This window comes from Pithys albifrons, chromosome 27, assembly GCF_047495875.1.
Source record: "Pithys albifrons albifrons isolate INPA30051 chromosome 27, PitAlb_v1, whole genome shotgun sequence".
NCBI lineage: Eukaryota > Metazoa > Chordata > Aves > Passeriformes > Thamnophilidae > Pithys > Pithys albifrons.
In genome coordinates, this window is record NC_092484.1 from 5,520,382 (window position 1) to 5,660,362 (window position 139,981).

General features: G+C 48.1%; 5 protein-coding genes across 9 annotated transcripts in view; 3 read left to right on the plus strand and 2 right to left on the minus strand.

Annotated features, from left to right (window-relative positions):
* SIN3B (SIN3 transcription regulator family member B) overlaps positions 1–11,854 on the plus strand; it is a 16,363-nt gene extending 4,509 nt beyond the window's left edge. For 2 of the 3 annotated variants that reach the window (XM_071578084.1, XM_071578085.1), the window contains exons 5-19: positions 1–125; positions 328–450; positions 957–1,046; positions 1,468–1,586; positions 2,197–2,404; positions 3,044–3,160; positions 3,513–3,751; positions 4,264–4,447; positions 4,672–5,266; positions 5,764–5,933; positions 6,615–6,788; positions 7,056–7,148; positions 7,427–7,521; positions 7,975–8,179; positions 8,538–11,095. The exon at positions 1–125 is cut by the window's left edge and continues 19 nt beyond it. In XM_071578084.1, coding sequence (XP_071434185.1) covers positions 1–125; positions 328–450; positions 957–1,046; positions 1,468–1,586; positions 2,197–2,404; positions 3,044–3,160; positions 3,513–3,751; positions 4,264–4,447; positions 4,672–5,266; positions 5,764–5,933; positions 6,615–6,788; positions 7,056–7,148; positions 7,427–7,521; positions 7,975–8,179; positions 8,538–8,768 — 2,768 coding nt within the window. In that variant the 3' untranslated portion in view covers positions 8,769–11,095. Of the gene's footprint in view, positions 126–327; positions 451–956; positions 1,047–1,467; positions 1,587–2,196; positions 2,405–3,043; positions 3,161–3,512; positions 3,752–4,263; positions 4,448–4,671; positions 5,267–5,763; positions 5,934–6,614; positions 6,789–7,055; positions 7,149–7,426; positions 7,522–7,974; positions 8,180–8,537; positions 11,096–11,757 lie in introns of those variants that run through there. The other variant, XR_011699758.1, reaches the window with a different exon arrangement.
* Positions 11,855–15,587: 3,733 nt separating this feature from the next.
* Positions 15,588–18,159, plus strand: F2RL3 (F2R like thrombin or trypsin receptor 3). Its single transcript, XM_071578187.1, has 2 exons — positions 15,588–15,792; positions 16,743–18,159. Exons 1-2 carry the CDS (start codon positions 15,720–15,722, stop codon positions 17,810–17,812), a joined length of 1,143 nt encoding a protein of 380 aa, XP_071434288.1. The 5' UTR covers positions 15,588–15,719; the 3' UTR covers positions 17,813–18,159.
* A 728-nt stretch (positions 18,160–18,887) lies between these two features.
* On the minus strand, positions 18,888–81,823 carry CPAMD8 (C3 and PZP like alpha-2-macroglobulin domain containing 8). The gene is made up of 43 exons (XM_071578186.1): positions 81,675–81,823; positions 78,746–78,897; positions 77,554–77,576; positions 76,491–76,656; positions 75,565–75,617; positions 75,094–75,111; positions 73,628–73,682; positions 72,998–73,111; positions 72,655–72,739; positions 72,284–72,392; positions 71,180–71,407; positions 70,863–71,033; positions 70,352–70,480; positions 68,107–68,296; positions 66,683–66,855; positions 65,693–65,842; positions 65,401–65,562; positions 64,174–64,316; positions 63,233–63,295; positions 59,531–59,762; positions 58,412–58,565; positions 57,752–57,894; positions 57,250–57,301; positions 56,305–56,603; positions 55,680–55,905; positions 54,980–55,156; positions 51,785–51,866; positions 49,947–50,103; positions 49,454–49,528; positions 46,699–46,864; positions 45,883–45,969; positions 44,933–45,069; positions 44,272–44,427; positions 43,852–43,914; positions 41,725–41,963; positions 37,930–38,017; positions 33,150–33,224; positions 32,474–32,579; positions 32,033–32,143; positions 30,486–30,698; positions 29,392–29,466; positions 22,822–22,990; positions 18,888–22,567 (listed from the first exon to the last, which is right to left on the minus strand). Coding segments are annotated over exons 1-43 (5,541 nt in total). The 5' UTR covers positions 81,749–81,823; the 3' UTR covers positions 18,888–22,566.
* Positions 81,824–99,111: 17,288 nt separating this feature from the next.
* HAUS8 (HAUS augmin like complex subunit 8) lies at positions 99,112–106,491 on the minus strand. Of its 2 annotated transcripts, none has more exons than XM_071578054.1 (10): positions 106,394–106,491; positions 105,959–106,011; positions 105,610–105,706; positions 104,724–104,837; positions 104,143–104,216; positions 103,456–103,527; positions 102,798–102,887; positions 102,054–102,195; positions 100,613–100,754; positions 99,112–99,860 (listed from the first exon to the last, which is right to left on the minus strand). In XM_071578054.1, the coding sequence occupies exons 1-10, from the start codon at positions 106,431–106,433 to the stop codon at positions 99,740–99,742; spliced, it is 945 nt and encodes a 314-aa protein (XP_071434155.1). In that variant the 5' UTR covers positions 106,434–106,491; the 3' UTR covers positions 99,112–99,739. The 2 variants fall into 2 exon arrangements, with proteins under 2 accessions (XP_071434155.1, XP_071434154.1); XM_071578053.1 differs by having other exon boundaries at positions 102,798–102,956.
* Positions 106,492–107,629: 1,138 nt separating this feature from the next.
* The window catches only part of MYO9B (myosin IXB), a 53,015-nt gene continuing 20,663 nt past the window's right edge, over positions 107,630–139,981 (plus strand). For both annotated transcript variants that reach the window (XM_071577866.1, XM_071577867.1), the window contains exons 1-16: positions 107,630–107,707; positions 114,171–114,279; positions 116,848–117,741; positions 129,766–129,860; positions 130,953–131,015; positions 131,130–131,229; positions 131,375–131,475; positions 131,685–131,814; positions 132,254–132,343; positions 132,914–133,030; positions 133,314–133,448; positions 135,290–135,411; positions 135,983–136,124; positions 136,708–136,903; positions 139,287–139,362; positions 139,777–139,866. In XM_071577866.1, coding sequence (XP_071433967.1) covers positions 116,905–117,741; positions 129,766–129,860; positions 130,953–131,015; positions 131,130–131,229; positions 131,375–131,475; positions 131,685–131,814; positions 132,254–132,343; positions 132,914–133,030; positions 133,314–133,448; positions 135,290–135,411; positions 135,983–136,124; positions 136,708–136,903; positions 139,287–139,362; positions 139,777–139,866 — 2,294 coding nt within the window. In that variant the 5' untranslated portion in view covers positions 107,630–107,707; positions 114,171–114,279; positions 116,848–116,904. The remainder of the gene's footprint in view (positions 107,708–114,170; positions 114,280–116,847; positions 117,742–129,765; positions 129,861–130,952; positions 131,016–131,129; positions 131,230–131,374; positions 131,476–131,684; positions 131,815–132,253; positions 132,344–132,913; positions 133,031–133,313; positions 133,449–135,289; positions 135,412–135,982; positions 136,125–136,707; positions 136,904–139,286; positions 139,363–139,776; positions 139,867–139,981) is intronic.

A 139,981-nucleotide genomic window follows, 5' to 3' on the forward strand; every position in this document is an offset into this window, starting at 1 on the left:
AGGGCCGACCCTTTCGAGGCATGTCAGAGGAAGAGGTGTTCACTGAGGTGGCCAACCTGTTCCGGGGGCAGGAGGATCTGCTCTCTGAGTTTGGACAGTTCCTCCCAGAGGCAAAAAGGTCCTTGGTATGTGTGTGCTTAGAGCAAGGCAGAATATTGAATCCTTTCTGTATGTAGAATACACAAAACGTTATGGTAAAATCATACGTCCAGAAATGAACTGTGCAACTCTTCATTGTGACTGAACCACACGCTCTGTGTCCTGTCAGGATTCTCTGTGTGACTCAGTCGAGAGGAGAACCTTGAAATCATTATTTATTTACTATAGTTCACAGGAAATGGCCCATGTGAAGTGAACAGTGTCCAGAAAACTGAGCATGAGAAGAATCTGGAGCACAGCAAAAAGAGATCCAGACCATTGCTGTTGCGTCCTGTTTCTGGCCCAGCAAAGGTATCTTTTACCAAGTACAGACTTAGAATAATCTGATATTACTTACTGTGTTTAGATAATTGCTTAGATGAAGGTGTAATGAGTATTTCAGGTGGGTAGGTGTTAGATATAAGAAACAGAATTTCAAAGTTATTTTAAAAATAACAATTGCAGTAGAAAAAGGGAGTTTTTAAGGTATGCTGAAATGTTCATCACAGGATGTTGGATACTAAATAGCAAGATGTTCTGCCCTAAGTATTGTCCCTGGAAAGGAACAATTTGTTGCTTCTACAAAAAAAGTCTTCCTTTGGAATTCTCTCTCAAGTGATTCCTTTTTTTGGTTGTTTCTTATTCCCTGGGAGACATTTGACAGAGGTTTCTGTGAGGACTTGACACAGCAATTCCAGATCGGTGTTGGGGAAATCTGAGATCTCAGCCTTTGCAGGGAACTGTTCTGTGTCACCCAAATGGAATTTGGGGTATTTGTGTCACCACATGTTAAATATAACTGCTTTTTCTTCTAACAGAAGAAGATGAAGCTGCGAGGTACCAAAGACCTGTCAGTGGCAACAGTGGGAAAATATGGAACACTGCAGGAGTTCTCCTTCTTTGACAAGGTTAGGTTTTGTTCCCACATTCTGTGGTCTCATCTTCAGCCTTTTATGTGGTTGTTAATTGGATGGTTTTCCATACAATTCATGTGTCAGCTCTTATCAGTTTGCTGACTTTTCAAGGGGTAGGGAAAGACCAAGAAAAGTGAGAATGGGTATGTTTGGAAGATAAATAGGGTATGTTGATTAACATTTTCCTGCATGCTTGTCTCTTACAGATGTGATTTTCTCTATTTTTCAGTGACATTTCCTCATGGCACCAATCTGTAGCAATGAAATTGCTGTTTGAAACTGGACACTTTTGTGCATATTCTCTTGTCAGAGCAGACAAGTTCAGCACTGCACCCATAGTTCAGGCTACTTAGATAGGACTCAAATGCAAGTGGCATTCAGGTGGTGTGACTCTTTTGTCTCCAAACCATTGCAGGTTCGCAGAGTGCTCAAGAGTCAGGAGGTCTATGAGAACTTCCTCCGCTGCATCGCCCTCTTCAACCAGGAGTTGGTCTCTGGCTCTGAGTTGCTCCAGCTTGTCACACCATTTTTAGGGTGAGTTACCAACTGTCTGCTGTGTTGTGGTTTGTAGATCCTACTCTGTTACTTTTTGGAGACATTGTGAACTTTGTTAATCAAGTTTGGGTTTAACTTCAGAAGTATCTTCTCAGTATCTCAACAAGAAGTTGTAGACTCCCAAGAAGAGAGTAATAAAATTTGAAGCTTTAAACCCATCTACTCAGCTGTTAAAGGGTATTTTGAGGAAGATATTTTCCTCTGCCTGTTCACATTCCCTGTTTAATATCTCAAAATGTAATAAAGGTATAAACATGAAATCTGAGAGCAGAGCTGTGAAAAGGATAAATAGTTCTAGCTCTGCTGCGAGTCTCTCGAGCTGTTTGGCTTCCAGCAGAAGAGGGAGAGTCATGTGGCAAATACCAATTTCTCAGGCAGTTAAGGGGAGTATTCATGTAGTGAAGGGAAATGGTTTTCCTACCTCAGGTAATTCAGAGAGAACAATAACAGAGATAAAGTGCTGGTGAAAGATTGCTTACCTCAGTGCTGAGTTTGTTTAGATGTTTCTCCCTCTCTTTTATGACACACATTAACCACCCTAAAACTGTCAGAATGAAATAACAAAATACACTTTTTTGCATTTTTGAAGGAAATTCCCAGAGCTCTTTGCACAGTTCAAGTCCTTCCTTGGTGTGAAAGAGCTTTCCTTTGCCTCTCCACTGAGTGACCGATCCGGGGACGGGATGAGCCGGGAAATCGATTACGCCTCCTGCAAACGCATTGGCTCCAGTTACCGAGCGCTGCCCAAGACCTACCAGCAGCCAAAGTGCAGTGGGAGAACAGCCATCTGCAAGGAGGTACTTTGGGAGCAGCCTGGTCAGCCTCTGGACACACTGCACTCAGGAATTGAAGTGGGGTTATTAGTGCTACAGCTTCTGCGTGTGGATTTCCCTCTTCGGTGCTGACTCACCAGCTTTAGTCTCACAGCAGTTATTCAGCCAGTTTATTGAAATTATACCCACATTTTATCTAAGCCCATCTTAAATTGCATCTTTAATACCTTTTCAGTCTGTGTGCAGACACAAATTTATTCTTTTCTAGCAGAGGATCAGTATGGCCTTTAGAAATAGTCTTTCTCCTGGCAGAGCAGAGGCAGTGCCTGAGGCTCCATTCCCACTGAGAACACACAGCTGCAGTGTGGGGGCTCCCACTTCTCCCACTTTCTCCTTGACTTACAGTTGCTGGTGACTGCAGGTGATCTCTGTGTGTGAGGTGATAGTGAAGGTGCCTTCAAGCTTTCTGAGCAGGGCACAGTTCCAGAGAGACCTCTAATGTGGGTAGCAGTCATGCCACTGACTTGGGAATTAGGTCTGAAGTGCCCAACAGAAACTCAGGGAAGAAGTGTGCAAAAAGAAAAGAGGGAAGTGTCAGACCCCATGAGAACAGCTCTGGGCTCACAAGGCTCTGCTCCATGTCATGTCTTTGCACTTCTGCAGGTGTTAAACGATACCTGGGTTTCGTTTCCATCCTGGTCTGAAGACTCCACTTTTGTCAGCTCCAAGAAGACTCCATATGAGGAGCAGCTGCACCGCTGTGAGGATGAGAGGTTTGAGGTACCTGTGCTGCCGACTGCCCTTCTGCCTCCTCAGAGAGCAAAACTTCTGGCCATAAGCATTTCACTGAATTAACTGGTGTCCAGTTCCTCAAAGTTCTGTTGGTGTTCATTGGTTTGAGCTTAAGTTTGGTGTATTCCACTTGCCTGGAGTTCAATAGCCCTTCCTAGGCATGAGTCCAGTTCTAAATTACATGTTACCTTTGGGACAACTGGCAGAGGTCTGTTTTCCAGTAAAAACCTTCCTGATGCTTCCCAGCTGCACCCAGTGGGGCTGGAATGGAATGCCGGCCACAAACCCGGGCTGCTGCTCTGCCTGTTGTGACACTGTGTGTTCTGTGAACTCCCAACAGCTGGATGTTGTCCTGGAGACGAATTTAGCCACAATCCGGGTGCTGGAGAGCGTGCAGAAGAAGCTGTCGCGGCTGAGCCCGGAGGATCAGGAGAAGTTCCGCCTGGACGACTGCCTGGGAGGGACGTCGGAGGTGATCCAGCGCAGGGCCATCTACCGCATCTATGGGGACAAAGCCCCCGAGATCATTGAGAGTCTGAAGAAGAACCCAGTCACTGCAGTTCCTGTGGTTCTCAAGAGGTAATTCCCATTCTCCCGGATATCTTTCAGAAACTAATAAAGAGTTTTTAAAGCGCTTTTAAACAACTAGTGACAGGACAAGAGGACATAACCCCAAGCTGTGCCACTGAAAGTTGTGGCTGGACATTAGGAGGAATGTCTTCACAGAAAGGGTGGTCAGGCACTGGAAGGGGCTGCCCAGGGAGCTGGTGGAGTCCCCATCCCTGGAGGTGTCCAAGGAACGACTGGACATGGCACTCAGTGCCATGGTCCGATTGACAACATGGTGATCAGTCAGAGGTTGGACTCAATGATCTCAGAGGTCTTTCCCTACCTAAATGATCCTGTGAACTGTTTTCTGCAGGTGTTATTTCAAAGCATAACTCATCATCAGTGGTGGTGCTTTTTTGAATTGACTTATTGCTTGCAGTAATACTGAAAACCTTTTGGTGCATCAGAGTTGGCCACATTAAAATATTTTGGGTGTATTTCTGTGGTTTTCTTTGTGCACTGAACTGACTACATTTATGCAGATTGAAAGCAAAAGAGGAGGAGTGGAGGGAGGCCCAGCAGGGCTTCAACAAGATTTGGAGGGAGCAGTATGAGAAGGCCTATCTGAAATCCCTGGACCACCAGGCTGTCAACTTCAAACAGAATGACACCAAAGCCTTGCGCTCCAAGAGTCTGCTGAATGAAATTGAGAGTGTCTATGATGAGGTGTGTATGATCCTAAACAACCCACCCTCTGTGTCCTTCAGTTTAGAGTGTGGCCTAGACATGTAGGTAGCACTGGGGCCCTGTGCAAGGGGTTGTGCTCAGAGAGTTCTCGGTGAAAAACAACTGTCCCTAGCACAGTGTTAATAATGGCTTATTTCTTCTGGCAGGATTGGCTCTTGAGCATGGATTGGAAGGATCTTTATCTATTTGTCTCTTGATTACAGCATCAGGAGCAGCATTCAGAGGGGAGAAGTTCCTCCACAAACGAGCCTCACCTTATCTTTATCTATGAAGACAAGCAGATTCTGGAAGATGCAGCAGCTCTGATCAGCTATTATGTGAAGAGGCAGCCAACAATCCAAAAGGAGGACCAGGCAACCATCCGGCAGATTGTGCATCACTTTATCCCCGAGCTGTTCTTCTCCCAGCCCCCTGAGCACAACATTTCTGAGGAATCAACAGATGAGGACAGAGAAAACCACCAGGGGCAGAACCTGGATGCTCCTGAGCTACGGAAAAAACACGTGCCTGGGCCTCCGAGCAGTCCTTTGGAGACCAAAGCCACCTTCTGTGATGTTACAGCTGCTGAGCCCCACAACACTCTGGATGATGTTTACAGCCTCTTCTTCGTCAATAATAACTGGTATTTCTTCCTCCGCCTTCACCAGACTCTGTGCTCAAGGCTCCTGAAGATTTATCGTCAAGCTCAGAAGCAGCTTCTGGAATACAGGACTGAGAAAGAGAGAGAGAAACTCCTCTGTGAGGGAAGGAAAGAGAAAACCAATGACCCAGCCATGGAGCTAAGGCTGAAGCAACCAAGTAAGAATAATCCAAGACATGGTCCACTCTTAATGCTCTGGTTGCCAGTGCTCCAGTTCTGTATGTCTGAGTAGCTGGGACCAGCAGGCAGGTCTGTGAGGGGTGCAGAGGTGCAAACCTCTGCTGTATTTGTGATATGTGGACACAGCTCATTTAATAGGGCAGCCAGTGTGTCATTTATCTTCTGAGGGCTCTCATGTGGTTCACAGAGACTTCACACAAGCCCACTGTGCTCAGGTGTTCTCAAGTGTCTTGTTATTAATCTGTTATTTTGGTTTAAAATGTAAATGGCCTCACAAAAAAGTAGTGATTGCACAAGGCAGTCCTGGAAGTGCATGAGATAAACTATTCCAGCCTGTCAGGGCACAAAGAGCTGCCTGTCTGCGAGGACGTCCTCACATGGAATGTCATGGTTCTTGAGCAGTGCTGTCCCTTGGATCTCTTAACTGCACTGTGCCTCTTTCATGCATTAAATGACTGCACTTTGCCCTGCCCAGGTGAGGTGGAGCTGGAGGAGTACTACCCTGCCTTCCTGGATATGGTGAGGAGCCTGCTGGATGGCAACATCGACCCGACGCAGTACGAGGACACGCTGCGGGAGATGTTCACCATCCACGCCTACATCGGCTTCACCATGGACAAGCTGGTGCAGAACATCGTCCGCCAGGTGAGGGCCCCTGGGGGTGTGGGGCTGCACAGCCCCCTCACACAGCCAGGATTCTCACAGTGCCACTGAACCTGAGCAAATTCATTATTAAAGAGTTATATATGAGGAGGAAACGCCCCAGCGGAAGTTTAGTGAGAGGCTTCAGCTTCCATATAGGGGCCACCTCAGTGGATTTACTCTTCCTGGTCTTTTCCTGGAACAGGCTGCCCAGGTCAGTGGTCACAGCACCAAGCCTGACAGAGCTCAAGAAGAGTTTGGACAATGCTCTCAGGCACATGGTGTGACTCTTGGGGCTGGTCCTATGCAGGACCAGGAGTTGAACTCGATGATCCTTGTGGGTCCCTTCCTGGTCCATATTCTGATTCCAATATTTTTTGAGTTTTCAGTCTTTTCAAAATTCTGCTATTTCCAAAATACATCTAAGGCAAAACAAAAACGGTTCAGTCCTTAGTCAAATCTGTCTTCCAGTTCTAGTTGTTAAGGCACATCAGCCCCTCACTCTTCCCTGTTCCTTTGATGACAAAGTCATGAAAAAAAGGCACATGTGGGAAGTCTCTGGAGTTAAACTTGGCTGCTTCAGCTCTGAGGTGATGCTGTACTGAGTTGGGTGCTCTTCAGAACACACTAGAGTTTACTCTTGACCCAGGCTTGCTGACTGAAATCCCCCTTTTTTAATGGAAGCTTCACCATCTAGTGAGTGATGACATCTGCTTGAAGGTGGTTGAGCTGTACCTGAACGAGAGGAAGCGAGGAGCTGCTGGAGGTAACCTGTCCTCCAGGTGTGTGCGGGCAGCCAAGGAGACCAGCTATCAGTGGAAGGCTGAACGCTGTATGGCAGATGAGAACTGTTTCAAGGTAAGGACTTGCTGCCAGGGAACTTGGCTGTGGCACCTTACCTGGGAGAAATGGGTTTGGAAGTGCCAAGGTGAGATGGTGAGAGAGAGCAATGTGGAGAGGAGGTACCAAAACCAGAGCACAAACAGTGAGGGGACAGGCTGGCTCACTGAGAAGTCCCTCAGCTTCTCTCCTAGCTCATATTTGTTGTCCAAATGACTGGTGAATACACAGCACTTTACTGTGAACCCTCATGGCCAATATCTTCTGCCTGTAACTTTGTTACAGGTCATGTTTCTTCAGCGGAAGGGGCAGGTGATCATGACCATTGAGCTACTGGATACAGAAGAAACCCAGACAGAGGATCCTGTGGAGGTCCAGGTAATATCACAGTGATCATGGAGTCTGTATACCACAGGCAAAGCAGATGTCTCAGAATAGTTTCCTGCTTTCTTGTTCCAAAATGAGAGACTTTGCCAGGCGGACTGGTTTACCTGGGAGGTGAGGTGGGGCTGTGGTCACTGACAGAAATGCTGTTAGCAAGAGAGTTTCAACATCAATAAGCCTCAGAATAAACAGCTTGGAAATAAACAGGTTCTTTGCAGTGATACTTGCCCTGAAGAAGTGAAATCTGACTGGAATTGGTCTCCCTTGTGTAGCACTTGGCCAACTACATGGAGCAGTACGTTGGGGTGGAAGGAGCTCCCAACAACCAGAACGATGGCTTCCTCCTGAAACCAGTCTTTCTGCAAAGGTGAGTGCTCCCTCCCTGAGCCACACCTGCAGCAGCTGTGCTGCTTCCTCCCTTCTATGTGGCACTGGCTCTGGGGGATGTGCCACGGCAGCCTCGGGCAAAGGACCTCACCTTGGGGGTCCAGAGGGAGTGGTGCAGTCCAGTGCACTGCATAAGGATGCTGAAGAAGAAATTTATGACCTCTGCACTGAGGTTTGTTCATGGATGTTTGGAATGGAATGGACCTGCCTCAGCAGTCTCTTCTTGGAGTAACTGCAGGTCTGCTTTTTTCCCATTTCACTAAATATTTGTCAGAGCACACACAAATTGCACAGATTGGAGGAAGATCGTGGGGAGAGTTTGGAAAGCTAAATGTGGAAATACAAGCCTCATACTTGTGCTGTGAGCTCTGCCAGCTTAGGAGAAGGCACAGCCAGGTGTGACACATGCTTTGTCATCCGTGTTCTGTTCTAGAAACCTCAAGAAGTTTCGCAAGTGGCAGTGCAAGCAGGTGAGGGCCCTGCGCAGCGAGGTGAAGAGCTCCTGGAAGAGGCTCATCGGTGTGGAAAGCGCCTGCAATGTGGACTGTCGCTTCAAACTCAACACCCACAAGATGATGTTCATCATGAACTCCGAGGATTATATGTACAGGAGGGGAGCTCTCTGCAGAGCCAAGCAGGTGATCTCCTTTTGCTATCCCTGCAGCTTGGGCAGTAGCTGAGGTTGAACATGTGAGCCCAAAGACAGGTACTGATAAGGCTGAATCCCTGCAAACCACACCCAGAAGTTACTGCTCTGTGTTGGATGAAACACGGAGGAGAGCTGGTAAATGCTCTGTATTTTGGGTTAGTTTAGCGGCCTTTTCTTTACCATGCAAAGTTGGACGGGGAGTGGCAAACACTAAGAAACAGGGATCGTTGAATGCAGGTGTGCTGTCCCTGTGTGGTGCCCAAATCACTCACATCTCAGCTGTGCCTGTGAGAGCTTTGCCTTCTCCCCCAGAAACCCCTCAGTGACCTTCACTGTCCCACTTCCAGGTGCAGCCCATGGTGCTGCTGAAGCACCACCAGCAGTTTGAGGAGTGGCACAACCGGTGGCTGGAGGAGAACGTGTCCATGGAGGCAGTGGATATGGTCCAGGACTGGCTGATGGGGGACGAGGACGAGGAGATGGTGCCCTGCAAAACGACGTGTGAGACGGTGAATGTGCACGGGGTGCCCGTGAACAGGTACCGGGTGCAGTACAGCCGCCGTCCCGCCTCGCCCTGAGCCTGCCCCGCCCTGGGGCTGCTGGGCCAGCACAGGCACCCTGAGCATAGTGGTGGGAATGCAATGTATGTATCCATGGTATTTATCCAAACAGCATTTTACTTCGGATTATGATGTATTTTCCATATGGCATAGACTTGTCTCCTTGCAGTGTAACCCTCCAGCCATCACAAAGAGACTTGTAAAAGCTTTCTGGGAAAGGGGCTCTTGGCATTGCCACACTTCTTAGTAGTTTCCTGGCTTTAGGCCACTGCTGACCAGCCAGTCCTGGAAGGCTCAGTGAGGGGGTGAACTACCACTAGTGGCTTTGTTGGAGAGATGGAGCTGGGCTGGTGTCTGAGTAGATGCTGGCAGCTGCTTCTACTCTGAAGAGTTTAATATTCCCTATCTGCCTGAATTTATGCCGTCTTGGAGCCTGCAGAACTCTTCAATGTGACCTGAGAGTGCCAGAGGGGCTGGGAGCACCCAGCACAGCTCAGCAGCCCTGCTCTGCATTGGCTTTGTGGGGATGATTCTTGCTACTGGTGCTCTGGTGAGAAAAATGCCAAACTGAGACAAGGGTGATGAGCAAACTGAAGCTCTGGCTGCCCCTCACTCACCGAGGATTCTGGATGTGAACTGAGGGGAGGGAATTGAGCTGCAGTGCCAGGCCAGGGAGCCATTCACGGCATGAGGACCCAGCAGCCGGTGCTGCTCCGGGAGCTGAGGGGCTGCTGCAGACTCTGCCTTCTCCAGCAGGAGGGAGGAACATCCACTGCGAGATCTGGCCTGGTTTTTTGTTTGTTTTTTGCATGTTGATGGGCAGCTCCGGAGCGGTGCCGGCGCTCCCTCCCCCGGGCACGCCCGGGCTGCGCTGGGTTGTGTCGTGTCCGTCCGTCGGCAGGTGGAGCTCCCGCAGCGCGGCGAGTGCTGGAGCCGAGCTATGTCGCACGGACTCTCCTCTTCCTGCTGGCTCAGCACAGCCGCTGGATTTGCAGGGACACATGGAAATCTGTCCTGGGCAGTGTGAGATCCAGCCACGACCATCGCAGATGAGCTCTGCCACTGAAGCGTCTGCACTGCTCTCGAGGCTTTTCTGCCAAGGAACCTGACAAACCCTGCCCAGCTCTGTGCAGAACACATCACTCATCTGCCTTCATCTAGTGAGGAATCAAAGAAATGTAGTTGTGTCTGTCCTGCAGCCCCCTGGGACTTCACTCCTGTTCTGCAGGGGCCGAGGGCAAGCACAGTGTCCATGGAGTGTATGACAAACATAACGTCTTGAGGCATATCCAGCCTCCCTTCAGCTTTGCCTCCAACTTTTTCCTGGCTTTTAGGGCAATAAACCTCCCCACCCTGATCCTTTCTGTGGCTTTGATTTTTAGGTTATTATTTCTGCCAGACCTAAGGAGCAGCCTGTAGGATTTGTCCTGGGTTATTTCCACTCTACGACATTTGGTTTCGCAATTGTCCCACTTGACAGTAGAAAAATGGGCCTTTGGGGTACATCTAATAGAAAACTGTCCTGATTCTTTGTCTTTTTTGCAAAATAATCTGTAGGAGGGAAGCAGGGAGGCCAGTCTCTGGCATTTGTGGCCACTTGCACAACCACTGCCAGCAGAGACTTTTCATCAAGAACTCCTGTTCTCATCATCTGGGTCTCTGCTAAACTTTGGTTACTCAAGGAAGTGAAGGTTCTTCCCCTGCTCTTGCTGCTGGAAGTGATAAGAGACACCAAGGGCTGGGGGGAGCAGGGGGACAAGCCCAGTGCAAAGCACAGTGTCCCCCTTTGGCCTCCATTCAACTCACCAAAACACACCTCAGTCTTGCTCCCCTCTCTGCTGTGTCCCAGTGGAGATGACAACTGTGCCAAATTTTATGGTTTTATGATACAGAAAACTGTTTACTAGAAAATAGGTTGCAACTTGTGGCTTAAAATGCATTTGATTCCAGGTGTGCCAAGGTGGGAACCACCCCCTGTACCGTCCTGGTCCATCGCCCCATCTTAAGTGTACTTCAGGTATTTTGAAGCATCCTTATTTTGTAAACCTTAATTTATAATCTGACCAGATGAAGCAAGACTTTTGCCCTTTACAATGCTATTGTCTCAAAGCTGAGAGTAGCAAGTGGTGAGAAGAGAATAAAAGGCAGGTTTGAGGGGCTTGTTTGTGTCTGAGGGTTTCAGCTCGACCTCTGTTTATCTGCACGACCTTGAGAGTTTGTTCTTCCATTTGTTTGAAGGATCTTTGCTTTTGGGCTTGTAATTGCTTTGCCAGCTCCTTGAATGTAGGGTTTTTTTTATATTTATTTGCACATTCAAGTAAAATAAAATATTGATTTTAAAAGTCTGCAGCTCTTGCTGTTTTAAATTTCTTTTCTATTAATTTAAACTTTGTGACAATCCCCAGAATTGATTGTCTTGTACCTGAAACTGGATTTTAAATTATAGAAAAATGCAGTTGAGAAGTTGGATGAACTTCCCTTCCAGCAGTTCCTGGACAGGGTGTAGGATGTGCTGATTTATCTGTGTGTCAGCTCGTTTCCAGCAGGGCAGCAAGTGCTCAGGGAGGGTGTGAGCAGAGCACTCACCAAGGGAAAAGGGAAATATATTCCCTGCAAGGAGCCTCCAACAGAGATCACACACAGCATCCCATATCTGTGCTGCCAAAATCTCTTTTGGAGGGGAGTGGGGAGTCCATGGGGTGGCACAGCTGCTCCATGCAGGGAGAGGTTTCAAAAAGCAACACTGGAACAGCTGGAGCTGTGCCAGGGGGTTGGGATGAATCTCAGGGAAAGGTTCTTCCCCCAGAGGGTGGTGGGCACTGACCAGGCTCCCAAGGCTGCCAGAGCTCCAGGAGTGTTTGGACAATGCTCTGGGGGACAGGGTGGGATTGTTGGGGTGTCTGTGCAGGGCCAGGGGTTGGACTGGGTGGTCCTTGGGGGTCCCTTCCCACTCAGGGTATTTATGTCATGCCAGAAAGCCTGTTCTTGCAGTTTGGTTTCTTTGCAGGAGCACCTTTGCCACAGGGATGAGGCACAATCTGGCCCAGACCAACCCCAGGAACCACCCTCAGGAAAGTGCCTGACTCCAGCTCTGACATCCACCAGCACATCTGGTCCAGGTTAAGGCAACACGACTGCAGCCATGCAAACAACCCTCCACCCACCTTTCCCTCAACCTCCCCGAATTCCTGGGTAATAACATGTTGAGCTGTGCTCCCTGGGAGCCCTGCACAGCAAATGAAGCAGGGGGTTTGTGCAGATGAAGCTGCAGTGATGTGACCCAGAGCTGATAGGAGTTTCCTTGACATCATCCCCAACGCTTCCGTTGCCACAACAAAAGGCAGCTCAGCTCTCTGTGCAGCCCCTTCCCTGCCCTCAGGGAAACAAACTGTTGTTCTCCCAGTAACAACCCTCTGAGGCCTGAATTGCACGGAATAATTTGATTAAAAGGATGGTGGTGGGGTCTCGGAGGACACAGTCCACTTTACACGAATGTTCTCACAGAGGTCTTGGCCCTCCCACAAAGGGGACATTGCCTCTGCTCCAGGGGAGGGATGGCCAGAGGTGACATCACCCAAGAGCAGTTGGAGGTCTCAACAAGGACAGCTTTGGCCATGACAAACACCTTAAAAATACCTTCAGCTTCAGGTTTGCAGGATGGAATAAAAATAGGTGGTTTTCTCAATTGAATTCAGAATTGCTAAAGGGAGTACCTGAGTTCAATATTTAATATTTCAGGACTTTTTGAACCTTTCCATATCAGTGATGCACAAGAAAGTCAGGGCTGTGAACCAGCAAAAGAGTCTAAAACTGTGTGTGCAAACATGAGGTGAGTTTTATTTCATGCTTCAGTGATTCCTCTGGGTTAGAACTAAATAACAGCCTTGGTGAAACTAAAGGTGTGCTCTACCAGGGTAAAGACCAAATTAAAGTCTAGGAATTCCAAACCAGACCCATGCTAAAGAATGAATCCAAAGAGACTCCTCTGAGACCTGGTGCTGGCAAGGGGTGATGATGAGATGATGATGAAGATGATTGATGAAGATGATGATGACGAAGATGATGATGATGATGATGGCTGTGCCAGCTCCTGCCCCAGTGTCATTATCTTGCTGAGAAAGTACCAAAAGAAGCTATTCCAGAACATTCAGTGGGTTGCACTGATGTTAATAAGCTTCAAATATTCCTGGAAAACTGTCTTCCTGTGGATTTGGTGACTGTGAAGTAGAGACTGTGAGCAAGCAGAGGAATAGTTCTGAAAAAATCCTGTCTCCCCCAGAGTTCCTCCAGTGTAAGGCTGGCAGGTGGTGAGGAGAATGTATGGAATAGCCAAGGGAAGAGATTGAGTGGGATCCCAGTGGAGCAGGAGCGTTGGGACAAGCAGAGACAGGCAGGGAGATTCCCTGGAGCTGTGGAGTCTCGGGGTGATGGCAGAGTTGACATAGTGAGGAGGAGGAGTTGGGACAGTCAGGAGGAGTGTGCAGGGAGTGAAGGCATCTTGTACATGCAGAGACAACTCTGGTGTGGGGGAGCTGGACAAGGGACCATCACTCCACTGCAGCAGTCATGGGGTGTTTCTGTGGCTCTGAGGGCTCAGATGCTGCTCAGCCAGGGGCTGGGACAGGCAGAGCCAGCTCTGCATCCATGGAAAACGTAAGGGTGGGAATGCCTCGTGCTGCTGGTGCCAAGGCAGAGCTGCCGCCTCTCATGTCTCCTGCCTGGGGCAGGAATTGGCTGCCCTGACATTTCTGTCCTCTCACCTGCTGCCTTCAGCTCAGGAACCCTCTGGAGCTGCTGGAACTGAGCCCTCATCCTTTGCCTACCACAGTTTGCTCTTCCAAGCCCTACAGATAAAGGGGCCAGGCCAGGTGGTGTCCTCCCCCTTCCTCTGAGCTTTCAAATCCCAGCGCGTTTTCCAGCATTACATCTTCTGGGTTCAGAGCCATGGAATAAAAGAGGGCCAGCTCCCAGGAGATGATCTATCGCACAATGAATTACTTGAAAACCAAATTGTTACCCCACAGGGCAGGGATCACACGATTTAAAGAGATGTTAACAAGCCGTGACAAATCTCTGGCACTGGAAGTTTCAGGCAAGCTGTTCTGCATCTGAGGCAGTCACTAAAGATCACACAGCATCTGAAAAATGAAGGCTACAGCAATGAGTAACCTCTCTCTGCTCCACTCCAGAGACCTGCCCATAGGAAGCAGGGCTGTGATTTGCACACTATCTGAACCTGATTATGGCTAATTTTTTGCATACGAAGCTTGGAAAGGATCCTGGCTGAGGCATGGAAAATATGTGGCCTCATGAGTCATTCTGTAATGGTTCATAAATCCTGAGAGAATCACAAAAGCAAAACATCTAACATTGCATCTTCTCTCTCGCTGCCAGTGGAACTCCACCTCTCGACATGCTCGGCACAGGGATGTGGGAATATGGTGAAAGCAGAGGAAATAGGATCATTTTCTCCATGGAACAGAAGAATCTCATCAAACAGCAGCCAGGTTCAGATTTGCAACCTTCACAGAAGAGGCCATTCATAAGCTGAGGAGAAAGAAACGAGCTGCTCCTCAGGTTGCCAAACCAAATTTACAGTTCCTACTGCTGGGCTCCAGCTCCTGTCCTTCCTTCCTTGCAGAGCCAGGCAAGGACTGGAGAGCAGGAGCCTAAAAACCAGCACCTTCTCCAGCCATGGGATATTGTCCCACTGGCCCATCCACTTCTTGGTCACTGGGCCATACTGGGCTCCCACACAGGGGATGGGAGAGGATTTGGGAGCTTCCCAGGGCTGCTCTGCAGGGCAGAGGAGGGACTTACTCAAGGGTTACAGAAGGGGGGAACAGGCAGCAAAGGATCTTAAAGGCTCAGGTAACACCTGCCAGTGCCTCTCCCAGAGTTATCTGAGTTGTCCTCCAGGTACAACCAGCAGGTCTGAGCCCATGCTCTGAGCTCAGCCCTCCAGGGTGGGACTGCACAGCTCTGGGCAAACAGGCTCTTCTGGGGCAGGAGTGACTGGAATTCACCATTATCTGCCCCACTGCAGGGACTTCCTGTGCCCTTCTCAGGCCCCTTTCCTGCTGGATGGAGCTCTCTCCCTTTTCGTGTGGTTTATCAGCAGAAGCACAAGTGTCTCCCTTGTTCTGCCACCTACCCTGGGTATGTCACGGTGCTCCTGCTGGTTTCTTCCAATGCAACAGCTCCAACACAGAGAACTTTTAATCACCCTCTGCAGTGCAATCAGGGAGGTGCTGGAGCTTCATCCCCTGTTTGGCCAGGGAGCAGGAGCAGAGACAAAGGAGCAGATCTCTGAAGGGCCCAGCCTGGTCTGGAGGCTGCAAAGTTGTCACTGAAAACCTTCAATTGCCAGAACACAAAAAACCTTTAATTGCCAAAACACAAAAAACCTTCAATTGCCAGAACACGAGTTTACAAGAGCCTCCTGAAATCCCTGGGAGCTTGGGAGGTCTGTCTGATCCTCAGCTCTGATATCTGTGATACCTTCCTGTTTGTAAGACCAAACACTGGGAACCAACATGTGGGAAAAGACCTTGAGTGTCCCCCAGAGCCACGTGGGCCTCTGTGGCAGAAGGAGGCTTGACATTCCCATGGGCAGGGGTGAGTGGGTTCAGTTTACAAGCTGAAGTCTGACCACATTTTTTATTTCCAGGAATATCCCAGAGCAGGAAGGAGACCCAAGTGAGTCACTTGAGCCATGTCGGGCTCTGACGCTGAAGGACAGCCCTGGCACGTTCTGGATGTGGGTCCTGATGCCCCTCCCTGTCCCCCTCTGACGCTGGGCTGTGTCTGCTTGGGCAGCACAGGCTCTGACAGTCTCATCCTTCCTGGGATCAGCCCATTGCTCCGTGAGGGAAGAGCTGACAGAGGGAAACGCGCAGGAAGGGCCTCGGCGGCGGCTGCTCCTGCCCAACCTCGGCGCTGCCGTGGGGCACTGGATCCTGCACCAGGATGGGCACCCTTGGGAGGCTTCTGCTGTGCTCTGCCCTCTGGGCGCTCTGTGTGGCCTCTCAGGACTACGATGGTGAGTGTGAGCCTTTGGGTGAAGAGTTGCTGCTTCTTAAAGTACTGGGTATTTATACTTTAAAAGATCCCTGAGAATCCATTTTTCAGTGGGAGCACATGCTGAGTGATCTCTGAAGCAGGAGGTGACAAAGGTGACAGAGGTGATAGAGGTGATATGGCAGAGAAAGGAGCTGGGGTGGAAGAAAGGAGAAAGAAAAAATAGAGCAGTAAAACAGAGCACTTGAAAGCCAAATTTAAACTCCCTTAGCCATGACTCGACACTGGAACGGCTCCAGACTTTCAGATTCCTGTGAGAGCTGGGCAGAGGAACTGCTCTCTGGCCTGCCAGGCCTGCTGATGGCTGCACAGCAGCACAGTCACTCAGGAGCTGTGGGAAACCAGGAGGTGAAAGAACTGGGTCCATTCTCAGAGAGGTTGTTGGGGAGTGACTCCTGCACTCCTCAGTCTGTCACCAGTTTCCTGTGCCATCACACAGCAGCATTCCCAGAATACTCCCAGTTCCAGACACCGCAACACAGTTTTAGATTATAATATTTAACATTACATTATCTGTTACACTCACTTCCCAAAACTGTCCACCCCCCTGACCCTCACTCAGTCACACCTCCCAAAACTGAGTCAAGGGTCACAAAGACTCATCTTTGTCAGCATCTTCTGTCCTGCTTGAAATCATTTCCAGGTTTCTGGGCCTTCTGAATAACTTTGACCAGAGTTGTATCAAACAAAGTGCCTGGTGTGTTTTCCAGGTACGTTGATACAAACTCGATGTTCTTGCTAAAATTGAAATCCTTGAAGAACATTAAACAGTATTGTAAGAATCTGGCACAAAGGGTGATTAGTTACCACTATTATAAAGTGTTAAAAGCTATATTAAAAAATCTACATACCATGGATCTTAAGGATCTTAAGGCACCAGGTGAGTGAGTAACAGGCTGTCCTGCCCCACAGATTATTCTCAGAACAGCACCAGCGACCAGGACAGAACACCGCAGAGCACGCCGTGCCCCCGAGCCATCCCTGGGGAAAAGGCCACCGTCAACAACGTCACGTACCTGCTGGTCCCCGCGGCCACGCGTGCCCGGCTGGGCAGTGCCATCACCGTGTGCCTCATCCCCGCCCTCTACAGCCTCGTGTTCCTGGTGGGGCTGCCCTCCAACGCACTGGCGCTCTGGGTGCTGGCTACCCGGGCAGAGCGGCTCCCCTCCACCGTGTTCCTCCTCAACCTGGCCACGGCAGACCTGCTGCTCGTGCTGGTGCTGCCCTTCAAGATCTCCTATTATTTGCTGGGCAACAACTGGCCCTTCGGGGAGGGGCTGTGCCGGCTCACCACGGCGTTCTTCTACGGCAACATGTACTGCTCGGTGCTGCTGCTCACCTGCATCAGCGTGGACCGCTACCTGGCGGTGGCGCATCCCTTCCAGTCGCGCTCCTTCCGCACCGCCACTCTCGCCTCCCGCACCTGCGGAGGGGTCTGGCTGTGCTCGGCGGTGCTGGCGCTGCCGCTGGTGCTGCAGCAGCAATCCTACCCCCTGCTTGGGGCCGGCCTCACGCTGTGCCACGACGTGCTGCCCAGGCGCGACGACGACGGATTTTATTTCTACTACTTCTTGTGCCTGATCGGGGGCGCGTTCGCGCTGCCGCTGCTGCTGGTGCTGCTGAGCGCGGGGGCCGCGCTGCGCGTCCTGCTGCGCTCGGGGCAGCGCTACGCGCACTCCGCGCAGCTCACGGCGCTCGTCGTGGTCACCCTCGTGGCTTTCTACGCGCCCAGCAACGTCCTGCTGCTGGTTCACTACTCCAGCTCCTGCTCCAGCCTGCGCGGGGAGCTCTACAGCGCCTACATGCTCAGCCTCGCCGTCAGCGCCTGCAACAGCTGCGCCGACCCCTTCGTGTACTACTACGTGTCCGAGGATTTCAGGGAGAAGGTGAGGAAAAGGTTGTGCGGGAGCGGCAAAGGGAATGGCGCTTCCCTGAAGACCTCCAAGGAAACGCTCCCTCGCTCCAAGCTCTCCGTGGTGTGAGTCCAAACGTGGCTCTGCAGGGCATTCCCAGCACACGTGGGGATGGGATGGGATGGGGACAACGCTGGAATTCCACAGGTTTCACAGGCTGAGTTGGAAGGGACCCACAAGGATCATCGAGTCCAACTCTTAAGTCAGTGGCTTACAGAGGGGATTGAACCCATGACCTTGGCATTACAACCAAGTTTTAACCAATGGAGCTCATCTCAGTTGTTTCATGCAGAGCAGAGTGGCAATCCCCAGGAACCAGGTCCTTTCTGCTGAGTGCACAGCCAAGGCTGAGCAAACCTGTGGGATGCTCTGCAAGGCAAGGAGCTGAGTGCTGAGCACACACATCAGCTCCTGGGGCACTGCAACATCTCACCTGGCCAGGTGAGCCCAGGGGTGTTCCTACTGACACACCTGGGGCTGGTTGTCCCAGCCTTGCCTTCCAGCTCTGCTCCTGTTCCTTAAACAAGTATTGCCTTCGCCTAAAACTGAAAAAGCCCAGGAACTGCAAAACCAAATCCCTAAATGTTTCAAAGATAGTCTTTCCTGGCCTGAATGCAGAGCACAGCCAGGGAATGCAGAGCACAGCCAGGGAATGCAGAGCACTGGCTTTTCTAGCAGACACCCTTGGCTTGACCCATAACCCTCACAGCAATGTCTGCTCGTTGTTGGGAACAAGTGTAAAAATCCCATTCACTCACCCCGTGTTTGCAAATAACCCTTGGCATCCCTCATTTCTCTGGGGCAAAGATTGTATTAATGGATTTTAAAAAAATTGTATCTCTTGAAGGGAAATATCAAAGTAGGAATTGAGCCAACCCTTGCTCTAGGTCTCCACACTTCCCTTATGTAAGGACACTCACAACCAAAAGCTGAAAGAGGTGCCCAGGTTGTTGCTTATTGGAACCTGTTGCAAATTTGCCAAATTCACCAAAGTGAAGCCAACTCATCTCTCAGACACAACTGGGGCACAGCCCAGGCAGCAGCAAGGGAGAAAATGAATAAACCTCCTCAGAGTTCCTGAATTCTTTGGTTTTCCTGGTACAGACTCAGCAGCGTGAATAAGAAGAGGCATACAAGGTTATCTTAAAATCAGTTTTTAATAAAATATTTATCAGAATCTAAACCAAACACTTTTCTGGACTCAGACTTGCTAAGATTGGTGTGAACAAAACAAAACTGGTCAGAGCGCTGTTTGCTTGTACCTGTGTGTGGGGGGCAAAGGGCAGGTGAGGAACCAGAGCCAGGCTCCAGGTGCAGGGGATGCAGCAGGTGCTGACCCAGGAGCCTGGTGCACTCAGGGCTGTGGCCACTCAGAAAGAGCAGGTACTAAAAGAAACCCAAATCCAGCCTTACTGAGGTTTCCTAAATAGTTGCTCAACTCACAATAATGAAAATCAGATTATTGTGCATTAAATGCCAACAGTCAGCAAAGGAAGTGCTGGTGTGTCAATGATGCTCTCCAAGCAAGCTGAACCTTCTTCTGGTATTTGTTTTCTACTGAGGCTGAGGAGGGAGGAGGGAAAGAGGCAAGACCAAAACACTAGGACAAGAAAGAACAAGAACTATTGCTTTAAAATAAATACCATGGTAATGATTACTCTGCATAATGTACAGTTACAAATATATAAATATTACTCTCCTTGAAAGGATTGCAAGCATCAATCACTGATAACTAGCACTGCTGCAGCTATTCAGTAACACAACTCCATGGAAGAAGCATTTTCTGTGTCTTATAAACTCACTGGCACTTTCTCCTTTTGCAATGAGGGACCATCAGGAAAAGGAAAGAAGAATCTCTGAGCCAGAAACAACCTACTGGCCTTACTGGCTTTGGCTTTCCAGCACCCAGTTGGGCTTTTCCTTGGTGAAAAAAAAAGAAATAAAATCAATCCTTGTCTCCAGACTGTGAGTGGCTGATGTGCACAAAGTGGGTTCTGGTTGCTGAGGGTCCTGTGCTCTCAGGGACAGGAGTGGGACTGATGAGCTCCAGAAAGAGAACTGTGCCCTGCCCATGGGCTCAGGACCACAGGCCTGAGGAGTTCCTTATTCCCAGTAGGGTGTGGAAGAATGGAGGATTAGGGTTTTTTCTAGATAAGAATTGATGATTACAAGAAACGTGAACAGCAAATGTGGGACTGGGGAAGGCTCTGGACAGAGGGACCATCAGGGGTGGGGAAGAAAGCCAAGACCTGCTCCTTTACCCTTGTGATGGGGGGAAAAGCAACCACAACAGTGCAACTGCAGGTTCCTTTATGCAATTCCTTAAGTAAAATTACTTTGTTTAAATACCGAAAGGAGCTGGTTTGGTGTGTCAATGGTGGGGGGAGACAGAGGCTGCCAAGAGCAGATGGGTCAGTGCTTGCCCTGGAAGTGCCAAAGCTGGGAAGGAGCACTGAGGGTGAAGGCAGGAGCCAGAAATCCTGTCCCAGCACCTCCTGCTCTGCCTGCTCTGAGGACACTGAGGCTGCTCTGCCTTGGCCTTCTGAGGGTCCAGGTCTCTCTGGCTGTACTTTGACTTGTAAAACAGAAGCAAGACCCCTCTGCCTCAAGCAGGTGAGGGCAGGTGAGTGCACTGGCACACACAGACCCCTCAGACTGACAGGCTGGCACCACCAGCAGGAATTATTTACCTGGCAACAGTAGGGAGATGCCTGAATCTGGAATTAAGACATTTCGTGTACCAGAGCCTGAGGAAAGTGAAGAAAGTTATGTTCAATACTTGGCTGAAAGTCCCCACTGTCACCTCCTCATCCCCAGGGGGATGTCTGAGTGCCCAAGGCCTGTGAGAGGACCAAACAGCAGAAAATAATTTCAAATATCTCTCAGTGGCTATACAAAAATATACAATGGATGAGAGCAGGAAAGTCAAGCCAGAAAGGGACTGAGGACAGGAGGTGGAAGAATTCCATCTCACACACATCAGCAGGGTGACTGTCTCCTTCTCCCACACTCACCCCACCTGACCCAGCAAAGAGCAGGGTTTGTATTGTGCAGCTTTGAGAGTTAGAAAAGGGGGGAAAAGTCCTGTTGCAGCTCACAATAGGTCTGTTATTCACGAAGGGGGTAAATACTGACTCAGCCCTGTGTGTGTACACAATAGGCAGTGTCTGCCAGGCAGCTGCTGCCAGGACATGGAATTCAGCTGCAAGGTGTTTATTTACCTGCCAGGCAGGAATGCAGCTGCCAGTGCAGACACAGCTCTGGCCCTGCCTGGCAGCACACGTGGCAGAGCCCTCAGAGGGCATCAGTGGGCACTGAGGGCACAGCCACAGTGAGTTCCTGTGGGCAGAGCTCAGAACAGCCACAAGGAAAGGCTGGAAAACTTCCCACCAAAGCAGCTCTGAGATTTCTGGGAACTTCCAGACGCAGACCTTCATCATGTCAACTGCATTCTGCAAATGTCTGGCCCCAGACAAAAAGGACTGGAAACTCCACATGCCCAACCCCTGGGATACCTCCTGGTTTGTCCCCATGTGGACATTTTTCTGGAATAAAATTGCCTTTCTTCTGGAATGGAATGTCTATACTGGGATATATTCTTGTCATGGTTCCTGTGTAAACAAGCCCTAAAAATGAATGGAGCTGAGCTTTTTTCTCTTTCCATTCACCAATAAACACCCTCAAGAGGAGTTTCCACCCTGCTCTGGGTCCTGGTAACAATAGAAGTGGGAAGATAAAACATTTAACACTATTTTGCAAGAGGCAGTTGCATGTAACTCCTCCAGAGAGGACAATGCTGCTCCAGGCAGGGAGGGAAGCTGAAAAATCTTGGCTCCTGCACTTTTGGAAACACAAAGCTTTTGTTTTTAGTTTAGCCACTTTGCTTGGGGCAGGTCAGACTGAGGGAGTGCAGGCTGTGCCCCCAGGCGTTGGCAGTGCCCAGCAGAGCAGAACCACCACTGTGCTGGATCCCAGTGGGAGCAGAACAGAAGGGATTGGTGAAGTCAGGCAAACATTTAAAAGGACTGTGCCTTGCTCAGCTTCATTTTCATGCCAGGGTTGAGGAGGAAGGGGCTGAGGAGGCTGCAGGCAGCCCCTGGCAGCACGTAGTGCAACACAAAGAGGGCGCCCCCACCTGATCCTGGTCACTGCTGGAGCTGCAAAACTCCCACCTGAGCCCTGCAGGCATAAGGCAGACACAAAACCTTCCAGCCCTGGCAGTGGATTCCAGTTTTCTCCCATAAAATCAGCTTCCCAACAGCTTCCCTGGACCTGGAGCCACAGGGCAGTGTCTCTCCTAGGAGTGCAGTAGACTTGAGGGCTGGGGGAGATGATTAGCCTCCTGCTATGTCGTAATTAGCAAAACACACTGATTTTTATTATAATTTGAGCAAAACCTTCTCAGCCATCTTTCCTCAAACAGCAGTTCAGCTAAGCACAAGGCCTGGACTTAGCTTCTAAATGGAGCTGGGAAATGGCATTTGCAGTATATCCTGACAGCAGAGAAAACACTTGGAAATGCTCTATAGGATGGAATTCCAGCCCCTGTTTTTCTCACCTAGAGGGCACAGCATGTTGGTCTCCCATCACTGGAAGGGTTCCAAAGAGAATGCACAAAAGGCAGGAAAATGGACAGAAAAATCAGGCTGAGTGTCCCCCTTTGAGCTCCAGATCCACCCCATGGGGCAGCAGAGCCACAGTTCTGGGGGCACCACGAGTAGTCATCATTTCATCATTCAGTTTGTGTTCTGCAGCAGGTCTGGAGGAACAAACTCGTACAGGAGTTGATTCTGAGCCTCTTCTCGTTGCTTAAATTAGAGATTTCTGTTGAAAAGAGAACACAGTGGAGACAAATCACTCCTGTATCTTGGTGAGACAACACTTAGCTGGGCAGGGAGAAGCTTAGGAGGTTGTTCTGCTGGGGAGGGAGCCCCAAAGCTTTTCAGGATCCCATTCCTGGGGATTCCTTGATCAGGAGGGAGGTATAAAAACACCCCTTTTGAGGATCTGAGCACACCTGACCCAGGACAGGACCAGCACAATCCTCAGAGCAGGTTTATGACCCTCTCTGGGCTCACCATTCTGCCGTGGGTGCCTCTCCCTGGGTGCCACCTCCTTCCCTGAAGGTGCTACCCGTTGTCAGCTCTGCCACCACCTCGAACACGTCGGGCTCTGCTGCGAAGGGGTCAGGGTCATACTCATAGGAGTAGTAGGACAGGTCTGTGTGGTGAGGGGGCCCCTCCTCATCTGTGGAGGGAATCAGAGTCCAGGTTTAGCCAAAGAACTGCATTTCTGCATCACATTTTGCATCACAGAGAAGAGGAAGGACAGAAGAGGGGAGGGATGAGGCTACAGGGGTCAGGGCACCTGCACATATTTGCTTGGACTCAAAGCTCAGGAGAAAAGCTGCTGTAAAAAATGAATTTTCAACTTCCCAGTGTGAGACCTGGGCAGTGGGGAAAAAGGGAAAAGGGGAAAGGGAAAAAAAGGGAGGGAGGAAAGGGCAAGGTAATTTGAACTGAAGTCCAAGTCTCCTCCTCTAGTGCAGAGTTAGAATCATAGAATCGCAGAATGGATTGGGTTGGAAAAGACCTCTGAGATCATCAAGTCCAACCCTTGGTCCAACTCCAGTCCCTTTACCAGATCATGGCACTCAGTGCCACGACCAAGCTCAGGTTAAAAATCTCCAGGGATGGGGAATCCACCCCCTCTCTGGGCAGCCCATTCCAATGCCTGAGCACTCTCTCTGGAAGGAATTTCTTTCTGATCTCCAACTTCAATTTCCCCTGGCAGAGCTTGAGCCCATCGTGCCCCCTTGTCCTATTGCTGAGTGCCTGCGAGAAGAGACCAACCCCCACCTGGCCAGAACTTCCCTTCAGGCAGTTCCAGACAGTGCTGAGGTCACCTCTGAGCCTCCTCTTCTCCAGGCTAAACACCCCCAGCTCCCTCAGCCTCTCCCCACAGCACTTGTGCTCCAGTCCCTTCTCCAGCCTCGTTGCTCTTCTCTGGCCCCGCTCCAGCACCTCAATCTCTTTTCTGAACTGAGGGGCCCAGAACTGAACACAACACTCAAGGTGTGGCCTCCCCAAGGCAGAGTCCAGGGGAAGGGTCACTGCCCTGGGCCTGCTGGCCACGCTATTTTTGTTACAGGACAGGATCCCCTTGGCCTTCTTGGCCACCTGGGCCCACTGTTGGCTCATGCTGAGCTTCCTGTCCCTCAGTCCCCCCAGGTCCCTTTCTGCCTGGCTGCTCTCCAGCCACTCTGTGCCCAGCCTGGAGCGCTGCAGGGGTTGTTGTGGCCAAAGGGCAGGACCCTTTAGCAGAGTGCTGAAATTTGGCCCAGCCAACTGAGGTCTGCACACAAGGGAAGTGTCTCCTGCCAAGGGCAGGTGCCACAGCCAGTTACTCTGCACTCTGCAGGTCCATCTCTCCTCTGAGCAGCTCCAAGCCTGAGGCAGGGAGAGCCAAATCCCTGCGGACACGAGGGCCCTCTCCTAAACAGCCTTTCACAGCCCAAGGGGCAGAGCTGGAGGGCACAGGGTGGGGGAGCAGCTCACTTGATGCATGCCCTGAAAAGGAGCAGTGAAAGAAGCCAAAGGCCTTTCCAGCACAACAAGGATGAGGTTTTCAGCAGGAGAGACCATGAAGCCACACGAGAGCCAGTCCTGAACCTGAAGGAGCAGTAGCTGAGGAACCTCTGCACCAGCAGAGCTCACACCTCTGAAACTCCCTCCTTTAGGGCAGGGACAGACATCAGAGGCAGCTGCAGGTATTTCTTCTCCTCCCATTCCCTCCAGTCCATACTGAGGCACTGGCAGGGCACTCTCACAGCTCATAAAACAGGCTGTGGTGGGTGACTGCCCACTGTGCAGAGGGAAGAACTGCAAGACAAAACTTCTACGAACAGCAGTAGGTCTGTGTTTCCACCCTGCTCCTCGAGCCAGCCCAGCTGTCCATGACTCCTGCTTGCTCTCTGTGTAAGCTGCTCAATCCAAACCAAGGCAACCACTGGAACAGTCACGGCAGGCAGGAAAAGTTCCCCACCCCCAAAGTTGGCTTTATTTGAGAAGAACACTCATCAAGGCCTTTGAAGATATTTGTTCTCGAGGAATAAAGTATCTGAAGTATCTTCCCATGTTCCTCCCAGCAACGGGCTCAGCCCCAGCAAGGGCAGAGTCAGGCTCTGTGTTCACTCCTTCCTGGCCTTCTCTGTGGGAGAACCTGCCAGATGATGAGCTCGTTCTGAATGGCTGATTGCTGCCCACCAGGGATGGACCCAACATCACAGGCCTGGCTCTTCACAGGAATCCACTGCTGGATTCAAAGCAAAGGCCAACATTTCCTACCACACACAAACGACTCTCCCGTCCCCAAATGTCTGTGCTGAGGCTAATGTTGGCTGAGCAGGGATGGGGTGAAAGGAGAAGTGGCCCCTTGCCAGTTCAGTCAGTCCTGACAGAGCAGTGTGACCCTGGGGATGTCACCCTGGCCAGGGGGCAGAGCTGGGATGGCTCTACCTGGGAGCAGAGCTCACACTGGTGCTCCTGGCTGGAGCTGGTGATGGCACTGAATTTTTTTAAAAATAGCACCACCACCAAATAAAAGGATCAGAATTCCACCTGGAATTTTATTCCAGCTGCTGCCCCTTCTAAATGCGTGGGCAGAGCAAATGGCAAAGCCAGGGCAAAGCTGAGCCTGGGGAGCTGCCTGCTCCTGCCCACACCTGGCTATTGCTTTTCCACCAAATCCATGGAGAATCACATCACTGTGCTGCCCACAGATTGTCCTCCAACATCTGCACCTTGGCACTACAGTCAATGCTTTTGGCAGAGAAGATTTAGGCAGTTTCATGAGAGAGTTAAAGATCTGTGGAAGCAACCAGAGGCCCACCTCATGGGAGAGGTGGTGTCACAGCTCCTGAGGATCCCTGAGGCTCCAGAATCCACACAGATCTTTGCAGTGAGTGTGACAATGGTCTCAGGAAAGCCACAGCCAGAAAGGCACTGAGATTCTGATACTCCAATTAGTAAGTCAGGTCCTGCCTCAGGCCTTTCAGTCCAAACCAACGGGACCCCAGCAGGCTGTGAAGGGACTCCAGCACAGCCCCAGTGCTGAGAGCCAGGGGTGGGGCCACATTGCTCCCTAAAATCCTGTTCCACCCCTTTGAGACTCAGCAATTCAGTGAGGAAGAACAGCTGAGAAGGGCACTCAGACAGAAGCAGCTCCAGCCGAGTCCTGTCACTCTCCACACTTTGCTCCCAGCCAAGAGGATCTACAGATGCAAAGAGGGTCCACCCATCTGTCCAAGAAAGGCTGCAGTTTCCAAATCAAACCTCAGCTCATTCTGCCTCACTGCACTTTGGAAAGGCATTTTGAAATGCTCTGACAAGAGCTGGGTGCTGCAAGAAGCTCTGCAAGAAGCTCTTCACCCCTGATTTTTCAGGAACATCTCTGTCCAACGGCTCACCTTGAACAACATCACTCCACAGCCGGGGTTTATCCTACCAAACCCACTGGTGTGTGTGGCAATTCACTGAGCTGTGTGCACCAGAGGGAGCCCAAAGCAGTGCCCACTGCTGGGCAACACGGGCATGAGCCCCAGGTTAAAAACATCCCCTGAGCCTGATGGCAAATTGTCCCAGTTCAGCAAGCTGGGACCAGTTTATCCCTGTGTGGGCATGACCAAAGCTGTGCATTCTAAACCCTTTGGGCCATTTCCCAGGAACTGTTGCAATGGCCCATTGGCAGCAGCTGCCCAGGGCACACCTGACCCCTCAGGCTGGGAGCTGGCTGGGAAAGAAGCCTGGCAGAGGAGCTGGGAGAACTGCCCTGCAGGGAGTCCTTGGCACCTCCACACCCACCTGAGGGCTCAGCTCTGCTCATGGGCCAGCAAGGATTCCAAAATCCCCCCTGACTCCCAGAGTCAGAACCCCCAGTGTGGAACTCCCTGCCCTGGGGGAGGGACTGGGGGCTCCCACCTGCACCTGAGGGGAGAGAATCTTGGGGCTTGAAGACCTCAGGGAACCACTCTTGAGATCCAGAGGAGGAGCAGAACCTGGACAGGAGGAGATCACCAGAGGGTGCAGGGGGTTGTTGTGGCCAAAGAGCAGGACCTGGCACTTGGTCTTGCTGAACTTCATCCCATTGCAATCAGCCCATCTCTCAAGTCTATCCAGATCCCTCTGCAGAGTCCTCCTGCCTTCCAGCATGTCGACACTCCCTCCCAACTTGGTGTCATCAAGCACGGTGGTCCCTGTCCTGTGTGCGGGAGGGATTCCCCAGGCCGAGCCCCTTTGATTCCCACCCTGTGCTCCTGACCCACAAGGAGCCCCAGGGATTAATGGAATCCCACACTGGGCACTTTTTCTGGTGCAGGGTTGAGGCGGGTTGGCTTTGGAATGCTCCGTTGATTGGAGGGACTTAACCTTATTGATTGATAATGTAATAACATTAATCGATAATGTAATCGATACATCTATCATAGAATTTGCTTAATAGTTATTATAAAAATCACTTTATATAAAGTAGCTCAGCATATGACAAAAATCATAAAGGACAGATGTGTAGGACCTGTCCTTGAAGCTTCTATACTAAGGGGCCTTAGGGATTTCTTGTGCTAATTAAAAGAGACTGGACACCACATGAAACAAAGATAAATCAGAAGATGTTAAAAGAACAGGATAATTAGCGAAATTCACCAATTAGACCAGTTATAGTTGCCAACAGATCCAGTTTGTCGCAGTTTGGAGCCAAAGGTGAAAAAGACACATGAAGAAGACCCCAAACTTCATCCCCAAAGACAACCAGAGCCCCTCACCCCTAATTCCCAGGAGGAAAGAAGGAGGTGCATGGGGGGCGGAGAGGATGGAAATCAGTTCTTAGGACTCATTATAATAACCTGCCTTTTCTAAGAAAATAATGTTTATCCATGAAGAAATAATGAATAACTGATTTGCATATAAACAAGTTGTTAACTCGACCAGGTGTGAATGTTTTTGTAGGAGCCATCCCCCTCCCTGCACCTAGGCCTTGAATAAACGTCCCTCTGTAGAACCTTATAGGATAGAGAGCCTTTATTCTGCAAATCACTGTCCCAGCTCGGGGCAGGGGCTGCCCCCAGGACACAGCCAAGTGCTTGTGCCATGGCAAACATCCTCCTGGCACTCAGGTTTGTTCATCTGAGATCTGCATAACAAATGCCACACACACAGGAATCAGAATTTCCCCTCCTGAGCCAATTCTTCCTCTGTCCACTCCGCTTTAATTCAGATTATTTCAGAGAAATTCTGTTCTCAACTGTGCACTACCCACCCCCTCCCCGCCCCAGGTAACCATATTTTCCCTATCAAATTTTCATTTCAAAATAATGTAATTGCAGCCTCGTTTTGTAAAGCAGCAGCAAAACACTGGGCAGGGACTCACATTCCAGCAATGCCCTATGGAGCAGTTTGGGAATGCTGCTTTCCAGGGCTCACAGTGCAGAGATTCCAGGCTGGTTTGGGAAGGGCAACAAGCACTCATCTCAGTTATCCCAACAGCAATCTCAGACAGAGAGAGAGATGAGAGAGATTGACAATAAGCCCAGTAAAAAAGGGAGGGAAAACAGGACATTCACTGAACACCACAACTGAATGACTTACAGAACCAGTCATGATGAAATATTCCCCATGTTTTTATGCTTTATAAGCAAAATGTCCATCAGCTGCTGTTCAGAAGCAGAGAACAGGCTGATGTCTCACCCTGGATTTGTTCTGCCCTGAGTTTTGTGCACAAGAGGGACATGAGAAGGCAGAGACTCCTCTGGAAGAATTAACTTGTTTTACCCATTTGTGAGAAGAGTTGGAGGCCAGGGGAAAATTAATGAGTGGAAAGCAGCCAGGAAAAATCTAGTCCAGTTTATTTACTAGAAACAGCATGAAACAAGCTATTCTATTGACCCTCCACAGCTTCTTGGTGAGATTTATTGTGAGCCATGAGCAAGTTCGACATGAGTCTTAGAAAAAAGTGTATGAACATAAGCACCAAATAAAATGAGCAGCCAAATTCCTGGCTACTCCATCTACTGACCTTAACATTTTTGCTCACTAAGGCCCTTTATTCCAAGCAGCAGCTCTGAGAGAATCAGGACTGCCAGCTCCACTTTTGCCCAGAATTGCAGGGACAAAGTTAATCCACCTGAATTCTGGTTCTTGGGGCACTTTGGGCCATTGTCACGTCCTGTGCAGTTGTTTGTTGGAACACTTTACCTGGTTTCATATGTGATCTTTCCAGCTCAACAGGGGAAGAAAAGATCACAGAGTGTGTTGTTCAAACATACCAAGGCTGGGAAAAGGGGAGGGGGGGTCACTTGCCCCCTCCTATGAACAATTATCTAAATCCTGCATGTGCTGAACTAAGCAGATTTCCTGCAAGATGTCCTGAAAGGAAAAGGACCACAACAGCTGTCTCTTGTTGAATAGTTCTCATCCACAATTTCCTTGACCTCTTTATTTATTTCCTGATTTCTGAATATTCTGTCTCTTCTATAAGATGAAGAAATTCAGCATCTTTACTTACAATGTGTTTGAGAGCCACATGTGCTTTATACAGGGGTAGGACAAGTTTTAACCTTGCTAAAGGAAAGGTCTTGGATAAATGAAAGGCTTTACCTGCTGGGGTCTGGGGGACACTGGGCTGCTCAGCTGGGTGGGAGTGGCTCTCCCTTTCTTCTGGCAAATTCTTGGCTGAAATCAAAACGAAAAATAACTCATTGGTCATAACATTAGCTAGTGTTTCTCTAGGAAATGTCTGCATTTCCAGAGGTGGCAGAGTCAGTTCCCTGAGCTCCTGCACACCTGGAAAGGCCATGCAGAATGTCCATTACATTCCATGGATTGGATTCTTATCTGGGATTATTCACTTCAGATCAAACAGTATCACTGGTTTTCTCTGAAATACCTTGTGATTGGTAAAATATGTGCTCATGAGAAGGGCAAGGCAGTTTTTTCATGCTGAGCAGCAGCTGCTCTTCTAATTTAATCCTCTGTAGTGTTGGAGTAACAAAGTAACAGAGGAATTTGAGTTTTGAATTCTCCTTTCCCTGTTATCACTCGCTTAGATGGGGATTTGCAGCACCTGGATGTGTTAGTTTGGGCTTTAGTTTTAGCTGGGCCTCAGTTTAGCAGGCTCAGAGAATCCGCGTAGATTAAGAGAGACAGGTATCACCTGACTTAAGTAACCAAAGAAATATTTCACACCAGATGATGCAAACCTGAGATATAAAAGCTGGAAGAGGAGTGTTCTCTCAGTTCCATCATGACTGCAGTGGAGACAGGACATGCTGCTGCTGTCCTGCTGTGCTGGGCCTTGGCTGCTGCCACTGCTACTTCCCATTTTGTTTTAGTTGAGGGAAGTAGAAATATTTTATTGTCATTCCTTCTGTTCTTTGCTGGGTGTCCTTTGGGGTGCTTTATGAATCTAAAGTAATGATACCTGGTTTTGGTGGGAAGTAGAAAATTGTTATATCTAACTTCGGTAAGTGTGTGTTATATTGTAGTTTTCATTTAATTTTCTCTTTTCTGTATAAATATACATTGTTAGGTTAAGTTTAAACTGTTTTGAGTTTCCAATTTTTTTCCTTTCTCCCTTCTCTCAGTGCAAGGGGGAAAGGAGACTGACACTCTGTATTGGGCAGTTGGCATTTTGCCAGCTCAGCCCAAGACACTGGATCACAAAAAAAAAGGGGGAATTGAAGGAAACCTACAGGCAGAACACTGAGCCATGGGCATCTGCTCTATGCTGGTGTTGTTCCTGCACGAGGCCACCTCCATCTGGCAGTGGTTGGGGTAGATGTGCCCGTCTGAGCCGCACATGGGCTCGCCGTCGTAGCCACAGTCCCGCGAGCACAGACACGGCTCCAGGGGCTCCTCCTCCCGGCACCCAAAGGGGCTGGGGCAGGGCCCAGAGTGAACAAAGCCTGGGGAGCAAACAAAAACAGTCAGAGCAAGAGTGGTGTGTGGCACAGGGAAGGGGGAGATGGGATAGAAACATTTCACTGATGGCAATTTGGTGTTGAATTCCTGTCCCAGTTCAGCAGGTGGGACTAGTTTATCCCTGTGTGGGCATGACCAAAGCTGTGCATTCTAAACCCTCTGGACCATTTCCCAGGAACTGTTCCCAAGGGCCCATTGGCAGCAGCTGCCCAGGACACACCTGACCCCTCAGGCTGGGAGCTGGCTGGGAAAGAAGCCTGGCAGAGGAGCTGGGAGAACTGCCCTGCAGGGAGTCCTTGGTACCTCCACACCCACCTGAGGGCTCAGCTCTGCTCATGGGCCAGCAAGGATTCCAAAATCCCCCCTGAATCCCAGAGTCAGATCCCCCAGTGTGGAACTCCCTGCCCTGGGGGAGGGACTGGGGGCTCCCACCCAAACCTGAGGGGAGAGAATCTTGGAGTTTGGGGACTTGGGGAACCACTCTTGAGATCCAGAGGAGGAGCAGAACCTGGACAGGAGGAGACCACCACTCTCCACCAGACTGTGGCATCATCTGCACCAACAGGTTTTTCCCTTCTTTTTACTTTGGGCTTGGGGGAACCACGTGGGGCTCAGCACAGGGGCCACCAAACCCCACTGTGTTTGTGCCCCAGGGGGGTGGGTTGTACTGCTGGGGTTTGGGGGTTAAAACCATTTTCTCTTTGTGACATTGCATTTATTGTAATATTGTTATTAAATTTTAACTCTGACTTATAATCTCTTGTGGTAAGTTCATTTCTCATGCCGTTTACCTTTAAACCAGCACAATTCCTTAGATTGTCTCAGAGGAGTTTACAAAGTTCTGGGAATAAAGTTGCCTTTCTGAAGCAGCCATTCTGAACAGCTTCCAGGCTTGGGGAAAAGCAACTGTTTTGTTTGCCATGGAGCACAGAAAGGAACTGAGTTTCTGGAACTGAGTTATTCCTCTCACTGATGCATGAAATTGCTCAATCTTCTTGCAGTTAATTGTGGGCAATATCACAAGGTGTTTTAGAGAAAGAAAACCAAACTGCCCATTATAGAGCTTTTTCCTTTTTGTTTACTGACACATCTCCTGGTGCAGGTTCCTCCAGAACCAAAGACCAGTTGCCCCTGAAGCAAATCAGTTGCTTTGGTGCCTGAGGAGCAGAATTTCTTTGCTTGGGTGTCACCAGTTCAAGGGATGAACCCCACAAATCTCTGTAAAACTTCTCCAAACACAGAGAGCAGGCATTTTTCCTGACATAATTTCAATCTCTGATCATTTCCAGAAGGTCTGTGTAGCTTTGGCAGAACTTACCAACCCAATGGCTGGCTGAGCTCTCCACCTCGTTGCAGGTTGGGCCATCACAAAGCTCCCGAGCCAAGGGACTATTCTCGCTCACGTTGTAGAAACGAGTCGCTTCAAAAGCTGCAGGGCAGCAAGAAGGAAAATCCACAGCTGAGCTTGGCCCCTGCCGCTCCAAGGCTGAGCTTGGCCCCTGCAGCTCCAAGGCTGAGCTTGGCCCCTGCCGCTCCAAGGCTGAGCTTGGCCCCTGCAGCTCCAAGGCTGAGCTTGGCCCCTGCAGCTCCAAGGCTGAGCTTGGCCACTGCAGCTCCAAGGCTGAGCTTGGCATCTGGAGCTTAAAGGCGGAGCCTGGTTCCTGGAGCTCCAAGGCTGAGCCTGGCTCCTGGAGCTCCAAGGCTGAGCCTGTCCCTGGAGCCCCAAGGCTGGCAGGGACCAAAGGGGACAGGCACCCACCTGGCTCGTAGTAGTCGTACACTTTGATAGGGACAGGAGCTGTTTTCCCAACTATGTGCTCCCTGAACGCCTGGAACTTCACACAGGTCATGCACTGGCTGGGAATCTGTGGGAAAAAGGACTCAAAAGCTGCACTTGGAGTGAAGAGAGAGACAAATGAACACAGTCTGTGCTCCAGTGGGACGTGCTGAGCATGGAGACCCCTCCAAAACTAAGTTTAGGGACAGAGATAATGAATAAAAGCCAAAAAGGATGAATTAAAACATGACATCTAAAGCACTATTTGCCACCCAACAAAGGCAAACCTGACCCTCCAGCTGTGTTCCCTGGCTCGCCCCCTCCTCCTGACCAACTAATCCCCTCCCACTGCTGCCCAAGCCAAGGGAGAGCTCAGTTTCCACTCTCTGATGTCTAAATGAGACTGCCTTTAGCATGTTAGTTCTACCTGAAAGTGAGATTATTTTGGGCAAGAACTAAGTGATATCTGAAGTTAATCACCTGCCTTTATTATGCTTTGATTTCCAACCAAAACACAACATTCACCTGCACCAAATGAGGGCAGTTAAAGGTGACCCTCACCTGTGAGGGACCATCAACACCTACACACTGTACTGTGCCTCATCCACTGCTCATTTGCAACTCATTCATTAATTAATTATAAGAAAAAAGTCATTACCTCATCAAAATAAAATAGGACTTTTCTTCCATCCACTTCATATCTTTTTAATCCAATTTGCTTGTTCATCAATAACTGGTGTAGGGAGAAAACAAATCAACAGGTTTAGTTTCATGTTACAGAAAACAAGTAGAAATGAGGGGGGAAAATGATTCAGGCTGCTTAGAAAATTGATTGGTCACTAAACCCCAGGGATTTGTTTTGCTGCAGAAGATGTTCCCACCTCAGAGACCCCAAAACACTCCATAAAGTCTCTTATTTACACTCCCTCAGAACCCCAGGGAATCACACTGGCTATTAAAGGTCCCATTCTCCCACCAGCTGGAAAATCCAACACATTCTTCTGCCAGGAAAATTAATCCCCACATTTGAAAGGAGCAGCCCTTTGAAAGAGCCCCAGACACCTCCCTTGTGAGGGGGGCAGGCCAGACCTTTGCTCCTCCTCCTCTGTCCCTGTGAGCGCCAGGGATGTGGGATTTGGGATTTGGGATGTGCCAGACCAGCCTGTAGACTCACCTCTTCTGTTGTTTATTTACTGGGGCAATCTGCACATCCCAGGAATATCTGAACACAATCTCTGAGTGCCTCCCACACCTACAAAGCTTTATTTTAAATTTTCCCAAAGTTCCCCCTATGATTTCTGCATTTGCAACATTAACATCTCAGTGTTATGACAGTCATTGCTGTTTCAATAAATTGTGCTGAAAATGCATCTGTCCTGGGGAAAACACCTAATCCAGGAGCTGGGGAGGGTGAGGGTCTGTGGAAAAGGACTCCTGGTTTTTAATCCCAGTTTGGGGAGCTGAGTAAAGGCCAGAGCAGATATTTTAATTCTCTGTCCCACCTTTGCACCTTCAGTCAGACAATCCCATTTGTAACAGGCGTCATCTTGCCTTGGAGATTTTTAAATGTTCCTAAATTATTTGGAGATCTTGGACTAAGAACTCTGTGGAAAGGTGAGCAAAGCATCATCACCATTACTATTATCATCATTATTAATATTATATTTAGAATGACATGAAGCAAAAAGCGTTCCCACTGACACTCATCGAAGCCAAACCGAGCCCAGCCTTTCTGTGAGGGCTGACCCACCCCAGCCTGGATGACCCTTGCCCCTGCTCACACTCTGCATTATCAGGAGGGCTTGTGGCTCCCTGGGTGAGCACAGAGCCCTCACTAGCAGCACAGACAGCACAGTGGAACCTGCTGGGCAGTGCAGGCCCCTCCAGCACAGGGAAGGGCTGGGATGGAGGGAAATGCAGCTCTGGGAATGATGGGATGGAGGGAAATGCAGCTCAGGGAATGGTGGGACATGTCCCTGCTGAAGGTGGTGTCCAAAACACAGCATAGAATCAATGTTGGGGCTTTAGGGGGCAGTTTTGTTCTGGGCTCACATTTGAAATCACAGAATCATGGAGTGGTTTGGGTTGGAAGAGACCTTAAAGCTCATCCAGTCCCACCCTTGTCATGGGCAGAGACACCTTCCACTATCCCAGGTTGCTCCAAGCCCTGTCCAGCCTGGCCTTGGACACTTCTAGGGATGGGGCAGCCACAGCTTCTCTGCCCAACCTGTGCCAGGGTCTGCCCACCCTCCCAACCAGGAATTCCTTCCCCATATCCCGCCTAACCCTGCCCTCTGGCAGTGGGAAGTCATTCCCCCTTGTCCTGTCTCTCCATCCCTTGTCCCAAGTCCCTCTCCAGCTCTCCTGGAGCCTCTTTAGGCACTGGAAGGGGCTCTCAGGTGTCCCTGGAGCCTTCTCTTCTCCAGGTGACCCCCCCCAGCTCTCCCAGCCTGGCTCCAGGGCAGAGCTGTTTGGGCAGGGGGGTTTGTATCTCATCTTTGCTGCCAACCCAGAGATCACCTCGAGCTTTGCCACCACATTTCATTTTTAGAGATGCAAAAGCATTCCTGCAACAGGAAAGGCAGAATTCAGCTCTGCAAGGGGAATATTCCCCTTTGAAGGTGCAAGATCCTTCCCAATTTACCAAAATCTCCTGCTGCCCAAAGGAAGCAGTTCTGATCTGGGAATAGGTGCCCAGAACTGACCCCGAGGCATCCAACCCTCTCTCCAAAATGAGGCAGCAGCTGCACAACTCTTTGCCAAAGAAGTTTCACAACTGTGTTCTGAACCAACTTGTGTCTTTACAAGCACTGGAGCAGAAGGCACTGCCTGGAGCCCTTGCCACTGCCAGGACTGCTCAGCTCTGGCTGCAGGGGCTCAGCCTCACCAGTTAGGGAGGAGAATCAGCTCCTTTTTCCTTTTAGACAAGAGGAGAGAGGAAAACAAACCCCTGTTATTCCATGCCCAGAGACCCAAACAGCTGGGCTACACTGGTCCTGCTGCTGCTCTACCCACAGAGGCAGGAACAGGAGAGTCAGGCAAGATGCCACAAGGAAAAGCACAACCAACTGATCTTAGTGCTGGGGAGATCAGCTCTGGTGACACAATTCCTGGGCAGCAGCAGGTCAGGATGTTGGAACCCTCTGACTGCTCCACCCAGGCCAGGACAAGGGAGGGGCTCAGGAGGCTTCTCCCCTGGGAGGGTGGGCAGGCCCTGGCACAATGGGCCCAGAGTAGCTGTGGCTGCCCCATCCCTGGGAGTGTCCAAGGTCAGGTTGGACAGGGCTTGGAGCAACCTGGGCTGGTGGGAGGTGTCCCTGCCCATGGCAGGGGCTGGCACTGGAGGGGCTTTAAGGTCCCTTCCAACCCAATTCTGTGGTTCTACTGTAAACAGAAGCCAGTTCCCTGAGGAATCAATCAGGTTGCCTTGTGTCAAACATATATTTACAGTTATCTTCAGTATTTGTGCTGCTTTGAACACGTGCAGTGTTCCCTGGACACGGGTTAGTGCAGACAGGAGGCACAGCAGGAGCAGCCTTGGAGGAGTCACTGTGGACAGGATGAGCACATTTGGCTTCCAGGGCTTTCTCTGGGACACCTGAGTGTGGCCCAGCCACAAAAACACCCTCAGAGGAGAGCACAGCTGCCCTGGCCAAGGGGACAGTGCCCAGGGACCAAAGGGACACAACTGCACAGGAACACATGGGAGCTCCTGAGATGCACAGCTTGAACACCTTCAGCTCAGTTCCTGCTGGCCCCAGGGCAGGAGACACCCAGCACAGCCCAGGGCATGGGAACTCCTTCTTTGGAATAAGGAATAAGGGGGTTTGTTCCTTAGCCTAACAGCTTTCCCATTCTTCTGCAATGAAGTCTCCCTTATGCTCTTTATTTCAACCCTTTTCCTCTGCTGATAAAACATCCCACAGTTTTCAGACCATAAAGACATCCTGTTGTTCTCCTCCTGTGCCATTCTGAGCTCTCTGGTCCTAAGCCAGGTTTTTACCCATATTTTTTCTGCCATTGGTTGCATGAATTACTATGAAAGAACTTCTTAGGCTGCAGGAGAAATGACTTTCACTGCAGCACCTTCAGCAGGGGCAGAGGGAACAGCAACCAAACCTTCCCCTCCTTGTCCTCCTCTCTCCTGCCCAGGGACACTGGGACCTCCTGCCATGGCCTTGACCAACCTGGATGGTCATATTGAGTTTGTTGCACCATTTGTTGCATGTAAGGGAGAATCTCAGGCTCAGAAGGTCATCAGGCAAATAAAAATTTGTGTGTTTTTACATGAATTTGAACACAGAATTCTCAGCATGTAGCCTGGGAACTGGATAATCAACTCCAATATTTCTCTTTCCAGGAATAATTCCATATCTGACCAGCACAGATCTCTGTACAGGATTCCAGTACAGTTCCCCAATACTGAGAGGATGCAATTCCTTCTCAGGGATCAATGCACAAGTTGCTGTGACTTCAGCAGCAGCCCAGGAGAAGATCTGACAGAATTCCCAGCCCTCCAGAGGGACACAATGGCCTCATTTTCCACAAGAAAATATAAATATAATATAAATAACATATATAATAATGTAAATCAGCCAAACCAAGTGAAATCCTAGAACACAAAGCAACATGCACTTTTCCTTGAATTAGGATGTCAAATTAAACTGGCCTTCACTCTGGTTTTACTTTAAAATCCTTCGCCCAAATCCCTCCCCCTCTCAGTATAATGAAGATAAAGTTATTAACAGAAGAGACTTTTGGGAAGCAAAATACTTTTTAGCTCTTTGCCAGTTCTCAAGGATGCCAAGATTCTACACCTCTCTAGTTCAACAGCCCTTAAAAAAAACTATTTGCAGCATAAATAAGTGAATGTAAAAGTTCCACAGAATGAACTGTAATGAATGCAAGACTCCCACAGAGCTCAGCAAAGCTCAGGATTACAGATCTCTGCCCTGGAGGGCTGGCTGGGCACGAGGCACATTCTGTCCACCTCAGCCTGGCTGCAGGAAACATGATGTTCTTGCAGAGGGAGGGGAGAAAAAGGCCAAAAATTCCAAGACACAGAGCCTACAAAGCAATGGGATCCAGATGTGGGAGATAACACAGCCCACTCAGCAGCCATAAACAGCTCCTGTTGGAGCACATTTGCACTTCAGCCTTTGCAGAGGCTCAGGCACTGCTGTGCTCTGGCCCTGGCAGAGCTGCCCTGGCCCTGGAGGGGCATTTGTGCCCCTGCGCAGAACATCTGGGGCATCATTTCAGAGAAATGACTTTCGACAAGTGAGATCTCGTGCCCATCCCCTCCCCCTATTCTAATGCCCTATTTGCAGCAGTGCATTGAATACACTGGCATTGAATGGCCTTTGGCTCCTTTTGCCCTCCCGGGGACCCCCTGCCAGCCCCAGGCCATGCCCTGAGTGCCCACCCCACCCTCTCACCTGCTCCAGGCTCTCGATGTCTGCCCGAAACCCCGAGAACAAGGGCACCTCCAGCACTGCCATGTTGGAGGATCCAGAGTGCAGCCATCTGGGAACAGAAACAGGGATAACACCAAGCTCAGCATCCAGGACAACAAATGGCATGTGGACAGCTCAGGATGGAGAACAACTGAGGTGAGCTCTAGAGGAAAACATTATTTAAAAGACCTACTTGTCTTTGAAGGGCTTGTGCAAAGCCCAAGCATGGTTGGTTTTAGAGAATCCTCTTTTCTGCTTTTATTCAACAGAATTATGCCTAACTCACAGAGGGTAGAGATGTTGGAGATGTGCAGGCAAATGGAAGTAGAAGAGGACAATGATGCCACCTGTGGGGCTGCTTGCTTTCTTTTTCAGTTAATCACTGAGAAAATGCACTTGGTAAAAGGAAATAAACCCTTGGATTAGAGGAGACTTCTATTCTTTCCTAAGTGGAGGGTGGTAGATGGACTGTGGTGGAAGAGGAATGTTACTTCCCAACTCCAGGAGTTATTCAGCCCTGGGGTTTTGTGAAGATCATTTCCCTCCAGCATCCAATTCACACTGAGAAAAGTATCTTTGCAAACTCACCCTGCACTGTTAAAGAATTCACTGCCCATGTCACCTTCTATAATATTAATGAAAACTCCAAACCCCACTGAGACTCAGAGTTGTTCCTGCTGAAGGGCCCATAAAACCCCCACACACAGGAAGGGGTGGAGACAAAATCTCTTTGGTCATTGCAGAAGTCCCAGTTTTTGCATCATGGCAGAGGAGTCACATCCTGCCACAGCTCCTGCTGCTCCCAGACCAACACTCCTTTTCCCAGCCAGCTCTGAGCTCTCCCCTTGGCACATCACCCGTCGGCTGCTGGGCTGTCCTACCACGGTGTGTGCCTAGCAGGGCTCAGGAGCTCCTGCCCAGCCCTGAGAATGCAATTCCCAATCCCAATTTGCCAGCTCTGGGCTGAGGCCCCTCTTCCTGGAGCCCCCCAGCTGAGGGGCGGGTGGGGGAGCTGGCTGAGCTGGGACACCCCACCCCAGCCCACGCCCACAGTAGCATGAGGTGGCCTGGGGACAGAGCCAGCTGGCCCTGGTGAGGCTCTACAGGGCTGCCAGAGACACTAAGCCTTGCTAATTCCAGCCTAACTCCACGCTCCACACTCCCCAATAAATCACAGAGTCCTTTTGCCTGCACTTTCCCCTGCTCTGTGCTATATCACAGCCCTGACTCCTGTAAAGCACCCCAAGGACTTCACAAGCATGACAACACTTCATTACACTCTGAGAACAGCCCCAAAACAGCTTAAAATATCTCAATTGTCAGCCTGAGATGACACCATTCTCTTCATGTTGCCTGAGTAAGATGATGATGGAATTGAGAGCATCATTACAGGGAGAAGGGGAGGAAAGGAAGACTTCATGTGCTTTTGTTTCCTTTCCTAGTCATACATCTCCTTGCACTGGGTTTCCTCTCAAGTTCCTGTCTTTGCTCCAGCAATTCCCGGGGCAGAAGCTTCAGGAATATCACCAGGGAGGTTGTGCTGATGCAGAGTGGCCTCCTTAGCCACAGGAATCTTCCAGGCACTGATAAGACAAGACTTTATAAGCCTGACCCTTCTCCAAAACAGGTTGAGAGCTTGGGCAGGCGGAGAAGGAGTTAGACAGTGATGTTGTGTTATTACACAATATTACACACAATTATACACAATTATTGCTGATCTTGGCAAACTGTTGGATGATGAGCTCGAGTTGCTCGTCTCTGGTTGTTCCCAGTAGTAGAAGGAAGGATCCAACCACACCAAGAATGCCTGGCCAAGGAATTCCCAGGCTTGCGGCACTGGGAGGCAAAGCCTCTGCCACAGCAGGTGGGTGCCGGGGACAGCAAGGTGCCACCTTTGCCTGGAGAAATGCAGCTGTGCCCAGGACTGCAGGGCAGCAGGGAAGGAGACAGACTGCCAGGGGAGCCAGAGATTCCATGGAACTGCTGGGGAAGCCAGAGATTCCCTTTTCTATGAATCACACCTGAGCCCTTCCCGTGGCTTTTGTGGGAGGTCAGTGAGGTCACTGCCACATTCCCAGTCACAGACAGCAGATTAGTCAGGAATTTCTTGGGAATGGCTGTTGTGCAGTAAGCCCTTCCTATTCACCTTGATTGTGGCTTTCTCTGTCTGGGCTAAATTTCCAACAGCCTCCTGGAAAAGCCAAACATTTTGTAAAGGGTTCAGTAACTGCTGCCCACTGCAGCAGAACATGGCAGTAGATTGAATCCTGGTCAGAAATACTTCTCCCTGCTCTTTGTCTACAGCCAAGCTGTTTTCTCACAATAAATTGAGTTTCCCAACCTGTAAAATGAGACAGAACTGCTAAAGCCTTTGCAAAGTGCTTTGAGAGCTAGAAATGAAACTACTGGATCATGCCATCTTTAACATAGGGAACAAGGAGACAAGGAAGGAGCTTTTGAAAGCATATTAACAAATATCTGCATATTTTGCCTTTCCCAGAGGCTCCAAATTCATACCATGGCAAAAAAGAACCTTCTGCCAGGTGTCTGGTGTCCAGAATTGAAGACTAAGGAACTCAAATGATAAAGATACATCAATAATATTTATAGAACTATTGACACAATTAAGGTATCAGTTAAGCAGTTGAATTAACATTCTCTTTGACCTTCTAAGGTAAGCCTGTTACTGAAGACAGAGAAAATAACCCAGAAATTTTTCTTTTCCTCCTCATACAAGCAAATGAAATTCAACTTGTCATCTTCAGGGTGTGGAGAGGCAATAATGAAACTCAGTGACAAAACCCCAAGGTGTTGCCACCTCTGTAAATTTGTTCTTATTTCCTTATGTTTGACATCCACTTGGCACTGAAATTATCAAAGCCAGCTCAAGAATGGCCATGAAATTACTGTCCTACCACCCACAGTGATGGCTGAAAGTTCTCTCACCCTGACTGAGACGCTGTCCCAGTTCAGCAGGTGGGACCAGTTTATCTCTGTGTGGGCATGACCAAAGCTGTGCATTCTAAACCCTCTGGACCATTTCCCAGGAACTGTTCCAATGGCCCATTGGCAGCAGCTGCCCAGGGCACAGCTGAGCCCCACGCTGGGAGCTGGCTGGGAAAGAAGCCTGGCAGAGGAGCTGGGAGAACTGCCCTGCAGGGAGTCCTTGGCACCTCCACACCCACCTGAGGGCTCAGCTCTGCTCATGGGTCAGCAAGGATTCCAAAATCCCCCCTGAATCCCAGAGTCAGATCCCCCAGTGTGGAACTCCCTGCCCTGAGGGAGGGACTGGGGGCTCCCACCCAAACCTGAGGGGAGAGAATCTTGGGGTTTGGGACTTGGGGAACCACTCTTGAGATCCAGAGGAGGAGCAGAACCTGGACAGGAGGAGACCACCACTCTCCACCAGACTGTGGCATCATCTGCACCAACAGGTTTTTCCCTTCTTTTTACTTTGGGCTTGGGGGAACCACGTGGGGCTCAGCACAGGGTCCACCAAACCCCACTGTGTTTGTGCCCCAGGGAGCTGCGTTATACTGCTGGGGCTTGGGGGTTAAAACCATTTTCTCTTTGTGCCACTGCATTTATTGTAATATTGTTATTAAATTGTAATTCTGACTTATAATCTCTTTTATGTTGGGTTCACTCCTCCTGCCGGTTCACCTTTAAATCAGCACAGACACAGACAAGGAAGAACTGGAGGGTTTCTGTGTTGGCACAGAGCTGCTTCTCAGCAAACCAACTGCCCTTGTGGGAACCAGGAGTGGCATTTCCTACCTGGTGCAGGTCTCCAGGATGACTTTGTACTCATGGTGATCCTGGTCTGCCGCGGGGTCATCGTCGTCGCCCAGGGCCCTGTCCCTGTGTGTACCCTGTGGGCGGTGCCCGTCAGCAGCGCCCGAGCGCCGCATGCTGGGACCCTGTGGGGGCTGCTCCACCTTGGGCTCCTTCAGCGTCACCAGCAGCTGGAAGGCTGGCTTGGCAATGGGGTCAGGGACATTGTAGGTGACGTCAATCTGCAGCAGGGAGGGGGAAAGGCACAAGTCAAGGTAGTTTGTTGGTGTGATAGTTTGATTCAGGGTTTTTTTTTTCCTTCCCCTAGTAACCAGATGTAACTAAAGAGGGGCTTGTCTCCTAGGTATTCCTCACCCATTCTTTTCCCTCCCACAGGATATGGGACAGGATATAGGAGGTTTAGCTCTCTTCGGTTTCCGGTGAGGGTGGAGTGCAGAGGGCTCTCGGCTGCTCTCAGTTCCTTATCAGAGTCACGCAGAAGATCGAGGAAAACACGTGAGTGAGACCTCCACGTGAGAGAGAGGGGCTGGCTTCCTCCTAGGAGTGGTTAGTGGGATTGTGTTGTATGGGTTTACTCGGTGGGTGAGTGGGAGTGTTTTGTTGTACCCATTGCTTTTTGTTTGTTCTCTTTGTAGCCCATTTTCCCCTTCCCCTTTTTCCCTTCCCTTCCCTTCCCCTTTTCCCTATTGTGGGTGCAAATTATATACATATAATTGTAGACATTTAGAGAATATACATATATATATACATATATATATATTGACGTGGCTCAGCTTCTTTCAAGTTTTTTTTCCCCCTTTCCTTTTCCCTGCTTTGAGGAGCGAAGAGAGAAGGGGGCAGCTTGAGCTGGGGGGCCAGGGTGAAATCAAAACAGTTGGACCTCAGTGTCTCACGGCAAAGACAAATGTCCCCTGTGTGTATGGCCAGGTTTCAGAAATGAAGATTTTGGGAAGGGCTTTACCCATGTGGGTGTGTCCTTTGAGCCTGCACAGTGGATTTTTTTAGGTGAGGCACAACTTGCACAAAACTGGCCCCACCCTTTCAGTCCTAAGGTTCATCTGCCACATCCGAGCGAGACTGGACGGTGTCTTGGGTTGAGCTGGAAAAATGCCAACTGCTCAATACAGAGTCAAAGCTTCTCTCCCTTTCCCGCAGAGAAAAGGGAGAAAGGAAAAAAACCTGGAAACTCAAACCAGGTTTAAACTTAAACTAATTATATACATATTTATGTAGAAAAGAGAAAATTAAAAGAAAACTACAATATAACACACACTTACACAAGTTTGATGTAACAACAATTTTCTACCTCCCACCAAAAACAGATTTCATTTCTCTAGATTCATAAAGCACCCTAAAAGACACCCAGCAAAGAACAGAAAGAATAACAATAAAATGTTTCTATTTCTCCGAACTAAAACCAAGTAGCAGTGGCAGCAGCCAAGGCCCAGGACAGCAGGACAGTGGCAGTGTGTCCTGCCTCTGCTGCAGCCATGATGAAACTGAGAGAACACCTCCTACTCCAGCTTTTATATTTTGAGATGATGTTGGAATATGGTGTGGAATACCACTGGCCAGTAGTGTCAGCTGTCAGCTGGCCCAGCCCAGCTCAATCGGCTGATAGTCTCAGGCTTACTCTGAAATCTAAAGCCTAAATTTAGGCCTACACTGAGCTAAACCAATAACAGATAGTGACAGGGAAGTCCTCAGGACTAGACTCTACAGCACCTGGTTGGTATTCTGGGGGTCTCCCACCCAATTACTAACCAGGCCTGACCCTGCTCATCTTCCCAGATCTCACGGGGTTGGATGTCAGGGAGGTATTTAGCTGCCTAAATGTGCCCTGAAGAGCAGGATAAACACCAGAATTCTTCAAAGAGAGGGAATGGGAGGAGCAGAGGCTTCACCACACAGCTCTACAGAGGTGGAACTGGACCAGAGCGATCCCCACCACATTCACTCCTGTAGCTAAAGCCACACCATGTTGTGTCATTACTTGGAGAGGAATCCCAAGTGTAACTTCCTCCTTGTAGCAAGCTGAGGTTACAAAAGTAACTGTGGGCCCATAAATCAGCTGCGCAGGTGGTTTCTGCAGCCCCATGGCAGCCTTACCTGCATCAGACAGCAGCCTTCACCCTTGGCACTCACAAACAGCCCCGTGGGGATGCTGGGGATCTGGGGAGAAAGCACACACTTGAGACATGGCACTCAGAATGGAAATAAAGTCTCCTTAGCTTTATTCTGGACAAATATCTTTATGGTTATAAAGGAGAAGTGAAGTGACTGTGGCTCAGCCTTTTCTGCATTTACAATGGAAATAAAAAGCAGTAGCACAAAATAAGCCTTGGGCATTAGTTAATGTGAAAAACGCCTTTGATTGTTCGCCTTCATCCAGAAGCCAGCCATAAACACCCAGAAAGTGCCCAGATCTCTGTGTTTAACTTGTACTTTTACCATTCGTGACCCAAATCCTCATTCAGAACTCAGCTCACATGGATTGCTTTAAAAGTTTGGCCACACAAAACCACCTACCACTGCAGTCTGGAGGACTTTTTTGTTCATCTTGTTAAGCTCGAATGTCTCCTGGTAGTCCAGATTAGTAGAAGCCAAGGAAATGGTCAGGTTGACTCCTCCAACATAAGAAAGGATGGCATATTCAGCCAGAGCCTGCAGGGCCACACAGGTGTCCTGGGGGTCAGGAGAGGGAGAGATCAGAACAGTGAATAACACAGGAGCACAGCTGTGCTCTGCAGTCACCACATCTGGCAGCAGAACCTTCCTTCATTCAGATGGCAAAAGAAATCACAGAATCATAGAATGAACTGGGTTGGAAGAGACCTCTGAGATCATCAAGTCCAACCCTTGATCCAACCCCATTGTGACTATCAGGTCATGGCACTGAGTGTCACATCCAGTCTCAGTTTAAAAACCTCCAGGGATGGAGAATCCACCCCCTCTCTGGGCAGCCCATTTCAATGCCTGAGCACTCTCTCTGTAATGCCAAGGTTTGCTCCCTTTTCCTGTCAAAGGCATCTGCAAGGACAAAGTCTGTGTTCCTTTCCAACTGCCAGTCTGGGAAAGTTTTTCTTCTTATCAGAACACATCCAATTTGTGTCTGGACTCTACATAGAAACTCTGCATTCCTGAACCAACTGATACTGCACCAAAGTTCCCTTTTCCAGAGGCAGCTCACCTGAGTAGATGAGAATCCTCCCAGGGCATTCCTCTGCTGTGAAAGCCATTTGACCACAGGGAGTGCAGAGGCCACGTCTCCCAGGAGTGTGTATGTCAGAAGGGCATAGGAGGTCATTTCCACCTCTGCAGAGACAACTGAAAGGGGAAGGGATTAAAAAAACCCATCAAAAAGAACCTGGAAGTGAGAATCTAGACAGATCTAGAAGTAGTTCTATGAACATTCATTAAATAAAAATAAAACATAAAATTAAGTCTGTAAACATAGGAAGTACAAACACCTCTACTCCCAAGATGTATCACCTCCCAAAGATATCTCTGTTTCCAGCAGGAGCTTTCCTCCAAACCTTCTTTCTTCTTGATTGTATCCCACAAGGAATTTACCTCCCCCTCCAGTTGAACTTTGCTGCTGCCCCCACTGTATCCCTGTGCTGAGAGTCACAGTCCATATCCAGCCAGAACCCTCCTGAGCATAGGAAAATAACCCATGTCCAAGAGTCTTTAAGTGACTTGGAAATCTCAGCATCACCCAACTGCTGCTGTGGCTTTGAGAGCTGAAGTGCAGAAAAGCAGCTGCAGTGGCAGTGGGTGGTGATACAATCCTTGGGTCCATTTGAAAATACAAAGAGCTCCGAAATTAAATGTATTTGATTTCTCTCAGATTTCCATTTCAATGATTCCTCCCTGATGGAATCCCACATGGCTCTCACTCTTCTGCCTTTACAGAGCAGGAGTGAAGCCTCACAGGACAGCTGGGGCAGAGCAGCCCCTTCTCTCTGCCCCATGTGCTGCTCTGTCCCATTTGTTCTTCCAGCAGAACATTCACTGCCTTTTGTGAGTTCTCCTTTCCCCTGGCCCTGCCCTGGCAATCTCAGAAAACCCTGTAATATAAAAACAATTCAATAAAATCCATGTAGCCCTTTCTTTTACCTGTCTTTTCACTGTAAGTACCTGATTGAGAGAGTCCATCGTTAAATCCCATGAAAGTGTCTTCATCAGCGACCAGAGTCCCTGTGAGGCTCCAGTGTGTAAATCCATCTGGAAAGGGGGCAGTGGAATGTGTGTGTTATCAGAGCAGGAGTTCAGCTGAGCCTCTGTGGGTGGGAAGAGTCACATTCCACTTTGGAAGTGACTCTATCCATGCCCTGAATCCCTCCTGTTGGATGGGCAGTCCCTGGGCAAGAGGCTCCTTTGAATTACTCAGTGTGACAAATTGGGTGGTTCTTGGATTTTGGATTAAATTACAGCCCCAGAGAACAGGAGGGGTTCCAGGGCAAGCAGCCCTTGGCAGGAAAGGCACTGCAGAGCCTGTGCCACCCCTGTCCTCCCTCGGTATCACTGGCACTGAGGTCCCAACCCTTCCCAGCCAGAGGAACTGTGCTGGGAGGAACCACCTCAGGCTCCACCCTCTCCCAGAACTCAAACAGCAACCACAGAATCCCAGAATATGGGTTGGAAGGGACCCACAAGCATCAGTTCAACCCCATGCCCTGTACAGACACCCCAACAATCCCACCCTGTCCCCCAGAGTGTTGTCCAAATGCTCCTGGAGCTCTGGCAGCCTCGGGGCCGTGCCCACTGCCCTGGGGAGCCTGGTCAGTGCCCACCACCCTCTGGGGGAAGGACCTTTTCTTGATTTCACCTGCATGTGCCTGTCCCTGCAGGAGGGCTGAGGCTGCAAGCCAGGCTGGGGTAGCCTGGGGTCCCACCTTGGGTGATGGCCCGGGGTGCCACCTACCTTGGGTGATGGCCTGGGGTCCCACCCACCTTGGGTGATGGCCATGCTGTTCATCCTGCGCAGCGTGGCCACCGCAGACGGGCTGTGCAGCAGCGTCAGGGCGTAGGCACTCAGGGCAGTGGTGTAGGGATCTTCTGCTGAGTACAGGTTGGACTCTAAGAAGTGTTTGGCTTTGTCAACAGCTGTTTTTTCTTCCTATAGTCAGGGGGGAAAGAGCCCAGATAGGCTACCAGCTTCTCTGCCTCAGGAGTTAGAATCACTTTGTTACCCATTACATCGTGCCCATTAAAAAACAGAAATAAGACAACAAACAAACAAAAAACAAACACTAAGAAAACCCCATAATAAACTAGGAAAGATGCATTTTGCTCTCTGCAGAGTGGCACTACCACACACTGACACTCCCCTTTGCCATGCATCACAAATTCAAGAAAAGGATCAAACAGCAGAGCAGGAATGATCCAGACTGACACTGAACTGCACTTTTTTGCCTCTAAAGCTGAAGGAATTCCATGGCCCTGCAAGGCAGAGGAGCAGAGCAGGAACAAGTTGTCCCCTGGAGGTTTGAAAGCTGAAAGAATTCCATGGCCCTGCAAGGCAGAGGGGCAGATTGTGCTCTGCCAATGCAGCGTCTGGCAGACGCCAGAGGAGAACAAAGGCCAAGGTCCCCAGGGGGCCCTGCAGCCAACAAACATGTTTTATTAACTCCCCCAATGACCTCACCATGCAGGAACGTGGCTCTGGTAATTTATAGAAACAATTTAATTGGACTTGATGTAATTTGGTCTCCTTTGATTTCCCTGTGGCACTGACCTTCCCCTCCCTCGTTTCCCAGCTCAGATCATTAGCAACACTTGCAAAACTCCTCGAGGAAAACCATCAGATCCACAGAAAATGCACTTCCAGCACGTGAAAATGCTGAGGCTGCCTTGACACACAGAGAGAGCATCACACACTGCTCAGGGGGACACTGGAGGGCAGGGGAAGTTCCTCTGGGAGCACTGGAGGGTTTTCCAAATCGATAATAAGCTGAAAGCCTCCCACTCCAACTGGAACAGGGCCACCTCTTGCAGCAGCAGCGTGGTGTCTTCAGGCTCTGACATTATCAGGGCTCTGAATAGACTCTGCTGGTGGCAGGGACTGTTTCAATCCCTCCCCAGCCCCCCAGGGTTGTGCCTCAGTGGACAATCATAGAATGGATTGGGTTGGAAAAGACCTCCAAGATCATCAAGTCCAACCCTTGGTCCAACTCCAGCCCCTTTACCAGATCATGGCACTCAGTGCCACGGCCAAGCTCAGCTGAAAAACCTCCAGGGATGGGGAATCCACCCCCTCTCTGGGCAGCCCATTCCAATGCCTGAGCACTCTCTCTGGAAAGAATTTTTTTCTGATCTCCAACTTAAATTTCCCCTGGCAGAGCTTGAGCCCATCGTGCCCCCTTGTCCTATTGCTGAGTGCCTGGGAGAAGAGACCAACCCCCACCTGGCCAGAACTTCCCTTCAGGGAGTTCCAGTGCTGAGGTCACCTCTGAGCCTCCTCTTCTCCAGGCTAAACACCCCCAGCTCCCTCAGCCTCTCCACACAGGACTTGTGCTCCAGTCCCTTCACCAGCCTTTTGCCTGAGTGCAGACCTCCCAGAGATGCTGCAACATCCACTGCACCTCCTCCTTCCATCCTCCACACAGTCCCACCTGTCCACACCTCCTTTGCACCACCACCCCTTCCCTGGGCTGCTGCAGAGCAAGGGAAGAACTGGATCCATGGCTTAGAGCATCCAAAGGGGACGTTTTCCCAGCCATAATTAGTGGGAATATTTAAATATGGTCTTATCTGAGCTTCTCCATCCTGGGGCACGGGCTCAAGCTCTGCTAGGGGAAATTGAAGTTGGAGATCAGAAAAAAATTCTTTCCACAGAGAGTAATCAGGCATTGGAATGGGCTGCCCAGAGAGGGGGTGGATTCCCCATCCCTGGAGGTTTTTCAGCTGAGCTTGGCCGTGGCACTGAGTGCCATGATCTGGTAAAGGGGCTGGAGTTGGACCAAGGGTTGGACTGGATGATCTTGGAGGTCTTTTCCAACCCAGTCAATTCTACGATTCTAAGTGCTTGCAGGCAGAACTACAGAGGACAGGAGCACTGTTTTCCACAATGAGTTTTAAGAAGGAACCTGTAAAACACCAGTGGTACTGGAAGTTTGGGGAGTTTTTTTCCTACTTCAAAAATCCTGCAGAGGAATTGCACATCCCTGCACACTGTGCAGTGCTCCTGTTCTGTCTCACTGCAAAGAAGAGAAGGACTTTCCTGCAGAGCCCTCAGTCAGCCCTTTGCAGGAGTACAGCTCTCCAAAGACACTGGAATAATCCAGCAGCAGTAGCTCTTTGGCCTCTGCCAAAAGCGAGAGCTCGGGAGTTCCCTGGATCCCCAAGTCAGCTGCTGTCAGCACTGAGCCAGGTTTGCTGAGCCTCTCCAGGCAAGGAAGGAGCATCTGCAGGGCTGAGATCACACCTTGAATTACAAGGCAGAAAACAGTTCCTGCAATCCTTTCTGGGGCAGTTGAGGGATGGACTTTAGGGAAGGGGTTTGCTCTGGTGGAATAATCATGAGCTGAAGGCAGAGGGGTGGGAGATCACCTTGGATAACTCCAGACCACATTCCTTAACTTTGGATGCTGTCACGCTACTGAGCCCTTGAAAGCAAACAGCCGTGAAGGGAAGTTTAAAAATAGAACAGAGAGAATTTTTTAGAATCTGCAGCACGTGAGAGCTGTTTGAACTGAGCTTTTGTTACCTCAGAAGTGACACCTGTTTCCAGAAGAGATGCAACCACATAAGCTGTCAGGGAGATCTTCCCATGGATTCCACCCTGGAAGGGCAAATAACTGGATGAAAACTAGAGAAAAGGACACTGGATAAAAAGACTCTGTAAGCAAGACGAAGAATGTGTTAAAACTGGAGGAGAAGCTGAGGCAGCACAGAATTTCTTTTGCTCATAAAGAGTAGGGAATTCAGGAACCCAACCCAATACTGGTGGGACCCAGGACTCAGCTGTCCTTGGCAGTGGCCTGAGTCAGGTGTCAGTCTGACTCAGGTGTTCTGTAAGACCTGACATCCTCCCTGAGGACACCACACAGACCTTTTCCAGCTGAAATTCTCCTGGTTCTTGCAGCCATTCAAGTGCAAATTTCATATGGAGCAAAAGGAAACTGCACCACTTCACAGGACTTTGATAATACCTTCAAAACTGGGCCTGTTGCATGACTTTGACCCTGTACAGTTTTTACCTGAATGTCTTTATTGAGTATCCTGCCCATAGCAGGGAAAGAACCATCTTCTCTCTGGTGCTGGATGATCCAGTCCTTGGCAGCTGTCAGCTCCTTGGGGTCAATGAAGATAAACCCACGAGACTGAGCAAAGGACTTGAGCACGAAAGCTGTAAGCCTGTAAGTAGGAATTTATCACCTTTACTGAGAAACCAAATTCAGGATAAAGTGTTAGTAAGGGAAAAACAAGATTCTTAGCACAGATTTTTAAAAAATCATGTTGGGAAATACTAAATATTGTTAAAAAATGCATGGGACATAAAAGCACCTGTTAAAAATTCATGGGACATAAAGGCACCTGAGCAGGGTCCAGACTTCTGGATAAGAACAGGGTTAAGGCTCAACAAACTAAATTAAAAAGTATAACTGAATACATATTTGTTGTAGTCATGGCATGCCCTGAAATAGAATCCTTTTTAAAAGGTGCTCATCTGCCACCCCAATTATTAAAGTTTTTAACTCAAGAATCAGTATTTTAAAATAAAGAATCCATATGTTTCCTATAACAAACCCCAACCCATTGGTAAAGCCTGAGCCATGCCAGACTGCACAGAAGGAAGATTTCCAGCCCCAGAAGTGTTGCTGGAATTCCAAACCTCTGCCAACAAGTGTGAGCAGTGGCCAGTTGAGTCAGAGCCTTTACAAGCCCCCGAGGGGTGGGAGGGCACCAACTCTGCCTGGCAGGGGGCTCTGCCAGCGCTGAGTCATTCCCTGTCCCCACAGAGGGACTGGCAGATGCCAGAGCTGGATGGGGGTTTGTTGGCTCAGGAGGGAGAGGAGCTGCCCCTCTAGGGCTGCTGGGGCAGAGCAGCCAAACCCAAACAGGGGGCAGAGGACAGCACAGGGAATGGGGAGCAGGAGGTGCTGCAGCTGAGCCACCAGCGGGGATGGCACAGGAACCTGCCACCAGTGCCCAGGGCACATTGGCACAGGATCCCGTAGTGTCTTCCATTTCTGGCTGTCCTGCTGTTTGGCTCTGAAGATCCTGCATTTGCTCTCAGAGAATAAATTTCATCCATGTGGGACTTCTTTGGGAAGGGTTGAGTTGGTTTGGGTGGGTTTTTTGGCTTTCCCTGCCGTGGGAGGAGCCTCTGCCACTCTGCAGGGGAAGCTGCATTCCCTGATGAAATCAGGTGCTGGAATGCCCCAAAATTGCCACTCCAGTTCCAAATATGAGCCTTAGGTAGAGCTTCTGTGCCTGAACTTCATGTCCAGGGCTTAACTGGGGGCAGTGACCTGGCAGAGGAGCCCGCTGGGCTCAGGCAGGAGGGTCTGGCATCGCTCAGCTGTGGTGAGCGGTGGTGGCATCACTCGGCTTTTCCCTTCTTACTGTCGTCATCATCATCATTATCATCATTATTATTATTTAGCATTATTACTGCATTTTTACTTTATTTTTGATTATTAATCTGTTCTTATCCCAACCTGCAAGTTTTACTTTGACTCTCCTTCCCCTTCCCATCCCAGCAGGTTTGGGGGGAAAAGAAGGTGGTTGAACAAATTGGGTTCCATTTCCAGGTAGGCTTAAACTAGGACAACCTCTTAGCAGATTTGACCATTTCACCTGCTCCTGATTTCTGACACAACCACAACACACCTCCCAGAGAGGTGAGAACATTCAGCAGCTTTGAAACAGTGAGTGGTTCTGTACTTCCAGAGTGTTATTGCATTATTTCTGTTCTGCTCTGTGTGTGATACCACAAGAGAAGCTGAAAAACTCCTCTCCCAGCCAGTTGTGCAGCTTTCCCATTTAGCAGACACCTCACCCTTCCCTCCCCCTGTTTGGAATGGGCACTCACCACATGCTCCCTGAGGAATCCCTCTCCCCAAAGGCACTGTAGGAGCCGTCCTGCCTCTTGTAGGTCAGCTGCCTCTGGTAGCCTGCAGGTCACAAAGAGTTGGGCAGCCCAAAATCCTCACACAGAGAAACCCAAAGCCCAGAGTGAAGGAACTCAGACCATCTGGCAGCCCCCTGTGCTGTGTGTTGATGCAGGAAGGATTTTTGATTTTTTGATTTTCACATTTTAGAGATTTTAGGAACACAGTAGCTGTAGCAACGTAGATCTGGTGTGTTAATATTTCCAACAGCTTGAGTTTAATGTCCTTCTATTGCTCCCCCTGTCCCAGAACAGTGAGCTCAAATTCCTTTGCTGTTTAGTATTTTTTTCAAGGTAGAAAGTTGAAGAATATCATAAGAAGACATGAACGCAGGGCAGAGTGACCCAGATGTCAGAACATTGGAAGAAGCCCGAGGAAGAGGAGGCTGATGAAGAGGAGATCTCACTGAGCCCAGACTCAAATCCTGAGGGGGTGGAACAGGGATGAGACCGGGGCGGGAAAAGGTTGAACTGGAGATGTGTAAAGTAATGATTGGATGGATCATATTATAAAAGCCATGGAAATCAGAGCTTGTCGATGTATTCCTGGGTGAGCCTGGGTGCTCATTAAAGTCACTACCCTCTTATCTCCTACCAAAATTTGGCTTGGAGTCTTTTTTTACAGACTTTTCAGGCATCTGTGTCCATGAACTGCAGCCTGTCCAGAGCCAGGACAGCACCTGGGGTGCTGCAGCTCCTCAGTTTGGACACTGGGAGTGCTCAAAATGTGATACTCTAAAAAAAACCAGTATCAAAAGAAAGGCTTTTTCCCCCAAGCCTTCAGCCACTCTCCTCCTATTCTGACTGCATAATACAGATGAAAATGGGTTTGTTTCCACAGCACAACTGGAGTCAAACCTTTCTCCAAAGCTGTTGCTTGGGACAACTCACTGTAACTGCAACATGACAAGAACAGCTGAGATCTTGTGCACAGGAAGATTTCCAGGCTACCAGGACTGTTGTTTTAGGCAACATTATTCACAAGGTGAATGCTGAAGGTAAGAACTCTCTCCTGGAATGTCTTCTGAGATTCAAAATGAAGAAAGTCCAAATGCTCTTCCTACCAGGGGAACAACTTGCTTCCCAAACTTGTTTGTCTCTAACCATGAACTGTCCATCCCAACAAAGCACTGCAAACTTGGGAAGTACAGGATACACACTTAGATAAAGCTCTTGGACACCCACTGGAATCAAACCCTCCAGGACGGGTATTTCTGATCAGGAAAAGTGTCAAAACTGTGAGAGGGTGGTGTCAAAAGACGTTTACTGCCTGCTGAACTCTCCAACACGAGCACACGTTTTATTCCACATGACATTTTGATGGGAATGGGTTAGTTTGTCATTTCTGGAGGTGAAGTTTCTTTGCTGACCCCTCCAGGTATTCAGGCCTTGAGTAAGGGCTGCCCAAGACTCCTGCCCATTCCAGCTGCCCCACAGCCTTCCAGAGCTCCCAGGGGATGCAGTGGAATGGTTTGAATGTGAGGAACAAAGCCCTGAAGAGACTGATGATGCTCTTGTAACCACGGCACTGCCTGGGGGTTGTGGCACAGACACACACATGGCAGAGAGACCAAGTAACTGTGTTATTTTTTAGTTCCTCCAAACTAGAGGTGTGACATTAAATCAGATTCCTGTTCTCTGAAGGTTCAATTTACTACTGAGCCCTTCCTGTTTAAACAGCTCCCACGTGTGTGAGGGACACACTGAGTCCTCCTGTTTTATCTCTCTCATCATTGTTTCTCTTGCAATGTTCATTTTGAGTTGACTTGTGCTTCTTGCTCTTACATTTATTCTTATTTGCTTCCCAGGTTGGGAATGGCACAGACTTTGTGTCTTATTTGCTCTTATGGAATATGTTATTTTTAAAAACACTCCTCTGGCTGCTGGGAGGGTTCACCTTCCCAGTTTTCACCTGCTTTTGCAGAACTGGGCTGTGGGGAAGTGGAGAAAATACTGCCTGGTTTAGCTCAGGCCACTTGTGAAGTTCAGGGAATACACAGGAATTGTTGAGAATCAGCATTTCCCACGAGGGATGACGAAGGGAAGAGGCTTTCTGGCTTGGGGAGTCCCCAAAGCCTTCCAAAGTGAGCAAACAGACTTCCCCCATCCAAACCTCACACTTGGAAGGGCTCCAGAGAACACAGAGGAGTTTCAGACTCTGGAGGATTTCTTCTGTAAGGGTTAATTAGCAAATCAGAGTCTGGAGCCAAAACCCTGGAAGGTTTGCAGATTTGAAAAGAGAAACAAAAGCAACTGATGGTGCAAAGGAAACACTGAGTAGGAGGAGGAACAACCTCCCTTTGCCTTCCTGCTCCCAAGTGCAGTGAGTGGAGCAGCACTGGGCTCTTGCTGCTGAGCACAAGGAGTACCGGGCATGTTCCATTTTATATTTATATTTTCAGAGGAGAACCACCTAATCCTGTCACCCCTGATTTCATGACATGACTATTGTCTGACTCACACACAAGAGAGCTTTGTCCCTTTGGGGCATTCTTATTTTTAATGATCTCTGAGTGCTGACTGAGAATTGCACTTAGTTATAACATTATTTTACACGTGGCTCTTCTCAAACGCTGAGAAAAGCAGTGCAAAAAAACAAATGCTTTGAGCTGCTTGGTGAGGCAGAGCACTGAAAGGACACAAAATCCTTCATGATATGGCTCTGGGTTAACTATTTTGGATGGTAACTTTGGATTTTGGGTAAACTGTTACTAAGAAAATCCTGGTAAAAAAAGAAAGAACAGAGAAGAGCCATTTACTGGCTAAAGTGCTGCAAAGGCAACTTATGAACACAGAAATAAAACCCAGACATACAAATTTTTACTGAATTTAATATTCCTTGACTTTCTAAAATGTTTAAACATAGAAATCAGCTACCTAAGGAAAAAGAAAGAGAAATTAATAAGTAGCTAAACCAGAAGTTATTGAAGGGAAACACAAGCCATATTTATTAAGGTAAAACAACTTCCCATCAAAATGTGTTAACCTGGGAGAATGTCCTACAAGGAATGATGAATCCTCATCACTTGGGCTACTCTGGAGTAGAATGTACATGACACAAATAAAACAACTCACAAGCCTTGTCTCCACCTCTAAACTGTGAGTGGAATGACTTACCTTGGACAAGGTAATCAGTGGCTTCAACCTCCACCTCGTGGCTGAGTTGTTTGGTTTTCTGCAGGTATTTCAGGACAAACACATTGGGAGCAAAGTGGATCATGTTCTGCTCCCCACAGCCAAAGGGCAGGCGCAGCAGATTGTCCAGGTTGTTCAGAGTGGGGCCCATCACGTCTCCTGCGGGAGAAAGGGGATAAGCTCAGTATTAGGGAGTCAGCTTGGCTTTGTCCTATGAATAGACTCCACCTGACTACAGTGATATCTCCTCTCACAGGGACAGCTTAAAGAAACTGTGTCATAAATGGAAGCCCTTCAGAGGTTCTCAGCCCTTCACTCTCTTGTTGGATTAAAGAAATCCCACGCTTCAGAGCTGGATTATCCATGACTTCCCAGTTAAAGACTACCTTAGAACAGTGCACAGTGTGTGATGATGATGGTTATGAAGTAAACACCATGAGCTCTCACAGGCAGTGCCTCTGCAAAGCCCTCAGGACAAACTTTCCATCCCTGACAACTCCAACAGGGTTCAACCAAAACACAAAGAAACCCAAACAATTATCTGTCCCAGAATTAGGCAGCATCAACCTTTGAAAGTGCCCAGGACTGTCTTATCTGGTGTGCATTACTCCAGTTCTGGCCAGCAGCAAATGGGAGTATCTCTTCACATTTGATACCCAGTGACACCTCCTCGGAATGGTACCTATGATTGAAGCCGTAGCTCTTTCTGATCCTGGAATTATGTTGTGGGGAACTCCAAGAGTAAATGCTTCATTGTGATTTTCATCAGTTTCTTCTTTTCTCCAAATTTTAAACTCTCCCATTGACCCCCAGCCTGTGGAAAAGCCAATGTACTTCACCTCAAGCTGTTTGGGGACTGTCCACTCCACAATAATAGACTCGTTTAGCACCCGAGTACCGTGGCCAACCTGCAAGGGACAGAAAACCAGGCAGTGCCAAGAGCCCACACCCTGCAGTGCCACCTGTGCCTGGGCCCTCTGACCCATGTGGGCAGCAGGGAACACTGGACATGGGTCAATATCTCTCCCTTTCCCATCCCCAGAACAAGCCAAGGGAGTTTAATGAGAATTTCACAGCTGAAAGCGTTGCAGACTGAGAAGCTGAGAGCACCAAGTGGCCAAGCAATTGGTTCTGATGAGAACACCAAGTGGCCAAGCAACTGGTTCTGCTTGAGAATTAAGGTAGAAAAAGCAGCAGGAGAGAAGCTTTCACCTCTCACACCAACCTAAGGAAAACCTGCTCTGTGTGTGCTCAGACTTTGTTTAAAAAACAAGACTCCCAGACCCTCACACAGAAGGATTCAGTACCTGGATAATTCCATTTCTCCAGCTGATCCAGAAGCTGCGGAATTCATCCCAGGAGAGGATCCCAGGGGTGTCCCTGCTGGCCACAGGCTCGCCCATTTTGCTTACAGAAATCCAGGTTTTGCTGTTCTGGTGCCCCCCAATAACAATCTCTGCCATCTCTGCCATGTCATGGGGCCCAGAGGAGAGGGCCAGGTGGGCATCATTGTGGGCTTTCACAGCAACGTCAAAGTGGGTCATCTGGGCAGGTTTCTGCATGTACTGGTACTCATATTTGTTGGGTGTAGAGATGTGGATTTTCTCTAGGCAGAAAAGGAATGTTGTAAGAATTAGAACTGAGCTGCCAGAGCTCAGAAATCCCTCACTGCAGTTCAAACAACAGAACTTTCCTAAGTCAGGGGTTTCTTTCCAACTTCTCTCAAACTATGAAAATAAACATGGCTGTTTCTCCCCATCTTTAATTTTTACATCCTTCCAATACAGAAGGCACCTCAATTTGCTCAGCTGAATTTCTCAGGAAGTCTGCAAGTGATTTTTCAGTCCAAATGCAGTGGTCAGAACCTTCTCTGTTCAGCTGCTGGAGCCAACCCTGAGCTCTCCCAGTCTCTGGCAAAAGGACACACCAATTCCAGAACTGCATTTTAAAACACCCACTGCAAACACAGGACAGTCCCAGTTACTGTCCACAGTGCTGAATACTCAAAGTGTTTCCCAAAGTAAAGGAATTTAATGGCCATTTCCAGAAATCACTTGGGCAGTGGGAGCAAATTCATAATTAGCCAACCAGGTATGAAAGGCTCTTTATTCAGAAGCTCCTCTTACACACCAGAACTCATCAATCACAGCGAAATGGAAACAAAGATTTTTTTTTTAAATGCAGATGAAGCCAAATGTTTCTCTTTAAAACTGAATCAAACAAACAATCTCTCATTCCAATCATGAACTTACCATTAGGGCAGAAGAACACACTGTAGGTGTATTCTCTGGACAGTCCCTCTGGCTGGGAAAGACAGAAATCCACACATAAATCCACAGGGCTTGGATTAGCAGAAACAGATTTCAGTTTTGTTTACAAAGTGCAGAAATGATGCTGTGTTGCTGGGCAGTGGTTTCTGCCCCTGCCAGGGGTGATGCCACTGCTGTGTGGGTGAGGGATGTGCCACCCACCCCCAGGGGGTCTCACACACAGAACCTTCAGATCAACCCAAAAAACTTCCATTCACCCAAAAAAACCTCTTTCTCTTGAGCAGTTTCAAAGACCCACCAGGTAAACCCAGAACCAATGGGCTCTTTCTGTACAAACACTACTAAAACTCATTATTTCCAATCGTGCACAAACAAGCCATAAATCGACTTGAGGATTTTTATCAACTTATTCCCATTTGCCTTCCAAAAACCTGATTTGCCCAAGCACTTCCCCCTGGGTTGTCCCCAATCCCTGTGTTCTCACCTCAATAATGACACTGCTACGAACATAATCCACTCCCACAGGGGTCCTCCTGTCCAGGGGGGGGTCCTCAGGATGTCTGCCACCCTTCAGGCTCTGCAGCCCCTCCTGGCAGCAACTGGTGCCACCATAGGCAAAAGCTTTGGCTGAGGAACACAAGAGAAAACAGCAGAGATTTTGAGATAGGAAGAGCTAAACTAATTAGATGCAGCTAATTAACAATACATCGAGTGTTCTGTAATTACAGCTCTCTCATATGAGCCTTGTTCCATATCTGAATGATCCACCTAAAACCAGGCAGTGTCTGGACACTCATGGGACAACAGAGAGACCCTTCTCTAGTTTTCAGTGTTGCCCAATTGGTTTATTTACTGAAAAATGTAAAAATTTGTTGTTATTCTCTTATTTAAAAATTCCCACTGATCTCCTCAGGCAAAGGTAACGGGTCCAACCTTAGAGGAGCAAAAAGCACACCAAGAAAACTGATAGCCAGGGTTTGTACTGACCTTTCTGTGCATTGTTGTGTTCCCACAATAAATGAGGTTAAAAAGCAGCAAGGGGAACAAACAACTCCACTTGGGAGTAGTGGGGAAATAAGGGGGAATAAAAAGAAACACTTGCAAAAGTCCTCCAAGCCCCAGGCTGGTTTTAGTTCTGTACTACCAGTGATGTTGCTCAGTCCCAGCTCATGGAAGGCCAGAACGACAGAGGTGGGTTTGGCTTCCCCGGGGGCAATGCACTTCTTCCTTGTCAGGTGGTGCTTCCCAGGATGCCCAACAAACTTTATGCCTTTGGGGACAGAGATCTTCACATGGACCTGTGGAAATACGGGAATTTGTGAGAAATCTGAATCCCCCAAAATGCTCCCCAGAAATCACAGTAGGCAGATTATTTGTCCTTCAAGCTTTCCAGTCACATACTTGACTGAGAGCAGCACTTTCAGCTCAGCAATTCTATAAGCACTTCCAAGAGGTGCTGCTGGCGGTGGGGAGATGATGAGCTTGAGAAGAAAACATCTGGGGAGGAAGGAAGTTCTCTGTGATTCAGAGTGAGCTTCCTAATTGTTTTTCCTGTACTTTTCCCCTATATTTGTCAGTATTTGTGTTTCTGAAGTGCTGCAAGGCACTTCAGACTATTATACATGTTTCAGACAACTACACATGTTTTCAAGAGTAAATAAAACAGCAAGTTTGATTTCACAGAATTAAAGAATCAGCTGGGTTGGAAGAGACCTCCGAGATCATCAAGTCCAACCCTTGGTCCAACTCCAGTCCCTTTACCAGATCATGGCACTCAGGGCCACGGCCAAGCTCAGTTTAAAAATCTCCAGAGATGGGGAATCCACCCCCACTCTGGGCAGCCCATTCCAATGCCTGAGCACTCTCTGTGGAAAGAATTTTTTTCTGATCTCCAACTTAAATTTCCCCTGGCAGAGCTTGAGCCCCCCTTGTCCTATTGCTGAGTGCCTGAGAGAAGAGACCAACCCCCATCTGGCCAGAACTTCCCTTCAGGGAGTTCTAGACAGTGCTGAGGTCACCTCTGAGCCTCCTCTTCTCCAGGCTAAACACCCCCAGCTCCCTCAGCCTCTCCCCACAGCACTTGTGCTCCAGTCCCTTCTCCAGCCTTGTTGCTCTTCTCTGGACCCACAATATTTATCTTTTCGAGGCCTTTCTGCTGAGCTTATCTCTCCACCAGCTTTCTCTGCTGCTCCCTGGGGGTCACTGAGAGATTCTGGGAGCAAAGCAGGGCTGTCCTTAAGGCAGGGCAGTGAAGGGCTGGTACCTCCACACACAGGGACAGGTAGTTGTACACAGTCAGGGGGATCTTGGTCTGCTCCCCTCGGATGACGTGGTAGGGCAGTGTGAAATCCAGGAAGAAGGGTTTGAAGGTCTTCAGCTCAGTCTGGTTGGCAATGCCCAGGCCCTTCTCCTCAGACAGAGCCACAGCCTCTGTGATCCACGTGGTGATGGAGTCGGGCACCTCCAGGTGCAGCTCAGCCTCTCCTGATGTGGCACTGCCAGAGGGGACATGGCACAGGTCAGGATTTCACCCCAGGGCATTTCATCCCATACCATTTCGTTACAGCCAAACACTCTGGGGAGTTCCCTCTACAACCACATTTATGAGACAACCTCAGTGCCTGCTGGGAACAGCAGCTTCTAAAAGGCTCAGTGTCCTTTATCAGCTGAGACCTGTGAGTGTTTATAAAAAAACAAACCTCCAAAACAATCCCAAAACGAAAAGAAATAATCCCAAAACGAGGTCCTGGATAAAAGCTGTTCAATGACATTTAACAGCTGGCGAAATAAAGTTTATAAGGAGCAGAGCAGTGAGTTGTTGGTTCTGCAAAGCACAGTCTAACAAATGAACTTGTACTAGATGAAAGACTTCATTTGCAGCCTCATTATAAGGTGACTTTTCTTAGAGGCAAATGTCTATACTAAGTCCAAAAAAAAAACCTCCAAAAATCACAAAACCCAAAAAGAAAAGAAATAATCCCAGTCTGAGGTCCTGGATAAAAGCAGTTCAATGACAACTCATTTAACAGCTGGTGAAATAAGAGGGGGTTTTGTTGGGACCCACTGTCCCTGTCTCCATTTCCACACTGCAGGCTCTGCCTGAGCACAAGGGCAAATGAGACATTTTCTAGACTCCAAGTCCAGCAATTGTTTGTTTTGACTCAGAAACACTTTGGTTTGTTGGGTTTTGAAATGCCTGACTTAGAAAACTTCCAAACCCATCATTTTCTTCCAATGAGGAGTGAAAGTAATAATTAAAAACCAAATCTCTGAGTATTCAGCTTTCCTGTGCACACCCTAAGAGGGTGATATAAACCTGGTGTCCTCCTCCATGCGTTGTAGTAACAGGAATTCAGCTTTGTTCTGAACACCTCACTATTTCCCTCCTGCAAAGCAGCTTTGGAACAGAAACCTTTCTCCAACACAAGAACAAAAACTGTTTGATGGCTCAGCTGGCAGCACCATGGGGCAGTTTGAGTGAACCCCAAGGTGGCTTCCTCTCAGGTTCTTCACTATTCCCCAGAGCCTGACACACATGCTGGGAGCTCTGGGAGCTCTTGAGGGCAGGGAAAATGAAAAAGGAAGATGTTCAGAACAAGCCTTGAGAGCCCATAGCACGACATGGTCCCTGGGGGTCCCTTCCAACTTGGAATATTCCATGGAACTCTCCCTGTGAAACTGTGCCCTGCAGAGCTGCCCCAATCATGCCCAGGCCACCCCCAAGAGGGTTGTTCACTGCAGGCACTCCTGGAGCCCCTTTCATAGAATCATAGAATGAACTGGGTTGGAAGAGACCTCTGAGATCATCAAGTCCAACCCTTGGTCCAACTCCAATCCCTTTACCAGATCATGGCACTCAGTGCCACGGCCAATCTTAGTTTAAAAACCTCCAGGGATGGGGAATCCACCCCCTCTCTGGGCAGCCCATTCCAATGCCTGAGCACTCTCTCTGCAAAGAATTTTTTTCTGATATCCAAGTTAAATTTCCCCTGGTAGAGTTTCAGCCCCTCTCGTCCTACTGTTGGTTGCCTGAGAGAAGAGACCAACCCACACCTGGCTACAACGTCCTTTCAGGGAGTTACAGACAGTGATAAGGTCTCCCCTGAGCCTCCTCCTCTAAACACCCCCAGCTCCCTCAGCCTCTCCCCACAGCACTTGTGCTCCAGTCCCTTCTCCAGCCTCGTTGCTCTTCTCTGGCCCCGCTCCAGCACCTCAGTCTTTTTCCTGAACTGAGGGGCCCAGAACTGAACACAACACTCAAGGTGTGGCCTCACCAGTGCTGAGTACAGGGGAAAGGTCACTGCCCTGGGCCTGCTGGCCACGCTAGTTTTGATACAGGACAGGATCCCATTGGCTTTGCTCCCCTGGCAATGTCCCAAGAGCTGGAGCTGCTGGCACTGCCAGGAGCACACCAGGTACATCTCTGCACTTATGTCACAGCAGGGAAAGGTTTGGTGAGACCTGGAGGTCCTTGTGGCTTTTGAGGGCCATGCCAAGTACAGACAGCTCCAAGCAGTGCCCAGTTTGTGGCTCCTCAGCTCAAACTCCACAGGGAAGAGCCTGGAAATGCACTTGGCTTTGCAGCACCAAGTTATCCCAGATTAGAAAATGGGTTGGGCTGAGGTTGAAAGGGACCTCAAAGCCCATCCAGTGCCACCCCCTGCCATGGGCAGGGACACCTCCCACCAGCCCAGGTTGCTCCAAGCCCTGTCCAGCCTGGCCTTGGACACTCCCAGGGATGGGGCAGCCACAGCTGCTCTGCCCAACCTGTGCCAATACCACCTTTACAGTAAAGAATTTCCTCCTGTTATCTCATCCAAACCTACTTAAAAGTCAAGATTATTTTAACTTTCTTTAAGCAGACTCTTTCTTAACATTTGAGGTGCTCATTCCACTTCAGTCCTGCAGCTGCACCTGCCCCCACCCCCAGCCCTGAAGGGTGTCCTGGCTCCAGCACTGGCAGAATTCCAGCCTATTTAACCAGACAATTTGTTGCAGCTGATGTTCTTTCCACTGGGATTTCAGCCCATAACCAGCATTAACATTATTTTCACACATGAGGGCACTTACTCTTCTGGGCAGGGGGCCAAAGTACACACTCATTTCCAGCCATTAGACCCTCCAGCCAAGCTCCAGGAATTTTTAGAATTGGTTTGGGAAGTTGACATTAGGCTTTTGTTTCTTTTTTTCTTATTTTTTTTTGTTTTGAGGATTGTATTTTATAATTACAAATGGTAGAAGAGAAAAAAATATTAAAAAATTCTTCCTATTCAAGAGAGTGGAAATTAAGGAATAGTCAACTCAGTTGTTTCTAATGAAATGAAGTGGAGAAAATGCAATCTGCAACTTTTTATTCCACACTCTCCCCCACTTATAATTAACTGCCCCAATTTGCTGAGGCCCAGAGGGGCACTCCTGGAATCCTTTGTGTGCTCCCACAAAGCATGTTTCATGCTCAATTGAGCAGATTTGAATACACTTGCTCCAAGTTGCTGTCAAATCTCATTTACAATCAGTTCTTGGGAATGAAGTTCACTTGCAAACCTGGGGAAGCCTTTTAATAATTGCTTCGAATTCTCCTCCATGAGCTGCTGGGCGAGAGGTTGGTCACCTATTTATTAATTCTTTCAGTTCCAGCTGTACCCAGAAGAAACCACGATGTATAAGGAGGTAAACTGAGATTTGGGGAGATGTTTTTGCAGGAGATGACAGGGAGAGAAGGGATCTGTGGAATTAAAAAGCAATCCCTAGAGAGCCCATGGAGACCCAACCTGAAGCAGGTGGACACCCTTCAGAACCAGATGAAATGTTACAAAGATTATTCACTAAAGTGGTAATGAAGAAAAACAACAATGACAAAATATCAGAAAAGGCCAGTGTGACACCAGAAGGTTTCACTGAGCTTTTTTCCTGTAGTTGAGGAGGATACACCTCTCTGGATTTAATTAAGATTCCCTGTCCATACCTGACATTGAGGCAGTGCCAAATCCATGTCTCAGGAAAGAACGTTCTTTTTCTCTTCTCTGCTCTGCAGGAACAAGAAATAAGTCCTTGAAAGTGAATTCTTTTAATAAGAGAGTTTTAACTGATAAATCAGAGTTCTCACCCAACTGCAGCTCTCAGGACCAAACCTGGCTCAGTTCAGGCTCATCAAAAGTGAGCTGATGATCCCCCACAACACAAGTTAATGGTCCTTCCAAACAACCCACACACACTCTGCACACACAAATAATAAGGTAAAAGACTAGAACAAATAAGATAAAGTTTAAAATTAGCAGAAAGAATACAATCTCATTTTATGATGCAAATTCTTTTACCAAATGAGATGAGACTCCCCAGGATGTGCCAGGCCATGGCAGCAGTTCCTGCAGGCTCTGCTCTCTGTCCTCCCCATTTCTGCCCTTGGAATATCTCTAATATTTTAATAATTCAGTTTTCCCACACTTATGGTGCTTCATTAACATTTTGTTAATTAACCCCCCAAACTGAGAGAGGCCCCCAGGAGGCTCATGATGCCACAGGAAGGCTCATCCTCAGGTGCAGAATCACTCACTGCAGCTTAGGATTTATTCTTCATTTTATTGATTTTGACCCCCAGATGAATGGCCAAAATAACAAACAATGAGTGACTCTGAAACCACCTCAAATACTGAGAAACAGCCACCCATTCACAGAAAACTGACATATGGAAGAGAGACAAATGATCATTTGGAAGAATATTTTGCAGAATTAAATGAAATTTAACAAAGTAATGTCAGTTATTTTGTGAAGTCTGTCAAGATATCAGAAGAGTTTCCCCACACTGCCTTTAAACCTGGGGGCACAGAGGTGGAAAGCAGCTGAGAATATAGAAATAAAACCAGCTCAGAGTATCACAGACAATTTATATTACAAAAAAAGTGTTACCTTGGTGCTATTTTGGACTGCATTGTGGCCACCAAGGTGCCAGTGTGTGGCTGGAAGGCTGGCACAGCCTCATCTGTGTACATCCCTCCATTCTGCCTGTGGTTCAGGCTGACCATGTCAGTCATTACCACCAAGCCAGTCTCCTAGAATGGGCAAATGAAGGCCACAGAACAAAAACCAGCAAGGAAAAAAAATACAGAAATTAAAAGGGTTAAATGTGCACAGGTAAAAACTTCTCTCAATAGAATCCATCTACCCTATTCCAAAATTTGTGGGGTAAATCTCAATTGAAATGTGAGGATTTTTAAAAAATTTATATAAAAGTGAAGATTCTTGGCAGAGGTTTTATGAGAAAGCTCTTGTCTACTTAAATGCATTTAATTCAGTATCTGACATAGTGGACACATATGAATGCCAGGCAGCTACAGGTGAAAAACCCTCTGACCCAGTTCAGCAGGTGGGATCAGTTTATCCCTGTGTGGGCCACCAAGACTGGCCAGAATCAAACCACATTTCTCCAGTGTTTTTGCTGGAATGGTGCACCCTGTTCTCAAAAATCACTTTGCAGCCCTGGAGCTTTGATGTGGGTGCAATACTGGGCTATGGGGCTGAAAATCACCCTGTGGGGCTGAATCATAAAATCATAGAATCAGTTGGGTTGGAAGAGACTCCAAGATCATCAAGTCCAACCCTTGATCCAGCCCCACTGTGATTATCAGATCATGGCACTTAGTGCCACATCCAGTCTCATCTGAAACACTTCCAGGGATGGGGAATCCACCCCCTCCCTGGGCAGCCCATTCTAATGCCTGACCACTCTCTCTGAAAAGAATTTCTTTCTGATATCAAACCTAAACCTCCCTTAATAGAGCTTGAGCTGTGCCCCCTTGTCCTATTGCTGAGTGCCTGGGAGAAGAGACCAACCCCCACCTGGCCAGAACTTCCCTTCAGGGAGTTCTAGACAGTGATGAGGTCACTTCTGAGCCTTCTCTTCTCCAGGCTAAACACCCCCAGCTCCCTCAGCCTCTCCCCAAAGCACTTGTGCTCCAGTCCCTTCTCCAGCCTCGTTGCTCTTCTCTGGACCCACTCCAGCCCCTCAATATCTTTCCTGAACTGAGGGGATATCACCCTATGGGGCTGCAAATCCCCCTGTGGGGCTGCAAATCCCCCTGTAGACACAAAAGCCAAAGGACCACCCCCCAGGGAAGGGAAGCTCAGTGTTCCTACTGTAAAGGCAAAGCGAGCGTCCTTGGTGATGTCCCAGTGCCAGGGGAAGACGGAGGATCTGCGGCGCCTGCGGGAGGACATGCCCGGCCACCAGAAGTGTCCTTCCTCCTTTGGAGCTCCAAAGGCATCAGATACATCATACTCTGCAAGCTCTTGAAAAACCTGCAGGGAAAGGAAGGGCAGAGCCTGCTGTGCTTGAGTACAGAGCTGTGCCTGGGTACAGAGGTGGGCACACAAGGAGGATGAGGATGGCAGTGCTGGCACAGAGTCATTGGGGCTGGAGCTGCCCTACCTGGCTGGCTGTCAGCTGGAAGCCTGTCTTCAGCAGGTACACACTCTTATCCACGGTGGCAATGCAGACACAGCTTGACTTGGCAGCTCTGACCTTGATGTTCACAACATCACCAGGTCTGGTTTCGTTTGCTGAGAGTGTCACTGCAACCTGGGAATGAACATCACATCCAGTTATCTCAGGGAGTGTCCCAGTTCAGCAGGTGGGACCAGTTTGTATCTGTGTAGGTGTGACCAAAGCTGTGCATTCTAAACCCTCTGGGCCATTTCCCAGGAACTGTTCCAATGGCCCATTGGCAGCAGCTGCCCAGAGCACACCTGAGCCCTCAGACTGGGAGCTGGCTGGGAAAGAAGCCTGGCAGAGGAGCTGGGAGAACTGCCCTTCAGGGAGTCCTTGGCACCTTCACACCCACCTGAGGGCTCAGCTCTGCTCATGGGCCAGCAAGGATTCCAAAATCCCCCTTGACTCCCAGAGTCAGATCCCCCAGTGTGGAACTCCCTGCCCTGGGGGAGGGACTGGGGGCTCCCACCTGCACCTGAGGGGAGAGAATCTTGGGGTTTGGGGACTTCTGGGACCACTTGTGGGATCCAGAGGAGGAGCAGAACCTTGACAGAAGGAGACCACCACTCTCCACCAGACTGTGGCATCATCTGCACCAACAGGTTTGTCCCTTCCTTTTACTTTGGACTCGGAGGACCCACGTGGGGCTCAGCACAGGGGCGAAGAAACCCCATTGTGTTTGTGCCCCAGGGGAGTGGGTTATACTGCTGGGTTTTGAGAGGCAAAACTAGTTTCTTTTTGTGCCACTGCATTTATTGTAATATTGTTATTAAATTGTAACTCTGATTTATAATCTCTTTCGTGTTGGGTTTGTTTCTCCTGCCGTTTACCTTTAAACCAGCACAACATTAAATCCAGTTGTCTCAGGGGGTAAAATGACAGGGAATAAGGAGCCCCCAGCCCTGCTTTCCCCTGGACCCAGTGCTGTACCTGGTTCTCCAGGGAGGAGCTCACAGTGAACTGCAGGCTGTCCGTGACGCCCTCGCCGTTGTCCCGCACGTAGAACACGAGGAGCCGCCCCCAGGGAGCCATGGAGTGCAGGACAGGGAAGCGCAGGGTGGTCACACACACCTCAACCTCGGCTGCAGGGGCACTGTTGGGGGCTGCAACAGCACAGACAGGGTTGGATTCAACAGAATCACCCCCCTCCTGCCCCACCCCACTGCTCAGAGGCACAGTCACTATCCAGGGCTTGTATTCTCCCCTTGGACACTTCCTGGAACTTGGAATCTTTTCGCTTTATCTACCCTTTGGGAAAGTTGATGGGCGATGAGCACACTTAACATGATGAACAACATGGAGAAGGTGGATAGGGAGCAACTACTCAGTGTTTTTCCAGCCATAAAGTCAAGTAAATACAAGATTAAGTTATCAAGCCATTGAAAATAACCAAGAAAGGGCATCCATTGCTGCAGAAGTGCTGAGAGAAAAGACACAAATGGGGTTGGGAAAGGATTGTGCAGTTTATAGAGCACAGAATCACTGCAGCAGCTGAACAGAATCCCACAATGGTTTGGGTTACAAGGGACCTTTAAGGATCATCTAATTCCAACCCCCTGTGGACAAGGATGTTTTTCACCAGCTCAGGTTGTCCAAAGTCCCATCTAACCTCATTTGAACACTTGCAAAGACAGAGCAACCACAACACCTTCAGGCAGCTGTAAATGCAGCAGCTCAGAACAAACCTCCACAGCAGGAAGTCACCACAAATTCCCAAACTCTACCAGAAGCTGGGTGGGGACACCAAGGGAAGCTCCTTTTATTCCTTCCCTGACTCCTAAAATGGTTACCACTGCAGGAATGTTACTAGGACAGACTTTTTCTTTGGATGCTGTATGCATCTTCCCTATCCCTCCACTTTTTATCCCAAATAAAAAGTAATTCCCCAGGTTGGCACCTTTCTGTTATTGCTTGCACAAAGTGGGAGTCCACACTTCCTTTAGCCCATGACAACTGCATGATCTCCTCCTTTGCCCCACGACAACGGCATCATCTCTTCCTTTGCCACCAGTCCATCTCATGTCCTCTTCTCAGTTCAAGCTCAATCAGCTTGAGCTGACACAGCCCCCCCATGCACTTCCCTGATATTCTGCTCAGCCCAGGCCAAGCACAGATCAGAGCTCTCCTAACAGACAAAGACTGCAGAAAACCCTCCAAGGGTTATCCCTCTTGGGGAATTTTTTTTCCATATGACTGTGGGTGCAATGGATGTCACTATTTTCCTTGGACAGAATCATCTACATCCTTTAAGGAGCATCAAATTGAAAAAAAAAAAAGAGGATACTTAGTTTTGTGGAAAGGAGGTGTTTCCCTGAACACAGGGGTGGTGAGGTTGCATTTCTGCTGCTGGCTACCTGCTCCTGGGAGGTGAGTGACACCAGTGTCCTTGTCAGAGGCAGAGGTGGCCCTTCTGCTCCTCTGCTGGGTGACATTGCTGGGCTGGAGTCCCGAGAGGACAATGTTGCCTCGCGATGCCACTTCATAGTGCAGAGTGAAGTTGCAGGGACATGTGGACTTCACTGCCATCCAGGCCTCCTCTCCCACCTACACCCAGAGGCAGAAAAGCAGAAGATCTGCTCTGTTACAAAGCACACTATGGGTTTATAAAGCACAGAAAGCCCTTTGGGTTTTGGGCCACAGGGGGTGCCCCCTCTCCTGCCAAATGTAAGCACTGAGAGGGGTGACATGAGCACTGCTGGGCCATGAAAAGGGGCCTGTGCTCAGCTCTGCACTCCCTGCAAATCCACAGGGGAGAGAGCTGGGGGGTGTATGCATTAATAAAGCAACGAAGGAATCTCTGGAATCCTGGAAGTTAAGCCTTTTGGCACAGAGCAGCTGTCAGAATTGGTTGAGTTTTAGACACCCCTTCAGTAGTCCAGCCCCCCAAAAAAAGAAAGAGATGGGTTGGGGGTGGGAAGAGATGTGTGTTTGATACTCTTTGCAGTTTAACTGTGATTACACACAGGGATTACATTCATGTGGCAAACACTAATTCAAACAGAACCAACACGGCATGAAATTACCGGGAACAGATCCGAGGGAAAACGCTTTCCAGTTACACAAGTCTTGATAATAATTTCTAAGTCTGGCACTCAGAGAGGTGTCAAACACACAAATGAATGAGAAGGAGCTTTCTTCTCAGCCTGGGCAAGCTCATCTGATACCCGCAAAAGGCTCCAGAGCAGCACTCTGGGCACTGAAGCCAGAGAGGCTCAGTAAGTGCTGAATATCCTGAAGGAAAAATCCCCCGAATACCAACAATCCCAACAGGACAAACCCCAGGCATGGGATTAGCACCAGGTCATGTCTGGCTGAGGGATAATTCCTCTTTCCTGGGAACTCCAACTTCTTGCTTCTGGCACCTGAGGAGTCCAGTAGGATTTCTGCAGCTCCTGCCATTGAAATCAGGGCAATTCCCAACTAAAACTGCTCAGGTTGGAGGTTGAATCCCAAAGAAATCTTTGGAAAAACCTCTCTTTCTTCAGCACCAAATGTTCTCCTTCCAGAATATGCCCAGAAGGGCAGAACTTGCCTGCAAGGAGCTGTCAAAGGTTCAACACAGAATGCCCCAGAGTCCAAGTGGCACCTTGTGACATGAAATATTTGAAGTATTAAGAATTTCCCAGTGCAAATGATGAAACAATTCATTAAAAAATGCACTTAATTGGAACATCAATAAGACCTGGCAATGCAGGGAAACAGTTCCCACATCAGCTGGTCATCCAACTCTCAGCTTTCCCACAGAAGAATTAGTTCTAATCAGGTTATAATAAAAACAGTGTGTTCAGATTAGCAGTGCATAATCCCCTTTCCATACCTCAGGAAACTTGTAAAAGATTAATTAGCCATTAAACTTCCATGAAATGCAATGATAAAAAAAAGCTCTTATTTGGATACAAAGAGTCTGAAACCAACCAGATAACAGAAATCAAAGTGTGTGTAGAGCCAAAACACACTTTTCTTTCCCTACAAAGCAGACCCTCAGAACACCTTCCCGGGCAAGAAGAAACCCCAAACAACTCTCAGAAAACAATGTGCTACAGGAACGAAGGTTAAATCAGACCTTTCCTCTAGGAGAGAAATCACAACGACTTTTATAGGGCAGGATCACATTTTTAGAGAGGCTCCCCCAAAAACTACAAAAGAAGACAAGGCAACTGTGTTCATAGTTCAGTAACTGGAAGGATAAACAGATCCAGTTGAGATTTAAACTGGAAGTTCTAGTAAGGCTACACAGCCTTAATTAATGAAGCCACTCCCACTGCACCAATTCCAGTCATTTCCAGCAGACAAGCCCTGTCTGGCTGTCACTGGAGGTGCCTAAAACTTACACTGAAATGTGAAAACCCTCCTCCTTGTCCCCACAACACTCAGGAGAAGGAGGTGCTGCTCAGAGCCCTGTGCTCAAGCCCTTTGCTCAGCACTGTGTGGAACCCCCAGTGAACTCTCTGGTGGCTCAAGTGAAGCTCCTTCACCCTCTGCAGTGCAAACAGAAACAGTTTGTGATCCCAGAAACCCATAAAAATATTTAATTAGAACTTAAATACTTTTAGCCAAGAAATGCAGCAGTGGCCATGATGGAATATAAAGCAAATATACCAGGAAAGGTTTATCTGGTGCCTGGAGCTGGATGTGACACTTGCTGGGCGAGTACCAGCTGCTGATGGACAAGTAGTTGGGCAGATATTGATCCCCAGAGGGTTTCCCGTCAATTGCTGTCACTTTGGTCTTAAAAAAAAAAAAAAGAAGTTACATGTGAGTGTTAGGCATAGAAATCCTGATTTGTGCTCTTCTAAGCTGTATCCCTTTCTCCCATTTTATACTTTCCAGCTGTTCCTTTCTTGCCATCTTTACATAGCAACAGCACTCCTCAAATATTGGCCTTTTCCTGCCATGTCATGCTGTGTTTGGAGGAGCATCTTCTCATCATGGTTATCAAGTTCAGTTCTATTGGCAGCAGAAAACAAAGCAAGTGGTTGCTGAGTTCAAATCCAGGAGTTGAAGCTAAAAAGGCACCAATTTCCTGTTTGCAACACTGATTTATAAAGTGCAGGTTTGACAGGATTAGCTACATTAAAGCCTGCTAATCCTATAAAGAGCTTTGACCCACCTCCAGCCAGACATATTGGGCAGCTGTGGGGATGGAGGGGATTTCAAACTCCACCAGCCCATTCCTGGACACCAGTTCACTTGTGTAAACGTTGTCCTTGGGTGTGAGCTCAGCCTTAATCCGGATGGTCACTCTGTCAGCTGGACTTCCATCAGGGTAAGTGACTTCTACCTGCAGGGGGACATTTATACAGCAACAGGGTTTACATTCCCAGCAATCCAGGCAATGACAGCTGGGAAAACGACACCAGAACATGGTGTAACACCCCGGGATCACATCAGTACAACCTTAAATGAGGTGGCTCTGCTTTAACTCACCTTCCCTTTGTAGGGCAGGCCAGGTTTGAACTGCTTCCTGGTGTCCTTGGAGTACTTGATATCAATCAGCTGCTTCTGGACAGGTGTGGAGTCATCAAAGGTGACCTGTTTGCTCCCATCAGAGCTCACCACCGTGGCCCAGATGTTGACTGTGCCTCGGAAGTGCTCGGGCACATCAGAGGGCATCATGTCCCTCACACAGACGTTGAAAGCAGCAGAGCCATCAATCTGCAGAGAGGGGTGGGGAGGAAAGTGTGAGTTTGGGAAGGAAGGAAGGAAGGGAGGAAGGGAGGAAGGGAGGAAGGGAGGAAGGGAGGGAGGGAAGGAAGGGAGGGAGGGAGGGAGGGAGGGAGGGAGGGAGGGAGGGAGGGAAGGAGGGAGGGAGGGAGGGAGGGAGGGAGGGAGGGAAGGAGGGAGGGAGGGAGGGAGGGAGGGAGGGAGGGAGGGAGGGAGGGAGGGAGGGAGGGAGGGAGGGAAGGAGGGAAGGAAGGAGGGAAGGAGGGGGGAGGGAAGGGGGGAAGGAAGGGGGGAAGGAAGGGGGGAAGGAAGGGGGGAAGGAAGGGGGGAAGGAGGGAGGGAGGGAGGGAAGGAGGGAGGGAAGGAGGGAGGGAAGGAGGGAGGGAGGGAGGGAAGGGGGGAAGGAAGGGGGGGAGGAAGGGGGGGAGGAAGGGGGGGAGGAAGGGGGGGAGGAAGGGGGGGAGGAAGGGGGGGAGGAAGGGAGGGAGGAAGGGAGGGAGGAAGGGAGGGAGGAAGGAAGGAAGGAAGGAAGGGAGGAAGGGAGGGGAAAGGAAGGAAGGAAGGGGAAAGGAAGGAAGAAAGGGGAAAGGAAGTTTCATCTTCCACCCTTAACCCTTGTCTGGTTCTGTCACAGTCCCTCAGTCTCCTGTTGTCCTCAGCCCCACATGCTCTAAAAACAATACTATGCCAATCAATTCTCATCCCTCCAAATCACAAACAGACCATGCCAAAAATGAGTAACACTTTAAATTATTCTGGACCTAACTACTGCATTTACTCCTTTGTTTTCTGATCTCCAAGAAAAGCAGAGCTGTGGGATTAAAGGAAAAGAACAGGGATCACAGGTGAGTCCATGGTCTGCCTCACCTGGGTGGTCTTGAGGACGGGGTGTCCCACTTCATGCCTGTAATACCCCACACCATTTATGGTCATATTGACAATTAACTTCCCTGTCACTGGTTTTCCAAATGTGTATCTGAAATGCAAAGAAGATAATTAATAACTTCCATCTTTTTTCCTGGTTACATGAAGGAAATCACCTGCACATGTGGAAAACAGAAAAAAATATCACAGAAGGTTTTCCTGCTTGTTTTTACCATTTTATGAAGGCTCTTAACACGAGAAAGCTTCTGATGATGATCAGAAATCACTTGAAAAGTCAGCAGCAGGTGGGATCCGAGCTCCAGGGGGTGCATTACAATCCACAGTGATGAAACTGGATTTAGGACAGTTCCTACCTGGCATGGACAGTTCCTTTCTCACACAGCGACAGGTCCCGAATGTAGCGAGGAGGCTCAATGAGCAGCTCAAACTTGGGTAGTACTGCAAGGACAGAGACACAGCAGAGTCTTGGCCAGGAGAACTCCCAGGGACATCCCACACAGCTCTGAGCACAGCCCTGCTTGTGCTACAAACCAAGACCTGAGTGGCAAGGTGACCTTAGCAAAAGTCCCAGTCTCACCTGTCCCCATCCCACAGCTCTGAAGAGCTTTTCCTCATGACATCTGAAGTGTTCCCTCCAGAGAAAACATCTCACAGGGTTCTGTTCTCCCCAAAGCACTTGGGTTCCAGCCAACTCACCATATTTCTGAACCTCAAAAGATTTGTTGTAGGTGTGGCCCTGCATTTCAGCAAAGATGAGCCATTCCCCAAACACAGGCTGGTCAGACAGAGGGAAGGTCATGTTGACAATACCTGAGGAAGGTATCATAGAATGGATTGGGTTGGAAAAGACCTTCGAGATCATCAAGTCCAACCCTTGGTCCAACTCCAGTCCCTTTACCAGATTATGGCACTCAGTGCCACGGCCAAGCTCAGTTTAAAAACCTCCAGGGATGGGGAATCCATCCCCTCTCTGGGCAGCCCATTCCAATCCCTGAGCACTCACTGTGGAAAGAATTTTTCTCCGATCTCCAACTTCAATTTCCCCTGGCAGAGCCTGAGCCCGTGCCCCCTTGTCCTATTGCTGAGTGCCTGGGAGAAGAGACCAACCCCCACCTGGCCAGAACTTCCCTTCAGGTAGTTCCAGACAGTGCTGAGGTCACCTCTGAGCCTCCTCTTCTCCAGGCTAAACATCCCCAGCTCCCTCAGCCTCTCCCCACAGCACTTGTGCTCCAGTTCCTGTGTCACTCCTCAGACATTGCAAAGACTTATTGAACACAGTGGAGGCAGAAGCAAAGGGAAATAAGGAGAAAAAGTGATCAAACTCACCACAACAGAATGGTTTCAAGTTGCTCCACTCGATCATACGAGACCCCCGAGGGTCCTGCAGGTGATGGAGAAACAGAAACATCATGTGAGGATGAGCATCACCAACACATGGAGCTCAGTGTACAAAGAGGGAGCCTCATTTTGTGTCAGACACACCTCACCACCAGCCCAAATGGAACTAACACATGTCAGAATTGTTCTGGAGGCCCTTCACCAGGGGGACCTGCTTTCTGAATTATCTAAGAGGACTGTAACCAAGGCACAAGTACTGTCAGGCAGCAGATCCTCCACCTGCTTTAAGGCACCTCCTGGATCAGAGAATCATAGAATCAGTTGTGTTGGAAGAGACCTTTGAGATCATCAAGTCCAACCCTTGGTCCAATCCCACTGTGGTTACCAGATCATGGCACTCAGTGCCACGGCCAATCTCAGGTTAAAAACCTCCAGGGATGGGGAATCCACCCCCTCTCTGGGCAGCCCATTCCAATCCCTGAGCACTCTCTCTGCACAGAAGTTTTTTCTGATCTCCAACTTAAATTTCCCCTGGCAGAGCTTCAGCCCATGCCCTCTTGTTCTGGTGTTGGTTGTCTGAGAGAAGAGACCAACCCCCACCTGGCCAGAACTTCCCTTCAGGCAGTTCCAGACTGTGCTGAGGTCACCTCTGAGTCTCCTCTTCTCCAGGCTGAACACCCCCAGCTCCCTCACCCTCTCCCCACAGCACTTGTGCTTCAGTCCCTTCTCCAGCCTCGTTGCTCTTCTCTGGCCCCGCTCCAGCCCCTCAACCTCTTTCCTGAACTGAGGGGCCCAGAACTGAACACAACACTCAAGGTGTGGCCTCACCAACAGATGAACTGACCTCTGGAGACACTTTCTCTCTGTTCCTAAAGGGAGCTGTGTGACCAGCAAGACAAAGTCATATGAAATGAATCCCACTGGTTTTGCCAGCATTAAACCTGTGCTGAATACAAACAATTATTCTGCTTGCTGACAGCTAAACTATGGTCAAAAAAAAAATCAAAAATAAGACTAGACACGGAAGGAACCTCTCGTTCACCTCATAAGGAAGGAGACAGGAGCACCCTTTCCTTGCCATAAATTTCTGCTGCCCAATGTCACAGTGTTTGGGTGCAGAGATGAGAATGGCCCAGCTCTACTAGCCATGTGAAGGACAGGAGTGGGTCTGAAGGGAAAAACTGAGTGGGACTGTTCCACTTGGAGCACCAGGGAATCTACAGTTCCTCTCAGGCTGAAAAATGGGGATGGGTTTCTACGACTGAAGGAGAAAACAAGGATATTTATTGGTGACAACAAAACAGCGAGACACAAACACCAGTTAAAGGCATAGGGATAGGATCATTGCACAGGTCATGTTTGGGAATGGACCTGTGAAGGTTCAGAACCTCTCCAGGCACATAGGCCTTGGTGCCTCTGCAAGACACGTGTGAGAGGGGCAGGCAGGTACTCACCACCACATGAGCTTCAATCTGCAAGAAAAAATAATAAAAGGCTTTAGGAAACAAAGCCATTTTCTGCTTTTTGTGATGAACAGCTGAGCTGACACAAACAGGTGTGATACACAAAGTGACAGAGTTTGAACATCTTTTCTAAGAGTAGCCTGAGAAACACAAATTTCACCCACACATCCAACTGGAACAGTAATGCTTTGTTTATCTGTGACTACCCAAATAAGGTACAAGTCTGAAAAGTTTGCATATTTGCACCCTGTTTTCCAACCCTCCAAAAGCCTGTATTGTCCTCCAATAGGAATGTGAGCAAGTGAAAAAAAACTAAATTGCAAATGCAGTAAGCTGTCACAAAATAAGTCTAAATAGGTTAAAAAAGCCAATGATATTTCTGCATAGATGTACATTAGAATAAAACATAGGCTACCAAGTATTATGTCATACTTTACAGTGTGAAAGAAAAGTTTTCTTTACCCTGTCATTGACTGGCCTCAAGTCAGAAGTCACCATGAAGAGGTTTATCAATACTAAAAAAGGAAAAGAGGACACTTGTTACTCAACAGAACAGCTCATCCTACAAACTACCCTTGGAGAAAGTTTGGCTTGAAAGCAGCCCTGGCACCTGGTGTGTTCATAGAATCAAAGAATCAGTTGGGTTGGAAGAGACCTCTGAGATCATCAAGTCCAACCCTCAATCCAACCCCACTGTGATCACCAGATCATGGCACTCAGTGCCACTTCCAGTCTCATGTTAAAAACCTCCAGGGATGGAGAATCCACCCCCTCTCTGGGCAGCCCATTCCAATGCCTGAGCACTCCCTCTGGAAAGAATTTCTTCCTGATACCCAGCCTAAACCTCCCCTGGCAGAGCTTCAGCCCCTCTTGTTCTGGTGTTGGTTGTCTGAGAGAAGAGACCAACCCCCACCTGGCCAGAACTTCCCTTCAGGCAGTTCCAGACAGTGCTGAGGTCACCTCTGAGCCTCCTCTTCTCCAGGCTAAACACCCCCAGCTCCCTCAGCCTCTCCCCACAGCACTTGTGCTCCAGTCCCTTCTCCAGCCTCGTTGCTCTTCTCTGGCCCCACTCCAGCCCCTCAATATCTTTCCTGAACTGAGGGGCCCAGAACTGAACACAACACTCAAGGTGTGGCCTCCCCAAGGCAGAGTCCAGGGGAAGGGTCACTGCCCTGGTCCTGCTGCCACACTGTTCCTGATCCAGGCCAGGATCCCCTTGGCCTTCTTGGCCACCTGGGCACACTGTTGGCTCATGTTGAGCTTCCTGTCAATCAGTCCCCCCAGGTCCCTCTGTCTGGCTGCTCTCCAGCCACTGCCCAGCCTGGAGCGCTGCAGGGGGTTGGTGTGGCCAAAGGGCAGGCCCCAGTGTTCTCCAGGGGGCACTTTACCTTTCTGCTTGGGTTTGTAGACAGGTTTGTCAGTCTGGATGAACACGGAGGAGCCTTTGCTGTCGATGGTGACAGTGGTGGAGTTATGGAAGATGTACCCATCCCCTGCCAGGTTCCTGTTGCCCCAGACCTTGAGATGTGCCTGTCCACGGAGCCCTGGGGGCACCTGCAGACAGAGCAGGAGGTGAGGAAAGCACAGGAAAAGCCTCTGAGGCTTTGGGGAATGTCAGTGACCCAGAAGTGAGCAGCATTTCAGTGTGACTGTGTTAGCAGCAAAACAAAGTAAGGACATACAGGATCTTCCACAACACACAGACCTCAAAGGAGGCAAAGTCATGCTAAAAACAGTGGGAAATTCTCTTCTGCCCTTTATCACTTAAGAAAAGCAATATTTGGTCTGTCATCTACAGGTGTATCCTCCACTACCGGTGTGCTCTAGGGGTAAATCAACCCTCCTGTGGAACACACAGCTCTTCCAACAGAGGAGAAAACCCAACAACCAACATAAAAATGGCCCCAAAACAAAAAATGCTTGCTTGCTCATTTTCAACCTGTTACTCAGAGAAATAAAAACCTTTTTAAACCACCTCAGATTAAAAATGACAAGGCAAAGAACCTGATAATATAATTCCAGAGGCAGGTCACAAGTTAATATTTTGTTCCTCCACCCCCGTTTACACCTCAGAGATGACACGTCCGCAGCAAGTCCTAAGTTGGGAGCCAACACTTTTAAAGGCTTATTCTTCAGTCCAGCTCAATTTTGCCAACATTTGAAGTAACAACCCCCATCACTTACTCAGCGTTCTGTGCTGCCATTCTTACCAAACAGCCCAAACACAGAACTTTATGCTGAGCCACTGATTTTCTTCAGTCTAAGGGCCTGACAGGTGAGCTGTGATGGGTCAAGATTTGTTCTTTCTACTCTTCCTCTTGTAAAGTTCTTTCCTCCTCAGTGTGTGCACCAGAATTTTTCCCTCAGCTGCTCAGGCAGCAACAGTTGACATGGCTGAAGAAAAATCCCTCCTGCTTTCACCAGAAACATCTTAAAATAACTGACACTCACCTTCAGTTTGATTGTTCCTTTATCTAAAATGAGAGAGAGAGGGGAAGTTATTCTCAAGATAAGGAACATTTGCAGCTGAGCAGAAGGAGAGCCCACACCACAGAGCTGCCACCTGACAGCCCTCACTGTGACTTCACTGCAGGAAATAATCAGCAGGACCCAGCAAAGTTCTCCAAAACCAACTTGCTCCACATTTATTTACAATTTTTGCCCAAAGTAAACTGCAAAGTGCTCTGTGGTTCCAGAGCACCTCCAAGGCTGAGGGTTCAGCACTGGGCAGCCTCTGTCTGCAGAAGTATTTTGCTGTTAAAAGCAACCTGTCCTCTTTTGGGACTTGAATAATTCTCCAAACAAACCCTGGCAGGATCTATTTTGACTGCTGGGTACAGCCATAGCTAAGAGTTGTCCTGAGCACGTGCTGCCCACGTGTGTCACATCATTCCCTTTGAATGACCCCACAATTGTCAGCCAACATCAAACACAGCAAGGGGAGGACACAACCAGGGACAATCTGCTCCAGGAAAGGGAAGAGCTTTTATAGAACTCCCAGTTTTAACACACAGAAGGGTGAAAACATGCTGGTTAAAGAGCCTGATTGCCTGAGCCAGCTCCCACCTCCCCAGCAGAGCTGCTGCAATTCCACTAGTGCAAAGTCACTCAGTGCTAAGTTGGATGGAATCACAACACTCAGTCTTTTCTCACAGGACAGAGATTTTGTCTTGGGTTTTAAAGACTTATCCAACTGCACAAATATTAGCACCTCTCTCAGCAAGGCTCGGACCTGAAAATTGGGAGATTGTATTCCCAGTACTCATTTCTGAATAAGGGAAGAAAATTATGATCATAATGAAGCAGATTTCATATTTTTCTTTAAAATAAACTTATCCCATTCCTTATACAGCTCCCCAGTGGCAAATATTCAGACTTCAAAAGGAATGACATTCCCTCTAAAACCCTTGAATATCAACATCTCTGTATGCCTTGGTGTTCCAAAATTATTGGCCTGTTTGTTATCCCATACATCAAACCCCCATTAACGCAGTCAGCTGAGGTGATGTAGCAGTAGCCAATTAATTAGATATTAGTTTGGCTCCAGTTCCATTATCACTAAAGCAATTAGGAGACACTGCTGTGCTCCCACAGCACCTCAGCCAAGGAGCTGGTTCTCAGGTTCAGGATCACAGGAGCTCACCCAGGACTGTTCCGTGGCTTCGGGACATGGTTTCTCCCTTGACCACCAGCTGGATCTGCACTGTTGTCTCCTTGGCAGAGTTGAAGATGGTCACACTCACAGCCTCCTCCACCCCAGGGCGGAACACAGAAGGTGCAGTGATCAAATAACCCCTGAGGAGCAAAATTGGAGGTGGGAGGTCAAGACACAGCAGTGAGAGTGTCTGTCATCTCCTGTGAGCCACTTCATGTAGAGCAAAAGGAAAAGAATTAACTACTTTGTGCCATATTTGCTCCTGTGTGGTGACATTTGTGGCCACCTGTATTTAATATGTATAAATGACCACAGGATGCACGTAGAAACAAACAGAGCCCAAGTGCTTACAAACCCTTAGGATTTAAAGAAACCCAGTAACAGCAATGTTTATTGCATATATATAAAATAAATACATTCGTTCCTATGTAACAAACTAAAGATACAATGAGCTAATTATATTATAAATGACATGTAACAAACTGAACATGCAATCAGCTAATCCTAAAAATCTGAAGTTCAGGAAGGAATAAGGAGGTCCCTGAACCTCTGGTAGAGTTGTGCAGCTAATGCTTTGTTTTCAAACAGTTTTGATACTTTTAACATTTTTGCCTCAACTATTTTTCAAGGCATCCTTTTCACAGCTCAGCTTCACATACAAGAAGAGAAGGAGCTCCCAGAGCTGGGACTCAGCACTTCCTAAACCTCAGAGTCACACATGTGTAACACACCTGAACTTCCAGTTTGTACAGAAGCAGCCCAGAAACTACAGCTACAAAGTTGGGCTCAAATTTCCACTTTTTTTATTCAAATACTTACACCCTGCAAGTTTAAAAACGTGGCAAAAAGGCCCTGTCTTAGCAGGAACACACGGAGTTTCAAAGCCACCCCAGGCGACCTCCCATAGATGCTGCAACCCGAGTGTTTCTGAATGGAATCTGTGCCACTCCCCTGCCAGTGGCACCGGGCCATGAACTTGTCAACTGAAAGCATTACAGGGTCTGAGCACTTTGATGCATTGGGCTGGAAGCAACATATTTATATTCCCTTCATGACACACCTTTCTGGGTTTTTTTTTTCTATTCAAAAGGATTTTTTTAACACGAGGCAATTCCTCAGATGCCTCTCTGAACCCCAGTTTCTCAGCCCATGCCTTTCTGCAGTCCCACGAGCCAGGTTGCTTTAGCTCATGATTAATTATCACTCTGGGATGAGGATGATGGTGTTTTACAGCCCCCAAGTCGTCTTTTATCAAATTCCAAGCCCATGTTTCTCTCTCAGCAGGCCTCATTGCCATGGAGACCCCATTACCCCCAAAGGAAGTTCAGAAGTTTGTGGCATTCGAGTTAAATTGCAGGGGTACTCACAGATTCAAAACCTTCTGGCTGCCAGGTTTGAAAATTCATCAGAGTGGTAATAAATAACAATAAAAATTTACTACTGAGCCTGCAAATTCTTGCTAAGGAAGAGATAGCTGATCTACTTGCAGAGGGAGAGAGTACCAGCTGCACTGAGGATGAAATGATGGGATTTAAAGTGTCCCAGAATCCCAGCCCTGCAGTGCCATATGTGAACCACATGCACTCACATTGTTTGAGCCACTGCAGCTCTTTCTCAAGTATCAGTCCCTCCATACAAGCACTTAAATCACTTTAAAAGTGGCATTTGAATATTAAATATTGACAATCAAAGAGTTAACTTGACAGTGACTGGGCAGATCCTTTAAGCACATTTGACTAACAGCTCTGTCAGGTTACATCAAAACTTGGCAGGACGTGAAGTATTTTCTAGTAAGTAAGTGAAAAGTTCTTCATGGCACTCAGTTAATGCAGCTATTCACGATGCTGACGGGCTATAATAAACTAGGGATAAAGGACAAAGCAAACCTTAATCAAAATTAACCTAAACTCACTGGAAGGAGCTGTAGATTCAATTTCTAAAAGCCAGAGAACTTTCCCCGCAGTTTCTGCCCGGCTGATCTTCCGCACAGAATCTTCACACGCCCCCCGGGAGCGCCCAACATTTACCTCCAACCACCCCCAGCCCAACACCCCGGATTCCTCAAATAATTGCTCGCAGATAAAAGCCTTGCAGCCGCTCGCCGGAGCAGCTGGAGGCAGGTATTTCTTCTTTTTTTTCCCCTCCCTTTCCCTTCCCTGTGCAGTTTTACACCGGCGAGTACAAACCTGCCGCGGGGTGGCCGAGTTCGGCTCCGGCCGCTGCGGGGGGACCGGGCGGACTTTGTGTGCAGCCCCCCGAGAGCAGAGCCCGGCCCGGGGGTGCTGCCCCGGGCTCCTGCCGGTACTCACTGCCGGTCCGACCTGGGGATGATCCCCAAGGTCCTCCCGGTCCTCACTGCCGGCCCGACCCGGGGATGCCCCCGGAGCTTCTCCCGGTCCGACCTGGGGGTGCTGCCCCGGGCTCCTGCCGGTCCGGCCCGGGGATGCTCCCGGAGCTCCTCCCGGTACTCACTGCCAGTCCGACCCGGGGATGATCCCCAAGGTCCTCCCGGTACTCACTGCTGGTTCGACCCAGGGATGTTCCCCAAGTTCCTGCCGGTACTTACTGCCGGTCCAGCCCCGGAATGCTCCCGGAGCTCCTCCCAGTCCGGCCCGGGGATGCTCCCCGAGCTCCTGCCGGTAATCACTGCCGGTCCAGCCCGGGGATGCTGCCCCGGACTTCTCCCGGTACTCACTACCGGTCCGGCCCAGCGATGCTCCCCAAGTTTCTGCCGGTATTTACTGCCAGTCCGGCCCGGGGATGCTCCCCGAGCTCCCTCCGGTATTTACTGCCGGTCCGGCCCGGGGATGCTCCCCGAGCTCCCTCCGGTATTTACTGCCGGTCCGGCCCGGGGATGCTCCCCGAGCTCCTCCCGGTCCGGCCCGGGGATGCTCCCCGGGCTCCTGCCGGTACTTACTGCCGGTCGCGGGGCTGCGCAGCGCTCAGGCTGCCGAGGGCGAGGAGCAGCGCGCAGGGGCCGCAGCGGGACATGGTACGGCGATCGCGGCTCGGCGCGGGCAGCAGGAGCCTTTTGTTCGCGGCGACCGCAGCCCGAGCCTCGGCCGCCCGCGCTCGGCTCGGCTCGGCTCGGCTAAGCTCAGCTCGGCTCGACTCAGTGCAGCTCCCGGTGCCTCTGGCGGCCGCCCCCGCCGCGTCTCCGCCCCCGGGCCGCCCCCTCCTGGCCCCAGTGTCCGCTCGGCTCCGGCCTCGGCTCTTTGTCTGCGGCTCCCCGCCCGCTCCGGGCAGCGGGGCCAGCCCCGCCCGGCCCAGGTGCGCTCCGGCCCGGCCCCGGCTGGGCTCGGACAGGGCTGTCCGCGCTGTCCCAGAGCTGCTGCCCACCCCGAACTGCCCCTGGACACCCACCCGAGCCTTTCTCCCGAGTCCCTGAGGTCCACAGATGCCAAAGCCGAGGTTCCTGAAGGTCCCGGGGTGCGGCGCCCCGGGCACAGTCGAGGGAACAGTCCCCGCACTGATCACAGCCAGAGAACACTTTCCCAACACAACCAACACGCAGGGCCGGCAGCGCTGCTGCCCCATCCTCTCCAGCCCCAGGCCCCAATCTATCCATCTCCATCCCTCTGTCCCAGCCAGCGCTCGCAGGGGCTCGGGACAGGAGAGGGAGCTCTCCTTGCACCGGCCTGAGGAGCTGTAGCCTCAGGGCAGAGCTCACAAACCGGGGAAAAAGCAAACCCAAAGCAAGAGCAGAGATTCCAGGTGACAGAACAAACGCCATCTCACAGCGATGGAATAAATGCTGCCAATGGAGACTGAGGAATGATTTCTGCAATCCCTGAGTGAGACAACCCAGGCATGCCAGGATGCCAGAGATCCTCAGCAGAGCAGAATTCTGGCCACAGCAATAAATGAAAACCCTCAGTGTAGGGAGATTGTTTCCCCCAACATTTCCCCCCCACGTGCTACATACCTGGCTTAACGTAAAGTACTAAAAAAGAGAAAAAAATATTTTTTTTCTTCTGGGTTAGCTTCAATATTTGAACCTCAGTTTCATTTCTTCTAACAATTACTGGTATGGACTCCAGCATTTTATTTAGCAAAAATACAGGTTTGTATCCAAAAGTCAGCCCAATAATTTTACAAGTCCCTTCCTTCTGGGTTCTGACAAGAAAAAGAGCAAGTTGCTAAAGCTGCTGTTATTTTTCTCCCTCTTGAAGTAATTTCAGCCACCACATATTTCGTTCCTAGCTACCACATTTTCTGTAAGTCAATCCATTCCCTAAAAGCAGAAAGTCATCAAAAGGAACAAGGATTCCCTGACAACTTCAGCAACAGGACTCAGAGGTTGATCAGTCCTTAACCAGGAGAGAAATAAATGGTGCCTAAATTTTTATCTTATTTGAAACTTACAGTCATTTTAATGTCTTTCCTTTAAAAGGAAGTCATTAACTCAGTAGATTTTTCCCAAATTCATTAATGGATAACACTACTAGATGTGGCTACATGTTCCTACTTAAATCTATCCTAAACTAGCCTTATTTTTGTGGAGAGGCAGAACAAATCTAGAAAAAGAAAGAAAAAAACATCATGACAAATTAGCCAGGATTAGAGTCTAGAACCACAGGAATCACTTCCCAAGGAAATGAAAAGGAACTTATTAGAAAGTACATTAAAGGTGAGGATGTTTTGGGTTTGGGGTTTTTTTTGAGACAAATTGAAACACAAATGGCTCATTACAGATTCATGCTTGAGATCTCAGGGTATCTATGAAAAAAGTCATCACAAAACACCCATCCTGTCACCCACATTTTATCTTTGAGAGAGCTCTGGGTAAGGAGTTGGAAGAAGCAACAGGATTCAGCAATGAACTGATGAATGCAGCAAAGTGCAGCTCTAAAATGGAGCTCCATCATCTTCACAGTAAGGCACAAAAATGAGTATTTCTACACTTCAAAAATCGTGTTTAGAAATTATCCTTATGTGGAGTAGAGCATTTTGAATCATTACCTTTTTTAAATGAGAGATTTCTTCTAAACTGAAGATTTTCTGTTTGGTATTTACTGAGTCCAAGAAATCTCAGGCAATTACAGCCTCTAAAGACTGCAAACCATCTTCTAATTATGAAAGTATGTGCAATCCTGTAAATAAGGCTGGAATTAGCTTGGTCTGAAAAAAAAAAAGAGAGAGGCTTTATATATAATTTCAAGCTATTTACTTACTGAAATGGAATTTTCTGGGCTTGCCAAAATGAATCCCATTCAGTGTGATGCAACAGGTGTTGGAATTCCAGCAGCCGCCTGCAACCCACATCTTGGAATGGTTAAGAGTTTAAAGGCAGTTCTGTAAGAACTGCTTATGTATAAAAACCATTCATCAGTCAGATCTATGCGCCATATTCACCCACTGTGCATAGCTGAGATTTTTATTTCATTTACGGAACAGGTAATTCTGCTCCTCATGAAGTTTGAGGAATCTCAGGCACTTGAAGGCATGTGGGGCCATGCTGGTGTCAGAAAGGTGAGGGAGGGATGGTGGGTTAGAGAGGAAGGTGTCAATGCAATTGTATTGGTTCTGACTAGACCTAATTTACATCCTGACCACTTGTTCAGTCTCATCATTACCCTGCAGAAGAAATTATCCGCTCCATGTCCAATCTGTCTCATAAATAAACTCTGTGCAATGTGAAAATTATCAGGCAGGAATCTGATTTTGTCATAGAATCATAGAATGGATTGGGTTGGAAAAGACCTCTGAGATCATCAAGTCCAACCCTTGGTCCAACTCCAGTCCCTTTACCAGATCATGGCACTCAGTGCCACGGCCAATCTCAGTTTAAAAACCTCCAGAGATGGGGAATCCACCCCCTCTCTGGGCAGGTCAAAAAATGACAACCAAATGTCAACCAAAAAATGCTGATTTTTCAGTAGTGCCACTCTCGGCTTTGAATCCTTTGGGCCCCCCCAACTGCAAAATTCAAATCAGTAAGATCATTCAAAGAATCAAGTGGTAGGACCACATTATTAATAAGCAGCCCTTGTTAATTTTCTCAAGTGTTGGCACCAGCTCATCACATAGATCATCAGATCTAAAGGTACAGAAGGTAATACCCACTTACTTAAAGATTTTGAGAATACACATGTAAATTGTGCACATAAAAGGTACTGTACTAAACCCAAGGCTATTAATTATTCAGTTTTGTGTTAAATTCTTTAAGCACAAGATTTTTCACCCACAAGGTGGGTGAAAAAAACCCAAAACCACCAAGTCATCAGTTTCCAGACTCATTTTTCTCTCCATCCTGAAGGAAAAAAACATTTGTCTCAGTCATTACACACCACCAGGCAAGAATAAGGCCTTGGTTAAGTTTTACAGTATTATGTTCATGGTAAAAAAGCCACACCCATCCTTTAACTCCTAATTTTGTTCTCCCTTTGGGTTTCTGTGACAGCCAAACAGAGATAGCAAATGCAGAAACTGCAGAAACAAGTGTTGCAGGCCCTGCCCCTCTCCTGTGAGCTCCCCAGCCCCGAGGATGATGGCTCAGCAGAGCCAGAGGGTGGAAACCACACTGATCCTGCCTCCCAGGAACACAGGCATCTCCAGAACAAAATTATAAGGAAAGGATAATTAAGGAGCACTCTTTAAATTAGAATGTAATCTGAGTGGCCTATAACAGGATAATGATATTGAGAACATAATTATTAAATAGTTCTGTCAAAAATGGTTATCGTTCCTCTGTGGAACAGGAGAGTCTGATTTTTCACAGTAATATACCATTAAAATGCCTGATAAAGTGACAGAAATAGTACTAAGAAAGCATTCAAAGGGGCAGACACAGACTTAGAAGGAAGAGCAGTGTTTATCAGGAGTGGCTGTCACTGAGACATTTGGGCAGAAACAATTTCCCAGTTTTCTTCTCCACCCCAATATGTGACTGGTGAAATACAAGTTTGCGCATAGAACAGAGGAGTCACCCCCCATATGTAGTAGCTACCACAAAAGGAATTAAGTTTTGACATCCTACAGGCCCTCTCCAAAACCACATTATCCATGTAAATAAAAAGATTAGATATGTCCAAAGAGGCAAGTTGTGTTTGCTTCCCTAACAGAAAATATTCAGGATTTAAGCAGGACACTCAGTAGATCTTGTATATACATTATCACAGAATTATTTTAAAATAAGAGGTGTCTGAGACTACCCTGAAACCTCGTGCCTCTTTCCAGGCCACACACAAATGCAGCGAAAGAAACAACGAGAAGCCATCGCTGAGAGGTGGGCAGGAACCCTCACATAATCACTAGAAATGCTGTTAATTGGTGTGGGTCAGTGGTGCATTTCAGAGCTGTTAGATCTTCTGCCGTTCTGGAGCTCTTTTCATGTGCTGGCAGTCCCAGCCCAGCCAGCAGTTTATCATATTCAGGATGAATTTCCAGATCTCCCACAAAGTGGTATTTACTCCGAGGCAGGGAAGACTGCAGTAATCCAATAAGTTCTCATTAGCCTAAAATGCAGAAACATCTGCTGGGGTCATGAGCTGCTGATGTGCTGTTGGTGAGCACAGAGCAGTTCCCTCCCAGCAATGTGAACAAAGATTTGTGGGCTGGGGGTGCCCAGGGGACACCCTGGCCCTTCTGGGCTCCCAGGGCACCAAGGATCCTGCTTTACCTTGACCCTGGAGAGCAGGAATTACAGCTAAAAATGCCTTGGCTCTGCCCTCCCGAGCTGGTGGTCAGCCTGGCAACACCAGCCAGGAACTGACGGAAATGTGGTCAGAGCTCCCCACGACACACCAGGATCCAGGCAGGGCACTCTGCAGTGCAAACCAAGTTTAAAAGGTTAACCCAGCTCTTTTTAGACAACCTTTTGTTGTCTAAACAACAATACTTCCATTTCTGGGATTCCACTTCCACCCTGGCTTGTTTCTCTACTGCTTTCAGTTTTTAGAAGGAAAAAACTCCCTTCCATCCCCCACAAAAAGCACCTTAGAACACATGAATTTTAAGAAGAACTTCTGCCCTAAAAGATGAATAAATAAGTAATAAGTACTGCACAAGTTCAGACAAAAAACCCCTAAATCTTCATTGGTACAAGTTACAGAAGGGAGAACATTATTAACCCTAGGAGGAGTAAAAAAAAAAGCCTGATAACTTGAATAAAAAGGAACCCTTAATTTGTTTAGGATTCCAACCGATTTAGAGCTTGTGACATTGTCAGAAAATAAGAGGAAAATACAAAATAAGTGGTGTCACTTCTGTTTAGCTCCTGCTCCAGTGATTCTGCAGTTCTTTGTTATTATTTGTACAGTGTTAAATGACAGCAACCAATTCTGTGTCTGTTTCAAGGCGAAGGAGCCTGAAACATTTCCGCAAAGGGCCAAAACACAACCACTTAGAATATTCTTAACAAGAGGGCACAGGCTTCAGCTCTGCCAGGGGAAATTTAAGTTGGAGATCAGAAAAAAATTCTTTGCAGAGAGAGTGCTCAGGCATTGGAATGGGCTGCCCAGAGAGGGGGTGGATTCCCCACCTCTGGAGGTTTTTAACTTGAGCTTGGCCGTGGTACTGAGTGCCATGATCTGGTAAAGGGACTGGAGTTGGACCAAGGGTTGGACTTGATGATCTCAGAGGTCTTTTCCAGCCCAATCCATTCTATGATTCTTCAGTCAAGTGATTTGTTAGGAGTTAAAGAAAAATGTATTTTTAGAAGCTATAAAATCCTAAGAAACATCAAGAAATCCTAGTTCCTAAGACAAACTAATATGTCTGTGCAGACATTATTGCCAAGACATCACCATGTGAATTTTCATTTCATCCCTTCCCTCTCACATTTAAGACTGCATGACTTCCAGAGTCTCAGAACGACATACTGCTCATAAGGTCAAAGGTGTGAGGACACACAGCGTAGCAATAATCCAAACCTAGAGAAAACAGAGTCTTTCTACCCACATTTCCACCCACCAAAATCCATCAAATTTGCAGCTAAGCTGAGTCTGCTGGGCAAAGTTCCCCATCCAGTGGTCAAATCCATGGATGCAGCTCCTGCTCCTGACCCAGAGCACGATCTGCGAGCAGCACCTACAGCTGCAGAACTGAATGGCAGCACATACGGGGGAACCCCCAGTGCAGATCATCCACCATGTCCCTACAGCAACACTGCCTAGATAAGCTGCAGCTGATAAAAGGACACTGCATTATACTCAAGGAGGGTCTGAACAGTGTCATATACTGGCTCCTCATCCAGGGCATGGCACAGCTACTGATCCAGTTACTTAATTTACTTCAAATTTTTAATCAAAGGAGACAAGAATATAGCTAGACCCTTAGTGATACAGGATGAAAGCCCAACCAGCACTTGAAGGAGTGCAAGGAGAATACTCTAAGTGGGTTTTGAGCAGGTCAAAAAAGCTGTATGGACACAGCTTAGGTCAGAAATACCACTCTGAACACAATACAAAACAAAGCTTTTGCAAAACTATCACAGAAAGAGGTTCCACAGATTATAAAACACAGGATACAGCATGTCTTCCAGAGAAAAATGCATTCCATGTACAAAAAAAGGGAAGTATATTGAAGAAACATGCCAGATTTGGCATGTATGTTTATGGCCCAACACACAGAGTAATTAGGTTTGTGGTTTCTCTCCACATTCCCAAGACTTTGGCCTCAGCACTTTGGGAGCCCATGGCTCACCATTGGGACCACTTAGTGTAGCATCAGCCCTGGGTAAGCCCAGATAGAAACAGAAATAAGACAAGGCTGGTTTAGGATAGATTAAGTAGGAACCTGTAGCCACAGGTAGCAGTGTTGTCCATTAATGAAGATAATCTGAATTTGTGAAAAATCTACTGTGTTAATGACTTTCTTTTAAAGGGAAGGCATATTAAAATGACTGCAAGTTTCAAAAAAGTTAAAAAATTAAGCACCATTTATTTCTCTCCTGGTTAAGGACTGATCAACCTCTGAGTCCTGTTGCTGAAGTTGTCAGGGAATCCTTGTTCCTTTTGATGACTTTCTGCTTTTAGGGAATGGATTGACTTACAGAAAATGTGGTAGCTAGGAACGAAATATGTGGTGGCTGAAATTATTTCAAGAGGGAGAAAAATAACAGCAGCTTTAGCAACTTGCTCTTTTTCTTGTCAGAACCCAGAAGGAAGGGACTTGTAAAACTATTGGGCTGACTTTCGGACACAAACCTGTAGGAGATCAGTGAAAACAGTCAAACATGAAGGCTCTTGACAGAGCAGTGGAAAAGAGTCTTTATTATTAAAAAGAATAAAACCTTTAAAGAGGTGAATGCCTAAAGATTTAGTATGTTTTTTTGAGATTTTTAGAATCATACAGGCTACACAGATCTTCCTGGGATGCTCACATGAGAGATCATTGGGCACTTTCTCACAGATTAAGGTCTCTCAAGGACATGATGTTTTGAAGACACCTGAAAAACAGCTTTGAGGCAAAACAGAAGAGGGCCCAGGGCCCTTGGAGCTTCTCCAAAGGGGCAGTTCTCAGGACCTCTCTGGGTGAGGTATTAATTAGTACCCCAGGCTGGCTGTAGATAATGTATTTGGTAATGGCTGGAGAGGGTATAAAAACTGTAACATCCCTGGTCAGGTGTGCACAGACCTCTGGTGTGCACCATGAAAGCCTTCAGAAAAGGTACCATCTCTCTTTCTTCATTAACAGTGTTCCTGAGTGTCTGTTTTCACAGGAATTTAGGCAACAGAGATTTATACAAAAGCATTTGGGATTTCAAGGCAACAAGTGACCAGAACTTCTCACTCATTCCAGTGTCCAGGCTCCTTCCTGGACAGGAGTAACAGTTCTTGCTATTTACCTTTCAGTATTGTCAAGGCAGACAGTCATGAAAATGCTGTTACAGAAATCCATGTTGAAGGAGAGCTGTGATGTGTCCTGATGGGACAGCAAGCAGAGACACACTCCGCTTGCTGTGTCAGTGCTGCTGGTTTCATATCCCAAAAAAATGGGCAATAAAGTAAGGAGCCCTGGGAGTTCAGTGTGGAGTCAAAGATGAGTCCTCATAGAGGTATGATCAATGCTCACTTTATTTACCTAAACACTTACTTTTATCACATATTTCTTAAACATGCGAATAGTACAGGCACATCATTGGGTCCACGCGCCTCACAACACGACTCGATTGGCTTCTGCCCTTAGTGCACACGCCTAAAGTAACAATTCAATTGGTGCTTCTTTTCAAGCCGTGAGCCTCTGCGTCGCTGTCCCTGCCTGTTTCGCCGTCTCCTACATCTTGCTACCCATTCGCTTTTGCTGTTAACCACAAGTTTGTTTTCCTTTGAAACTGGCTCAAGGATGCAGTGGCCTTGCTATTTTCTGCATAGGCTGAGTTGTGCATACAGGCCTCTAGCAGCATGCCATGGCCTGTGCTGTTCAAATTTTCCTCTACAGGGCAAGAAGCCATACAAGAAACCAAAGGCTAACAAGTCTGTTATAGGCGATTAGGCTGAATTATTTGAGCCAGAACTCAAAATTTAAATTTTAGCAGCAATTTATTAGTTAGACAGGGTGAACAAAGCAGCGCACTGTAGACACGCTGGGCATAGCTGAGAGAACTTCCTCATTCTCCCCAAGCTGGCTGATAACATTCCTGGTTGGCTCGACCCAGGAATCTCCATGGGTTTTAAAACTTATAGAGGGTTTATGGAGTAAGTCAGAACCCCCCCTCGGTCAAGTAGCCTCTTTGGCTACCTCCATTACATACCGAAAGTGCGCTTCCTTCTACTTCTCTTTTCGAATAGCTCTGTTAAGCACAAATATACTTTAATAAGAGGCTTCCCCTTTTGAAACTACCTTCTTGCACAAATGTGAGTGTTTTCTCTCCCCCACTTTCTAGAGTAGCACCCTTAGGCACCCTAACTACTTTCTTTTCTCCCTCTTTCTATGGGTAACCTCCCCTTGGCTACCCTTGCCGCTCTCCTCACTCCCAGTGAGTAACCTCCCCTGGTTAACCCGCCTGAAAGTGCCTTCTTTCACACACACAGACGCGTCCCCTCATTCGTAGCTCAGTCCCTCACGGGAGATGAGAACCGTACTACTAGAGAGTTGTCCTAGTTGAGCAGGAGGGACCAGTTAACACTGTGTGTGGGGTGATCAAAGCTGTGTATTCTACCCCCTCTATTCATTCCCCAAGGACAATGGATCATTAGCAGCAGCTGCCCAGGGAGCCATTATCAGCTTCACACTCAGCCTGGGGGGGGGGGGTGGAGCTGCTAATGGGCCATCAACAGTTCAATACCCCCTGGCTCCCAGAGTTAATCACCCATTGTGTGAGTCCCTGCCCAGGGGGAGGGCCTGGGTGCTCCCTGAGGGTACATAAGTGGTGGGTAAGAAGACCTTGGGAACTTCTCATCGGATCCAGAGGAGCAACAGGACCTCGACAGGAGGAGATCACTGCTCTCGCCCAGCCCACAGCCCTCGCCTGCACCAACAGGTTTTGTCATTTCCTTTTGCTCTGGACTTGGAGGAACCACAGGGCTCTCAGCACAAGAGCTAATAAACCCCCTTGGGTTTGTGCCCCAGGACACTGGGCTATACTGCTGGGTTTTTGTGAGTTTAAAGCAATTTCCCTTTTGTGTCAGTGTATTTATTGTAATATTATTATTAAATTTTAGCTCTGACTTATAATCTCTCTCGTGGTGAGTTCATTTCCCCTGTTGGTTCGCCTTTAAACCAGCACATCTATTGGTGCCCAACGTGGGGCACGAGAGAGAAGTCAGAATTACAAGTTCATTTTGTGTATTTGGATACAGAAACTCCCTGACTACCATGTTGCTTGATGTATTCATGTGGATGGTGTATCTGGGCCTGTTCATATTTCGACACATGGGGAACCATTTGCCTATTTTGATGTTCTCTTTAATACCAGGGAGAAGGATAAAAATTGCTTTATTAATATACTATGTTTATGTTGTCATAACATCAGAAGCTGTGAATTTCATTGTGAATGTATGTTCAGTCTGGTCTGCCTGTCCTGGTTTGGGTTGTTAACTCTGGGGTCTCATTAAAAATGGCACTCAGCCTGTGGGGAAAACAGGCAGAGATGGTTACTTCCACCTTTTCACCTCTGCTACAACAATAATTGAAAATATTGAGCTTCCTTTTGATGTTAGTGTTGTAGTTTGGGATTATTATGTAAATTCTCTCCCCTGCCACTTAACTGCCCAGGCCAGCGGTTAACAAAAGAAGCAGTTAACTGTGATCGCTGGGGTGGGAGCAGGTTTGTCTCTTTTGGTTTTTTTTTTGGATATTCTCCTCAGTCTTGGCTCGGCGGAACGGGGGAGTGGGGGCTCCAAGGAGGCAGGCTGCCCTGCTGGTTACTGCTGGGGTTTTCCCTGGCTGTCTTACCGCTGCCTACTTTGGACTTCTTTTTTCCTGCCGTGCTGCTGCCTGCCTTGGATTTGCTGCTGGTTGCTCGTACCTTTCTGCTTCTTGGACGGGGAACACAGGGGGAAGAGACTGAGTCCATCTGAAAGCCCACTGCTCGTCTGTTTCGCTGGAGAGGGACTGAAACTCACTCTGCAGCCAGCCAGGCTGTGACAAGGACACTTAAGTATAACCTTTTCTCCCGGAGGAAAACCTGCTGGGTTTTGTTGTTGTTTTTTTTTTTTCTCTTATGGTGTTGGGGAAGTGGGTTGCACTAGTCCGTTTACATATATATATATATATATAGCAGTTATCCTTCTTGTATTAAAATTCCTTTTCTTAAATTTGATAAAGAGTGGTGTGATTATTGTGGAGGAGGCCCCTCCCCTGCTTGTGGGTAAAACATTTTGGTTTTTCCCCTCAAACCGAGACAGTTAGGGACAGCATAATCCTACTGTTAGTGCTGTTAGTGTTGCTTTGTCTCCTCTGTACTGTATACACCATGTTTAGGGTCAGAACTGGGCTCTCTAAGGAGACTTGCTGGAGGCCTGCCCTGGGAGCGGATGATGTTGAGTGGCACGGGAAATGGGAAGATTTGGGCCAGTATTTGGAGTCCTTCGCTCCTCAAATGATCTGGAAATTCACCCCGGAATGACTGCAGGACCCTGCCAAAATGCTAAGCTATGTGAAAGGAAGATGCTCTGGTAGTCCCAGAGATGTGCAGCTCACAGCAACCTGCTGGGCCCTGGCCACTGCCTACCGCACACTGCTTGGTGTGGTACAGCATCATCAGGAGGAGGAGAAAAGGAGCAAATCCACAGGCACCATGTCCACCCAAACCACGGCTGAGCCAGAGAGGAAAAGAGATACATCAACCAGCACCATGTCCACTCAAACCACGGCTGAGCCAGAGAGGAAAAGAGATACATCAACCAGCACCATGTCCACCCAAACCACGGCTGAGCCAGAGAGGAAAAGAGATACATCAACCAGCACCATGTCCACCCAAACCATGGAGAAGCTGGAAGGACAACAGAAACCGATAGCAGTTGCCCCTGCCCAGAAAAGAAAATCAAAGACCAAATCAGTTCGTATAGTGAATGACGAGGAAGAGTCAGGACCTTCACCTCAAGCAGAAGAAATGGAGCCAGAAATAATCACCCGGTCCCTATCCCTGGGAGAGTTGCGTGAGCTCCGGAGAGAGTTCACATGACAGGCAAATGAGTCCATCTTGACCTGGCTGCTTCAAATCTGGGATGCTGCAGCCAATGATACAATTCTAGATGGGAGTGAGGCAAGGCAGCTGGGGTCCCTGTCTCGAGATGTTGTCATTGATCAGGGCATTGGAAAGAGACAGGAAACTCTCAGCCTCTGGCGGCGACTGTTGTCAAGCATGAGAGTTATCTTTGTAAGGAGGACCTCCACGTACAGCAAGGACAGTGGAACACGATGGAACAAGGTATCCGGTGCTTAAGGGAATTAGCCACACTGGAGATAATCTTTTCAGAGGATGAGAGATTCCCTAAAAGTCCAGATGGTGTCCAGTGCACGTCCCAGATGTGGTTAAAATTTGCATGACTTGGGCCAGAAATGTATTCTCGCTACCTTGCAACATTGCAATGGAGAGAGGGAGAAGACAAGGTGGGTGCACTGGTCAGCAAACTCAGGATTTATGAAGACACTGTCACTGCTCCATTACAAGCCCACGTCTCAGCTGTGGAAACGAAACTGGCTGAACTGGAAGAGAAGATTAAGGAAGGACTCTTCCATATCTCCCCAGAACAAACGAGAGTCTCTGCCATCAGGAGCAGGCGTCTTCCAGCTAAGGAGAAAGGGTACACTCCACGCGGCAATCTGTGGTTTTACCTCCACGAGCATGGAGAAGATATGAGGAAGTGGGATGGGAAACCCACCTCTTCCTTAGCAGCTCAGGTATGTGAATTGCAAAGAGGCACAACTAACACAGGGAATTCTTCAAGGTTGAAGGCTGCTCCGGTCTCTCGTGGGCAAGGCTCCAGACAGTATAGGAATGATGATGTTATGCCCGACCCTCTTGAAGGAACCTCCCGGTCGTATTCACAGGGAGAGCGCAGTGAATACCATGACCAGAACTAGGAGGACCCTGCCTCTAGCCAGGTAGAGGAGAGGGACAATCGGGTTTATTGAACTGTGTGGATTTGGTGGCCTGCCTCATCAGACCCACAGAAATACAAAGCTCTAGTGGACACTGGTGCACAATGCATGTTGATGCCATCAGGATACGTCGGGGCAGAATCCATCTCTATTTCTGGGGTGACAGGGGGATCCCAACAGCTGACTGTACTGGAAGCTGAAGTCAGCTTGACAGGGAAGGAATGGCATAGACACCCCATTGTGACTGGTCCAGAAGCCCCATGTATCCTTGGCATAGACTACCTGAGGAATGGGTATTTCAAAGACCCAAAGGGACTGTGTTGGGCTTTTAGCATAGCTGCTGTGGAGACAGAGGAAATCAGACAGCTGAGCACCTTGCCTGGCCTCTCAGAGGACCCTTCTGCTGTGGGACTGCTGAAAGTTGAAGAACAATTGGTACCGCTGGCCACAGCCACAGTGCACCGTCGGCAATACCGCACTGACCGAGACTCCGTGACCCCCACACACAAGATGATTCGTGAGCTGGAGAGCCAAGGGGTGGTCAGCAAGGCTCACTCACCCTTTAACAGCCCCATATGGCCAGTGCGGAAGTCCAGTGGAGAGTGGAGGCTGACGGTGGATTACCGTGGCCTCAATGAGGTCATACCCCCTCTGAGCGCCACTGTGCCGGACATGCTGGAGCTTCAGTATGAGCTGGAGTCCAAGGCAGCCAAGTGGTGCCACCATCAACATTGCCAATGCCTTTTTCTCCATTCCGTTGGCAGCAGAGTGCAGGCCGCAGTTCGCTTTCACCTGGAAGGGGGTGCAGTACACCTGGAATCGACTGCCCCAGGGGTGGAAACACAGTCCCACCATTTGCCATGGACTGATCCAGACTGCACTGGAAAAGGGTGAGGCTCCAGAACACCTGCAGTATATCGATGACATCATTGTATGGGGGAACACAGCAGGGGAGGGTTTTGAGAAAGAAAAGAAGATAATCCAGATTCTCCTAAGAGCTGGTTTTGCCATTAAACGAAGTAAGGTCAAGGGACTTGCTCAGGAAATTCAGTTCCTAGGAGTGAAGTGGCAACACAGGTGTCGCCAGATTCCAACAGAGGTGATCAACAAAATAGCAGCTATGTCCCCACTGACCAGCAAGAAGGAAACTCAGGCTTTCCTAGGTGCCGTGGGCTTTTGGAGGATGCATATCCCTGAGTACAGTCAGGTTGTAAGCCCTCTCTACCTTGTGACACGGAAGAAAAATGATTTCCAGTGGGGCCCTGAACAACAACAAGCCTTTGAGCAGATTAAACAGGAGATTACCCATGCAGTAGCCCTTGGGCCAGTCAGAACAGGACAGGATGTGAAGAATGTGCTCTACACTGCAGCTGGGGAGAACAGGCCATCCTGGAGCCTCTGGCAGAAAGTACCTGGGGAGACTCGAGGACGACCGCTGGGATTCTGGAGTCGGGGATACAAAGGATCTGAGACCAGCTATACCCCAACTGAGAAAGAGATCCTGGCAGCTTACGAAGGAGTTCGAGCCGCCTCAGAAGTGATTGGCACTGAGGCACAGCTCATCCTGGCACCCCGACTACCAGTGTTGGGCTGGATGTTCAAAGGAAAAGCTCCTTCTACCCATCACACCACTGATGCCACATGGAGTAAGTGGATCGCTCTGATCACGCAGTGAACCCGGATAGGGAATCCTAATCGCCCTGGGATTTTGGAAATCATCACCAACTGGCCGGAAGGTGAGAGTTTCGGATTGTCCTCTGAAGAAGAAGAGGGGCAGGTGACATGAGCTGAGGAGGCCCCACCATATAACCAGCTACCAGGAGAAGCGATATGCTCTCTTCACAGATGGCTCCTGCTGCATTGTAGGGACAAGCCGGAAATGGAAAGCAGCTGTATGGAGTCCTACACGGTGAGTTGCAGAAGCGACTGAAGGACAAGGTGGATCAAGTCAGGTTGCAGAGCTGAAATCTGTTCAGCTGGCCTTGGATATCGCTGAATGAGAGAAATGGCCAAGACTCTACCTTTACACTGACTCATGGATGGTGGCCAATGCTCTGTGGGGATGGCTGGAGCGTTGGAGAAAGGCCGGCTGGCAGCACAAAGGGAAACCCATCTGGGCAGCTGAGATGTGGCAGGACATCGCTGCCTGGGTAGAGAAGCTGAGTGTGAAGGTCCGTCATGTAGATGCTCATGTACCCAAGAGCCGGGCTAATGAGGAGCATCGTAACAACGAGCAGGTGGATCGAGCTGCAGAATTAAAGTCTCTCAGGTAGATCTGGATTGGCAGCACAAGGGAGAATTGTTTCTAGCCCGATTGTTGGAGGACAGCGAATAGATGAGGACTTTATTAAATGGCAGAAATACTATAAAAGATGGGTTGATGAAGACGCCGAAGTGCAGGAACCGGGAAGAAGCTATTTGGACATTTCCCCAGTTTAATTGTTATACCCTAAGATGGCTACCTTTGTCTTTTTCCCTTAGTCATCCCTGTCCAAATTTCTTCTCCCCACAAACCCTCAGGGCATTTTCCCACCAAGTCTTCCCTGATTGGTCCCCAGTTGGTGCAGTGCACCATTTTCCATATATGGTTGTGTTCCCTGATTGGTTCTTCCTTCGTTCCTCCCCTTCATTTGCATACCCACCAATCCTATGCCTCGCTCCTCCCCATCTCCGCCCCTAACTCCACCCATGTTCTAGAAAGTTCCATGCTCTGCTATATAAGTCGGTGCATTCCAATAAACTTTGCTTCTCTGCGTTGACTCCTGACTCGTGTGGACCTCTTCCTTTGGGGGATCGTCGCCGGGTTGGGAGCGGGAGGAGCCTTCCCTTAGCTTCCGAGGAGTTGGTTTCTCGAGAGCACTTGCCTTTGCTCTTCGAGCCCTACTCCTGGGAGCTGTCCTCCCTCTGCCGCATCGGTGATAGAAAATCATCCATCGATACCCGATGGGCCCATGATGCCTCTGGTCATCAAGGCAGAGATGCGACATAGAGATGGGCTCGTGACCGAGGGGTGGATCTAACCATGGACAGTGTCTCACAGGTTATCCATGACTGTGACACATGTGCTGCCATCAAGCAGGCCAAGCGGGTGAAGCCTCTATGGTATGGTGGACAGTGGTTGAAATACAGGTATGGGGAAGCCTGGCAAGTTGACTACATCACACTTCCCCAAACACGCCAAGGCAAGCGCTACGTGCTGACCATGGTAGAGGCAAACACTGGATGGCTGGAGACATACCCTGTATCTCACGCCACTGCCCGGAATACCATCCTGGGCCTTGAGAAACAAGTCCTGTGGAGACACAGCACCCCAGAGAGAATAGAGTCTGACAACGGCACCCACTTCAAGAACAGCCTCACACCTGGGCCAGAGAGCACAGCACTGAGTGGGTGTATCATATCCCCTACCATGCACCAGCTGCTGGGAAAGTTGAGCGATGTAACGGACTGCTGAAAACCACCTTGAAGGCGTTGGGTGGGGGAACTTTCAAACACTGGGAGCTGCATTTGGCAAAGGCCACCTGGTTGGTCAACACCCGGGGCTCCATCAATCGAGCTGGCCCTGCCCAATCAGAACTCTTGAATACTGTAGATGGAGATAAAGTCCCTGTGGTCCATATGAGAGGTATGTTAGGAAAGACAGTTTGGGTTAGTCCCACCTCAAAGGCAAACCCATCCGAGGGACTGTTTTTGCTCAAGGACCTGGTTGCACTTGGTGGGTAATGCAAAAAGATGGAGAAACAGGTTGTGTACCACAAGGGGACCTAATTTTGAGCGAGAAGAGTTTGTAATGTTTCATTGTATATATGTATATATAGGTAAAAAGGGAATTCAATTTGGGAATGACTAGGTGGTGTAGAATAAGGGGTGGATAATGTCCTAGTTGAGCAGGAGGGACCAGTTAACACTGTGTGTGGGGTGATCAAAGCTGTGTATTCTACCCCCTCTATTCATTCCCCAAGGACAATGGATCATTAGCAGCAGCTGCCCAGGGAGCCATTATCAGCTTCACACTCAGCCTGGGGGGGGCGGGGGGGGTGGAGCTGCTAATGGGCCATCAACAGTTCAATACCCCCTGGCTCCCAGAGTTAATCACCCATTGTGTGAGTCCCTGCCCAGGGGGAGGGCCCGGGTGCTCCCTGAGGGTACATAAGTGGTGGGTAAGAAGACCTTGGGAACTTCTCATCGGATCCAGAGGAGCAACAGGACCTCGACAGGAGGAGATCACTGCTCTCGCCCAGCCCACAGCCCTCGCCTGCACCAACAGGTTTTGTCATTTCCTTTTGCTCTGGACTTGGGGGAACCACAGGGCTCTCAGCACAAGGGCTAACAAACCCCCTTGGGTTTGTGCCCCAGGACACTGGGCTATACTGCTGGGTTTTTGTGAGTTTAAAGCAATTTCCCTTTTGTGTCAGTGTATTTATTGTAATATTATTATTAAATTTTAGCTCTGACTTATAATCTCTCTCGTGGTGGGTTCATTTCCCCTGTTGGTTCGCCTTTAAACCAGCACAAGAGTACACACTCGCTTTGTCCAAAAGGATGTCCCATTCATTCCCACTCTCGGGCCCTATTCCCACCGATCCATGAGAACAAACGTCGCAGATACTTACCTAATCCTGAGCCGGAGGTCAGTCTTCATGCACAAAGCTTATGGGGACCCAAAACCAAATTCTTTGCTCACTCTGTCTAGTTTGGACATACAGCGTTTATGCTGCGACAACCCTCTCTGGGGCCGTCAAAGGACGGGACGCGTCTTCCCGAAGACAGGAACTCGCCACACAAAGAGGCTGCATCCGAGTCACAGCACCAAAACTGTTATAGGTGATCAGGCCGAATTACTGAGCCAAAACTCAAAATTCAGATTTTAGCAGCAATTTATTAGTTAGATAGGGTGAACAAGGCAGCACGCTGCAGCCATGCTGGGCACAGCTGAGAGAACTTCCTCATTCTCTCCAAGATGGCAAGGATTACAAATTTTTCGCTTAAGTTATAGTATCTGTTAGTTCCTCTTTTTCTTTGATCTTCCTAGCTCCAGCAAGTTTGGGGACTTTCCACTTGATCTCACTCCGATCTTCTGTGCATGCTTCATCCCGTTACTAGGGGGTCTTCTTCCTGCTGGGTGGTCATCTCTACTGTTTGCACATGCGTGGTTTATATTTCTTACATAGCCTTCACTAGCTTTTATTATCTCAGCACATTTCAGGGACTATAATAAGCATTACAAAATATCTTGAGCAAGCATCACAGGAGACATTAAGTCATAGTACATGGTCTTGTGGTTAAGCTCTGCGGTTAAAGTTTCTAAAAACAGCTAAGCATTGATAAATTACAAATCTTACTATAGGCTTCTCAAAACTACAAATTAGTACAAAGTTTTATTCAACTAACAGCTTTATTTAACAAGCACACTTTATTTTATATTGATCCACTTATCACAAAGTCCACTGGCATTGAGTTAGTACCTACCCAGGAGTAAAACTACACAGAAACTCAGTTGAAATACCAGCGTTTCACAACATCTAGTCCGTGTTTCTCCTCACACACATTCTGATTATGCAGAGAAACTTCTTTACTGACTTCTGAGGAGAGGTTCTCCACTTCTATGAAGGACCTGGAACACAAGAAGCTGAATCAGTGACTCTGAGGGACTGAACCTTCTGCTTTAGCCCAAACACCATGTGCCTGGACATTCAGGTCTTTTTCCTACTATGGCCCTACCAGAAGAAAAAAAATAAAAGTGTAAAGTGTGAATTTTCTTCCCAAAGACAAGAACCCAGAGAAGACGAGGGGCAGTTTGCAGGAGAGGGAGATGAGTGGCCTTATGGTCTATCAGTCTTCAGACTTTAGCTGTAACCTCTTCTGGGGCAATGAAGGAAAGAACATGTCATGCCTTAGCTCTTCTTCACCCTCCTAGTGATACTTTGTATTTGTTAACACAACACTTGAGCAGAAAAAACCTTTTCTGTGCTCCTTGTACCTCCTACAGGATGATACATTTGCAGGGTTATTATTTAGGACAGTGTTTCCAGTTCACTTTTCTGCCTCCCAGAGTTCTCCACTCCTACATATTTGCATCTAGCAGGTTTGTTCTTGCTCACCGAAATTCCCAGCTGCAGTGTCAGAGAATGGCACAGTAAAGGAGTTCACTTGGAATGCATAAACAAAACCAAAGCCAACCATCCTACTTTGATGTAGGTGGGGCAGGGACAGAAACGCACATGGCTGCTATAAAGAGAACTAAACTCAGTGCTATCAAACCCTCAGTTAATCCTCCACCAGTCTTTGTTCTGGATATATTCTGGCGAGGTCTATAGATCTTCCTCTATTTAGTCAATGAGTCTTACACACAATTTTTGTAATTACCTTTGAAGCTCTTTATTCAGTTTCTGATATACTTCTTTAAGCTCTTTCAGTGCAGGAAGTGCTTTTGCACACTCTTCTGAGTGGCTTGGCATAATTTCTGTCAGAAGCTCCTGTGTGATCCTTAATTCCTTTCCCAGTTTATCTACAAGACAATATGTTTAAAGGTATTGCTAAAAATGCAGTGGCATCAGGTAACACAAGATGTTAACAGCTGGAATAACCCAGAGACAGGTGAAGCAGGTGATGTTTGTTCAGCTTTCACAAACACTATGACATTGTGAAAGCCAAATTAGTTTTCACTGCTGAGACAAGCACCAGCAACAGGCTATTAAAATTGCTAATCAAGCTCTTGTTCAGAGTATGCCAGATTTTCATAAGACAAATGCAAGAAAAAAACCCCACGTTTTAAACACCCTAAATTCTCTGGCCAGTTACATGTGTTGCTGTTGGCATGTACCTCCAATGAAATTTATCCAATCATTTCCTTCAACATTTCCCAAACAAAACAAAAAAAATAGACCTATTCACTTCAAGTCTTCTTACAAGACTTCTAAGTTCTTTAATAAACTTTTTCATTTCTTTTAAAGTGCAATATTATTTTGTAAATTGTTTCTTCCAGACCAGCAGTTTAAAAATGGAACTTTTAGTCAAGACTTCAACACAAAACACATGCATTGTCTTATTGAACATTCTCTGACTCGAGACAACATAGAATAATATTTAAGCTCCAGCTCTACAAGAAACATGATCAAGTCTACCCACGTGACTGTACCCCTCAAACACAGAAACAGGAAGAGATCACAGCACTCCTATGACTTATTCACACAGTAGGAACAAGAATCATAGAACGGGTTGAGTTGGAAAAGACCTCCGAGATCATCAAGTCCAACCCTTGGTCCAACTCCAGTCCCTTTACCAGATCATGGCACTCAGTGCCACGGCCAAGCTCAGTTTAAAAACCTCCAGGGATGGGGAATCCATCCCCACTCTGGGCAGTCCATTCCAATGCCTGATTACTCTCTGTGGAAAGAATTTTTTTCTGATCTCCAACTTTCCCCTGGCAGAGCTTGAGCCCGTGCCCCCTTGTCCTATTGCTGAGTGCCTGGAAAGAAAGGAGGAGTCATGTCATGAATGCAGTTGAAATGGACAGAAATTTGCTAAAGAAGGTGTATATGAAGGCTGACCTACCTTAGAAAGTTAATCTGTTCCCTGCTGCAAGATAAAAAATTTGTGCTATCGCAGTGAAGTGTTTAAGGGGAGATAAGAACTACACACAGCACAATGTGTGGCTGGTGCTGCAGCCCAGTGTGCACACAAGCTCTAAGAGCACACAAAATCCCCCCAGTGCCCATACACAGATGTAGCAACAACACCGCAAGAAGTGGTTTTAGCATAAACCCACTATTTCTGAAAGTAAATATGGGAAATCAAATTTTCATACCAAGGTATGTTTGCTTATCTCCTTCTATGTGGATGTTCTTGATGGGTAGTTCATGTCTGGTGGCATCCAGGGAAGCTGCAAAGCTTTTGTATTGCTCTTTCAGCCGTTCACAGACAGGAACCAGGGGAGACAGAACTTCAATCTGAAATGCACACCAAGGTGAGCCAAGACCTCTCCAAAAGCAGGTACTTGGTAATCACAAACCTGGCTCAAAACAGAAGCATCATTTATTAAAGGAACCCCAAACACACACCGCTGTGAAATGCTCACTGGCACAGGAATTCAGGAGGTTTGTGGGACAATAATCTTCTCATGCTGTTTAACATGTTTTTCTCTACCACCTCAGAATGCCCAGGTCAGCACCAGTTTTTTTGGTTCTGCAGCTCAGAGGGGTCAGCAATACAGCAGGCAAAGGGTTGTACATCAGATGTTCTGACTGCAGTTAACAAGTGTGTTCTTGCTCAATTTTTGCAATGTGTATTTGTTAAAAAGCAAGGAGAGATTCAGTATTGAAAATTAACTATTCAAATATTAATTATTCATTAGAAGCCTGTCTTCTTACAGCCAGGCCTGAGCTACTGCTGGGCGACACACAGAGATGGGACAAATAAGGAACACAAGATGTTCACTCCTCATTAAGGGTTGGCATCTCAGCTCTAGCACAAAATCTTCTCTGGATAAAGGGCTACTTCACACATCAGCTTGTTTAAATGTAAGAGAAGCACAAATTGTACTCAAGCCTACCTGTTTGTCTAATGTTTCCCTGAGCTTCTGCTTCCACTCTTGGACCACAATTTCACGTTTCAGCTTCCAGAGTTTCTCCTGTTGCCTCTGCTTTTCTTTCAACAACATTATCAAGTTTTTTTCTGCATTTTTCTCCAGCTCAGCAACATTTTTTCCTACCTATTACATCCCCAAAATATTCACAATTAAAGCAATGCTACATCTAAGTAATTAACATATTCTGAATAAAGAGATGCAAGACTCAGACCAGGTCAAAGAGCTCCAATTAACAGAGACCTCATACAATAAGCAAAGAACACCAGAATTAAAGGCCCTCTCAGTCCCCTTTCCCCACCCCTGCACCTTTTTGTAAAGGAAAAAACACACATACAGCACTGAGGGAACAAAGTCACTGCTACAGCCTGGAAATCCAGAAAGATTCATGCACAGTGTTCCCAAAACTTCTGCATCCCCCCAGTGCCCAAGAACCAGCACCAGCTTAATGAACTGGCATTGAATTCAGCCTAAGAGTTTTCAAAGCAAGTAATACAGTTTAACAACCCTCAGCATACACAGTCACAAAAAACTAACTTTTATGGATCAGGACGCATTTAAGAAAATAAACAATTCCCCAACATCAAGTTCCACCTGAAATACCAACTAGTTGACTGAGTCTTACCTTTAGTCTTAGGTAAGTGAAAAGTAGTGTCTCAGATTCCAGCTCTTCTATTTGATCATTGGAATCAGTTTCCTTCAGAAAAGAAAATAATATACTACATCAAGTTTGGCATTTCAGCAATTATTTTTTCAGTAGCCAAATTCATTACCACATAAATTACCAACAGTCTGATTTGTGCCTGGAATCATCACCAACAACAGTCAGTTCAATTAGAAAAGTTTGGGTGCTTAAATAACTCATGTTCATTAAATATATCTCTTTGTTCCACCACCTTATATAACATTTTCAGCAGATTTTCACAATACTGTTAGAGAATTTGAAGTTTAGTCCTACATGGAATAAGATCCCTAAATAAGGCACCTCAAATTAGGTTGAATCAATGTCAGTTCTCTAAGCAAAAATGTGAGAAAAATCTCAAAGATAACGTGACAGAACTGAACAGAAAGAATCCACCTGAAGAGATGTCATAATGGGAACAGACTCTTTACCACAACAGACAGAAGCAAAGCTCTGGTCAGAGTCCAGACACCTGATAAACACACCACACACTGCCAGCAATGACTGTGACTTCTGCCAGGAGGCATTAGATCATCCCAGGACCTCGGCTGTAATCCAGATTAAACAGAAAATCTTCATTTTCCACATTTCAAAATAAATATCCTTACAAATGAAAGCAGGGAGACTCACCACTGCTCTGGCTTTTGTTATCTGTGCATCTCCAGCAGATTCTGAAGAAACACTCTTCCTGTGGACAGGTTTATCTGTATCACAACAAAGAAGTTAGTGCTGTCTTCTAGCAAGAGCTACAGGGTGGGTCAACATCCCACGAAGTTCTTTAAAGGCAGAGGTAATTCCAAAAAAATTCTACTAGTAAAGAAGATCCATGCTCTGTGTCTGGCTCTGGTACACTCATGAGCAGATGTGGATCATGTGAGCATTTAAGTGACAATTACAGACAGATGTGATCCACTTTTCAGTAAAGCTGATGGTCTAACACCCACCTGTTACAGGAACAAACACTTGAGACTACTTTAGTCTGTAATTTTTGATCTTAAACAAAAACAACAGAGCCCCCAAAAGATACTACAGATTCAGAGGCTAATTTAAACCTCAAAGGTTTTAGTACACCTGCTTAAGGACACTTAAAATAACATTCACTTTATTTAACAAAATCCTTTTTGGAATATACAACAAGACAGCAAGTTCTTACCACCAAGTTTCAGCAAGCACATTAAAATAACAAACCGAGAGTATAAACAGAAATTTACCATTAATAGGTGAGAGATCGAGGTCTGGTTGCTTAATATTTTCTTCATCCAATAACGTGGACTGCAGGTCACCTCTCTCAAAGTTGCTCTGACTTAACAAGCTGTGGCCAACACCTGTAGAAAGAGGCTGTTATCAAACTAATAGAAATAGATCAGGTTGTGCACAAGTTCCCATGTTGCAGAGGCCCAGAAAAGCCCAGAAAAGCCAACTTTACTCACATCCCCCCCCCGAGCCCACACCATGATCTGAGAAATGCCCCTTAGGCCTTGGCCTTGGCAAAGATATTGAGGGGCTGGAGCAGGTCCAGAGTAGAGCAACAAGGCTGGAGAAGGGACTGGAGCACAAGTGCTGTGGGGAGAGGCTGAGGGAGCTGGGGGTGTTCAGCCTGGAGAAGAGGAGGCTCAGAGGTGATCTCAGCACTGTCTGGAACTCCCTGAAGGGAAGTTCTGGCCAGGTGGGGGTTGGTCTCTTCTCCCAGGCACTCAGGAATAGGACAAGAAGTCACAGGCTTAAGCTCTGCCAGGGGAGGTTTAGGTTGGACACAGAAAGAAATTGTTTCCAGAGAAAGTAATCAGGCATTGGAATGGGCTGCCCAGAGAGGTGGTGAATTCACCATCTCTGAAGGTTTATAAGGTGAGACTGGATGTGGCACTTAGTGCCATGATCTGGTAATCACAGTGGGATTGGACCAAGGGTTGGACTTGATGATCTCGGAGGTCTCTTCCAACCCAATCAATTCTGTGATTCTATGAAACTGCACCAGGACTAAGCTACTCTTGAGCTTCTCAGAAACTGTTCCCAGCACTTAGTGCTGTCTCATGGGCACCTGTTTTTTAACAGGTTGGAAATACAAAAGAATAACTTTTAACCAGTGGTAAAACCTACCAGCAGAGGTTTCACATTTCTGAGAAAGACCTGATTTTGCTTTGGCCCCAGAAGGTAGTCCAGCAGCACACAGTGAAGAGGAACTCGCTGAAACATCCTGACAACCAACAAACAGCCAAGACAGAACATAACCAGCAACGTGGCTTATCTTTGACTTGAGACAGCAAACAGCCACAATCCCTGTGCCCCTTGGTGCTTTGCCAGTCACCCCAGCACACTCCCAAGCTCCTTGTAACACACCCCAACCCCCTCACAGCCTCAGCACAGGCGGGTGTTTTTGTCCCGGTGTCGCTGCCACTCCCCCCCCTCGCCGCCCTTCGCCCCTTTGCTGAGCGGCAGCCCCAGGTACCTCTGCCCTTTTCCTGTCGCACTGCAGGTAACGAGACTGCACCGCTCGGCCTCCTGCAAAGAGGGGCAAACACAGATCAGCCGGAGCCTCCATCCCCGGCCGGGCCAGACTGCCCTGCCCTCCTCAGCCGGCTCGGAGCAACCCCCGCGGATTCTTCCTCACCCTCAGCCAGGCTGGATCCCCCTCCACCCCTCAGCCGGCTCGGATCCCTCACCCTCAGCCTGGCTGGATTCCCCTCCTCAGCCAGCTCGGATCAATTCCCTCGGATTCTTCCATCCCCTCACTCTCAGCCCGGCCGGGTCTCCCCCCTCAGCTGGGCCAGCTGTCCCTCACCCTCAGCAGACCCTCAGCGGACCCTCAGCCGGGCCAGCCGTCCCTGACCCTCAGCCGACTCAACCCCCTCAGCCAGCTCGGATCGTAGCCCCCCACACCCACCTCTGCGCTTCGTGTCGGCAGCGGTGCCGTGCCCGGACATGGATTGGATGGGTGGGGTGGGATGGGGCCGGGCGGGACTCACCGTCCCTCAGCCCCGCGGCCCGCGCCTTTGAACCATCGCGCGCCCGGGGCGAGGCGGGGCATGGACAGCGCGCCCCCTGGAGGCGCGGAGGACTGGGGAGGAGCGGGGGCCCCGCGGCGCGTTAATTGTGGCGATTAATGAGGGTCTAGCGGGTGCTGCGCCCTTGGGATAAAAAAAGATGAGTTGCTGCGGAAGAGGAGGGTCCGGCAGAGCCCACGGAGAGGATGAGGGGCGGGAGACACCGCCGGAGCTGCGCCTGGCCAGGCTGGAGGAGGCTGGGAGGCTGTCATTGATGCACATAAATGGCCCCAGGGGTGTCAGAGGATGGTGCCAGACTGGTCAGTGGTGCCCACAGACAGCACGGGCAGCAGAAGGCACAAACTAAAACACAAGGTGTTGCGCCTCAACTCGAGCAAGAACTTCCATGGCAGAACCTGGAACAGCTGCTCGGGGGGGCGTGGAGTGGCCCTTCCTGGAGAAATCCCAGACCCTGTGCCACTCGCGCCGGGTGACCTGCCCGGGCAGGGGGTTGGCCTGGGGGATCCCCAGAGGTCCCTTCCACCCCCGAACAGCCCGTGGGTTTCGGTGATCCCGAGCCCCCCGCGCTGCGACACACCGAGCCCGGGACACCACCCCGGGAGCGCTCCGAGCCGGGCACGGAGGACTGGGCTGGGACGGGAATCCGCCCAGAGCCGCTGCCTCTGACAGACACAGACAGACAGACAGACAGAGACACAGACAGGCACACAGACTGACAGGCACACAGATAGAGACAGAAAGGACACAGACTGACAGGCACACAGACTGACAGACAGAGAGACAGCAACACAGACAGACACACAGACTCACAGACTGACAGGCAGGCAGACAGATAGACAGACACACACAGAGACTGACAGGCACATAGACACACAGGCTGACAGGCAGGCTGAGAGACAGATACACACACAAACAGACAGACAGGCACACAGCACCTGCTGCCCAGCTGTGCCAGAGCCGCGGGCAGGCACCGGGCCGGGTCGGGTCTCGAACCCGCGACCCTGAGGGGACATTCCTCCCCCCACCGCCCCCCTCCCCGCGCCTCCAACGCCCTCCCGCGCATGCGCGGAGCGCGCGCTGCTCTGAATGGGCGCGCCCGGCACTCCCCCCCCTCCCCCCGCACCAGGAAGTGGCGCGCGCGGGGCCTGTGGCGGGGCCGGGACCGGGATCGGGACCGATCGCACCGGGGGCAGGTACCGGGGCTGGGGAGAGTACGGGGGGCAGGTACCGGGGCTGGGGGGGGGGGAGACCAGGGTGTACCGGGAACTGGGGAGGTGACCGGGAACTAGGGGGTGGGGAGTACCGAGGACTCTGGGGTACCGGGGCTGGGGAGGGGACCGGGGGCTGGGGGGCTGTCTGGGTGTCAGTGACAGGCGGGGGGGTGCCTGGGGTGGGTCCTGATGGGTTGTCTGGGGGCCGGTTCTGAAGGGCTGTGTGGGAGTCGGCTCTGCTGGGGTGTCTGGGGTGGGTTTCGAGGGCTGTGCGGGAGTCGCTGCCTCCCTGGGGCCGGGGCTGTTTCTCCCCACCTGGGGCTGGAGCGGTGCCTCCGACCCGCTCTGCCCCCGCGGTGCCCGTGGGACTGGCGGTGCCCGGGGGAAGGGGCTGGCGGTGCCCGCGGGGAAGGGGCCCTCGGCGGTGCCCCCCGTCCCTCGGGCAGCCCCGAGCGTGTCGCTTCCACCTCCTGGTACTTCCATCTTTCAGCCGCACAACCTTCTGCTTTTTTTGCCGACTCTCGGTATGAGCAGCCTGTTACCTTTCATCCGAGTATCTCCGCATCTTTCAAAGGTTCCGTGAAAGCTCTCGGGGTTCTTTGTTTCTCGGCGCTCTTTCAGTGCTGCTGCTGTGCCGAGCTTTGTCGTGCTGACCATCGTTGCCCAGTTGGTTCATGCCTTGGGCTGTGTGTGTCGGTAGTGCTCAGGCTTTTTGGTAAGCTTGGTTTTGCAATCTTCAAAAAGTAAAAACTTTTGCAAGCTGAGAACATCCTTTATTACATGTTTCTAGCCTGAAGTAGCAGAGCACTCCCCTGACTGCTGCCCATACAGCTGACAGGGCTGTGTGCTCCTACTGTAAGGTGACTTCTCAGTGTCATTTTTAACCTGGTTTTCTATAACTCTGTAAGTATTTTGGCAAAATTCTTACCCAGCTATATTTGCCAGTCCCGTTTGTGAAAAGTGAAAGCACTATATATGCCAATGAGAAGAGCAACGAGGCTGGAGAAGGGACTGGAGCACAAGCCCTATGGGGAGAGGCTGAGGGAGCTGGGGGTGTTTAGCCTGGAGAAGAGGAGGCTCAGAGGTGACCTCAGCACTGTCTGGAACTACCTGACCAGCCAGGTGGGGGTTGGTCTCTTCTCCCAGGCACTGAGCAATAGGACAAGGGGGCACGATGGGCTCAAGCTCTGCCAGGGGAAATTGAAGTTGGAGATCAGAAAAAACTTCTGTGCAGAGAGAGTGCTCAGGGATTGGAATGGGCTGCCCAGAGAGGGGGTGGATTCCCCATCCCTGGAGGTTTTTAAACTGAGCTTGGCCGTGGCACTGAGTGCCATGATCTGGTAAAGGGACTGGAGTTGGACCAAGGGTTGGACTGGATGATCTTGGAGATCTTTCCAACCCAATCCATTCTATGATTCTGTACTCTTTGATTTCCCCTGGTGGAAATGGGTGGCAGTGGAGCAAAGGGCTGGAGATGATCTCAGGTCTCTGGCAGATGCAATTAACCTTCCAGAGATTCATCAGCATCCTCCCACGGTACTCCTAGAGGTACTTCAGTATCGGGGTGTCTGCGGAGCTGTTTGCAAATAGGAGTTTGATCTGGGTAATTAGGAGCTCTTTGATTTCAGGCCTGTGAGCTGCGATCCTGGCTGAAGTACTTGCCCTAAAGTCACAGTGTGAGCCAACCCTGCCTTCTGGTTTAGGATGTTGGTGTCACACCCACAAGGCTGTAGGAAGCCCTGGGTGTCTTTAATTCAGAATCTTGGCAGGGAGAAATCCGTTTAAGGTAGGGGAAGCAGTTTGGGGAACTTCTAATGCATATTCATATTAGCTTTAAGATTAATTTTGGCTTTTTTTAGAAAAAAGTTGATCTTGATTATGTTTTTTGCCTTTGAACTACCATGAGGTTCTGCATTTAAAGTCCAGTATCATGGTTTTCAGGATGGTGCATCTAAGGCCACTTCCTCAATCTTTAGTCTTTACTTATTAGCAGAAAAATTTGGGGTTTCTACAGTAATGTGAAGGAACTGTGTTTGTAGAACTGAACACTTTGAGAAGCTTGGAGGTTTGGGTTTTTTTTGTTTGTTTTGTTGTGCTACTTAAACATTTGTCTCAACAAAAAGCTTTTCCAGAAGTTGGATGTTGCAGCTTCTGCAGTGACAGGGCAGACACAGCCCAATCCCAGGTTTGGGTTTTCCGTGGAAAATGCTTATAGGACTGAATAATTCAGGAAGAGTAAATGCAGCTGATGAAAAATTTAAATGAGGTTCACCTAGAGAGTAATGCTTTGTACAGACAGAGCCCTCTGACCAAAAGTGATTCAAACATTAGAGCTCTTGAATAATTCCTTCTCTGAATAAGGGTTTGACTCACACAGAGTTCAGTATTACTGACGCTAAATATGGTCTTTCCCAGCCAGAAGGGCAAAGGGCAGGATTTGCATATCGCACGCCTTTAAAAAGGAAAGATTCCTAAGGAATGCAACACTATTGGCTGTCTCAACAGCCAAGGGAAAGAGTGAAAAATTCTGATGTGACAAAACTTTGTTGTTCAGTACTTTCTTCTCAGTTTAGAGGCTGAAGGAGTTTATCACACTTGTAAGAAACAAGGCCTATTTATGCTAATACCAAGGAGAAGTAAAGCCTGAGATGCTGATAAGGATTTATTTTCTTAATAGAAAGGACTAAGAATGTCAGAAAATGAAAATTCAGGGGGTTTGCCTCTAGTATATTGTGTTTTCTTGGTGAATCAGCTGACTCGAGCGTGGCGTGTGAAGTTGTCTTTATTGAGGCTTTATTGTGTTGTGTGTCTCTGATTACCACATGAAACTCAATTCACATTCTAGGAAAAATCTGCTCTTCCTTTAAAGACCAAAATTACTAAACAATAAAAGGTTTTTAAAGGTATTTTTGCCACATGTACATTTTGTTCACACAAAAGTTCACCCTAAAGTTCCTTTACAAGATTTCTCATCAGTGTCAGTGCAGCATTAGAGCAGTGAAATTTTTACTTCCTTTGTTGACAGCTGCAGTGCTGTTAAGGATAGAAGTAAGAAAGGCATAAAAGGTGATAGAATGGGCTCCAAGATTCTCTTGGCTTTTGTTCGTTACCTCTAACCTTCTCAGCTGTTGTGACCTCACTCCCCTATCCCTCTGGACCAGCCTCACCCCTCCACCTGTAGCTCTGACATCACCCTTGCTGTGAGGCAGTAACATATAACAGACCTTAGTGCCACTGAAAACCTGTCCAGGCATCCTGTGTTGAGGTGAGATTGTGCTTTTGAGTCATAGAATCATAGAATGGATTGGGTTGGAAAAGACCTTAGAAATCATCAAGTGCAACCCTTGGTCCAACTCCAGTCCCTTTACCAGATCATGGCACTCAGTGCCACGGCCAAGCTCAGTTTAAAAACCTCCAGGGATGGGGAATCCACCCCCTCTCTGGGCAGCCCATTCCAATCCCTGAGCACTCTCTCTGCACAGAAGTTTTTTCTGATCTCCAACTTCAATTTCCCCTGGCAGAGCTTGAGCCCATCGTGCCCCCTTGTCCTATTGCTGAGTGCCTGGGAGAAGAGACCAACCCCCACCTGGCCAGAACTTCCCTTCAGGGAGTTCTAGACAGTGCTGAGGTCACCTCTGAGCCTCCTCTTCTCCAGGCTGAACACCCCCAGCTCCCTCAGCCTCTCCCCACAGCACTTGTGCTCCAGTCCCTTTCCAGCCTCGTTGCTCTTCTCTGGCCCCGCTCCAGCCCCTCAATCTCTTTTCTGAACTGAGGGGCCTAGAACTGAACACAACACTCAAGGTGTGGCCTCACCAGCACAGAGTCCAGGGGAAGGGTCACTGCCCTGGGCCTACTGGCCACGCTAGTTTTGATCCAGGCCAGGATCCCCTTGGCCTTCTTGGCCACCTGGGCACACTGTTGGCTCATGTTGAGCTTCCTGTCCCTCAGTCCCCCCAGGTCCCTCTGCCTGGCTGCTCTCCAGCCACTCTGTGCCCAGCCTGGAGCGCTGCAGGGGTTGTTGTGGCCAAAGAGCAGGACCTGCACTTGGCCTTGTTGAACTTCATCCCATTGGAATCAGCCCATCTCTCAAGTCTCTCCAGATCCCTCTGCAGAGCCCTCCTGCCTTCCAGCAGGTCGACACTCCCTCCCAACTTGGTGTCATCAGCAAACTTGCTGATGATGGACTCAATCCCCTCATCTAAATCATCAATAAAGATGTTAAACAGGACCTGATCCAACACAGACCCCTGGGGAACACCACTGGTGCCCTTCAGAGGAAGGTCTCTGTGCCTGGGGGTGGCTGGAGGGGTAGGGCGGGCTCTCTCTGCAGGGAACAGCTCATTGAGAAGGCCCTGCCTGTCCGCAGGTGGTTTCTGTGCCTTTTCCCCTGCATGGTAGTGCAGCTTCTCCTCTGTCAGGCACTCTGGGGCAGGAACTTCCCTGCCAGGGTTGATTACAAAGAGGAGTTTCAAATGTGTTGTCATTTTGCCTGTTCCAGTCAAAATTCCTCCTTTTGGAAAGGCAAGAACTCTAGTTAAAGAAAACCAAGGATCTAAAATTGTATAGCCAAGTGGAATTTTTTGTATAACCAAGAAGAACATTGAAGCGGGACTGGAAGGCTGAGCAATATTCAGGAAATCTACAAATGCTTGGAATACTCGGAAAAAAATAAAATTAATTATGCTCAACTAACAGCACCTTCTGTCCTTATGCCATGAGGTAGGACAAGGGTCTTTGTCTTCCCTGGACTGCACAGTTAATTGTGGAAGCTTTAAGGCTGTTTAAGTTCCTTCCTTTGGAAATCAAGGATCACTAATAGCTGAATATTTTTGTAATTGCTCTGTGTGTTCAATTTGATCAAACAGAGCAGCCTCTTTTGGGGATGGTCATTGGCAATTCTGGTGTTAAAGAATATTAGAGGTCAAGTACCTGTGATCCATTTCTCCTCTTGTGTTGAAAATGACTTTGTGAGCAGTGGGAGAAGTTTGAATTTTCCTGTGTAAGGAATGCAGCACTGGAAATGTGCATGAAAATGCGAAGAACTGGAATATTATGAGGTTGATCCTCACCAATTCTGCTGGAATTGTAGCTTTCCCTTTTTAGCTTCACTGTGATTCACTGACTAAATATGTGGCTTCAAAATATGACCTTATTTAAACTAAACAGGTCCCCTGCACTGATTGGGGTGAAGTTTTTTGCTGAAGTTCTGTATTATGAAAAGAACAGTGTTGGCTTATTAAAAAAATTAATTGGCTTAATGAAATCTTGAAAACCCTTATAAAATAACCTCAAAATTACCATCTGCAATTGGAATGTTTTGTTTTTCTGTTAAAATTGTCTGAGCAGAAAGTAAAGTAACTTTTTTTTTGTGCATGCATTGGAAAGGGGTTTATTGTAAGAAAAGGTATTAAAAGAAGTTGAGGTAACTGCAGAATTTCCATGTGCAGAAAGAACCCGGGGTGGTGGTTGGGCTGTGCTTGGTTTCAGTATTACCTTCTCTCTTGTATTTCTCCTTTTTCTCCCAGTGTTCTCAGCACCTGAATTCAGGCTTGTGCTTCTCTGATGAGCCAACTCACACTGAATAATTACTTCAACTGCTTAACATGTCTCTAAATAATTGGAGATCATAAAATTAGAAGGAATCATTGCAATCATCTCTTCAGACATAAATGAGAGGATGGTACCTAATTAACTTTTCTAATTACGAGGCACATTTGTAGCTGTAGCTGCTTTTCCAGAGGGACCTTTGGCAGCCCAGACCTCGTGGCTGTGTCAGTGAAGTTTTTGCAGTGCAGTTTAACCTTCTGGTGATGTTTCTGTCTTATGTTTGCCTGGGTTTGTTTGGCTTCAAACTCCAGGCTCTGACTCGTGTTGTGGCTTTGTCCCCAGCCTGGATTGTAGCAAACTCAGCCCCGTGCAGGGACTGACACTGATAACAGTCTCCTCTGTGTGCCCCTCACAGACAAAGCTTGCAAAGAATTTGGCTGGAAGGGGGGTATTTTCTAACAGATTTTTTCTTGTTTTTTTGCTGCTCATATCTCAGCTTCTTGACTGAATTTTGGGTTTATCCTACATGCTGCTTTGGTCACATATCTTCTGAGTACAAGGGTAACACTGCTGCTTAATGACATATTAATGCTTTTCTGGGCATTATATTCCCTGTCATGCTTGTGGTGTTGTATTAGAACATTGTGTTTAAATGCTTGCTTGGTGTGGTTTTCAGACCTGTTTCAGAATAACTCCCATTCCATCCCTCTGATAAGGATTGTTTCTTGGATAAATTTGAAGTTGTGTCTCTGTAAACTGAGTTGGTATTTGTTTAGTGTTTCTTTCCTTGCTCCTGTACCACTGATGTATGTAATTGATTTAACTTCTTGGTTATGTGCTGCCTTCCAGATATCTCTGATACAATTCTTTATCAGTAACTCTTTTTTTTTCCTTTTAGATCCATAATGAAAATGTTTACTTGGATGCCAGGAATCCAACTTGACTAGGAAATAACCCTCCAATTACTTGAAGACACCCTGTCCCTGTTGAATACTGGGACTCATTAGGTAATCAACTTATAATCTGCTCACTGAATGATCTTCTGCTTTTGTGTTTTATTTGTGGCCTGAAATACTGTTTAGTGTGAAGTCAGAGTTCTGTGTCTCTCAGAGCCATATTGTCATGAAATAAATTTGATATCCTTGCTGAGACAATCACAGGTAGAAAAAGACCAGCAGGTTTTACTCAAACCTCTCTATGATTAGACATTCCCAGATAGAAGAGTTGAATTTTACAGTCACACCCCCCTGAGCAGACGCTCCCAGCTGTCACTGCTGCTGTAGCTCTGCCCTGGGTTTGTCACTTGGAGAGAAGTGACATCTGCACTCTGGTTTCCTCTTTGGAAAGTGCTGGCTGGGATATTGAGCAATGACCCCCCTTTGGTGGCTGGCAGGGGACAAGGTCAGGAAACGTGTGTCCAAAGTCCCAGGTCAGCACTGAGGGTCAGCTCCTCTGGGCTGGCAAGAAGCTGCTGCCACCATTTTTAGGGAGCTCTTTTGGCCCAAATGCTTCCTGAGGCCACTTCCTCTGTCTTACCAGACTGTGTGTCTGAAACCAGTGGCGGGGGCGGAGGGGAAGGAAGTCTGCAGAAGGCTCTCCCTTGAGCTGGCTGAGTAACCTGAGAGGAAAATGGTCACTGTTGTTGTATTTTTCTGTCTCTGCTCCAGCCTGACCTTCCCAGGAGCAGCAGTTTGCTGTAGATTCTGCTGTGTCAAGGTTTGAGCTTTGGTGGATTCAGAATGTTTAACACTTGCACTTCAAAGATGCTTCAGACTCCTTTGCTGGTCAGTGGGAATTGCAGGAGCTGGAGGGGGCACTTGGAGCTCAGGGCTGCAGCCTTTGTAAGACCAGGCACTGCAATAACCCCCCTAAATGAACCAAGAGGGAAGAGGAACAGGGGAAAATCATTCTTGGGTGGATCACCCTGTTTGGGCAGAGATGAGTTGTGGTTTGTCTTGCCATCTGTGGCTTGCTCAGCCTTCCTTTTGATGAGTGGCCACTAGAAATGATCCAACTTAGCTAACAGTGTTTTCTGTGAGCTCTGTGTTCAGAGTTCCCTTAAACAAGGTCCCCACTCAGAAGCTGCTCATGAGGCACAACCATGTCATGTGTTTCTGTGGAGTGATTCACTACTTGCAGTGGAAGTGGCAGCTGAATGCCTCCATCTCTGCTGATTTTAATTTGAAATGATTACTCTCTGTGGCCTTGTGCAAGTTCCTGTGCAATTCTTTAGTGGCAAAAAGTAACTTCTTTGGCATTTCTCTGCCTCTTTCCTTTTTTTTTTTGCTTTAATGTATTTGGCATATAAGTGTATAATTAGAACACTTTGTTTTTGAAACAAAAATTGAACTTCTATTCTGGGTATGAAGGTTTACAGACTTAAAACAAAGGGATACTTCATTATCCTTCTCCTTTTAGTATCCCTTGATAAGCAAATAAACTGTTGAGCTGAAGCAATATGAGCAAACTTAGTCCTGGGGGCACCGAATTGCAGGTGAGACAAAGATCATCAGAAGAAAGCACAGACAGTAACTAAGTCTGGAGACTTTTAACCTGGCACTGAGGGAGAGTTTGGTTCTGGGGCTGTTGGTGGGTTGGAGTTAGATGTTTGGCCTGCACTGAGGCTGAAAGAAGCAAAAAGCAATGACAGTGAAGGATTTTTGGAGACACGTGCATGAGGTTCCCAAAGGCAGTGACCAGGAGCTGGTGGGATGGGGTAAAGGCTTGTGAATGAAGTGGGTGATTTGGGATCTTGTTTACTGCTGAAATGTAGTTGCCACAAGACTAATTTTACTTTGTTGCCTAAAATGGAAGATAAAAGGCACCTTCAAACCTCTCTGTAGCAAGGATGTGGCTCACTCAAGTGCAATGAGCAGTGTCTTGTCTGTGCCAGTGTGATGTGTCAGAGGAGAAACAGCAACCTCTGCTCTGCTCAGCTGGGGGCTCTGTTCCCTTCCAACCCAGTGGGCTCAATGCTGTGCCTGCCCTGTGCCTCTCATGGAAAGAGAAATCAGGGGAAAAAAGGTGGATCTCAGTGTCAGAACCACCTGCCTCCCTCACCTTACACACTGACCCTCTGCTGTAGCTCAGCTGCTCTTAACTCTCACTGCTCAATTAGGAGGTGACCACAAACCCTCTTTCTACAGCAAGCTGCTGATACAGCTTAAAGGGAGACTTCGTGTGGGAGGGAGGGTAAATGCCTATATAGCCAGACAGGGAACCAGGGAAAGTACCTGGGTTAAAACTAACCTGGGGAGACAAGGAAGTTTTATTTGGGGCTTTTATCCTGGTTGATTTTGCTTTGCCTGAGTAAAGGCTTGTGCTGCCATAACAGGGGGAAGGGGTGGCCTGGGAATAGAAGGGAAAGTGAAAGGAGGATGGGGAGTGTGGCAGTTACCCATTCCATGGAATATGCCAAACAGACTGCTTGAGATAACATCACTGATGTGCACAGAAAGTGCATTTGTTCTTTAATAATTGAACTACATAATAACTGTGTTCTCATTCTCCCCAAAATACCTAATACCTCTTGTACACTCTTTTTAACACCTGACTTTTCCATTTTTCTTTTTCAGACAATGGGCACTGCATATTAAGCAGGGCTGGAAGACTGAAGCCCATCTGGGGACAGAATGAGTTTAAAAGATGCTGACAGTGCAGTTTGCCAGGGAAAGGCAGCCTATCACCTTCAGATTTACCCCCAACTCTCGACAGAAAGTGCTCCATGCTGCAAAGTGACAGCAACCAAGGACAGCACATCCTCAGATGTCATCAAGGACGTGATCAGCATCTTGAACTTGGACGTGTCAAAGCACTATGTGCTGGTGGAGGTGAAGGAGTCTGGAGGAGAGGAATGGGTGCTGGATACAAATGACTCTCCTGTCCACAGGGTCCTACTGTGGCCTCGCCGTGCTCAGGATGAGCATCCCCAGCAGGATGGGTACTACTTTCTCCTGCAAGAGAGGAACACTGATGGGACCATCAAGTACGTGCAGATGCAGCTGCTATCGCAGGAGACGGACGCGCGGCGCTTGGTGGAGAGGGGGTTCCTGCCCTGGCACCAGGAGGACTACGACGACTTGTGCAACCTCCCCAACCTGACAGAGACCACGCTCCTGGAGAACCTCAAGTGCCGCTTCCTCAAACACAGGATTTACACCTATGCAGGAAGTATCCTGATTGCAATTAACCCCTTCAAGTTCCTGCCCATCTACAACCCCAAGTACGTCAAGATGTACGAGAACCATCAGCTTGGGAAGTTGGAGCCTCACATTTTTGCCATTGCTGATGTGGCTTATCACACAATGCTCAAAAAACATGTGAATCAGTGCATTGTCATTTCAGGGGAAAGTGGGTCTGGGAAAACCCAAAGCACAAACTTCTTAATTCACTGTCTCACGGCACTGAGCCAGAAAGGGTACGCCAGTGGAGTGGAGAGGACCATCCTGGGAGCTGGGCCAGTCCTGGAGGTAAAGTGCAGTTCAAACTGCCTGCTGTGGAAACTGGGCTTTGGAAACTTTAATAACTGCTACTCTTGAGGCACCCACTTGGTTTAGGCTTAAAATGTCACCTGGTTTAGGCTTGTCACCTGGTTTAGGCTTAAATGTCACTGGGCTTCAGTGGTGTTTGACACTGTGACCTGACTGCTTCTAATTGATTTTCCTTAACTAGCCCTGTTGTTCAGTTGACTTCCTGTTGCTTGTAATTTATGTGTGACTTATATTTCCACCCCTGAACATTATTATTCTGGGACAGAGGTTACCTGTGTTTTCCATCTGAAAGCTTTGACGGCATTTGGATGAAATAGTAAGCAGGTATTTTCTTAAAGATTGTTCCAGTGAAGCCTCGGCTCCTTAGTGTGATCCTGCCTTTGTGTGTGAGCATGTCCTGCAGCATTTCTCTGAGCTCACTTTCCTTTCTACAACTGCTTTGAAGGGAGCAGCATTGTTAGTGGGGGAGAAAGGGGGAGTCTGTTTTGGCTTTTAATTATTCCAGCATTTCCAACAGAAAGCAGGACTAAACATGTGAGAAGGAGGGGGCACAGCTGTTCTTGTTTTAGGTAATGGCAGGACAAACCTAAACTGCTCTCTTAGGCTTCACCCTCTGCCTTTTATTCTACCAAAGGAAAAGCTCTGGAATGTGGATGGATGTAATGGTCAGCCCTAACAAAATCTTCAACAACAAAAGCTTGAACGCAGCCACTGTAATTTTTAGGTGTAAACAGTTTCAAATGTAACAACACTTCCATAAAAAGAAGTGTAAGCTTTTTTTAAAAAGCTTTTCTGTAAAGAATGAGGAATATGTGCAAGTTCTTTTTTTGCCTTGCTTTCTGCTGCCTGAAAGGAGAAGTTAGGTTGAGGCTTGTTGGTTGCTGGTGATCAAGTTTGCAGCTCTAAACAGAAAACAGGAAGGGGTCACTGTGGAAAGCCCTGTTTGATCAGCTGATCTTTCTGCCTTTGATAAATTTAACTGTTTCATATCCTTCTCATCTGCAGACATGACACAGCTGTGCCAAACCAGGCAGGGCTGGAAACCCCTGGGTGTCTGTGCCCCAGTGAGAAATGCACATATCCCTGGTTCCAAACTTTGCTGGAGCCACAGGTTGGGGTTCTGTGTGTCTGGGAATGCTCATGAACAGATACTTTTGATCTTCTACCCTAGGATTGGTTGTATTAAGGACCACAACTTCTTCAGACTTCCACTGAGCACGTAGTAAAGCTTTTCATGAGGAAATAGCCTTGTTGGCTGCACTCTGATGACTGAAAGCTCAGCTTGGCAAGTGGCCTCCAATGTGGCTGTTGGAATATGTATTGTCTGAAAGGAAATTCTCAGAGATTTCTTGCTCTGCTTCTCTCAGGGTGTTTGTCAGTCAGTGTGAGCCTGTCCTCCCAAATATCCCAAAAGATAAGAGAGTTAATGCAACTAAATATAAAAAAATAGAAACATCTGAATCCTAAAATACCTTTCAGAATTGAATGTATGTTCATGTAAATTCTGTGTGCATCAAAAAGTGTCAATTTGAAAGGTTTGGCACATGAGAAGTAAAATCCAGTTACCCTGATTGGATCCATCAGAGTGGATTCAGCTGGCACTGGAGCGTCCATGTTTCCCAATTCCAGGCATGACTGAAAAAGAAGTCAAGTCTTGGTCCTGGAGAGGGATGCAAAGAAAGCTGACATTGCTTTGTGGAAGTTAAACTTACTGCAAACTCCTGTCACTTCTAAATCCATCCCTGGTGACTCACTTTGGGGTTTCACTGAGGGGAACTGAAGTGCCACAGGGAATTTTTCTTACATAGATGTTTCAGGGGATTTTTTGCAGTGTTCCCAAACTATTTGAGAATGTTCTGTTTAATTCTAAAGTTTTATTCTGGGTCCTCATCAAAGCTGAGTGTGTACTCTTGACTGAAAACCTTCATGATGTAAAAATTGGTTGTGTTTTGGGTCAGAACTTCCTCTTTTTAGTAGTGTAATATGTGTCTGTTTCTGGGCTGACCTTGTGCAAAAGTTCAGGGGGTTAAAGCAGCCACTTCCAGCACAGAGGTTTGATGAGGGTGTTGTGGAGGTGGATTCCTTATTTGATCAGGGAACTTGGAAACATATTTTTCACTGAATCCAGTTTCTGTGTTAGCTAATTAACCTGCACTCAAATCTCTGAGTGATTTGCAGATAAACTATTGTTAGTATTTGAGGTCCTTGCTCACAATTTCCAGACTTTGAAGAATGGAGTTAGAGCTGGACCAGGAAAGGAGGTTGGACATTAAATGCTGCTTGATATTACCTTGTCAAGGGTCTGGGAAATGGAAGATGCCATACTGTGGAGTTAACACTTCATGCCACATTCAGTTGCTTTAGCTCCAAATTATGGGTTTTTAATTGTATCTCCAGGCTAAGGGAGGTAATCTCTAGTGAAGAGCAGTTTCCTTAAAACTGGTGGGAAGATAAATATAAGCTCCATTTTAAGACACTCCTGAGTTTTTCATCCTCTTCTAAATCTAGCAATTAAAATATAGCTCCCTGACTTGGAGTTTTGCTTTCTTGTGTTGACTGTTAAGTTCAGTTTACTCACAGTTGAAATCCTAAAAAGGAAATTACATTTGGGAACTATTATTTGGGTCAAATTGGGACTAGTGAATCGAACGTTGGGGAGCAATTACTTGGGTCAGATTTGGAATAGTGAATCAAAGCTTTGTTTATTTTACAGAGTCTCAAACAAGAAAATGAAGCCTTTCCAAACACACTGAAGAAGTTTCCAATAAATTAATATTTTCCTTTCATCAGGGAAAAATGTCTTAACTGTGTGTTTTGGCTGTAAAATGCACAGTGTGCAGTCAGAGCCTCTGAATTTCTTTTGGAAACCCAAAATAAAGTCATTCTTCAAGCCAATTAATTTAGTAAAGTGGCAGAAAACTGAGAGAGGGGGTGGGAGGGAATAGAGGGAACTGGAGCTTTGTCTTCTGGCAGCAGAACTCCCCTTGGCTTGTCTGCCCTCAGTATTCTGGTTTATACAGAATTCCAGGTACTTTTTGGCTGTGCTGACACTTCATTTCCCTGTGAAATGGGAGCTGAGGAGAGGGGGAACAGATACTGGGGGAATCATAATTTTTCATGTATTATTTTGAAAATCTTTCCCATTGGGATGTGTTCTTGAAGATTCTTTAATGGCACTGAACCATCTTTGGGAAAAATTAAGGCCCAAATGAAATGGAAATCCAACAGGAAACATTCATTAAGTGATCTTCTACAGAGGAATAATTATTGACAGCACCATCCAGGGGTGGGGGGAGATTTTCTAAAACTCACCACATTAAAAGCTTCTTTAATTTCATTGCAGAAAGTTTTATGCTTTACAATTCTGGGGAAAACAGTAAAGCCATTTGCTGTCAGCTCTGTTTCCTGCATGACAGAATTGTCCTGAAGAAAACATGTCCTGCTGTGCTTTTGGGATAAGATGGATCGAAGCTTCAACTCTGGTTTTCATCTGTATTTGCCACCAAAGGCTGCACGTGCGTTTTGTGGGTGTGGCCTGTTCAATTTCAGGGAAAGTGGCTGTTTGGAGGGATTATCTGCATGGGTTTGTTTTAAGAATCATAATCAGAGGAGGAATGGAACTTCCTTTTTCCATTTGCTTGGATGCTACTAGTTTTTTGTTGGGTTTTTTGTTGGGTTTTATGTTTTTTTTTTAAATATAATGTTGCTGCCTTTCCTTCTGGGAAACATCTCCTTGTCCTTTGTGGAGTCTTTCCATGGGGATTGCTGGAAGTTCCTGGGACATCCCTCAGCACATGGAGCTGCAGAATTCCCTGGGGGTGAGTGGGCACTGCCAGCAAGGCTGTGGATTCCACTGCTGAGCCAAGCTCAGCTCCAAAGGAATCATTCCCTGTTCCAGGCATTGCAATTGGGTCCTCCAGGCCATGTCAGATGGGTCTGTGCAGTGGAGTCGAGGGATTTACATGGAAACTTCAGGAGGTTTTTCAAATTTTGGCACTTAGAAAAGAATTAAATGAGGTTTTCAGTTGTGTTCCTGTGCCTTGCTTTTGAGGGGGTTTTGACACCAAATAAAAGGAGAATTTGATGCTTTTCTGAATACTTTTAAATCTGTTACTGCTGTGAGAGTTTTGAGTGTCCAATTCCATTTATGCCTCTTGCATTCCAAGGTGAGAAGATTGGTTGGATGACTTCCTGCCTCCCAGAATAGGCCGTCGCAGCTCTGATTCTGCTGCCCTTGCTCTGCTATTTTTGACTCCCCCTCTTTTTCTATAGCTGGTGATGTGCATTGGAGTGATTTAGTTTTAGATTTTTTTGGTTTATGTGTCTCCTCATTGACTCACAAGGGAAAAGTGTGAATGGATTTGGTTATATAAAGGATTATTTCTTTTTTAGCTGAAATTGTCTCTTGTCCCATCACATCTTTTGAGTTTATTTTGTACTCATCAAACTAAACTGAAGGACATGGTAACAGTGATTAGAGTTTGAAGTTAACTATTACAAAAAAAACCCCAAAACATCCCCCACCCAAAATGTTAACCGACTTGGAATGTTCTTTAAAAAGTTGTAGATGTCAAAGGCTCTTCTGAGGAAACCATTCAGAATACGAAAACTTTCCTAAAATCTGTTAACATTATATCAGCTTTTAAGAATTTGCTGTGTGCTTTGGCCAAATACCAGACACATGAGATCATAAGAGCCTTCAGTTTGAAACTGTATTCATTGCTTACATGAGTAATCACTAAGAAAAGTTTGTCAGGAAGTCCAAGTTACGGGTTTTCTTAACTCTGTAATGCCAAAAATTGGTTATTACAAAAGGCTGCGGCAAATGTTGCTGTGGTGTGGTTTGGGTTCTTGGACACAACCAGTGAGAGCGGATGGTTAACTTGGCTTGGGTTAGAAACCCTGAGAAAGAGGAGTTTCTGTGGGGTCAGCTGGCAAGTCCGTTGTTGTGCAGCCTGGCAGAGTTCACTCCAGCAGCTTTCACAAAGCATGGAATGGGAATTCTGTCAGAGCCAGAGCCGAGCCACTGTCCTGGAGAGGGAGAGGGGTTTGGTGTACAATGGGCTGTGCTTCTGCCACACCACTGTCACTTCTGCTCTGGGCCCTGTCAGGAGCTGACCTGCATGTTATGAAGACATTAATATGCATGTGCACGCAGAGGGTGCTCCAAAAAAGGGAGTCTGGGTGGTGCTTTGTTGGATTGAAGTTCCAAGAAGATACTGGTGGCTGGTCAGTGCTCCCTTTGGAAATGCTGAATGGGGATGCTGTTGGCATTGCAGCATGGGTAGTGTGGTCTGGAAAATCCTTGAAAATCCAGAGGCTGAGCTCAGCCCCCTGGGAGATGCTGGACACAGATCCTGTCCCCTCAGCCTTGTGTGACACTGCAGGGTACAGATCTGTCCCCTGAGCCTTGTGTGACACTGCTGGACACAGATCCTGTCCCTCCAGCCTTGTGTGGGCATTCCCTCCAGAAGCTTTTCTGCAGTTACAGCTCAGTCACCCTGCACAGGAAGAGCTCCTTCAACTACTCCTTTGGGACAAAAACAACAGTTTTCTGAGGAGTTATGGATGTTCTCCCAGTTCATAGGAAGTGTCTCAGGCTCTCTGCACCCGAGGCAGCTGGTGCTGTAAACCTGCTCGTAGGAGAGCTGGGAGAACCTGTTTGGGACTGAATTAGTGATATGGGAGTCCCACTGCAGGATGGGTGCAACCCTTGGGGCACTAGGGAAAAGAACCCCAGAACCAGAAGAGTGAGGAAGGTTCTCAGTGTGCTGACAACGTGGCTGAGTCCAGCCCTTGTGCCTTGCTCAGGATGTGTGTGTGTTTGTTTTTGTGTGTGTTTGTTTTTGTGTGTGTTTGTTTTTGTGTGTGTTTGTTTTTGTGTGTGTTTGTTTTTGTGTGTGTTTGTTTTTGTGTGTGTTTGTTTTTGTGTGTGTTTGTTTTTGTGTGTGTTTGTTTTTGTGTTTGTGTGTGTGTGTGTTTGTGTTTGTGTGTGTGTTTTTGTGTTTGTGTGTGTGTTTTTGTGTGTGTGCGTACGTTTGTGTCTTTGTGGGTGCGCGCGTGTGTGGGCGCGCTTGTGTGTGCGCGCGCGCGCGTGTGTTTGTGTCTTTGTGTGCCTTTGTGTCCGCGCCTTTGTGTCCGCGCCTTTGTGTCCGCGCCTTTGTGTCCGCGCCTTTGTGTGCGCCTTTGTGTGTGTTTGTGTGCGTGTGTGTTTGTGCGCGTTTGTGCGCGTGTGCGTTTGTGCGTGTGCGTTTGTGCGTGTGTGTGCGTTTGTGTGCGTGCGTGTTTGCATGTTTATGTGCGCGTTTGTGTGCGCGTTTGCGTGTGTGTTTGTGTCTTTGTGTGTGTGTGCGCGTTTGTGTGCGTGCGCATTTGTGCGTGTGCGTTTGTGTGTCTTTGTGTGTGCGTTTGTGTGTCTGTGTGTGTGCGTTTGTGTGTCTTTGTGTGTGCGTTTGTGTGTGTGCGTGTGTGCGCGCGTTTGTGCGTTTGCGTCTTTGTGTTTGCGTCTTTGTGTGTGCGTTTGCGTCTTTGTGTGTGCGTGCGTTTGCATCTTTGTGTGTGCGTGCGTTTGTGCGTGCGTGCGTTTGTGCGTGTGTTTGTGTCTTTGTGCGTTTGTGTGTGTGTGTGCGTTTGTGTGTGTGTGCGCGTTTGTGTGTGTGCGTTTGTGTGTTTGTGTGTGTGTGTTTGCGTCTTTGTGTTTGCGTCTTTGTGTGTGTGTGTGTGTCTTTGTGTGTGTGTGTCTTTGTGTGTGTGTGTCTTTGTGTGTGTGTGTCTTTGTGTGTGTGTGTCTTTGTCTTTGTGTGTGTGTGTGTTTGTATGTGTGCGTAGGAAGAGGGCTTCTTCGGGGACACCCCCTTGTCGTGGGGGAGGAAGCTTGCGTGCCCTCATGAGGTTGAGAGCTATGCTGGAGGTGGTTTATGCTGCCGGTAAGGGTCTCCCATGCCAGACAGGTCTCAGCTGAAGGGTCAGACAAAGTGTGTGCACAGGCAGGATGGGCTCGCCAGCCCTCTGGCAACCATCCTAGGAGAAGGACAACTCCAACCCCAAACCCGGGCAGATGGAGCTCGTTTAGCCCTGTAAGGCCATCCATCTAAGAGAAGGATACTCTGACCAAACCTACGTCCTGAGGTATTCGCTGTCACCGTCCAAGTTCGCTAGGCCGTGGCAGGTGAACCTTAGGAGTAAAGGGTGGGGCCAGTTCTGCGCATGCTGTGCCTCACCTAAAAAATCCATTGCGCAGGCTGGAAGGGTTCACCCACATTGCAAAGCCCTGCAGCTACAGGTGAGGGTTGAAAACGGCAGGTGATAGGAAGCAGCTGGAAGCTGCAGACCCAACCCTGCATGCAGGCGGTTCAGGATATGGGTCATTAGAGACTTGACCCCGGAGATGACAGTTTCTTATGGCAGCATCTTGAACGACCAAGCAGCCTTTTCTAGGGACAGCAGTGCTTGCTCCACACGGAGAGGGGCCTAGCAAAGGTGGCCTAAACAAAGCTCATCTCCACACCTGGTTGCATAACCGCGGCCAACTGGCATCTTCCATGTGGTCAAACAAAAACAAAGAGATTTCAAAGGCAGACACCTGCCTGCAAAGGTGTGCTCAAACTAACACTCGCATGTTGGAACATCAGAACCATGCTTGATACTGGGGATAGTGGACGTCCTGAGCGTCGTTCTGCTCTAATTGCCCATGAACTGTCACGGCTCAACATTGACATTGCTGCTCTCAGTGAAGTTCGTCTTCATGAGGAAGGAAGCCTTAAAGAACATGGTGCTGGCTACACACTCTACTGGTCAGGCAAACCCAAAAACGAAAGACACCTTTCAGGAGTTGGCTTCATGATCAAAAACTCCATTGCCTCCAAACTTGAAAATCTGCCGACAGGTCACTCCGATCGCATTATGTCCTTACGCCTCCCTCTACACAACAAGCAACATGTTGTTCTTTTTAGCGTATATGCCCCAACTCTCCAAGCTGACCCAGCGGAAGAAGACAAATTCTACACTGACCTGCGCTGCCTCACCCAAAATGTTCCTGCAGATGATAAGATCATAATCCTTGGTGACTTCAACGCCAGAGTAGGTAAGAATTCTGAAGCCTGGAAAGGAGTCCTGGGCAAGCATGGCATTGGAAACTGCAACAACAACGGACGCCTCCTGCTAGAGTTTTGCGCAGAACGGCAGCTCACCATCACCAACACTATCTTTCAACAGAAAGACAGCCTAAAGACAACCTGGATGCATCCTCGATCCAAGCACTGGCACCTCATTGACTATATCTTAGTACAACAGAGACATGTCAGCGATGTCCGTCATACTCGAGTGATGCCGAGTGCAGAATGTCAAACAGACACCGGCTTGTGCACTGCAAACTTAACCTCCACTTCAGGCCGAAACCTAAGAGAGGTGGCATTCCAAGGAGAAGGCTCCAAGTCAGCAATCTTCAAATAGCCACAGTGAGAGACAGCTTTCAGGGAAACCTTCAAACTAGACTTAAAGATAATCCCATAGATCCCTCTCCTGGAGCGCTTTGGCAACATATTAAAAGTTGCATCCTGCAGTCCTCTGAAGAGTCCCTAGGGTTCTTCTCCAAGAAAAACAAAGACTGGTTTGATGAGAACAATCAAGAGATTCAGGAATTGCTGAAGGAGAAGAGAACTGCTCACCAAGCACACCTTGCTCAGCCATCTTGCCATATAAGAAAAGCCGCCTTTCGTCCTGCTTGCAGTAAGCTCCAACAGAAACGTCGAGACATCCAGAAGAAATGGTGGCTCAACCTAGCAGAAAAGACCAAACTATGTGCAGATTTGGGTAACAAAAGAGAATTCTATGAGGCCCTGAAAGCAGTGTACGGACCCACACACCAGGTTCAAAGCCCCCTACTCAGTGTAGATGGTCAGCTGCTTCTAACAGATAAAACCTCCATCCTGAACTGATGGTCTGAGCACTTTCAGACTCTCTTCAGTGCCAACCATGTAGTCCAAGGCTCAGCAATTCAGCACATTACACAACAACCGGTGAAAAATGAATTGGATGCAGCCCCTACTATGGAAGAGATACTCAAGGCCATACAACAGGTGAAAACTGGCAAGGCAGCTGGAGTCTTGCACCAACTCTATTCACAATCTTCTTCAGCGTGATGCTCCAAAGAGCCACAGCAGACCTCGATGAAGAAAACGGCATCTACATCCAATATCGTACCGATGGAAGCCTCTTCAGCCTAAGGCAACTGAAGGCCCACACCAAGACCCTGAAATCACCTTGTCCGTGAGCTGCTTTTTGCTGATGATGCCGCCCTCGTTGCTCACACAGAAGCAGCTCTGCAGTGCTTCACATCCTGCTTTGCAGAGGCTGCTGAGCTTTTTGGGCTGGAAGTCAGCGTGAAGAAGACAGAAGTTCTCTACCAACGTGCACCTCAAAAAGTCTTCCATCATCCTCACATCACCATAGGCAATTCAGAGCTTAAGTCAGTCCAGCAGTTCACCTGTCTGGGAAGTATCATTTCCTCAGATGGTAAGATCGACAAAGAGATAGACAACAGGCTGGCAAAGGCATACAGAGCCTTCGAAAAATCCATGAAAGAGTCTGGTCCAATAAACACCTGAAGAAAAGTACAAAAATCAGTGTCTACAGAGCCATTGTACTGTCTACTCTTTTCTATGGGTCTGAATCCTGGGTCATCTACCGCCACCACCTGCGGCTTCTGGAATGCTTCCATCAGCGCTGCCTCCGTTCAATCCTAAACATCCACTGGTCTGATTACGTGACCAATGTGTCTGTTCTTGAACAGGCAGGGGTCAGCAGTATCGAGGCCATGCTGATGAGAACGCAGCTGCACTGGGCAGGGCATGTCTCGAGGATGGAGGATCACCCACCGCCTCCCGAAGATTGTGCTCTATGGTGATCTCGCCACCGGCAGCCACAAGAGAGGAGCCCCAAAGAAGAGATACAAGGACTCCCTGAAACAACACCTCAGCCTTGGCCATATTGACTGCCACCAATGGTCCACTGTGGCCTCCAATCGGGATTCATGGAGACACACCATTCACAACACTGCTGCTTCCTTTGAGTGTGCACGCAGAGTCAGTCTTGAGGAGAAAAGACAACGCAGAAAGAACCGTTCCTTGCCAATGTCACCCAGGGAGATGTTCCACTGTGCCTTTTGTGACCGGACCTGCCTATCCCGTATCGGCCTTTTTAGCCACCAGCACGCTTGCAGCAAGCGTGAGTAATGCCCTTCTCAAATCTTCATTCGCGAAGCCGAGCCATGATGATGATGATGATGGTAGGAAGAGGGTGACATTTCTGTGCAGTCATTCCCTCAGTGTTCTGTATTAGGGAGGTGGATTTCCTAATGGAGGCCTTAATTGCTTGCGGCTTTAAGGGAAATCCCTGTTGCAGGAATTGCTGGGCACAGCCTACCCCAAGCAGGGTGTGCTGGTTTAAAGGTGAACCGGCAGGAGAAACAAACCCAACACAAAAGAGATTATAAGTCAGAGTTACAATTCAATAAAATTATTACAATAAATGCAATGACACAAAGCGAGATTGGTTTTAACCCCCATGGCGTTTGTTGGCCCCTGTGCTGAGCCCCACGTGGTTCCCCCAAGTCCAAAGGAAAAGGAGGTGAAAAACCTGTTGTCGCAGGTGATGCCACAGTCTGGTGGAGAGGGGTGTTCTCCTCCTGTTGAGGTTCTGCTCCTCCTCTGGATCCCAAGAGTGGTTCTCCAAAACCCCCAAGATTCTCTCCCCTCAGGTTCAGGTGGGAGCCCCCAGTCCCTCCCCCAGGGCAGGGAGTTCCACACTGGGTGATCAGACTCTGGAATCGTTGCTGACCCATGAGCAGAGCTGAGCCCTCAGGTGGGTGTGGAGGTGGCAAGGAGTCCCTGCAGGGCAGTTCTCCCAGCTCCTCTGCCAGGCTTCTTTCCCAGCCAGCTCCCAGCCTGAGGGCTCAGGTGTGCCCTGGGCAGCTGCTGCCAATGGTCCATTGGTACCAGTTCCTGGAAAATGGCCCAGAGGGTTTAGAATGCACAGCTTTGGTCACACCCACACAGGGATAAACTGGTCCCACCTGCTGAAGTGGGACACACGGCATTTTTGCAAATAGTTGCATCTCACACAGGGTTTCTTCTCCAGGTCCTGCAGTGCCTGCGTGGCACAGGTGACAAGTTCCTCCTTTGCAAGACAAAGTTGCGAGTTGGCAAAGTTAAGGACATTCCTAACAACTATTTCTAATGGGCTTTTAGATGCAATACGTTACTTTCTTAAGCGTGGCTCCTGCAGAGGATATTTTGTGTTATCACAGGATAGAAGTATTGGAGATGAACAATTGGAGTTTGGAGATGCCCAGTTAGGGTTTGGAGATGCCCCATTATGGTTTAGAGATGCACAATTAGGGTTTAGATTTTGTATTTTTTCCCCTTTCCTGGCACCTCATAACGAAACTGCATGTTCTGATGCTGTGTAGCAGAGCAGCTGCCCAAGGAGTGGTTCTGTAAACCAAAGTGTTTCTGTTGATCTTTTCCCTGTGTTTTGAATACACAATTTTGAAAATTCCTGGGTTGACTTTATAAACGAGTTCTTAAGGTTCTGTCTCAGTTGGAAAAAAAATGGGGAAGAGAATGTAGTTTGTGGCTTTGGTATGGGATAGTTGTACTGTCTTCTTCCAGCTGAATATCCTCTCTAAGGTCCTCATTGTTAGGGATTGAGGCGGATTTGTGCTCTCTAACTGTGACTGCCTGTCTTGTACTCTTAAAAATGCCTAAATGTACTATTCCCTTCCCAAATATTATTGCATGGGGCAAATAATAAACATATATAGATTTGTGAGGAACATGGAGCTTCCTGAGCTGCCTTTTTGGTGTCCATGTGCTCCTGATTCCATGTATTCCAGGGTTATCCTGGAAGCTAAAGGAGGTCTGGACAGTGAACAGAAGGGCTTGGAAAGTTGTCTGTTGGCATGTTTAGTTTAATTAAAAATAAACTCATTTTGCTTTATTACAGGCATTTGGAAATGCAAAAACAGCTCATAACAACAACTCCAGTCGTTTTGGGAAGTTCATTCAAGTCAACTATTTAGAGAATGGGATTGTCAGGGGGTAAGTACAGTGGGAGTGGGTTTTGGGGTGACCTCTGTGCTCTTGGGGACTGGGGACATCAAATGCTGCCCTGCTGTAGCTCTGCTCAGGTGCTGTGCTGTTTGGGACTCTGCTGAGCTTTGGGGAATTAGCAGGCGATACATAAAATTAGGAATTTGCTGTTGCAGCTTTGCCTTCATTCCAAATAAAGACTTTTTCATAATGCTCCATTTTGCACTGAAAAACAGAACATCTGAATTTTTAAGAGGAGTTAGAGAGAAGTGAAATAAATTTGAGGAAGCCATTTAAAAAAACAGTTTAAAGACCAGTTTGAAAGCTAAAAAAAAAGCTATAAAATAATTAATTAATTGAAATTGTGTGCTTATATGTGAAGGTCACTTAAATATTCAGTGCCTCCCTTTGCTGGAGGGGCTGCTCTGGGCAGTGTCAGGAGCCCCACTGACCTCTGTGCTCCAAGGGCTCCTTTCTTTGGGTCGTTTTAGTGTTTGCTGTAACATAAGTGACTGGGAACTCTCTACCACATGTGCTTTGAGTGTTATTTGGAACCAATTTGGGAGCTTTTCAGACCAAGTCACTCTGGTACAATTTGAATACACTTGTTTTGTCTTCAGCAGCACCAGAAAAGGCTGCTCAGACTTTGGCCTTGGTTGTTGTATGCTAGTCAGGGACTTCAGATCCTGCTTTAGGAGGTGATTTTGTCACAGTGTGAGGAGGTTTCTGGCTGGTTTCAGTTCCAGGCAGACTATACAAAGTCCTGTTAGACTGAGGATCACACAGTTAAGTTATCTGGGATATTTTTGGGGCATTCTTTGGCAGGTAACTGTTAATCTCCCAGATAACATGTTTTTGCCCTCTGTGTATCTTGTTTCTGTGCACAATTTTGATCAGCACTCTCCTTGCTTTGTCTGCCTTCTCCCAGTTATCTCCACTAACCCCAAGCTCTGCAGAAAGGTGTTCTTATGTATTTCTTTGTTCCAGCCACAGTTACTAAGTTATTCTCTTGTATATTTGAGTGCAGATCTAATTATTTGAACTCTTGGCAGTTGTTGTCTGATATTTTCTGAGGTCTTTTCATTTTCTGTGCCTCCTTAGGGCTGTTGTTGAGAAATACCTGCTGGAAAAATCTCGTCTGGTTTCTCAAGAAAAAGATGAAAGGTAAGAGAGAAATGCAGTTTTCCAAAAGAATTCTCTTCAGTGAAAGATTAAGAGCATCTGAAGTATATAAAATAAAAATCATATTTTAATGAGGGAAATGTATTGACTTTATAGGAACTACCATGTCTTCTATTATTTGCTCCTTGGAGTCAATGAGGAAGAGCGTAAGGAATTTCACCTCAAGCAACCTGAAGATTATTTCTACCTCAACCAGGTAATGTGTGACAGGGATTCAGGGCATTGACAAGGTTTGTCTGGCTCTGGTGTCAAAGAGGAAATGGAGCAGGACAGATTTTACTTGTTTCCTTGTGATGTCTGGGCTTTGTTCCTTGCCTTTAATTGTGGCTGTCCCTTCACAGCATAACTTGAAAATTGAAGATGGGGAAGATCTCAGGCATGAGTTTGAGAGACTGAAACAAGCCATGGAGATGGTTGGCTTCCTTTCAGCAACAAAGAAACAGTGAGTAGAATTCCTGAAGTTTCTGTTATTGCCAGCTCATGTTCATGAGCTGCAGTAAGCTGTGTGAGTGTTAGGATCACAGGCAGTGCAGTGGGAAACAAGAGCTGAGTGTTGGAGGGCAGATTCTTGAAGTAGAACCAGCTCTGTTAATCTGTTAGTATGAACTCCCTTAAGAACAATTCCTATAAAATCCAATTTCTCTTCCTTAGGATTTTTTCAATACTCTCAGCTATCCTTTACTTGGGCAATGTCACATATAAGAAGAAAGCCACGGGTCGGGACGAAGGGCTGGAAGTGGGACCTCCTGAAGTGCTGGACATCCTCTCCCAGCTGCTGAAAGTAGAGTATTTCCCTTTGGCCTTACTGTTGGATACACCTGTTTGTCCTGCTCTGCCCTCAGCATTTCCCTTGGCTATCCCAGTTGCTGGATTTGGATTCTACTGCCTTTGCCTTGTGGGAGGGAAAACAGATGGAATTGGAGACATTATTTGGGTCAGAGAGGGACCATAACCTGGACCCTGGAAATAGGTTTTGTTTGCTCACCAGTAACAGGGCTGAGCAGGAGTGGATTTGGTGTCAGTGTGTTCTTTGCCACCACAGGGAAAGATCTGAATGAAACCAAGCTGAGAGTCTTTCAAAGAACTTGTAAAGCTCTTGATGGGTGATGTGGCTGTTTTCAAAGAGATCCGGCTTCTCTGAGAGTGTTCTTTGTCCACTGTTGCGTCACTCGTTGAGAAGTTTGAGGGTGACAGTAACTCTTGTGTTCTTTTGTCTGAAGGTCAAAGGAGAAATCCTGGTAGAAGTGCTAACAAAAAGAAAAACTGTGACTGCTAATGATAAGCTTATTTTGCCATATAGTCTCAATGAGGTGAGTAAAAGAACATTACTAAAATGACCTGAAGGGTACTACCTGAAGGGAAGTTCTGGCCAGGTGGGGGTTGGTCTCCTCTCCCAGGCACTCAGCAATAGGACAAGGGGGCACGATGGGCTCAAGCTCTGCCAGGGGAAATTGAAGGTGGAGATCAGAAAAAAATTCTTTCCAGAGAGAGTGCTCAGGGATTGGAATGGGCTGCCCAGAGAGGTGGTGGATTCCCCATCCCTGGAGGTTTTTAAACTGAGATTGGCTGTGGCACTGAGTACCATGATCTGGTAAAGGGACTGGAGTTGGACCAAGAGTTGCACTTGATCTCAGAGGTCTTTTCCAACCCAATAAATTCTATGATTCTATGATTTAAATAACTGAAACTTGCTTTGTTGGATTAAAAAGGCTAATCTGGTACACTTTGACCTTGTGAGGGTGCTTGGAATGTTAGAAGTTGACATTAAAGGAAAATTGTGGGTTTATTTGTCTCTGCTGGGATTGTACCCTCTGAGTGACACTGGTTTGAAACAGAACTGCTTTTGTCAACTGAAGTTCTGGACATTGTTTCATCTGCAGGCAATTACAGCTCGTGATTCCATGGCAAAGTCCCTGTACAGTGCTCTGTTTGACTGGATTGTTCTCAGAATCAATCATGCACTTCTGAATAAGAAGGACATGGAGGAATCTGTTACAGTAAGTCCCTCACAAAACCAAGTCTGCCAGCAGGTGTGTGTTCAGCTGGAGATGATACATTCAGCTACCTGTGATAAACTTCCATTAAAGAAACCCAAAAATTTCTTGGTCATATTGAATCATCTCTGTTTTTACAATAGACAGAACTCTTAAATATTTCTTTTAAATATTCAAATATTCCAAATCTACCAGCAGAGGCTGCAGTGCTTTCTGTGCTGTTTGTCTCTGGAGGGTTAAGGACTGTGTGGCAGATCATTAACTGGATTTCAATGTCTTCTCTTAGTGTCTGTCCATTGGTGTGCTTGATATCTTTGGATTTGAAGATTTCGAAACCAACAGTTTTGAGCAGTTCTGTATAAATTATGCAAATGAGCAGCTTCAGTATTATTTCAATCAGCACATTTTCAAATTGGAACAGGTAAGAAAGAAGAGTCGCAGAACTAAAATCTCTTTTATCAAGTGCTCATTTATTGTGCCAACTCAGCCTCTCTTCTGCAAAACCCTTGGTGTAATTGCTTGAATATTTCTGAAATATTAACTTCTTGTTTCTTTATTGCCTGTTATTGTTGGAAAGTGGGAGCTTTGCTGTGCTATTTAGTGCTCTGTGTGTACTGATGGTAGAGAGATGTTTCTTCAGAGAGCTGGCACTAAGTTTGTGCTTGTGCAAAAACAAAGACAACATCCATGTGATCCCAGATAAAACTGTTAAACTTTAGTATTCATAGTCTGTAGGTGAGGTGTTTGATTCAGGGTTTTGCTTTGTTTTAATCTTTGGGAAACAGTTTCGTTTATTTTTATCAGTTTGTAAGTGTTTCCTAACAACCTTTGCTGCTTCTCCCACCCAAGTGCATTTGGGGGGGTACGATGTGTGTTCACACTGGCAGTGGTTCTGAAACCCTGGTATCTCTGGCATGTGTTGATTTGCTTGTTTCCAGATGGTATCATCTTGCAGAGCACTTGGAGTGCTGCAGGAGCAGCAGATCCTGTTTCTGGACTGAGCTTTGGGGACTTTGCTCTAGACTTGGATTTTTTTTCTGCTTTGTGGTTTTCAGGTCACTCTGCCGAAAGAAAGAAGTCATTCTGTAGTATGTGATATTTTGTCAACAACATGTAGGTGACTTTAAATAAACATTTTAAAGAAAGGAAAATTACCAAACATCAAAACTTTGTGTGTAAACACCATGTTGAGGTCCCTGTTGTGTAACCTATGACAGAACTGGCTATCCAGGCTGACCAGAGTAAATAGTTACATTGTCTTCTTTTTTTTTTCTAATGCCATTTTTCCAAATAAGCTTAATCCTTGAATGACCCATTTCCTGTATCTCTTGCAGCCTGAGAGCCCTCAGGGGGATCTCTATATCTCTTTAAAGAAAGGCTTTTTTGTCTGTGGAAAATGGCATTTTAGTTGTGTAAGGCAGCACTGAGCAGTCTGTGTTGGGCAGCCTGAATTCTACCTACTTAAAAATAATGCATATATCATCATCATCTACAACACTGAGAGGTGCTCTTTGTTTAGCACAGAACTTAGTTAGTTTTGTGTGATACTTTTTTATTAGTACCTTATCATTAGTGTTTCCTGTCAGTATTTACAGCATTAAGAAAAGCTGATATTTTAGTTCTGTATCTTAGTGGGAAACTTGTCCTGGTTTTGGTGCATTGTCATTTCAGCAGAAGAGCTTCATGTCTTCTTGTCAGAGAGCTCCAAGTTTTCTGAACCTGAGCAATATCCTTTGCTTCCTCAGGGAAGTTCTGGGGGTGTGTAGAGCTTGACTGCCTGTTTTGAAACTTCTGTTTTCTCTTCTGACAGTGCAATTTGAAAATTCTGGAACTTGATAATAAATATTTGTCACTTCCTGTAATACAGGAAGTATGGAAGAGAAAAATAGGCTTTTTCTCTTCTGATATGTCCACCCAGGATTTTGCTGGAGAGCTGCAGGTGTGATGTCTCAGTCCAGGGCCAGAGGCTGGTGCCTGCTTGGAAGGCAGAGCATGGCAGAACATTCTTTGCTCTGCTTTGGGTTTTAAATAGTTTTCCCCCAAACAGGCACTGTGGAGTGATGTGTCTGAGTGGACCTTTGCTCTGAGTCTCTGCCTGCTGCTCTGTTCTTGTTTATAAATGTTCCTTGTTGTTGTCTCTGCTGCCTGAACTAACAAACTCCACTTGCTGATGCTGTTGAAGGATGTGTTTGAAGCTTGTAGACCACAGGACATCAAAGTCAGGGCACTGTTCTGATGAGGGGCTTTTCTTGAGCCACACAGGAGGAATACAAGAGTGAAGGGATCACCTGGCACAATATTGACTATACTGATAATGTGGCCTGCATTCACTTGATCAGCAAGAAGCCCACTGGCCTCTTCTATCTTCTGGATGAAGAAAGCAAGTAAGGAACAAACACTTTCTGCAAACACGTGTGTGGCAGGGAGGAGGGGAAGGACTGTGAGAAGGAACAGAAATTCAGCACTTGAGAAAGGAGGGGAATGTTGTGGGAAGCAAAGGGTCGTTTATGACTCTGATTTACACTGTAGCTTGCTTCTATTGACTCCAATATGGTGGTGATATAAATTAATGCTAAGACTGAACTTTGGCTTAAGCAGGTTTAGAAACTTCCATGTTTGTGGGTTGCTATGGAATTACAATTGAGTAACACATATGTATGTAATTCCTGGGAACACTGAGTAGCAAATGTGGTAAATAGTTAAGGTGGTGCTAACTAAACTTGGCTGGTGAAGTGGCCCGAAATATTGACATGCACTTAAACCCTCAGAACGTTCTGCTCTGTGTGGAGCTGCTTGGTTGGGGTCAGAAACCCAGCCCACCTCTAAAATACAGAGCAGGTTTAGAGAACTTGGACAATTAATGCTTTCCACAAGGATCAATAGGTGTTTACTGTCACCCTAATTAACAAACATGTGTTTGAGAAATAGCTGACCTCTTTTGTGCTGTGTTCCCAGTTTCCCACACGCCACCAACCAAACCCTGCTGGCCAAATTCAAGCAGCAGCATGAGGAGAACAAGTTCTTCGTGGGGACCCCAGTGATGGAGCCTGCATTTATTATTCGCCACTTTGCTGGGAAAGTGAAGTACCAGATCAAAGTAGGTGGTGGATTGGATGGCCACAAAATCCTTGACTTTTGGAGTGTGTTTTCAGGGTGTTCAGAGCTTCCTAGGAGTGGGCTGTACCAGGAGGGGTCACAGAGGTGCTTTGGGTGGTGGTGTGGACTGGAGGGTAAGAAACACCACAGGGAGAGCTGTTCAGAGTAGTGAGTTATTCCAAATGGTGATGCCTTATTGGGGTCACCCTTGTAGGGGTAAGAGGGGTGCTAATGATGGTCAGAAGAGATCAGACACAGCAGCAGCAGAAGGTTTGATCAGAAGGCTTAGCACTAAGAGTTTAGTTACAGCTTCACCTTTCATGTCCTCTTGCATACAATATGTCAGCACACTATTGGTTATTTAGTTCACTAAACATACATGGAAACATCCTACTGGTTACAAGGTCACCCACATTGTACAGGTGGCTCTATGCTCCTTAAGGGTGCACTCCAAACTGCTTTCCTTCAAGGATACACTCTGAACTGCTCTATATCAATCTCTTCCTCAATCACCTCAGACATCAGGGAGTTCACAAACACACCATCACCCCCTGCGATGCCTCAGGTCCAACCTTGCCTTGCAGGACTTCAGGGAGAAGAACATGGACTACATGCGGCCGGATATCGTGGCGCTGCTGCGCGGCAGTGACAGCGCATTCGTGCGGGCGCTGATCGGGATGGCGCCAGTGGCCGTGTTCCGCTGGGCCGTGCTGCGCGCCGCGCTGCGTGCCATGGCCGTGCTGGCCCACGCCGGGCGCCAGCGGGCACAGAGGACGGCAGGTGAGTGCCAGGGGACACAGCGCTGGGCACACCCCAGGGCTAGCAGTGAGTGGGGTGGGCTGTGCTGCATGCCGACCTCTGCACCATGGCCATGCTGGCCCACACCGGGCACCAGCGGGCGCAGAGGATGGCTGGTGAGTGCCAGGAGACATGGCACTGAGCCCATCCCAGGGCTGGCAGCAGGGTGGGATGGGCCATGCTGCACGCCGCGCTGCGTGCCGTGGTTGTGCTGGCCCATGTCGGGCGCTGCCGGGCACAGAGGGCGGCAGATGAGTGTCAGGGGACATGGCGCTGGGCACACCCCAGGGCTGGGCAGCAAATGGGGTGGGGTGGGCTGTGCTGCGCACCATGGCCATGCTGGCCCATGTTGGGTGACAGTGTGCACAGAGGATGGCAGGTGAGTGCCAGGGGCTCTGGACACACCCCGGGGCTGGGCAGTACAGTGGGTTGGGGTGGGCTGTCTGTGTGCCATGGCTGTGCTGGCCCATGCCGGGTGCCAGCAGGCACAGAGGACGGCAGGTGAGTGCCAGGGCCACAGCACTGGGTGCACTGCAGTGCTGGGCAGCAAGTGGGGTGGGCCACGCCAGGCACTATGTCCATGCTCGCCCATGCCAGGTGCCAGTGGGCACAGAGGACAGCAGGTGAGTGCCAGGGGCACTGGGCACACCCCGGGGCTGGCAGCAGGGTGGGCTGTACTGGCAGTGCTGGTGCATGGTAAAAGCTGCGCCAGCAGGACGCTGAGGGCAGAATGGTGATGGCTGAATTGTCTGTGGAAGGCTCTGTAACAGGGTGGGTTCTACAGTGGCTGGAAAAGTGAGGTTGAGACCAGTGAGAGTTCAGAAAACACAGGAAGTTTATTAACAGGAGTGACCAAATAGCAGGAACCCAAAGAGAAGGGAGAGAGAGGAATGGAGACTAAAGCAATTACCCCAAATATGTCAGCACCCACTCACCAAGGAATTACTCACCTAAGGTTGTCCTACCAACTCAGGATCCCTCCCAAAAGCAGGGGCTGCATCCTCCAGGCATTGGCAGGCAGCACTGTCCCTGCTGTCTTTTTTGGGAAAAAAACACCAATGCCAACAGCATGAATCCTCTCACCTTTATTGATCCTGCTGGTGATGTCTACCCAGGGAGGTGTGGGCAGCACCACCCAGGGAGAGGTCTCAGGCTCTGCTCACTTTCTTCATCGTTGCTCTCCCCTCCCTCAGCTCTCCTCCAAAAGCTGTCAATCAATAGGAGAGGCTCAAGTAACTTTAGTTTATGCAAACTCTGTCTCCAAGGACAAAGCCTTCACTCTATCAGCTTTTGTTCCCTAGAACTTGGCAGGGAAAGAACAAATCTTTTTCACAGGTGGCATGAGCAAAAACACAGACCAAAATGTCAACACTTTTAATTGCCAATACAGGCTCTCAAAAGGACTTTAGTGAGGGTAGATCAGACAGCCCTTCACTGGGGGCTTCAGGTGCACACCAAAGGGACATGCATTGGCCAAATGTTAGAGGTTTTAGAACTTACACTAATTAACATACATGTTATCTATGGCCAACCCATGGGACCAAATTTCTTGATGCCCACCTTCAGAACTCGTCAGAACTGCCCCTTGGAGCCCCTCCAAGGGCTTTAAGCTGACTCTCTTGTTTGGACTCCCTGATATCATGTTGTCTCAGTTTGAGTTCTTGCAGGTGTCCTTCAAACCAACATGTCCTTGGCATGTGTGTGAAAGTGCTCAGTGACTTCTAAACACCACCTAAAATGTGAGAAACTTGGGAAAACTTACCCAACCTAGATAAACCTATAAAGATCTACAAAATACAAATTAAAATCCTTAGGAATCACTGGCTGGTGAAGAGGGTTCATACATGAGGGAGGTGGGATCTGTTTTACTGGAGGGGTCCAGCTTTGCTCCTCCACTCAGTGCACTGTTGCCAAGTTTGATGTCCCATTTGTAAAAATTGGGGAATATATTTCTAGTACACATTCTCATCACTAGTTTTGATCTTCTTAGACAGAAATTTCACAGAATATTCTGAGCTGGAAGGGACCCACAAGGATCATCAATTCCAGCTCTTCATTGACTGGCCCATACTGGGATCAAACCCGCAGCCTTGGTGTTACCAGCACCATGCTCATCCCAGGGTTGATGCCTCTGAAGTTTCAAATGAATATTCAGGACTAACTATATTAATTTTAAGAAGCTTTTCTGGGCATCTGTGATTTACTTTCTAGTAGTAGGGAATTTGAGAAGCAGAGTGCTGTAGCTTGATAAAATACCAGATAAAAACTCCAGGTTCTTGGGTAGATATTTTGTTGGTAGGGGGTTTTATTGCCTGTTATACTCAAATCTTTGTCAAAACTCAACTTGTTTGTTGTTTCCCCACAGGAGTGGTGCGCCAAGGGCCCAGAGTTCCCCTTGCAGAACTCCAGAGATCAAACACACCAGTGGAAAAAGTTTACCGGTGAGAAAACATCCTTAACCCACCCAGGAAAAGGGGCTGAATTCCTGAGTTGCATTTTTATACATTGCATGTCAACTACATCTCTCCACAAGGAGAGCAAGTTTCATTTCTTCTGTCTTGTGTTCTTTGGCCTTTTTAATACTATCAATACAGCACTTGCTTGTTTTATGTGAGACCCAGTGCTGCCACGTGTTGGGGTCACCCTCAGATCCATTTACCACCAGGTTCTGAGCTCCGTGTTTGGTGTCTGTTCCTCTGCAGCCACTCTGTGTCACCAAAGGGCCCACAGGAGTACATGTACTTGGGACATGGTTAGGAGGGAGGCAAGTCCTGCAGAACTTCCTCCACATGTTCTCTGTAGGCACATCTGCCTTTCTAGGGAGTATTTAGGCGTTGTATGTGTTCCTTTTGCAGCTCCTCAGTGCTTGATTTCTCATATGATTGTTCTGAGGATTTCGCTATAAATGCTTTTCAAGACTTCATTCCTTTTCATGAGAACAAGAAGTAAGTAGAACTTCCAGGCCAGGGAGGCACATTTCCAGGCCAGGGAGGCACATTCCCAGACCAAACTGACCTCCTGAGCAGACTCTGGGTTCCAGTGAAGCCACAGAGCACAGAA

What these genes read in the sequence shown, in the direction of transcription:
- HAUS8 (XM_071578053.1), bottom strand. Translation starts at nt 106,433, where the DNA reads ATGTCCGGGCACGGCACCGCTGCCGACACGAAGCGCAGAG. An exon ending in GCGACAGGAAAAGGGCAGAG is followed by an intron (nt 105,707 to 105,958) that starts GTACCTGGGGCT and finishes GTTGGTTGTCAG; the next exon opens with GATGTTTCAGCGAGTTCCTC. An exon ending in TAACAAAAGCCAGAGCAGTG is followed by an intron (nt 103,528 to 104,142) that starts GTGAGTCTCCCT and finishes TCTTTTCTGAAG; the next exon opens with GAAACTGATTCCAATGATCA.
- F2RL3 (XM_071578187.1), top strand. Translation starts at nt 15,720, where the DNA reads ATGGGCACCCTTGGGAGGCTTCTGCTGTGCTCTGCCCTCTGGGCGCTC. An exon ending in GGCCTCTCAGGACTACGATG is followed by an intron (nt 15,793 to 16,742) that starts GTGAGTGTGAGC and finishes CCTGCCCCACAG; the next exon opens with ATTATTCTCAGAACAGCACC.
- CPAMD8 (XM_071578186.1), bottom strand. Translation starts at nt 81,748, where the DNA reads ATGTCCCGCTGCGGCCCCTGCGCGCTGCTCCTCGCCCTCGGCAGCCTG. An exon ending in TGTGTTCTTCTGCCCTAATG is followed by an intron (nt 56,604 to 57,249) that starts GTAAGTTCATGA and finishes TTTTCTGCCTAG; the next exon opens with AGAAAATCCACATCTCTACA. An exon ending in AAGTCCTCCAGACTGCAGTG is followed by an intron (nt 43,915 to 44,271) that starts GTAGGTGGTTTT and finishes CTTTCTCCCCAG; the next exon opens with ATCCCCAGCATCCCCACGGG.